General features: G+C 39.4%; 1 protein-coding gene across 11 annotated transcripts; it reads right to left on the reverse strand.

The window, feature by feature from the left end:
• Positions 1–13,715: 13,715 nt before the first annotated feature.
• Positions 13,716–90,606, reverse strand: GK (glycerol kinase). 11 transcript variants are annotated; one of them, XR_004524385.2, is made up of 22 exons: positions 90,377–90,605; positions 79,295–79,368; positions 77,035–77,141; positions 69,869–69,946; positions 54,638–54,721; positions 51,222–51,298; positions 49,001–49,138; positions 46,830–46,939; positions 45,011–45,077; positions 43,892–43,909; positions 42,159–42,194; positions 41,719–41,786; positions 37,429–37,471; positions 36,871–36,951; positions 23,680–23,758; positions 22,816–22,912; positions 22,057–22,141; positions 21,398–21,518; positions 21,144–21,287; positions 20,552–20,722; positions 19,667–19,747; positions 13,716–14,878 (listed from the first exon to the last, which is right to left on the reverse strand). XR_004524385.2 is itself a non-coding variant. In XM_019941914.3 (22 exons), the coding sequence occupies exons 1-22, from the start codon at positions 90,452–90,454 to the stop codon at positions 14,868–14,870; spliced, it is 1,764 nt and encodes a 587-aa protein (XP_019797473.1). In that variant the 5' UTR covers positions 90,455–90,604; the 3' UTR covers positions 13,716–14,867. The 11 variants fall into 11 exon arrangements, 9 of the variants coding, with proteins under 9 accessions (XP_019797473.1, XP_073655374.1, XP_019797481.1 ...); XM_019941914.3 differs by lacking the exon at positions 20,552–20,722 and adding an exon at positions 16,740–16,826 and having other exon boundaries at positions 90,377–90,604; XR_012329278.1 differs by lacking the exon at positions 13,716–14,878 and adding an exon at positions 16,811–16,826.
• Between the last annotated feature and the right edge of the window lie 53,573 nt (positions 90,607–144,179).

Consider the following 144,179-nt stretch of genomic DNA (forward strand, 5'->3'; position numbering starts at 1 on the left):
ACTCTGTGGGAAGCTGAACACTCCAGTGACCAATCACCATATACATGATGAAAAATTATTATCCAAGCCACCAGGAGTTCCATCATTCATAAAGTGGCATCCTAAAACGGCCATTCCCAAACCACCAGAACAATCTCTTTAGCAGCTAAAGGTAAATTCTTAGAATGCAATTCATTCATTCATTCATTCTACACATATATATTCAGCACCTACCACGTGCTACACACTCCTAGGTACTTAGGATTAAGAAATAGACAAATCAGAAAAAAACTCCCTGCCTTCATGGAGCATACATTCCAGAGGAGGGTAAGAGAAAAAGACAACAAAGCAAAGTCATTTAATAAAATACATAATGTGTCAGAAGGCGCTAAGTATTATGGAGGAAAAATATCAGAGTAAAGAGGGTTGGATAGGCTTCAGGTTTTACTCATGTTGCTTATTTCTCATTTAAGATATTTTCTTCTATGGTCTCAGCTGTTTTAAATATTTTGGCTTTTTATTGTGAGATGGAATTTACATACAGAAAAGTACATAAAATGTAAATATGCAATTAAATAAATGATGTATTATTATAAGGTGAACACCCATGTACCCACCACTCCACTCATGAGATACAATGGCTGTCATCCTACATGCTTCCCACGTTACTGTCTGCTATACACTGAATGTTGTGTCCCCCCCAAAATTCATATTGTTGAAGCCTAATCCCCAAGGTGATGGTGGTTGGGGTTGAGTCTTTGGAGATGATTAGGTCATGAGGGTGAAGCCCTCATGAATGCCATTACTGGCCTTGTAAGAGAGACCCCAAAGAGCTCCCTTGTCCCTTCTACTTTGTGAGGACAGAGTGAAAAGATGGCTATGTACTGGGAAGCAGGCCCTCTCCTGACACTGAATCTGCTGGTGCCTTGCTCTTGGACTTCCCAGTCTCCAGAACTGTGAAAAATAAATATCTGTTGTTTAAGCCACTAGTCTATACGGTATTTTTGTTATTGCAACCTGAATGGACTAAAACATGGCCTAACCACAATACCCTCCACAGACTTCCAGAGGTAACCACTATTCTGACTTGCACATTAATCACTCCCTTGCATTTTTAATAGTTTTACTACCTACATATGCCTCCCTAAAAAAGATAGTATAGCCTTTGGGATTTCCTCTTTAGTGAGATGCTCGCTCCATTCCTCTAGCCATTTTTCTAAATTGGGCTGTCTCCCATTTTCTTATTGATTTAGAGAAGTTCTTTTCGATTCTGGATACAAGTTCTTGGTCATGTATGATGCAAATATCTGTCCCCTCCCTGACTAGCGTTTTCACTTCTTACGATGTCTGTGACAGGCGTGGAAGGGGCTCTGCTCACCTGAGAGGAGTGCGGTTAGTAGCTGTTGGCTCCTTTGGGTTCCTTCTCAGTTTCTGAACTGGGCTCATGCTTTTTGGGGTGGCTGCTGGCCAACGACTGAGCAGGTGGTGGTCTCAGGTCTGGCCATTTCTGCCCAATGCGGGGCTCCTTTAACAGTCAATCTGCCCTCCAGAACTCCCTGTTGGGCTGGCAGAGGTTTTCCACTTTTTCTTTCTGTGCTCGATGCTGGATAATTTGTCCTGATCTGTCTTCCAGTTTACTCATTCTCTCTTCTGAGGTGTCCAATCCTCAATACATTCATGGCATTCTTAATTTTGGTTATGAATTTTTCTTTCCTAGAATTTCAGATGGATTCTTTTTCAAACCTGCTTTGCAGATGTTTTCAAGTTTGTCATTGATTTCTTTAAACCTGTTTGATAATATCTGAAATTATAAAAATCTCTTTCTGCTGTTATTTTAGCAGGTTCTTTTTCATGATGTCCTGTCTTCTAGTGGCACCGTGGACTCCATGCTGCTTGATGCCTGAGGAAAATTATTTCTGGTGGCCTCCAAAGGCCTAGGATGGAGAGGCTCTGTGGTTCGATTAGGTCAGACACCTTGCAGCACTTCCTGTTCAGACTGCATCAACTAAGTTCAGGCCTTGAGGGACCCAGCTCATTGAAGCTATGAGTTCTGGGGGTACAAATCTGCATGAGACAGGCATGTGCCAACTTCTCAGGGACTCTTTTCCTTCTCTTTCTTCTTCTCTAGTTGTGCTCAGAGCCAAGGCAGCCTTCTCTGTAGGCTCCTGCGATAGGGAATAAGGGTTAGTCCTTATCCTGGAGGTGCAATCTTCCCGGGTCCTTCCATAATGCTGCGGGATCACCTGTAAGACTCCCTTTATTTTGAAGTGTCCTGGTCCTGGACATCTGGATCCGAAGTGTAAAGCCAATTCATCTTTGGTGCTCTGATAGCTTATACCTCGGATTACAGGCTAACATCCCCAAATTAAACATTAACCTGAGAGTTCACTATTGTTTTCTTAGCTCTTCAATACTTTTAAGGTATTATTTCAACATTTTCAATGAGAAGGTTGATCCAAATAACCTAGTGTGATAGATAAATATGGCCACAAACTATCTGCAGCTCTTTCTATCAAGAGATGGAAACTATTTTCCCTTCCCTTGAATTCAGGCTGGCCTTATGATTTTCTTTGACCAACAGAAAGCAGTGGAAGTGACATTGTAGGACTTCCAAGCCAAGGCCTCAAGAGGCCCTACAACTTCCACTCCTGTCCTCGTGGAACCCAGCCACCAAGAGAAGAATTAAGAGCAACTTAGGTGCTCTGGCTGACAGTCTTAGCTAACTGTCAGATGTGTGACTAGGGTCAACTGGGGCCAGCCAGCTCCCAGCCAACTTGTCATCTGATTGCAGGCCCATGAATGATCCAAGCAAGATCAACAGAACTGCCCCGAATGAGCCCAGGCCAAACTGATGGTCCACAGAATTGTGATCAATAAAATTGTCGTCGTTTTAAACCACAAAGTTTTGAGGCAGTCTCCTATGCAGCAATAGATAACTGACACACCCAGCTCACAAGTTATTAAAAATTACAACTACTCTAAACTGAAATTTTGATGCTAACAACGTCACTAACTTAATTTTATTTATTATTTTGAGATGATATTTATGCAAAATTTGTTAATAATCTAAGTATATTCTACTTTAGTAACCAAATACTTGATGGCAGAATTGCATTTTAATCTTTCTCCTTTTGATTCCAGAAAATCTTTAAGCATACATGATTAGAATAGCCAAGTCCATTTGGATATACTAAAGCCAACTGATCAATAAAACATGAAAAGAAGAACTCTCCTTTCTCCAGTCCCTTCCCCAAGTGCACTAAAATTAGCTCCACTGAAAGCAATTTTAAAAACAAAACTCACTGGACCTAGAGATTATCATACTAAGCAAAGTCAGTCAGAAAGAGAGAGATAAATACCATATGATATCACTTATATGTGGAATCTAAAATACGACACAAACGAACCTATCTATGAAACAGAAACAGACTCACAGACATAGAGAACAGACTTGTGGTTGCCAAGGGAGAGGTGGGGGAGGGAAGGATTGGGAGTTTGGGATTAGCAGACGCAAACTAATATATATAGGATGGATAAACAACAAGGTCCTACTGTATAGCACAGGGAACTATATTCAGTATCCTGTAACAGACCATAATGGAAAAGAATATGAAAAAGAATATATATATATACACATATATATATAACTGAATCACTTTGCTGTACAGCAGAAATTAACACATTGTAAATCAACTATACTTCAATAAAGTAAAATAAAATAAAATAAAGAAACAAAACTCATTCTTTAACCTAGAAACCTAAGTGTAGAGAAGGGTATAATATAACTCTAAGGCCATTCACTTCAAGTTAACATCCTACTCACGTGTTTTGGATAAAAGCCTTTTTTAATGTCTTTCTACAGCAAAGCTCCGAAAAGAATTTCGGGAGCAAAAGAATCTTTCACTACATCTTCCTGCTTATGTATTTTTAGCATCTATACATATACAACTAAATTTCTTACTCATAGTACAATGCAAAGCAGAATAGCATTACTTCTCTTAGATAAAAATTAATTTGGATTACTCAATTCCAAAGTTGTTTATGATTCTTTTCAGAGTGGTGTATTCAACAAAGTCTCTTTGAAAATATATTTTATTTTATAGAAAAAGAATTCCATTTAAAATACAGTTTACCCAAAAGATACCTAAGGAATAAATTGTTCAAATTGTTGATTCAACAACTGTTTTATGATGAAAGGAACTTAATCCTATTTGCAGCTTACTAACATTGATATGAGTGATCGTTTTTTTCAAAGTATACCCTTTATCTCATACAATTGTATGTGGAAAATGTTTACAAATTATTATGTAAATTAGATTATTCACCATTTTCCAGATTAGTTATGTTTTGTTATATATATATATATTTTTAAAATTAATTTATTTTTGTCTGTGTTGGGTCTTTGTTGCTGCGCGTGGGCTTTCTCTAGCTGCGGTGAGCCGGGGCTACTCTTCATTGCGATGCCAGGCTTCTCATTGCGGTGGCTTCTCTTGTTGCAGAACACGGGCTGTAGAGCGCAGGTTCAGTAGTTGTAGCTCACGGGCTTAGTTGCTCTGCGGCATGTGGGATCTTCCCAGACCAGGGCTCGAACCCATGTCTCCTGCATTGGCAGGCGGATTCTTACCCACTGGGCCACCAGGGAAGTCCCGTGTTTTGTTATATTTGGATGCTCAAGTGCTTACAGTGGATATATGATCAACGTGCTGAAGGACTGTAGCAATAAAGAATATTTTCTTAATAACTGTAAAACTCAATATGTAAGAAGCTAATGACAATGATAATAGAGTTTTAAGAAACCTGCTTGGTATTGAGACAATAATGATGGTACAACATAAGGTACAATTAACACAATTTTGCCTTGATTTGGTCATACTTGTGGATTGTTATAAAGAGATTATTTCTTTATAATTTTCTAGAACTGCATAGGTGAAGCAGAAACAATAAAATAAGGAAGAATGAAAAATAATCTGGTCGGTATCAGGGAAAATAATGGATGCACAATATTGCCTTGGAATTGGCTGATTCTACTATGTCATCCCAAGAGTCAACTATGAAGAGAGGTATTCTAAAAAGGCTTTTTTAAGAAAATAGGCTAACTATGAAGATCTTTATGACTGAATAAATTTAGGACACTATATAATGTGTAATTAGCAGTGATATTTCAGTTTTTAAATTGTTAAATGTTAAACTATAGATGATAAAAAAATTATCTACAAATCTGAGTTTTTTCATGAGCTGAAAATTCTAAGAAAAATCAGAGCTGCAGGAAAGTATAAATGGATTGATGGCTTCACTTAAGCCTTTGGTTTTTATGATCCTAGCATGAAGGCATCCTGGACATCTCCTACGATCACTACGATGCTTTCATGTAATTATGATTACCCAAAACTTCTGCAGTATACGCTGTATACTTCTGCAGTATACGCTGATGGAAAGGAAGGCTACTTGAGAAGACAAAAAGCCTGCGTGTTGAAAACAGCGCCACCTAGGAGGTGAATTTGTTTATAACAAGCCAGCTTTTCAAAAGGTAATCAATCAGTCACTAGATTCTATTCCACATGACCTCTAGGAAGCCGATAAAAAAATTTAGACTACAAGTGATGGACTTTGGAAACATAGGGGAATCTTGTATGATACACATTGTGATTGGATATCTGAGGCTTTTCAGCAGAAATGTGTATGGTTTACTTCTCCAGACAGACACCAGGGTCCTTGAAGGCAGGTTAAGCCTTCTTCTCTTGGGCACCCTTGAGCTACTGGCATGGGGCTGGGCACCTGGTAGTGGCTTACTGGTTGATTGATGTCATGGGGCAGGAGGGATGGGCCTGAAGGGAGGGCGACTGATTCCAGCTGAGGAACGAGGGAGGCAGGCGCAGGCCGAGGGCAGTGAATGCCGGGAAGGTGGGGGCAGGAGGGTCAGTAGCTCCAAAGGAGTCTGCCCCCCCCACCCCCGCCCTAGTGGCTCTGACCTAGGAGCTTGGGCTAAAAAGAATAGTTTACAGAAGTAATCCCTTAGAGGGATAAACTCTTAGAGGAAAACATAGGAAGAACACTCTTTGACATAAATCACAGCAAGATCTTTTTTGGCCCACCTCCTAGAGTAATGGAAATAAAAACAAAAATAAAAAAATGGGACCTAACGAAACTTAAAAGCTTTAGCACAGCAAAGGAAACCATAAACAAGACGAAAAGACAATGCTCAGAATGGGAGAAAATATTTGCAAACGAAGCAACTGACAAAGGATTAACCTCCAAAATATATAAACAGCTCATGCAGCTCAATATTAAAAAAACAAACAACCCAATCCAAAAATGGGCAGAAGACCTAAATAGGCATTTCTCCAAAGAAGACATACAGATGGCCAAGAAGCACATGAAAAGCAGCTCAACATCACTAATTATTAGAGAAATGCAAATCAAAACTACAATGAGGTATCACCTCACACCAGTTAGAATGGGCATCATCAGAAAATATACAAACAACAAATGCTGGAGAAGGTGTGGAGAAAAGGGAACCCCCTTGCACTGTTGGTGGGAATGTAAACTGATACAGCCACTATGGAGAACAGTATGGAGGTTCCTTAAAAAACGAAATATAGAACTACCATATGACCCAGCGATCCCACTACTGGGCATATACCCAGAGAAAACCATAATTCAAAAAGACACATGCACCCCAATGTTCACTGCAGCACTATTTACAATAGCCAGGTCATGGAAGCAACCTAAATGCCCAACGACAGACGAATGGATAAAGAAGATGTGGTACATATATACAATGGAATATTACTCAGCCATAAAAAGGAACGAAATTGGGTCATTTGTTGAGACGTGGATGGATCTAGAGACTGTCATACAGAGTAAGTCAGAAAGAGAAAAACAAATATCGTATATTAACGCATATATGTGGAACCTAGAAAAATGGTACAGATGAACCGGTTTGCAGGGTAGAAATAGAGACACAGATGTAGAGAACAAATGTATGGACACCAAGGGGGGAAAGTGGCAGGGGGTGGTGGTGGTGGTGTGATGAATTGGGCGATTGGGATTGACATGTATACACTGATGTGTATAAAATGGATGACTAACAAGAACCTGCTGTATAAAAAAATAAAATAAAATTCAAAAATTCAAAAAAAAATAGTTTACAGAAGTAATTGCTCTGAGAGTGATTAAATAAATTACCATAACTCCTGAGACGAAATATGACATCCATTAAGATGAAAAATTAGAAGATAAAGAAGATTAGAAGATTAGAAGATAAAGATGAAAATTATGGGGATAGGGCTTCCCTGGTGGCGCAGTGGTCGAGAGTCCGCCTGCCGATGCAGGGGACACGGGTTCGTGCCCTGGTCCGGGAAGATCCCACATGCTGCGGAGCGGCTGGGCCCGTGAGCCATGGCCGCTGAGCCTGCGCGTCCGGAGCCTGTGCTCCGCAGCAGGAGAGGCCACAACAGTGAGAGGCCTGCATACCGCAAAAAACAAACAAACAAAAAACGAAAATTATGGGGATAATTGTTCAGTTTCAGAGCCCAATTTTCCCTTCCACAGAAGGTGCTAATCATTTTGATTGCCACCCTACCATTTTATTTTACCCATGTCTTTGTGGTCTTGTAAACACATGCTTGGAAGGAAACAAATTTCAACCAATTTTATTATTTAGTGCTTTGTTTCAACTGTAATGAACTAGAACCTGGAATAGAATAAAACAGGTCTTGTGCCTGATTTGAAATCCAATATAATGGCAATGATCTTTTCCCCTTGATATTAAACTTAAATCTAGAATTGAGACTTTTCGGCCCAGAAATTTTCTAGCCTTAATATGTAATTATAAATGCGGTGGGCTGTCAGCAGCGCAATTATCTATTAAAATTTGTGGAAGTTTCTATATTGGAAAGAAGACAAGTATTGAGTCACGGAATTCATAACAAATGAATGGCTAAGCAAGGATATAATTTCTAATACACCTTATTTATTCTGAATATTGATGCTTTACATGAGGTGCTTGAAATAATTGTGCCAGAAGATCAATAAGATTTCAGCCCTTTTAATTGGGAAGGGTGCCAGGATAAACAAAATTACACTAATGGACAGTGAGTGGTGGACTTAGATACATATAATTAGGAGGACGATACACCTTATATTTTTACTATGAAATATTTCAAGCATACAGAAAAGTAGAGAATATAGTAAATACATCCGTACCCCACCACTCAGTCACATCTTAAGATTTTGCTATATTTGCTTTAGCTTTTAACTTTTTAAGAAACACAACTTTTCAGGTTCCAGTGAAGTCTCTTGCCCTGATTCCATGCTCTGCCTTCCAGAAGTAATCACCATCCTAAACTTGGTATCTATCATCCCTATGCAAGTTTCATACTTCTAGTTCAACTGTATGTGTCCATACACATGATATGTTGTATTGTTGTGCAGGTTAAAATTTTTATGTAAAGTTTATGAACATTCAAGATCTATGAAAATACCACCTTAAAGTTTGGGGAAAAAATAAATGATTTTCTACTATTCTTTGTAACCTCTTATCTTCTAATTTTTCTAAGAGCAGTATTACTCTGATTTCCAAACAAACAATTTGATCAAAAGAATTAAATGGACAGGAATGCTCATTTTACAAAGCGCTCCCTCGGCTGTTGAGAAACCAGTGATGTAGAGTGTGAACTTGTAAACATTCACTGCCATTTGAATTAGATTTACAATTATTTGAAGAGGTAGATGACAAACAGACCTATTGTTTCCTCCTATAAACAGTAGTAAAGAAAAAGATGTGGTGGTAAATTAATGAAAGGTTGAAGGTTTAAAATGAGTTTGAGGAGAAAGAAGATGATAAACAGATGAGGCTAAACTTTCAAGAAAATTAGGAAACAGCATAGTTTCGTAACTAGAAGTCAAGTTACTGGTAATTAGAGTGATATGATTTGCTTAATACGTTCAGAAGACTGCCTCCTCATTTACCAAGTCTTTGGGGAAAACGAGTTAGCTGCGTCCTTTTTATCACTATATCCCATTGGACAGACCATGAAAACGCCTGGGAAACTGAATGGGAGCCCAGATCTTCTACTTCATCATAATCTTTTATGTATCAGTGACTAAAGCATTTTTCTTATTTCCAGTATTAGATACTTAAAAAATAGTTAATGAAAGTGAAATAAAAAGGAGATAAATTTATTAACCTCCATTTTTCAAGGAGCAAATAAAATTTATTTCCTTCAGAGGGCTCATTTCAGGGCCTACAAGTTCACATGCCATCGGGGACTGGTCATGTATATTTATTTTACGTAAATGCAAATTAAAGTTACATTTTTATTGAAATATAATTCATATACCATAAATGCACTCCTTTAAAGTGTATAATTCAGTTTTTAGTATAGTCACAAAGTTGTGCAATCATCACCCCAAAAGAAACCCTGTCCATTAGCAATCACGTCCCCTTTCCCCTCCCCCCAGACTCTGGCAGCCACTAATCCACTTTCTGTCTCTATGGATTTGTCTATTCTGGACATTTCATACAACTGGAATCATATAATATGTGGCTTTTTGTACATGACTTTTTTCACTTTGTGCAGTTTTCAAGGTTCATTTATGTTGTAGCATGTATCTGGTACTTTATTCATTTTTATACCTGAACAATATTCCATTGTGTGGATATACCAACTTTCATTTATCCATTCATCAGCTGATAGACATGTGGGTTATTTCCTTGTTGGCTGTTATGAATAATGCTGTCATGAACATTCATGTACAATGGCCTCTGAATTTAAGTTCAAAAATTTAAAATTAGTTTTGCAAACAGTTAATATATTAACATGGTTCAATATTACACATACTAGCAATTAACACGGTTCAAATATATAACTTTTATGTTTTCCCCTACTCCTGTGTCCCACATGCCTGATCACTGCATTCTGTTCCAGTACTATTTAACAGTTTCTTTCCCCCCCGCCATCTTTATTGGAGTATAAATGCTTTACAATGGTGTGTTAGTTGCTGCTGCATAGCAAAGTGAATCAGCTGTACGTATACATATATCCCCATATCCCCTCCCTCTTGCCTCTCCCTTCCACCCTCCCTATCCCACCCCTCTAGGTGGTCACAAAGCACCGAGCTGATCTACCTGTGCTATGCGGCAGCTTCCCAATTTCCTTATGTGTCCTTCTGGCACAGGCAAACATCCTAGATTTTTCTTTTTCTTTTTTTTTTAAATGGAAAGGTAGCACACTTACGCACTCCTCTGCACCTTGCTTTTTCACTTATCTTGGATGTTTCCATGTTTCTAGACACAGCATCCTCATGCTTTTCTAAAGCTACATGTTCTATATTGTGTGGCTGTAGCACAGTTAATTTAACCAGTCTCCTTTTGATGAATGTTTTGGAGATGATTTAAGTGATCTGATATTTATGAAATCCACTTGTAAACTAGTCATATCATAATAAGCAATCAATGAGATAAATAATATCAGGTTTAATAATGGGGAATAAAAGAAGCTACTTAATTTTAATACTACACAGGAAAACTGAAAAATATTGTTATCCTCAACTATTATGCTGTCAGGTAGAACTAGTTACCTGAAATAGGATGAAAACTGGTAAATAGAGATATTGGTCTAGTTGAGTAACTTGTTTTTAAACTATCTTCTGCTTCTCAGAATATTTATCTTTATAGTCCCCAAATTTAATTTAATAGGTCATTTTCACTAAATCTGATGACAGGGAAATGTTTGGAAACACTTGCGAGAGTTTTTTGTCTATGATACTTAACACAATTTATACTTTATCATAAGACCAGAACTAAGATATATACCTATAAAGTATAGACCAAGTAGCAACCAAGTTGGTTTTAAAAAAGCCACTCAGTTTTCCAATAATTGCCTGTTATGTGACCTTACAAATTGTTAGGTTGCTAGAACGGATCAAGTAAACTTCATTACTTAAATATTATTAGTTAAAACAAGTTATTACAAAGTTCTAGTTAAAAAATAATTTTTGGAACACTTGTAACATTGTTGGTGGGAATGTAAAATGGTACAGGCACTGTGGAAAACAGTATGAGGATTCCTCAAAAAAATTAAAAATAGAACTACCATATGATCCCGCAATCCCACTTTTGAGTATATATCCAAAAGCATTGAAATCAGGATCTTGAAGAGATATCTACACTCCCATGTTCACTGCAGCATTATTCACAACAGCCAAGATATAGAAATGACCCAAATGTCCATTGACAGATGAATGGTTAAAGAAAATGTGGTATATGCATGCAGTGGAATCTTGATCAGCCTTAAAACAAGAAGGAAATTCTACTATTTGTGACAACATCGATGGACCTGGAAGATATTATGCTAAGTGAAATAAACCAGACACAGAAAGAAATACTGCATGATCTTACTTCATGTGTGGAATCTTAAAAAGTCAAACTCATAGAAACAGAAAAGAGATTGGTGCCTAGCAGGGTCTGGGGTGAGGGGGAAATGGGGAGTTGTTCAGTGGATATGAAGTTAATTACACAAGATGAATAAGTTCTAGATATCTGTTGTACAACATAGTGCCTACAGTTAACAATATGGTATTGTGCACTTAAAAATTTAAGAGGGTAGGGCTTCCCTGGTGGCACAGTGGTTAAGAATCCGCCTGCCAATGCAGGAGACATGGCTTCGAGCCCTGGCCCAGGAAGATCCCACATGCTACGGAGCAACTAAGCCCGTGCGCCACAACTACTGAGTCTGAGCTCTAGAGCCCAAGAGACACAACTACTGAGCCTGTGTGCCGCAACTACTGAAGCCTGCGCGCCTAGAGCCCGTGCTCCACAACAAGAGAAGCCACCGCAATAAGAAGCCCGCGCACTGCAACGAAGAGTAGCCCCCACTCAACACAACTAGAGAAAGCCCACACGCAGCAACAAAGACCCAATGCAGCCAAAAATAAATAAATAAATAATTTAAAATGTAAGAGGGTAGATCTCGTGTTAAGCATTCTTAACACACAAACACAACAAGCAAAGGGACATAAGAAAAATTTTGGAGGTGACAGATATGTTTATAACCTTGATTGTGGTAATGGGATAATGGGTGTATGCATATGTCTGAACTCATCAAAGTATATACATTAAATATGTACCGTTTTCTGTATATCAATTATAACTCATTAAAGCTATAAAAATAATAAATTTTGAACTTCTATTTATGATTAGGTAGACACTGTGAGGTAAATACTACCGACTAGACTGCCCATACTGTTACAGTTTCTGTGCTATGACATATTTTGATTGGTGGTCCCTCCTAAATAGCTATCATTCTTCATTCCCACATGATACAAAATACCCATAAGCCAAAGAGCTGACCTTTAGGCATTTCAAAAGAAACACACTAAAAAATTCTAAGATATTATTAAAGAAGCAAAAATGCATTACTTATGTTACTGATTACCTGGAGAAAAAAAAGGTTGAGGTGTTGGCTATTGTGTTCAGAGAACAGTGGCGTACTTCACTCCACCAAATCACCCAGGTAGAGAGAAACTGAAGCAGAGAGTGGAACCAGTAGGTCATGGTTAGCCATGACCACAAGACCCTATTGATAAAGGCTGCTGACCTCAGCAGGGTATTTTCTGGATGCTGAGATGGGACACTGTAGTCTTTTCTAACAGAACGAGTAAGGTGCTCATCATTCCAGAAACTACTTCTTCGGCTGTCGGTTAATTCTTCAGAGTGTGCCTGATCAAGTGCTAACAGCTGAGCTTCACATGTCCTGCAATTTCTTTCTCAATTTAACTTTGATCTAAGTTCTAGTCTGTAAATGAGAAATGCAAGTAAGAATGAAGGTTGATTTATTTTAAGTAAATTTATCATTAAATATCAATGTGTATAATTTCAAACATTTATAAATATTGCAATTTATAGAAAATTAATGTAATCTTAAAATTACTTGAACAATGATTTTCACAACTATTTACATTAACTCAACCTACCTTTGTAGAAACATAATTATGTTTAAAAGTATCCTTGCCACAAAGTAATAATTTCATAGTACCTTTCTATAATATTTACGTCACTAAAGTGGCAGCTGCGTCAATAAAACCCAGCAGATTCAATAATTTAGAAACAGCATAATCAGAACTGCAAATGAAAGCTACATTAATTCCAAACAAAACAAAACCTTTTATATTAATATATAAATATTTTCCCATTTTCATCACTGATTGAAGAAAATAATTAGAAGGCAGTATCTTCTTATTTGTAGTAAACACAAATTAATTTTAAGATATTTTTAAATTGACATTAAGAAGCTAGATTAGGTTACGTTTTTACAACACATAACATTAAATTTTTTGAGAAATTCTTGGTTGTCGGTGGGGGGCAGAAAGAAATTCTTGGTTTTGCTAGAAGCCATTTCTATCAATAAAACCTTTTTTTTTTTTTCAGTTGTAATATGACAATAAGCAGAGATAGCTATCTGTTATCTCAAATAGAAATTTTAATTGCTTATCAGCAATTGATAACATACTTGGAGAGAAAGAGATTCTTGGCTTTTTTTTCTACTTAAGTATTTTAACATTTTTTGACATCCCCTCAAAATATACTAAATATGTGTAAAATTACGTCAAAGGAAAAATAACTTTATGTGAACTAGTGCTTGTATTTGAAAACAATGTTTGCTGTAGTATTCCACAGTTTTTTCTCTTTTCTTTTTTAGCATATAAAAGTATGGTATAAGAAATTATAGTCACAATAAAGTATATTTTCTTTTATTGACATAGAACATATACTTAAATTGTAAATGTTGGCTCTTTAAGAAAAAGTTTCTCCTGGTAAATAATATGCATAACCATTGCCCAAAAATGTATACAGCTGTTTTCTCCAAAATATTTATACACATAGAGGTCCACTTAAGACCAGCCCCGTTATAACCTACCGAACACAGTGTGCTCTTAATTTATAAATGGGCTACCCTCAGTATATAAAATATAAAGGCATGTATGTTACACATACAAAGTAAGAAATATAAAAAGGAGAGACAAAAAGAAAAAAAAGAAAGTGTTCTTCCCTATAAGATCCAGACAGAAATTCAGTGTAATTAGTGAGAACACGTACTCTTTTTATAAATGGGCTACCCTCGGTATATAAAATATATAGGCATGTATGTTAGACATACAAAGTAAAAAAATATATAAAAAGGAGAGATGAAAGAAAAAAAAAGGAAAGTGTCCTTCCCTATAAGATCCAGATAGCAATTCAGTGTAATTAGTGAGACCACGTTAAATACAATATATGAAGAATTTTCAGTTTTGGCAAATACTTTTCAGCGAAATACCTAAGCAATGAGGGTACTAAATTTCCATTTTAAGAATTTAGTAGAGGCTTCCATTGAAACATTCAGTGAAGATGCTGTGGTCTCCCTAATATGCAGAAAAGAGGACTTTGGGTAGGGGGGTCTGTTAAAAAGAAGCAAACAAAAGGTCACAAATTTTTAGCCCATTAGTAACAGCCCCTTAATCAAGCATGTGTAGTTCAGGAATCAAATCCTGGCCCATCAGAGTTTGAATATATGTGATAAAAGATTCCAATGGACAGGATCTGAATTATTCCTAGATCTTAGAGGGAATGAGGCAGGAAATGATGGCAAAGGAGCGGGTCAGCCCCAAAGGTAGCTGGTCCAATCTTAACTACCGATGTTAAAAAACACACCAAATGTTTCTATAGCATTCTTTCTGCTGCATTTACTTTATTTCAAGCCACAGGTCTACTTGGAGGGTCATGCAGCTAGTGGCTTATAAATAAAATCAGAGTCTATGAGTAGTGTCATCACATTAAGAGACAGAATCACTGGATTCTCTCGGTAGGTAAAGAGCTCGCATCTTTGGAATCCATGAGTTGGTAGTATTTATGGCATACCTAAAATGGGGGACAAAAATCATATATGTCAGTAATAAAATACATGCAATTCAGGAGTTAAAACAATGAAGACAATTCAATAATTTATTGAGCTAGAAATTCCATATGATTCTTAAATATTGCTTCACAGGTAAAAATGCAACAAATATAACTGATCCAATTCCAAAATTAGCAAATAAACACTATTGCTAACTGTTTACCAAGGCAAGCCATCCCAATTCTTCTCAAATCTCAGCATATGTTACCAAGAGAGATCCTAAAGATGGCAATCATATCTATTTTGGAAGCCTAGGAATTTGGACACTTACTGTATCCTTTAGCTTAGAGATATGCTACATATCCTAATTTTCATAGACCAAGCCTTTTCATTCTGGTACTGGTATCAAAGGGGAAACAGAAGGTGAAAAAAAAATCAATGAAAACATTCAGCTGCAATGTTATTTTCTTTCCTTTTCCAGACCATCACTATGCAGCCAAAAAAACTCACGGTAAAGAAAAAAAATAGAACTTTTCCTCAAACAGCATTTTTTTAAAAAATTAATTTAAACTACAGTTCTTCTGGGGAATATTTGGACTGTTCCACCAAACATTCCCAAGAAGCAGAAAGAAAATAAGCATCTGCTAATTCTGTATAGATTTATGTATACAGAAGCCCTTTGTAAGGTATAAAGCACTAATACCAACATAAGGTATGATTATTATGGAAGTAGAAGATTTGAACAAATTTATCGGGAACATGAAGAATACAGAAAAAGGCAATCTAATTTTAAATTCTCATGCAAGTAACCCAAGTTTTATCATTAATTAAAAGATAATTTAATGTTCTGCTAATGTAAATAATTTTCATCCCATTTCTGCTGATGTAAATAACTTTTCATTCCATATTTATATATAGCACTTTGGTGATGATGTCAAGCTGATTAACGCTTGTCAGATTTCTATAAACAGATATTCTCCCATATTAATAAAAAATTTTATATTTTACACCCAGGTAATCTTCTAATTAATTAAGAAAAATAATTTAACTCTTTCGTTAATTAGGAAGATTGTTAAAATGTTTCACTTTCTTGGCAACATATGAAATACGTCATTTCCATTTAGGCCATTAATTTGAAGAAAAACTGAGAGCTATCATCAGCAACATCTTCCAAAAATTATTATTATATTTAAATTAATACAGGTTATGCAATGTGTTTTATAAAATACTGAGCAATTTTACTCTTATAAGAATATTCAGAAGTTAATATGCAAAATAATAATTCAGTTTGAATTTTTTTTTTTCAGTTTGAATTTCGACCCCAATTTATTTCAATAATAACTTTTTAAAAAACTTTATTTCACCAAATGTATTCTTTTAATTAAAATAAAAGTGATGATAAATTTTCCCTAGCTGTAGAGTTTCACAGAAACTCTGCTAACATACTCTGGCTGAAATTCTTACCAGAATTGAAATATTAAGACTTGTGTAGCAGATTTTCATTAAGTATGAAAAACAACTTATGTACATTTGAAAGCCAATTTATTTGATTTCAAATACTATAAATTTCATCTATCACTCTGAATGTCCTTTCATTTAAACATTGACAGTAGTACTTTCACTTGTGCTTATTGTTGCAGCTGACAGCAGAATGTAGCCCCTCAAAGAAAATCATCATCTACTAAAAAGAGAATAAAAGCAGAGTCACAGTCCTTAATTCTGACTGCCCCCAAAGATCAATTGGTCTAACTAATTAGACCTTTAATAGATTTTCCAGGTTCCTAAGAATAGGAAGAAGGAAAAACACCAAAAACTTTCTGCTGAGTCATACACAAATACATCAATGCTAACTAATACAATTGTCTAATGTAAAGAGGAACTGACCTGAGAGGTACCTTGCTCCGATTAACATTACCATGCTACTCACTATAAAAAAGCCCAAGGGTAGACTACAGAAGATACTAGGGTCACCTGTGGTCATCCAAGTAGGAGGGAATTCCAGTCAAGCAAACCAAAAGAGAGACACATAATTACAATATTTGTGTTAAGAATCACATGATAGCAAAAAAAGTTATAAAAATAGCATATTCATAAAAGCTAGCAAAGAGTTCTTACTTCAAATCAAAACCAGAATCAATATTCAAGGCTTATGACAGTCAACAAACAATACAGATAGCATGCCACAAGTAGCCAAGAACATAGAACATACAGACCAACATAAACCTTCCACTGGCAAAGCCAAAGCTGATGGAGAACTTTTTGGGAGGCTGTTGATTTTAGCTTTCTTGATTCTTCCCCAAAAGATACTAAATGAGCAATCCAATTCCCCTCAAATTCAAATTATAGATCCTTTGGCTATCAGAGAAGAGTTATATTCGTCTACTAAAAATGAATTTCAAACCCTACTGGTTTCATTTTCTTTTTTAAATAGACTTGGTGTATAAGGAAATGTACCTGAATATTCATGTTAGTATAATTAAAAAACCAAACTGTATTAATCTACATTTTAAAATATTGCCTGAGAACACGATTGTTTTGATATTTTCCAACCTGAATTCTCTTGGAAACCCTTCCTTTTAAGAATAGATAGATAGATAGATACTTTTCTTGAATATAAAAATTATATATCTAGAATATTTAACACTCTTTGAAAAAATATTTTGGTGGGTTTGGAGTACAGAGCCAAGAAGTCATCATTTATGATAAGCTCTCTCCAAAAACTATCAAACCCCCAATCACTTCTACAACATTTTAAACATATTGAATGTATGTTAAAAATTCTTTACACTCCATTGAAATATAGTTACAAACAAGAAAATAAATATTAATGCTTCAAAACTGGCAAAACGCTTTGGAAATTAAGCTAACATAATATTCTTCCCATAAATTAAACCTATTTAAAGAGGATCAGAGACCAGGTAGCAATTCCAATATCCTTTCAAGATCATCAAAATAAGAGTCTGTCTGTACTGCTATTATCAGATAGCTTATTGATAAATCATACCGTTATATAGCTTATACTGCTTAAGGAATACAATCAGCATTTCACTAATTGAATATTATTAGCCTGTTTATTATACAGTTTAGAGACTCTCAAATATTATACATGAGTGCTTTTCATAAATCTACTCAAAAAGTTTTTCAAACTTTGCCTTAAATCCACTGCAGCCTAACTGAAACAAAAACAAAGTTTGAAAAATCAAAAGCTCTCAAAAAAATCAAATTACTTTATCATCAATGCTGATGGCAGAAACAATAGAATCATGTAATTTTCTTTTATCAACTTTTTCTTGGCATTTTAAATTCACTGACAGGTAAGGTAAGCAAACAGAGAAAACGATCAATTGGTTTTGTAAGAACTTTGCAATTAAAATTATGTCTTCAACTGCAAGTAAGGAGAAGAATGTGTGGCATTGACGTGGAGGCAGCTGGGGCAGTGGAGTGCGGGAACACAGGTAGGATTGTGCCATCTTATTTTATTTGGCCATGCCGCGTGGCATACGAGATCTTAGTTCCCCGACCAGGGATTGAAACCGGGCCCCTTGCATTGGAAGTACGTAGTCTTAACCACTGGACCATCAGGGAATTCCCTGTGCCGTTAAAAAAAAATCTAACTTGTCAAAGAAAACATATAACTCATTTTCATTAGCCATTAATTAAGGGCAACCAGAAAATAAATCGAGTGCATGTCTGTTATATCTTTCAAAGCAACTAGCACTGTGCTACAAAAATACCTATGATTGAGAAGTTTAGCTATAAAGGGTCTCAAAACTGCAAACAGTCTTAGCAAGAAAGGCTCTGCCACTATCTTAGAAAGAAAGGTGAGTCTCAGAACAAAAGATTTAAAGAAAATGGATATTAAGCTTAAAGCTTATTTAGGAGAATAAACAAAAGCTTCAAGTAGGAACATCCAGGACTGAAAATACAGATCACAGTAATCTGTGGTACTAGATGATCCCAGAAGCTTTTCCTAAAAGCCAGATACATTAAAAGTGGTTCTATACTCGCTTTGGGGTTGGAAGGCAGGTCATATTTCATTTATATTCTCTTCTCCATTAAACTATACGTTTCAATATATTATTGGCCATTGTTTCATTCACTATGTTTGAAATCTTGCATTTAGCAAAGAATTAAAATATTATGCCATATTAAAGGCATGTTTAAGGCTGTTTCTACATTAAAGGCAGCTCAGGGCTGTTTATAATTAAATAGTTTACTTAAGGCAATACCTTCCCACCTAAGAGGTTGAAAAAAAATAGTCCTCTATTTTCTGCCAAGAGCATTTGCCAATTATGACATTTCTAATTTACTATGTTTGGTACTTTTCTACCTCTGATTCAAATGAGTTCTCATAACATACACTCACTAAGGGCTTGGAAGCAGTCTAGGAAGTAGTGAAATATATTCTGAAATTAATACAGCTTTCGGTTGGTTCAGGTCATGAAGACAGCCCCCCAGAAAGGCAAAGTCAGACACTAAGAAGAAGAAGAAAAAAAAAAGTCTAGTTGATTTTTTTTTTCATTAAGAAGAAACTAGAAATAATTTTACTTTTAGAAAACTAAGTTATCAATTGAAGTACCAGGAATAAACTAATAAGGAAAGATATGGCAGGACAGAGTTAAGTATGTATATCAACATGATAATTTATATGTTATGTTTAGAACTTTAAAGTGTTTTCAAAACATTAGAAACTATAACTTACAATAACGCTCTTCTTCAGAGCAGCCTTGCTACGTATAAATGGCCAGATACTTAAAGAAGCGATTTAACATACTAGGGCAAAGTGGCAATAATAATAAAAACATTTTTACCACTTTCTGAAGACTGAGTTGTAACCCAACCCATTGACTTCATCACAGCTTTCTTCCACGTAGAATAACGAATTTCACTTTCTAGACATAGAAGGTAGGAAAACCACACATAAGAAAGGCAGTTTACTGAGATGTTCTAAGTACCACACTTATGTTCACTCAGCGTTCTTTTTTTTTTTTGCTGCGCTGTGCAGCATGTGGGATCCGACCAGGGATCGAACCTGTGCCCCCTGCATTTGAAGCATGGAGTCTGAACCACTGGACTGCCAGGGAAGTCCCTCACTCAGCATTCTTGACAAATTGTTACACATATTAAACTGATGTTTGTTACACTGTATTAAGCTGACATGGAGTTTTACCAGGACTCAGACTCCGGAGAGTACCATTGCTAGTGACTACCAGTGACTGGGAGAGAAGCTTGCTTGGAAGTTGGAGGGAAATTCAGCCTGGTCTGCACGATGAAGGGAGATGGGGAAACAGGCTACCTGCTAAGACCAGGCCATTCACAAGCAAGTGGTGATGAATTAGAAAGGGGAATCCTACTTGACCTATTTTCTCTTTTTGGGAGGGTGGAGGAGCTTGGGATATCATACAAAATCCACTTTGACGTTATTTTATACATAGGTTTTTAAAAAGGTTTAAAACCAAATTCAGTATTTAAAACCTTATTTTCATACACAGGTTTTTAAAAAGGTTTAAAACCAAATTCAGTATTTAAAACCTTATTTTCATACACAAATTTAATACAGGTATTGGTCAGAGCTTGTGGCTTAGCTTTGTTTATTACGACAGTAAGTCAAATACTTAATGCTCATTTATTTAAATTGTTGCTGCTTTTGTCAGGCTAGCCCTGCTGTGTTTAAAAGTTATCAGAATATCGCTTACCCCACATAATCCTGTCCTAAAACTGGCCACTGGCACCAAAGATGATCCGATGCAGACATGAGGAGTCGGTGGCCGATATATCTCCCTTGTCACTGTCAGGAAAGGCTACACTAACAAGCTAGAACTGATAGTGTGGCAGTGTTATCCTCCTACATGAAAGGACTGTAAACACTAGAAGTGAATGGTAAAAAAGTGATTATAGAAGTTTGTTTTTTTTTTTAATAGGGAACCATTCCTCTCATTCACATTCATTCAGTGTATCCAAATATGCTTAGTAGCCAAACCTGAAACAGTAGCATTTGCTATCTTATTTACTTTCTCAACTTATGAATAAACAGAAAAGCAAACTCTCTCTCACTTTTCACAGTATACCAATCTTCAATCTTTACAAGTACCCTCACCAAAAAGGAACTACTGTATAGCACAGGGAACTAGGCTCAATATTTTATAATAACCTGTAAGGGGAAAGAATCTGAAAAAAAAAAAGATATATATGTATGTATAACTGAATCACTTTGCTGTACATCTGAAACTAACACAACATTGTAAATCAACTATACTTCAATTTAAAAAAATTTTAAAAAACAAGTACCCTCAGCGTTGATCTGAGGTTCAAACCGCTCCATTGTGACAGCTGACAAGTCCTCAGGTTCCAGACTCCAAACGCCGACCCCTTCTGCAGCCCCTGCTGCCATGGCAGCTCCTAGAGCAGTGGTTTCGGGCATCGAGGGCTTCACTGAGGGGAGAGAGCTACATCAGTATCTTTGCAGTTACATATGCCTAAAAAAGCCAGTTCTTCCGAAGAAACATTAGTCTTGGAGTTTAAAGGAATGAAGGCTTACTAACCTACTGGGATATACAGAATGTCTGCTTGTAGCTGCATCAGAATTTTGTTGTTGGTCATTCCTCCGTCTACCTGCAAATGGCTGAGAGGAATTCCACAGTCGCGGTTCATGGCATCCAAAATCTTAAATAAACCAATGCAATGAACATAATTAAAGTACTCCATAGTAACATCTCTGAAAATAGCCATCTTCTACTCAAAAACACTCAAAAGCTCCCCAAAACCTGTAGAATAAAAATTTAGATTTCTTAGGCTGGTCTTCTAGGCCCTCCTTGATCTGGTTACAACCAACCTTTTCTCTCACCACACCTCTGCACTCACCCCTATATCCAGTCAAGCCAAACAATTCTATTTTGCACCCTGATTTCCTGCCATGGTGCCTATGTTTGTGCAACTATCCCCTTTGCCTAATATGCACCACTCAGCATCCCCTCAACTGTAAAGTGCCCAGCGCCTGGCAGCTAACAGGAACTTAGAAAGTAATGACAGCTGGGAAAAGAAGCAAAACTTGCAGTTATTACATTAACGTTTAGGCAGGCTTAATTTTTGATTAAATATTTAGTAAGCTTATAAATTGTAATAAATTTCTGGCATTAATATATAATTTGTTTAGGAATAATAAAGGTGGATTAAGTACAAGAAAAGGGCTCATATTTATTACCTCTCGAGTTTGGAAACAAACAGCTTCTAATGCAGCAAAAGCAATATGGCATTTATTGGTGAACTGAGTGAGCCCACAGATGATCCTAAAAATACAAAGATTTTTAAGATTAGAGTGGAATAAGTGAGTCATCAACTGGAAATGTCCTAAATATGGAAAGACTGAATTTGGTAGGTAGAAATGTACGGGGGGGGGAGGGAATGGACATTAAAAAAAACAAAACTGGACATAAACATTAAGTAGCTTGGAAAGTCCTTATAGTCTACAATGCTGCATCCACATGCGAAAAAGTTCAAGATCTATCCGGATAGATGACAATAATATAAAACCAAATCAATATTCATCTAGATGGTGTCCCTTTGAGACATAACTTGCAGGTGCCTTGAAGATAAAAGATAATAACACTAACATGAATACGAATATGGCAGGGGCTTATTTGTCAGATGATTTATAGCTTCTTGGAGGTTTTTTTTTTTTTTTTGTGGCCATGCCGCGTGGCATGCAGGATCTTAGCTCCGCAACCAGGGATCGAACCCGTGCTCCCTGCAGTGGAAGCTCGGAGCCATAACCACCAGACCACCAGGGAAATTCCCAACTTCTTGGAGTTTAAAGGTTCTGAAATTATACTTGCCAAGTGTAAAAGGTTTCCTCAATACTTTAAAATCGTTTGAAAATAGAAAACTGTTAACTAATAAGTTATTAGCTAATATAGTAAATAAATCAAGACCGACAAAAGCATACCTTATTTTCAATTCTTACCCTCTTGCACTGGGCTCCCAATAAGGTGCATACAGTCCTGAAAATGCTGGGACGAAATAGCAGCCATAAGAAGTACCTACTTCTTTAGCAAGTTTTTCTAACGTTAAAAACAAACAAACAAACAAAAATCACTCTACTATATGCTACTTATTTTAGTCAATAAACACACGTGTTTAAAAAATTAGGACAGAGCTTTTGGTTTCCTATTAGTTAGTACAGCAAAATGTTCCTAATTACAGCAGAATGTCAGGAGCAACAAAAGCAAATTTCTCCACATTGAATACCCCCCCAGTAAAATGTAACCCAGCCCAAGAAATAAAGGAACTGGATTAGTTTTGTTAAGGTATTTTAGCTTATTTCCACTACTTTTAAGGTTGCTGCCTAGCTGATGAAGAAGTGGCCTTCAGTGGGTCCCTAATCAGAAATGTGTTCCTGATTGTCTCACCTTCAGGCGAAATTAAAGTAGATGGTTCAAAATAATTATCCATTGTCTGAAAATAGCCATATTAATACTTAAATTACAGGTACTGGAGTTTTAATTCTCACTCTAATAAGACTTAAAGCTTTTTCTCATCAGATAAATTTAACTGCAGATTCTGGCCATCTTTGGTGTTCACTTTTACACTTGGGTGATTTTTATGCCCTACCGTGCCAGTTTATTAATAACCCCCACTAATTATGTTAATTTGTTGTTTTATAAATCTTCACAAAATAATCTTTTATGTGTAAAATCAAGCTCATAATAGGGATTCATATAGTTTAATGTCACATACGGGGCAAAGCACATGTATTAACAGATTGCAAGGGTAAAATATTTAAAATTCTTATTATTTAGACTCTAGCCCTTTGTTAGAACATACTCACCAATTTCCTCAGAGGTCTTTATAATTCCAAGATTGTCCCTTAGCCAGCGAATAACAGCACCGGCTATAGCTACGGAACCCTATGGGAATAAAGGAATCCGAGAGAGAATATATGTTATCACAATAAAAAGTTTTTATTGAGCATATTCTCTGTGTATGACACTACCAGATGGATAAAATTCAAAAATTTCAACATTGGGACTTCTACAAATATCATAAACTAGGTCTTTTACTACAAACATTATTTATCTAGGGCATTACAGAAGTTTTTAATGAGACAGAGAAGAGAGTCCACCAGTACACCCTTGGACCTGTGCCCGTAGGTGGACATCAATGTGTTGAGCAATTTGCTTCTTATACAATTGTTCTATCTGTTGCTAAACTACTGAGGTATATTATCACCCAGAGTACATTCCCATCTTATCCACAAAGTTATTGGGAAAGGCCACCCTGAGAGTTTTTTCAAGCCCATTTCCCATAGCTAACATTATATTAAATCTAGCAACCACAAAAAAAAGTTAGCAAAGAAGCTAACTACAAAGTAATGATTCTTTCCAACAAAATCACCAAGAGATGGGGCTTGGAGTCAGATGAACTGGTTTGAGTCTGAGCTCTAGTTCTTAACTGCTATGTGATCTTAGGCAAATTAGTTAGGCTTTCTGAGACTCCATTTATTCACCTATGTAATGGTGGTGACTATAACAACAGTTACCTAAAGAAATTACGATGAGGCTCAATACAGGAAGTATACAGGAGTACACAGGAAGGTTCTTACTGAATGCAAATAGTAGCTTCTTTAATTCTTTAAGTGTTAAAAAAGTATCAGCCAAATTCCATTGACTGATGTATGGGTAAATAAAATGTAGTATATCCCCACAGTGGAAAATTATTTGGCCATGAAAAGACATGAAATTCTGCTACAACATGGATGAATCTTTTCTTTTTTCTTTTTTTTCTTTTTTTTTTTTTGCTGTACGCAGGCCTCTCACTGTTGTGGCCTCTCCCGTTGCGGAGCACAGGCTCCGGACGTGCAGGCTCAGCGGCCATGGCTCACGGGCCCAGCCGCTCCGCGGCATGTGGGATCTTCCCAGACCGGGGCACGAACCCGTGTCCCCTGTATCGGCAGGAGGACTATCAACCACTGCGCCACCAGGGAAGCCCTGGATGAATCTTGAAAACATTATGCTAAGTGAAAGACCATATATTGTATGACTCCATTTATATGAAATGTCCAGAATAAGCAAATCCAGAGAGACAAAGAGTTGTTTAGTGCTTGCTTAGGGTTGAGGTGATGCAGTTATTCTTTGGGGTGATAAAAATGTTCTAAAGTTAGACTGTGGTGATGGCTGCACAACTTTGTGAATATACTAAAGAACACTGAATTACATACCTTAAAAGAGTGAATCATGTGTTATGGGAATTACATCTAAATAAAGATGTTTATAAAAAGATTCTGGGGGCAAAAGAAGTATCAGCACAAACCATTAGGAATTCCCAAAAAAAAAGTTTTTTGGTTCTGATGTTTCATTCATATAGATTATTTTTTTCTTTCTTTTTTTCTTCATATACATTATTAATGTAAATTACTTCCACAGAGTCACCCCAAACCAAAACATCAGGTATAAGTGTAGGAAGCAGAATGTTTTTTATATGTCGCCTGCCTCCCTGTCCCCAATTAAATTAATTGAATTACAAATGGTTACCCTTTCTTGCCATCAGTTTTCAGGATGCAAACAAACTAGATGCTGAATGTGTTGATACATCCTATCGTTCACAGCTGCTATGAGAACAGGTCACTATATGCTACTGCATAGCTGGCAAAACATCGCAGTTGCTCTTTTTATACAGTGAATTTTCAGCTATAAAAAATTATTTGAGGAACAGATTTGACATCCCTGTGCAAATATAACCAGACTTTAAAAATGGGACAAAGACAATTCAGCAAACACCTGACAAGGGACTCTAACCCAATGTTTCTCCCGCCCCAAAAAAGAAAGTTCTTAATACACTTCCTACTTTTGATATATTATATATTTAGGTACAGAGTGGGACCATCAAGGAGAACTAAGTAAATTGTTTGCTTTTGGAGACAATAGTTCAACTCTCACACATCCTTTGGAAGCGAACAATACAGAGATAGTAGCTGCCAGAGGCTAGAAAATATATAAGATTTTCTAGAACAGTGCTGTTTAATAGAAATATAATGTGAGCCACACATGTAATTTAAATTTTCTAGTTACCATATTTAAAAAGGTTAGATTAATCGTAATATATTTTGCTTAACCCAATATATTAAAAACATTATCATTGCAACATGTAATCAATATAAAACTCGAGATCTTTTATTTGTGTATATTTCACTAAGTCTTTGGTATCAGGTATATCGTTTATGCTTACGGCACATCTCAATTTGGACTAGCCACATTTCAAGTGCTCAGTAGTCACGTGTGGCTAGTGGCTACCATATCGGACAGCACAGTTCTAGATCTAAATGGAAAAACAGATGTTCTATACTCTCAAAAAGACACTGGTCCTACATGGCATCTAACCACAAAATGTGTATATTTCCAATAGTTTTAGGTGAGTAAGTAATGAATTTTAAAAAGCCACTGAGCTAGAAGTCTAGTGGAGTGGTCTTGCAGCTACCAGCAAGTGGAACTTTATATTTTGGGAAATCAAATGCTGATGTACCTCATTTCCACTGAAAAGTGCAGGATGTTTACATGCTCAATTTTTTTTGAGAGGAAGCAATGTGGTTGCAGTAAAAGGAAAAATCAAGGTTTTCATTAAAGGTAACTGGTTGAGGACCAGAGGGCATTATTTTAGATTAAAACAATAGAAAAAAAATACAAAGCCACTGTCAAGGCTCCAGAAGAAAATTATTCTAAATTTGGTCATCAGGAGTACACAGGAGTGTTTTGTTACTGAATGAAGAAGTAGGTTCAATATAAAAAACACTTATCTGAAAGAAGTATATAATTTTGGTACAGGATATAATACTTGGTATAGCTTTTTAAAAATTAATAAAAATAAGAGAAATCTCCAAATTCACAAAAGATGTAGTCTTCTGAATCCAGAGGCAGGAGATAAAGTGGAAGATGGTATAATGCTTTGAAGATGAGCAGAAAAGAGTACAGGAATGGAAACCTAAAATGATAGATAGAAGGTGACTGTCTACTTGCTATCAAATAAGTTTCTGTCCATTATATCATAAATATAAACATTCAATACTTCAGCTCATCAACTATAAATATGAATCAACCCTTATTCTAAGTCACGATGCACTGGGAAAGCTGCACACAAACCTAATAGTGGTTCTCTAAGAAAAACACAATAGAAATGAGAGGGTAAAAAGAAGAAGTTCTATGATAACCGGACAAGAGAAATAAACTACTCAAAAACTAGACACATAGCCTGGAAAGTGAAAGGCTAAGGAACAGGCTCTGCAAAGATTAGATTAAAAATAATCAAGTAGATCTGATATAATGTCATAGCAGGCAAACATACTTTCCCTCAAAAGCTCCTTGACATGAATGCCACTGCCATGAACAGTATCTGTATAAAGTAGATATTTCAGGATGCAGGATGTATCTTACAATGCAGTTATGGTTAAAATCAGTAAGTGTGGGGCTTCCCTGGTGGCGCAGTGGTTGAGAGTCTGCCTGCCGATGCAGGGGACACAGGTTCGTGCCCCGGTCCGGGAAGATCCCACGTGCCGCGGGGCGGCTGGGCCGGTGAGCCGTGGCCGCTGAGCCTGCACGTCCGGAGCCTGTGCTCCGCAACGGGAGAGGCCACAACAGTGAGACTCCCACGTACCGCAAAAAAAAAAAAAAAAAAAAAATCAGTAAGTGTGAAGAAAAATTATGTAAAATTAAGATTATCCTTAAATTCCTTAAAATCAACCACTAGGCACAGTAAACTTAGTTTTGTGTATGCTACAGTAATATGTAACACTACATATATAACTTATATTGTACTTAACTTCTGTATAATTACAAATGCAAAATCTAACTCTATAGCATTTTTATTTGCAAAGAAAAGAGAACAGGAGCACAGAGTTGAATTGGGGAAGCATTTATGAAATGTAATCTGTATCATTAATACTTTGATAACCAGTTAGGGAATTAAAATTAAAAGCACTTATTGCTCAGAAAGTACACTTTCCAAGAAACTACCTTAGAAAAGTCCATAAACAATGTTTATAGGCCCCCATGATCCTCGCCTCCTGCTGTTCATGGCCTTCCATGATCCTTTCCCTTTGAGTGAGGTGGGACTATGACTTGCTTCTAACCAACAGGACATGTCAAAGGTGATGGGACGTATGTGATGATGTGCATATGATTACGTTGCATAAGATTACCACACCTGTTTTCTGGACTCTCTCCCTCCCTTGCTGGTGTTAAGTCCTCACATGGGAAGGAACTTCAGGCGGCCTCTAGGAGCTAAGGGCAGCCTCTGGCTGACTGCTAGCAAGAAACTGAAACCCCCAGTCCTACAACCACAAGGAACCAAATCTGGCCAATAATCTGAGTGAACCTGGAAGCAGATGGAGCCTCAGATGACACTGTAGCCTCAGCCTACACCTTGACTGCAGCCTGGTGAGACCTTGAGCAGAGGATCCAGCTAAGCTTTGCCTGGACTCCTGACCCGTGGAAACTATAAGATAATAAATGGGTAAGGTTTTAAGCCGCTTATATCAGTGGTAATATTGTTATGCAGCAACAGTTAACTAATATATGAGACTTATACCTGAAATGGAATATCTGGCTGAAGAGGGATGAAAAACTCCAAAAACAAAAATTTAACACTATAATCACAAGTCATACAAACGATAGGAGAAAAAGGACATTCAAAGAAAACAATGGGGGGATATAAGGAATCCTCTTTGAAGCTCATGTTTAAATAGACAAAAATGGCATAACATAGGATTTGGTATATAAGCAATATTTATTAAGTGTCTGCTATGTGTCAGCCTCTGGGATAGAGTGGTGAACAAGACAGATAAATATTCTGACCTCAGGGAACTTATATCCTAGTGACAGAATGCAGAACGTGGAAGTCTCAAATCCAAAGTAAGCTCACGTTCATAATCAGATTAAAGGCCCCCAAAAGAATTTTGTTTCGTGAAATAACATTTAGAAAAAGAAGATGAACAAGGAAGGGAAAAGCACAGCTTGGGGAAGACAGTGCACAGATGGCAGAGGGAAAGCAGAACTACTCGTTCTATTTTGGTAATCCTTGGTCTATTTTGCTTCAGTATCTTCCACCACTAAGAAAATTTTCCAACTATTAAGAGTGGTACAGAGCTTCCCTGGTGGCACAGTGGTTAAGAATCCGCCTGCCAATGCAGGGGACACGGGTTTGAGCCCTGGTCTGGGAAGATTCCACATGCCACGGAGCAACTAAGCCTGTGTGCCACAACTACTGAGCCTGCACTCTAGAGCCCACGAGCCACAACTACTGAGCCCGCATGCCACAACTACTGAGCCCGTGTGCCACAACTACTGAAGCCCTCCCACAGGTCTAGTGCCCATGCTCCGCAACAAGAGAAGCCACTGCAATGAGAAGTCCGTGTACCGCAACGAAGAGTAGCCCCCGCTTGCCGCAACTAGAGAAAGCCCGCATGCAGCAACGAAGACCCAACGTAGCCATAAATAAATAAATGTTTATTTAAAAAAAAAAAGAGTGGGACAAATTTTAGCAGTTTAATATGAGTTTAAAGTCTCAAAACAACTGAAGCATCAGGTGTCCCAATTCCTTTTTACTAACAATGAAATAAGGACCCAGAGATGTTAATATTCTTGGTGATGAAAAAGAAGTAAACATCCCTATCAACAGAGATGGATGAGTTTGCACTTTAAAAATCACCTGTCCTGGGGCTTCCCTGGTGGCGCAGTGGTTAAAAATCCACCTGCCAATGCAGGGGACACGGGTTTGAGGCCTGGTCCGGGAAGATCCCACATGCCTGCTGTGGAGCAACTAAGCCCGTGAGCCACAACTACTGAGCCCACGAGCCACAACTACTGAAGCCTGCACGCAGCAACAAAGACCCAACGCAGCCATAAATAAATAAATACATAAATAAACTACATTGTTAAAAAAAAATCACCTCTGTCCCTAACAGAGGATAACAGGCAAAACATAAAAAGAGAAAACCAAAACAACACATGCTAACTCAGACAGAGAATAGCATCAATGTGGACAGAAACAGAAATGCATGGCTCAGCAGGATTTGAGGCCACAGGCATGATGGATTGTGAGTCATTTTTCTGTGTGTGTCAGGGAGCAGGAGTGGTGGCCGGAGCTGACTCCTGCAGAGGAAAGGGATTCGAAGTGCTTGGTGTAAGAGCAGGAAGACTGTCAGTGTCTGAAGCCAGGGGCTAGGTAGTGCTTTCCTGCTTGTGTAGGGGTACTGGAAAACAAGCAATTGTCTACGCGCTGACTAGGGCTATTGGCTTAATGGAAAATGAGTCTGGAAGGGAAAATTCCAAAATACATGAAGAAATCTATTATTAAAACATCAGCCATGGTGTTGGGAAAATAAAAAAGCTCCATGCAAGAGAATCAAACTGGACTACTTTCTCACACCATATATAAAAATAAACTCCAAATAGATTAAAAACTTAAATGCAAGACCTGGAACCATAAAACTCTTAGAGAAAACACAGGCAGTATGCTCTCTGACCTTGGGTGCTCAATATCACTAATCAACAGGGAAATGCAAATCATAACCACAATGAGCTAGATACCTGTCATAATGGCTATTATCAAAAATACTACAAACAACAAGTGTTGGCGAGGGTGTGGAGAAAAGGGAACTCTTGGACACTGTTGGTGGGAATGTTAAGTTGGTACAGCCACTGTGGAAAACAGTGTGGAGGTTCCTCAAAAAATCAAAAGTAGAGCTACCATACGATACAGCAAATCCACTTCTGGGTATTTTTCCAAAGAAAACAAAAACGCTAGTTAGAAAAGATATATGCACCCCGACGTTCATTGCATCACTATTTACAATAGCCAAGATATGAAAGCAACCTAAGCATCTATTAATAGATGGATAAAATGGATAACTTTATAATATATATAAAATGGAATATTATGACATCTTGCCATTTGCGAAAATATGGATGGACTTGAAGGGTATTGTGCTAAGTGAAATAAATCAGACAGAGAAAGAAAATATAGCATGATTTCACTTACATGTGGAATCTAAAAAATAAAACAAATGAATAAACATAATAAAACAGAAATAGACTCATAGAAACAGAGAACAAAATGCTGGTTGCCAGGGGGTAAGGGGGTAGCAGAATGAGTGAAATAGATGAGGGAGATTAAGAGGTACAAACTTCCAGTTATAAAATAAACAAGTCATGGGGATGTAATACACAGCATTGGGAATATAGTCAATAATATTGTAATAATTTTGTATGGTGACAGATGCTAACTAGACTTACTGTGGTGATCATTTTGTAATGTACAAAAATACTGAGTCACTATGTTACACACCTAAAACTAATGTAATATTGTAAGTCAATTATACTTCTATTAAAAATTGATTAAATTAAAAATATATATATACTTTGTATATATACTATATAAATTAGACATTACAGCATATCATATGCTAGCTTGCAAGCATCACTTCTAATGAAAATGTATGGAAGGGGAAAAAATGACATCAGTCAACAAAACATAACATCTGGAATAGAATTCATTCCAATCCAGTGGTTAGGACTCTGCGCTTCTACCGCAGGGAGCACGGGTTCAATCCCTGGTCGGGGAACTAAGACACTGTGTGTCCGCAGCACCGCCAAAAAGAGAAAAAAACAACAACAAAACAAAACAGTAACAACAAAAAAACACAAAGAGGTAGATTAAGGTATGATTTCCATGAAAAAAAACCCCATGAATTACAAATCAAAAGAAAAGAGAAATAAAATCAGGTGGACATGAAAAATAACCAGTTAAAGACTGTAGAAATGAAATTACTGAGTGAGATTAAAAAATGTAATAGATGAGATAAACTGTAGAATAGACAGAGAAAATAGGCAAAGTAGTGTTCCCATATACTGCTGGTGGTATTTACACATGGTAATGAAAAAGAATGGGACAATAGTTATATTTAACAACACAGATGAATTTCCCAAATAAAATGTTGAGTGAAAGAGGCCAGATCAAAGATTGCATACTGTATTACTCAGTCTCTCGCTTATATTTTTAATATATAAAGTATTAGCAACATGCAAAACTAACTTCCGTGTTTAGGGTTACACATTTAAGCGTTAGAATTGTAAAGAAAAGTAAGAAAGTGATCATAATAAAAGTCAGGGCAGGGTTAACTTAGGGGAAAGGGGAGAGGATGTGATTGGGAGGGGCACATAGAAGGTTCCTGGTAGTTTTCTGTTTCCTGACCTGGGTGAGGTTACATGGGTCTTCTTTTTATAATAATTTGTTAAGCTGTACATTGATGTTTTATGCATTTTTTTCTATACATGTGTTACATTTCACAATTAAAACATTTTTGTTTTGTTTGTCTTAAAGAGAGAATTTGGAAATGTAAGGTAGATACTGAGAAACTCACCAGGGATGCAGCACAGAGAAACAAAGAGATTAAAAATATATAAAAGGGCAGTTAAGAGACATGGAGGGTGGGTTGGAAGGTTCCAATATCCGTACAATAGCAATTCCAGAAGAGGATGGAGGTAATGGTAGAGAAGCAATATTTGAAGAGACAATTGTTGAGAATGTTCCAGAACTGAAGACAGACTTGTATCCCAGTACCTAACAGAATAAGTAAAAATAAATCCAAACTCAGGCACATCATAGTAAAACTATGGGACATCAATGATAAGGATATAACGTTTAAAACTTCCAGATTACCTATCTACAAAGGAACCACTTTTAAATCAGAACAGCGAAGGTCTCATCAGCATCAAAAAATGGCCAGAAGGGATGCAGATAAAGCAATATCCACCCCAGAGAGAGAGCAAAATAAAGACAAACCTAAAAAAGAATAGGCTCACCGCGCCAGACTCTATGAACTGTGAAAGGCTATCCCTCAGCAAGAAAAAACTGGGGGTGGGGGACGATGTAAAAGGTATGGGACCAAGGAAACGATACTGGACACAGAAATTGACAAAATATGTCAATTGATATGATTTATGATTGACTGAAAAGAAAACAGTATGAATTATTGAATGTTTAAGAAAAAGGGGAAATGAAAATTTTAAACTCAATAACATGATTATGGATGGAGGTGGCAAGGGTAAAGCATTCAAGGTCCTCATCATGGTTGGGCGGTTATTAAAAATACTAAACAATTATAAGCACTCTTAGAAAAATATATAGTTATTATTTTGAAGATACTAGCAAAAAACCCCAAAACAACAACAAAAAATGAGAAATGTGTTATGTTGCTTCCAAATCAGCAGAGGGAGAATGAAAGAAGACTAAAAACTAAGAGGGGTAGTTATAGTTTCAGTTTTCAAAAAGGGTAGAAAGTTACTTTTTGAATACCTCAGATTGCCAAGCCTAACAACAATCTGTCAAATGAAAGAAATGGGTATTAAATATCTGCTTTGTAAGCACTTTAACCCAAAAAGGAAGCAGTGTGACCAGGTGGAATTTGCATGAATTCACTGAGAAAAAGTTTTACCCACCTAACTTTATTCTCTGCACTCTTTTTTGATTTTCTTAATTTTACAAAATGTTTGTTAACTGAAGAGAATTCGGAAAAGAATTCTCTATTGTTGTTAATATACTAGTGTGTGTGTGCTGTGATCAAGTTGCTAGGTTAGTAGAAGGGTGTGACATATGGGAGATGCAGTGAAAAGAACACTGGACTTGGTAGACTGGAGCCCTGAATACTCAGATTTACAAGGAAGGAGACGGCACAGTGGAGCGGCCTAGGCATCTAGACTTTGATGCCCAATAACCGGGATTTGCATCGACGATTGGCTACTTACTAGCTGTCAAGCTACCTTGGCCAAATGACTCCAATTTCACTTGTCTTCTTCATGTATAAAACAAGGGGATAGCAGGGTGTAGCAAAGCCTGTTGTCATCTAATCTATTGCCCCTCTTTACTTTAAAATTCTATGAAACTAAAAAAAAAAAAAAAATTACATGAATCAAAACGAAATCATATGGGGCTTCCCTGGTGGCGCAGTGGTTGAGAGTCCGCCTGCCGATGCAGGGGACACGGGTTCGTGCCCCGGTCCGGGAAGATCCCACATGCCGCAGAGAGGCTGGGCCCGTGAGCCATGGCCGCTGAGCCTGCGCGTCCGGAGCCTGTGCTCCACAACGGGAGAGGCCACAAAAGGGAGAGGCCCGCATACCACACACACACACACAAAACCCAAAAAACCCAAAAAAACGATATCATAAAGCTTATGTGTTAAGTCTCCAGATGAGACAAAACTGGAAGAGGAACAGTGGGAAGAGTGAAAAAGCATTCAGACAGTGTCAGAACAGGCTGAAATTACTATCCTGAAATTTAACAGGAAGAAACAAAGACCTCAATTTAGATTAACAAAAGATCGTCTGTGCAAATACAAAATGGCATCGACTTGGCTTGATAATAATTCATTTGAAAAAGAGCGAGACATTTTAATATATGCTCCTGGAGCCAGTGATATGATGGGGTTATTAGACTAAATTAATGAACACTCAGGCTAGAGTAGCAGAAACAGTGTTTATGGTCACGGAGGCACAAATCCCACAGTGGGGATACCTCATTTTATTGTGCTTCACAGGTACTGTGTTTTTTGCAAATTGAAGGTTTGTGGTAACCCTGCACAGAGCAAGTCTATTGGTGCCATTTTTCTAACAGCACTTGCTCACTTTGTGTTCCTGTGGCACATTTTGGTAATTCTCCCATTTTTTCAAACTTTTATTATTATAGTTGTTTAAGGTGATCTGAGACCAGTGATTTTTGGTGTTGCTATTGTAATTGTTTTGGGTTGCCATAAACTGTGCCTATATAAGACGGCGAACTTAATGATATATGTGTGTGCTCTGGGCTTCGCTGGTGGCGCAGTGGTTGAGAGTCTGCCTGCCGATGCAGGGGACACGGGTTCGTGCCCCGGTCCGGGAAGATCCCACATGCCGCGGAGTGGCTGGGCCCGTGAGCCATGGCCACTGAGCCTGTGCGTCCGGAGCCCGTGCTCCGCAACGGGAGAGGCCATAGCAGTGAGAGGCCATAGCAGTGAGAGGCCCGCGTACCGCAAAAAAAAAAAAAAAAAAAAAAAAAAAAAAGTGTGTGTTCTGCTCCACCAAGTGGCCGTTCCCCATCTCTCTCCCTCTCCTCAGGTCTCCCTATTCCCTGAGACAGAACAATAACGAAATTAGGCCAATTAATAACCCTGCAATGGCCTCTAAGTGTTCAAGTGAAAGGAAAAGTCACATGTCTCTCACTTTAACTCAAAAGCTAGATAGAAATAATTAAACTTAGTGAGGAAGGAACATCTAAAGCTGAGATAGGCTGAGAGCTAGGCTTCTTGCCCCAAATGCTTAGCGAAGTTGTGAATGCAAAGGAAAAGTTCCTGAAGTAAATTAAAAGTACTCCAGTGGACACACAAATGATAAAGAAGTGAAATAGCCTTGTTGCTGATATGGAGAAAGTTTGAGTGGTCTGGATAGAAGATCAAACCAGCTACAACATTCCCTTAAGCCAAAGCCTAATCCAGAGCAAGGCCCTAACTCTCTTTAATTCTATGAAGGCTGAGAGACGTTAGGAAGCTTCAGAAAAAAATGTTTGGAACTAACAGAGGTTGGTTCATGAAGTTTAAGGAAAGCAACTGTCTCTGTAACATAAAAGTACAAGGTAAAGCAGCAAGTGCTGATGTAGAGGCCACAGGAAGTAATTCAGAAGATCTAAGACACCTTCATTAATGAAGGGGGCCACACTAAACAACAGATTTTCAGTGTAGATGAAACAGCCTTATAGTGGAAGAAGATATATCTGAAACTTTCATAGCTAGAGAAGATAAGTCAATGCCTGGCTTCAGAGCTTCAGAGGACAGGCTGACTCTCTTGTTAGGGGCTAACGCAACTGGTGACTTTAAGTTGAAGCCAATGCTCATTTACCATTCTGAAAATCCTAGGGTCCTTAAGAACTATGCTAAATCTACACTGCCTGTGCTCTATAAATGGAACAAGAAAGCCTGGATGACAGCAGATCTGTTCACAACATGATTTACTGAATATTTAAAACCCTCTGTGGAGACCTAATGCTTAGAAGAGGATTCCCTCCAAAATATGACCACTCATTGACAATGCACCTGGTCACACAAGAGCTCTGATGGAGACATACAATGAGACTCATGTTGTTTTCCTGCCTGCTAATGCAACATACATTCTGTAGCCCATAGATCAAGGAGTAATTTTGAATTTCAAGTCTTATTGTTTAAGAAATACATCTTGTATGGCTACAGCTGCCATAGATAGTGATTCCTTTGATGGGTCTATTCTGGGCAAAGTACACTGAAAACCTAGTAGAAAGGATTCACCACTCTAGATGCCATTAAGAACATTTGTGATTCATGGGAAGAGGTCAAAATTACAACATTAACAGGAGTTTAGAAGAAGTTCATTCCAACCCTCATGGATGACTTTGAGAGGTTCAACACTATTTCTAGGAAGTAACTAGAAATAGCAAGAGAACTAGAATTGGAAGTGGAGCCTAAAGATGTGAGTGGGGACTTCCCTGGTGGCACAGTGGCTGAGAATTCGCCTGCCAGCGAGGGGGACACGGGTTTGATCTCTGGTCCGGGAAGATCCCACATGCCACAGAGCAGCTAAGCCTATGCACCACAACTACTGAGCCCATGCACCACAACTACTAAGCCCGTGCGCCACAACTATTGAGCCCGTGTGCCACGACTACTGAAGCCCGCGCGCCTAGAGCCTGTGCTCCGCAAGAGAAGCCACCGCAATGAGAAGCCCGCGCACCACAACAAAGAGTAGCCCCCTACTCGCTGCAACCAGAGAAAGCCTGCGTGCAGCAACGAAGACCCGAGGCAGCCAAAAATAAATAAATAAGTAATAAAAATAAAGATGTGACTGAATTGTTGCAATGTCATTATAAAATTGTAACAGATGAGGAGTTGCTTCTCATTCTTACAGACAACACTGTGGTTTTCATTAGCTTTGAATGTTTGTCACATTATCTATACTGAATGAAATGTACTTACTTCTAATGCATAATACACTGGTTTGTCTCTGCCCAGTTTGTAAGCCACTGTGGTCAGAAGGCCATGTTCAGAAAATACACACTGTAGGAAAGAGAAAAAGATTTCATTAGTCAGGAAAACAAAAAGATAGCATTAGAATATTTTTAAAGCAAAAATGATCTAGTTACAACATAATTCAATAAATATAACAATTTAGAAAATAGATCTTAAAAGTCAAAATTACCAGTATTAAGAACAGTACACTTAAACAGTATAAAAAGTTTATCCCTCGTTCCAAATTAGATTTGCATTAAGAATCTGACAAAGTCCTAGTATAGATATCCCACTAACACAATTAAACACACACATGTAAAATTCAAAGAACCTAAAATGGTTCTTACAAGAACCATTCACATGTAGTGATTTTCATCATTTTTACTGAGTTCTAAATTAAACCCTGATAGAAATTAAATAAAAGCTCCTGACTCAAAAGTAACTTAATAGCAAATTATGCTCAAGTATTATTTATATGAAGTTAAAGAAGACTTTCACTAATCTTTTAATTTGAAAAAAACCAACCTTACGGCCTGTATTACATAGTAAGAAACAGCCTGTTCCATACCTATAGTTGGGGGAAGAATGAACAGTAGGACAATTTTATTAAAAGTAAATGATGAAACATTAATACTACAAAACTAACATTTAACTTAGAACAATAAAAGTAATTTATATTAAAGTTTTAGAAAAGTTCTAAAAGCTAACAAACATCACAAACTCTTTGGAATAATGTTTTAAAGAACAGTCTAGAAGAAAATGTACTTAGTGCAATCCTAATGGAAAAATGCAAGTACAGTATTTGGCACTTAGTCATAGCCCAGGGCCATGTTCATAAAATAGCACTGAGGTACAATAAATCCTAAATTCTGTCACACTTACATTGCTATTAATCCCCATGGAGTGAAGCATCATGACTAACAGGCATTCAGCAATGGGGCGGGCCAGCCTAGCTCCATCATTAGCACAGTCATAAACTTCTGGCATGGAGAGGGGGTAGGTCCAGGGTACAGGAGAGTGTAGGTGGACTTTGGGAAAATGAGGGGCCCAGAGGGAAAAGCTATTGCTGGTCTACTTTCCCTGTTCTCTGTGGACAGGGCATTCTACTAACACTGGTGGGAGAGTCATAGCCAGCACGTAACACAGCTGCCGTGGAAGAACTGAATTTATTTTGTGACAGCCTTATCAGCAAAACCTTCGGACTCTGCAACAAATCTGGTGCTTGGACATGAGTGAGTGGTTTTGACTTGTGCCAGGCAGATAAGCAGCCCAAACTGATATCAGTAAGGGTCACATGGCGACAGTTTTCAAATCAGTTGGCTGTGACTATCACCCTTGGCTCTCCACAGCTGTCCTGCCCTGTTTGGGATTCCCTCCCCACGGGACTTGTGGGGCAAATAGAAAGCCAGGGCAATTTTTTCTGATAACCATTTTTCCAGGCACCACTGTTGTGAATGAGAATTAGCCCAAGACCGTCTATCTCTTCTGCTTGATTGTCGGCCTGCATGGGATTCATGAATATCTAAGTTTTCAAAGACACCAGTCAAATGACACCAGGTACGGGTAATAATATATATACGAATTCAAACACATAAATCGCTACGCCTTTTTACTTCTGTGACGCTGAAAAAGCTATATATTTTAAGTCAATCTCCTTTAATAAATATTCGTAAAAATGGAAGTGAATTTTCTGTTCCACACTATTTAAAGGAGAAATCTGTACTGATTTAGTCCCCATATAAACACTCTGTATACTGAATGGTAGTGTACAAGTCTTAAAGTATGAAATTGACGCAGAGGCTCAAGGTACTTAATAAAAGTGAATTCTTAAGTTTGTATATACTTGATAAGTAATTACTGAGTATTGTCAATATATGAAGAGACCTCCTTGCTACATTTAGGTCACAGCTTTCAAAACAGTGTACAGGCAATTACTTTCCTCTTAAATTTTATTATTTTTTTCTTCCCAGTCATCAAACCTATACGGGGTTTTCAGCATTTATATGGTCTACCAATCCTTCCTCAAACATCCCAGAAAGACGTCTGACGTTTCTAAGCTCTGGAAAGTTAAAGGTTGTTTGCTATTCTCCACGGAGAAGTGGGCCAAACAAAGGTGGTACACAGCGGGAGCGTGAGTGGCCCTGGCCGAAGCTGTGAAACAGGCAGAAGGACTCCTCTATTACACTTAGGGCCTCTGGGGAGAGGAGGCACTTAAAACACAAACTTAACTTAAAAACACAAACAAAATTCCCCAAACTTGGCCATGATCCTGTTAACCTAACGAACTACGTACTTCACTTCCTGTTCCTGAATAGTTGCCTTTTTGCAAAGCACATTCTGTCTTGCTGTCTCTATTCTCTACCTACCTGCATCTCTTTTGACCACTTGCAACCTGGCTTCCATCTTGAGCATTGTACTAAAACTTCATTCTTTGAGGTCACCACTGAAGACCTGATTTCTATGTACAACGGTCTGTTCTCATTCTCAGCCTCCATGACCTATTTGTACTATTTTGCACTGCTGACCAAGCCCCTCTCTTCAACAGCTCTACACTGGATCTCCACTTTAATGACTAACTACATTCTATTTGTCTGACTTCTACATCCCTTCACCTCTTCCTTCTTCTAAATATCTCCTCTACCTGTATACTTTTTCTTGGTAATTTTATCTATTCTTATTGCTTCAAAAATCACCTCTAAATATGGGCAATTCAAAATCCCTTACTTTTATACTGAGTTCATTCCCCATTACCGTATGTGTGTAATGTACAGTCTACCAGTACTGCCAACGTGTCCCAAACAGAAATTCTTCTACTTGGACCCATTCCCTACTTTGGCTAAATCTAACCACTGGGCCCAGGGGACTAGTCTCCATACCTGCTTCCTGTCTCTTGTCCCTCTGTAGCGCCATGGACATCCACCCACGCCTCCCTCGGCCCTCATCCTTCTTAGTTCTTGTCTTTGATACCGAGATGCCATGGTGGCCTCTGCCATGTCCTCTTTGCTTCTAATCTCTCCCCACTTTAACCCAGGACTGCCATATCATTAATGAACAGCTCCAGTCATCTCTGAACAGCAGCCCACAAACCTTCAGAAGTGTCCCACTGCCTTCAAGAAAAAAATCCTCAGTCTGAAGTTTAGGGTTTCACACCACCACCCTAGCCTTATTTTCCCACAACCACTTTCCCACCCAAATGTTCTCCACATTCTCCAAATAAAGTCTTCCATTTCCCTGTCTGCATCTTGGTTCAGTGTTCCATGCGTTCACCAATATTGCTAAGTCTTCAAAACATCTCATTACTAACAATCTTTTGTGATTGGTCTCCCCTCCCTTTGAAACCCAACAGCAGTACTTCCAAGTTTTTTATGGCACATAAGTTCTGATTTATAATATGATGAACTGTATATTTGTGTTCTTTCCCCTCAGGAAGCGAAACATGAGCCCAAAGATCTTACAATTTGCTATTATTCCCCTCTGCCAACCTGCAATGGCTGCAGAGGTACTCAGCAAGCCCTCCCTAACTTAAATTCATCATTTCGGGACGTGGCTGATAATGCTTAAGGGGGAGGGGAGGATAAAGAGAGGGAAAATCTGGCAACTCTATTGGGCGCCTCCCATGTGCTCTGTAGTGTTAGGTACTTGACACAGAGAGAGAGCATCTGATTTACTAGCTAGCATTAGGGTGTCTGGCAGAGGACGAAAGAAGGGGGCGGAGGGGACAGCTTACTTTTCTACCATTTCTATCGTTTCTCTGACTCCTGACTCAGCTACCTGGGACCCAGAATTCAAAGAATATGTTTCCAGACGCACGCTGACTCAAACACTCCTTGATGGTAACCTCAGGATATCATGACCTGCAAAGAATTTTTCCACCTTCCTTCCAAAAAAACCTCTCACACAAATAATGTCACACTTTTGCATGAGGACTTCTGGCCCTACTAGAGTACAAGAACACTTAATCTAAAACGTAAAGACATTCCATTACTGACAAAAGAAGAACGTAACCACTGAAGTTAACATTAATGAGAGAATTAGAAATTCCTCAAGAAAAAAACACTTAAACGTAGATAGTCTCCTGCCAGGTCTATGGAACTCTTTTCCACACGGAGGACAGTAAAGTACAGAGGTAAAGTACCCCGGCTAAATTGAATCAGCTGCATCTGGGTGCAAAGACTGCTGCTCTCACTTACTAGCTTAACCTCTCTGAGAATCTTTCCCAGCCTAAAGTGGGAGTAATCTTATCATTATTAAATATGGGGCTTGTTACAGACTGCACGTATGAGCAGTAAGAAGATGAGATTAGGAGAAAAATGCACCAAATCTCTGCTTCCGTCATTCCTTCTGCTTCTTGTCGAAGGAGAAACTCCACATGACGGGGAGAAAGCACAGTGCCAGGGAAATAACACTGAAAATCCCACAAAAATATGACTTTATAATTAGTGAGAAAGTCTAGGGCAGGAACACCATGTTGAAAATTGGAAGTGGAAGCTCAGAGTCTTAACCGCTGGACCGCCAGGGAAGTCCCGAGGCAAGAATACTTTAAACCAACATTTAGTTTCTGGATGGAAAAGGTACTGAATTTTACAAATTAAGGTTTTCACAAGACTCATCAGTTTGTTTACATATGATATAGTGAATTCTATGTGAAGGAGATGAAGAAAAACAAATGGCGAAAAGTATATATATTTGTACTGGAACTCTTAAGCTATTAATTTTCAGCCTGGATGAACTTCAAAAGCATTTCCTCATTCAAAACACCAAAGAGAAAAACAAACAAAACACCATTGGTTTTCAGGTCTGTTTCTTAAAACTCACGTGTTTTTGGCTTGTCCATCCTGGAAGCACATTTGTCCCACCAATGCAGCAGACTGGTCCCCCAAACACTGAAAGTATACATGACAATAAAGAACACTGACTAAGACAATATTGTTCATTTCCTTTCTAGGACAGCCATAAGATTTATTTTCCCCTCTTTATTTATGAAGGAACGAATTGTCTTATGTTCTTTGCATCGCCTCCATTTGGCCATTTTCCCATGTGTTAACACTGCAAACAGGTACAGGAAGGGAGAGGTAGAATTAATTTATTCAGAAAAAATTCTCAATAGCCTACACTGTGTCACAGTGAAACAAGAATTAGCCAATTCTGCTGCTCTTACTTATTTTCCATAGTTAAGGAAGGAGGAAGATTGATTAAGGGAAGCCATAACATGGAAGGGGGCGGGTAGCAGGGAGATGTTTGGTGATGAAACTTACCCCAGATATTGGTACACCTTCCAAGGCCCCAGCTTTCTAATAAAATTTTAAAAAAGGATTATGAATAATCACAAATTTGGCTCTACTAACATAACTGCAACAGGAATGAACACAAATAGCAACATGCCAGAGCATGTGGGCAGACAAGACAAAGCAAGTGTTTCAACTACATGAGTGGTTCAGAGAGAGAGATACTAGAAATATTCCTAGAATGACAAGAGACATGGACGTGAAACACTGGACTGAGAGTCAGGAGACGCGGGTTCTACTCCTGGTTAGTTAGTTAGTTAGTCACTGAGCAGGCCGCTGAAACCTTTCTATGCCTCGATTTATTTATCTACAAAATGGGCCTGGGCTTATATGCATGCCAAAGGCCATTAGCTCTTTGCTATTATTGTTGTTACTAAGAAAAGACTAACACATCCTTTAAAATGAACATATAAATAGCTATTAAACCAGCATGGAACATGTTTGTTTTGGAAGGCTGTATTTTACCAACTGTTCTTCCTACCCAAACTGCTCTGAAGATAAGTAAGAAACAAGAGAGGGTTCAGGTATTGGGTATTATTTGTTCATAGCCAACATCATTCTTCAAGTTTTGATAAGCAAGAGTTAATTTATGCCATGAATAGTGCTTTTGACTTTGATCAAGTATTGCCAGCATTCTAGGGAAAAAAAAATGAGATTTAAGTGACTGTCTGTGGACTTTACCAAACTTAACTGTGAAAAAAAAACAAACAACTTACACTAATACAAAGCAATTTGTACTGATATTAAGGAATTAGGGTAAAGGAATATGATCCCTGATGTACCTGTGATGTATTAGAAGAGCACCAAACTAAAGCTTTTGCCTGACCCCTCAGTCTGCCATTTGTAAGCCCGTCTCCTGGCCTCTGGGAGCTTCGGGTTCCCTATCTGTGACAGTGAGGGTAAGAACAGAAGCCACCTCACATGGCTATGATAAGGAAATAATAGCATATGTGTGGAAACCCTTTACAAAATAAAAAATACCCTCTATCTAGTGGATGACATTTTATTTCTTTCATGCTTTTGGGTTAATCCAACACCTATCTTTTATTTACTGTATAAATTCTTAGAAAATCTGAACCTGGATAATAAGTGAAGGGCTGAAAGTGAATCAGGAAACCTATAGACTAGATATCTTAATGTATTTAAATACTGAAAGAAGTCTTTGCTTATACTACTGAAGTTATTATCAAACTACCAGCAGAATCTACTATGTGCAGTCAGGCACGGAAAGCGCTCTTTTTTCTTCACAGGGAGGGGGGGGTCTCTGGAGGATTCCTGGGAATATCCTCTGGTGAAGCATGCAGAAAAAGTGACAGTGCATTTCCAACTAACTGGTCTGAAAGGTTGGGCAAGATATCATTTAAGATAGATGTTTAGGACATCTAAAAACTACACCTGATTTCCCTATTGTGCTAAAGCCCAAAGCACATCACAACTGTACTTTGTAATAGGGACCATCAGAACTTCTCATTCCAGAAAACTACCTTAGTCTTCCTCAGCCTTATGGAAGACTTAAAAATAAATAAGGTTACATTTTAAAAACACCTAAAGCTTGACTAGAGCTTATAATAATTTGGAGGGTCATGGAAGGCTCCAGATTAATCTACTTAGTAAATGGACTTCTGCTTATCTAAAACTAAATGGAAATGCACTGTATCTTTTCCAAATGAATGGGTAGCATAATTGGTGGGCAACCTACTCACCAGACTATGAGAGATTTTCTATAGTCAGCAAGGGGAGAGAGGGGGACAGAAGCATAATATTTTAAATGCAAGAGAAAACTAGGCCAGTTAAATGTTTTTTTAACCATCCTCTGAAACTGTTTCTCAAGAATAGTTTTTTTTCTCTGACCCAAGTCAGTTTATAGGTAGCTATGAAATTATCAAAGCACTTTTAAATTGTAGATAAGCAATGACTATGCTTCCCTTACAAAATTCCATTTTGCCTTAAAGGGCTTTATTATAAATAAAACATTTAAGAATTCTTGCTTAAGCTTTATCCAGAACACTTAGTGTTCTACTCTATTATTATTAAAGTCTATAAGTAGAGTTTCTAATGTTTTTCATGAAATGTCAAAACATTATTTTTTGGCAATTAATCTAAGACTTTTCTTAATCTTTACCATAAATTCTAGTTTTTTGAGCTTAAACACCAGTTCAAATGGTCCTAAAGGTTTTCATCCCTGATGTGTAATCAGAGATACTCAGTAATGCTAAGTGTACTTTTTGCTTAGACTACTTTTTCTGTGGGTTTCAATGAAAGCAACAGTAAAAATGTCCATGATGAAAACCAGTTTCATCAGCAATCACAAATCAGAACAGACTCTTTGCTTTCAGTTTCTTTGCTAAAGTTTTGCTCAGGCTGACAAAGAATCTACTATGAGACATGGTTTGGCCATTAAAGGAGATTCAACAGGAAAAAGAACACCACTAAAATGTGAAGAGACCTTCCCACAAATTAAGAGCAGGCACCACAACTACCGAACAGTTATTTGGATTAAAAGCATAACCTGGCCCAAACATTCCCTTACCACCCTCTGTAGTTAGATTACCTCAATAATACTTTAAAATACTCAAAGAAAAGCCAATAAAGTTTATAACAGATAAAGTTTTTATATACAGTTTTATATAAAGTTTATATAAAATATAAACTGGTAAGTAGGACTCAAGAATTTTAAGTTATAAAACTATTTAAGCAATACTAAATTCTTAGTTTACATACTGTCAACATTCACAAAATGTATAAAACGTAACACAATTGACTTTTGAATTCTGAAGAGTAAAGCCTTTTCTAAGATAAAAATTATTATTATTATTTTTTACCATTAGGCCATAGATCTCAGAAGAACTCCGGACATTTGGAAGAATTTTCATTGGAATTTCAAAAAATCTAAAAAACAATAAGATTCGGTATATAAAACTATTTTAAATAAACATCTAGAAACATTTATATGAATTTAAAGTCATGTAAACAACAATTAAAAATGAACTTATTTTAGTGTACAATTAAATAGTAACAAATAAATAAGCCAGCAGTATGCTTGGGTATTTAACACTCTAACTTTATACAAACAAATCAATACAAAATAAAAAGCACACAAAAACCAAAGTACTTTTATAGAGGAACCTAATTTTCCTTGAAAAATAATCAAGACAATTACTTAATTTGGCCTATTCATTATATATGCAATAAAGTGGATTAAAGACCTAAATGTAAGTCCAGAAACCATCAAACTCTTAGAGGAAAACACAGGCAGAACACTCTATGACATAAATCACAGCAAAATCCTTTTTGACTCACCTCCTAGAGAAATGGAAATAAAAACAAAAATAAACAAATGGGACCTAATGAAACTTAAAAGCTTTTGTACAGCAAAGGCAACCATAAACAAGACCAAAAGACAACCCTCAGAATGGGAGAAAATATTTGCAAATGAAACAACTGACAAAGGATTAATCTCCAAAATTTACAAGCAGCTCATGCAGCTCAATAACAAAAAAAACAAACAACCCAATCCAAAAATGGGCAGAAGACCTAAACAGACATTTTTCCAAAGAAGATATACAGATTGCCAAAACACACATGAAAGAATGCTCAACATCATTAATCATTAGAAAAATGCAAATCAAAACTACAATGAGATATCATCTCATTGGTCAGAATGGCCATCATCAAAAAATCTACAAACAATAAATGCTGGAGAGGGTGTGGAGAAAAGGGAACACTCTTGCACTGCTGGTGGGAATGTGAATTGATACAGCCACTATGGAGAACAGTATGGAGGTTCCTTAAAAAAATACAAATAGAACTACCATACGACCCAGCAATCCCACTACTGGGCATATACCCTGAGAAAACCATAATTCAAAAAGAGTCATGTACCAAAATGTTCATTGCAGCTCTATTTACAATAGCCAGGAGATGGAAGCAACCTAAGTGTCCATCATCGGATGAATGGATAAAGAAGATGTGGCACATATATAGAATGGAATATTACTCAGCCATAAAAAGAAACGAAATTGAATTATTTGTAGTGAGGTGGATAGACCTAGAGCCTGTCATACAGAGTGCAGTAAGTCAGAAAGAGAAAGACAAATACCATATGCTAACACATATATATGGAATCTAAGAAAACAAACAAACTAAAAAAAACGGTCATGGGAACATATGTATATGTATAATTGATTCACTTTGTTATAATTAGCAGAAACTAACACATCATTGTAAAGCAATTATACTCCAATAAAGACGTTACAAAAAAAATAATAGTCTGGTGCTTCCCTGGTGGCACAGTGGTTGAGAGTCTGCCTGGCGATGCAGGGGACACGGGTTCGTGCCCCGGTCCGGGAAGATCCCACATGCCATGGAGCGGCTGGGCCCGTGAGCCATGGCCGCTGAGCCTGTGCTTCCGGAGCCTGTGTTCCGCAACGGGAGAGGCCACAACAGTGAGAGGCCCGCGTACCCCCTCCCCCACCAAAAAAAAGTCTGTTTTAAAAGAATATACAACACAGACTTGTATATTGTAGTTGAAATATCAACAGTTAAAGTTTGGTGCCCCACTAACATCTGAAAATAGTAAGATTTAGGTTATAAATAGGCAACACACTTGGAAAACTATTCTTAGGGCAAAATACAACTCACTCGCAGAGCTCTTTATCCCATTCCAAAGAATGGATGTTGAAAAGCATCGTCCTGCTTGCATTTGTTACATCTGTACAATGGACACCTCCACTGGCTCCTCCTGTCAAGCTCTGGACAGAGTGAAAAGGACATGTTAAATCTGTACTTATTTGCAATTTAATTTACACTTTGTCAAGACCCATAATCAGTTGCAGAGCACATAAGGCAGGAGAATGGAACATTTCAATTACTTAATTTTTTAGTTTTCAGCAGTGTCCAATAGAAATATAACGTAATTGAACCACACTGAGCCACATATGTACTTGAATATTTTCTAGTAGCTACATTTAAAAATATAAAGAAGCAGGTGAAATTAATAATACTACATATTTTATTTAATCCAATGTATCCAAAATATCCTTTCAATATAAAAAATTATTACGGAGACATTTTACCTTCTATTCTGTGTACTAACTCTTTGAAATACAGTGTATATTTTACACTCATGCACATCTCAATTCACACCCGCCACATTTCAAGTGCTCAATAGTCATACGTGGCAAAGTGGCTACCATACTGGACAGCAGTTCTAGCTAATTGATGGTTAAAGAAAAAATTCAGCTTTTGTTTTCCTCCTCTTATCTTTGGAAGATTCAGAGTCTCATTAAATTTGGCAAAGTAAAATACATTGAAATGCCTGCCTCTTAGGATCTTACTGAACTCTGTGTTGCTGTTGTTGCTCTTGTTGCATTTGTCTGTGTGTGTATGTGTGTGCGCGCGTTCATGTTTTGGAATAACAATTCTCATTGGGCTGTGCCTGCAGTGACCCAAGCACATATCCTGAAAGCAGTTTTAAACTCTCTAATGTTAATACCCTTGTACCTGAACTGCCAGGACTGCTGCTTCCTTTCATGTAGAATCAGTGAGAAGTAAGAAAGGAACAAAAGTGGAGAAATGGCAGCTCACAGTTCCACATCTTGTCTTAGTCTGGCTCCAGGCAATTGTGAGAATTACTGTCAGAATTATTTCAACTGTGACCGACACGTATGAAAACTGCTGTCCATGAACACAATGCACAGCACGCCCTGGCCAAGCACAGGGAGGGCTGGAGAAGGCGCTACTTCCTGATAGGGGGTTCGAAAGATCTGCTCTGTGCATCTGGCAAGTGAGAATAGGGGCAGTGTTCCCTTGAAGCTCCCCTGAATGTTGGAAAAGATAATCACATACTTAGAGAAGTGTTTAAAAATGAAATTATATGTCTGGCATTTGCTTTAAATTATCCATGGGGAGAAAGAGTGAGTACAGTTGAAACAAGTTTGGCCACAGCTGATTACTGTAGCTGACTCATTGTTCTAGAGGTTCATGACACTATTCTCTCCGCTTTTTGGGTGTATTTGAAAATGCCCTTAATAAAAATAACAGAGAAAGAGAGAGAGAGACAGGGAGAGAGAGAGAGAGGAGAGAGAACGAAGAGAATGAACATGTACTTTTAAGATATACAGATATCTGGGAAATGTTTGTTTCTACTCATCCATGTTCAGCTTAGGCAAAAAGATTATACATCAGAAATTTCCACTATGATTTTTCATATTGTGACTTAAGTAAAAGTCAGCTGTGTGATGTTGAAAGCAAATGTTCAAACGTAGCCTAGGTGTTTTATCATGTTAAATAGTAGAAAATAGAAGAAATAAATACATTTCTTCTAGGAAATGACTAGTGGAAAAGAAGTACAGTTGACCCTTGAGCAACACAGATTTGAATTGTGCAGGTGCACTTATATGTGGATTTTAAAAATAAATAATACAGTACTACATGATCCGCAGATACAGACAGCTAACTATCCACGGCGGGTCCTAGAACCAAGCGCCTGCACATAGCAAGGGATTGTATGATAGGCAGCAGACAAAGGCTACTTAAATTTACTAATTGCTAATTACCTAAATTAGTTAGTCTAAAGGTAATAGACATGAGATGTGGTTTTGGTAATCATCCTCCATTTTTGCTGAAATAAGACAAGAAAAAATCAAGAAGAAGCAGGCAAAAATGCCTCTCAAATGGAGGCTGAACTGTTCTGCTGTTTCTTGAATGGCTTTTCTTAATGATGCTGCCAACTAAAAAGTTTGAAACTCTTTGTAGAAGAAAGATAGGCAGTTTAAAAGTTTTCTCCACACACACATGATATTTAAACGTACCCAAATAAGCCATGAATCAACGGTCCCAAAAAGAGCTCTATCTTCTTCAACTGCCTTTTGAACTTTTCTCACATTGTCAAGGAGCCAACGAAGTTTCACTGCACTGAAATAAGTGCTAAGTGGAAGGCCTGTCTTGGACTAAAAACAGTTATGAAATTCAGCCAGGAAATTAAATTCATAACAGCTTAAAATAAAACACCAAATCAAAAAACTCAATAAATCACAAAATATTCAATGGCCCTAAAGGCAATCCTACAGTATTATGGATAAAAATACTTTTCCTATCTTATGGCACAGGAAAGCATGTTCATGAAAAAAGATCAGAGTGGTATGTTTGCAGTTCAAAGAGCATCCACATAGCAAGGTAAAGAGAAAATTAAATGACACATGCCCTGCAATCTAGATAGTTAAGACACAGATGTTAACTTTTGTGATGAGTTAGGATTACATACAGAAGCTAGCCCAAAACTCTGCTTTTTATTTTATATTCCATGAAAGTGATATTTAAGCTATTGAAAATCAGAGAGAATATCAATTCATAAACTAATGACCACAAGCAGAAGATTGTTTATAAGCCTTAACAATATATTTATGTGTGTAAAAAATCGAATACATATTCAATACACATATTCAAACAACATAAAATTGGTGGAGAATGAAGTAGAGCTCAAAGACACGCCAGATTAAAGCAACACAAGGTTGTTCTATTTAAGAAAGTAGTTGCCAGTCGAAATATAATGTTGTATACAAGAAACTTATATGATGTTACAAACCAATGTTACCTCAATAAACTAAAAAAAATAGTATATATATATAAAAGAAAGTAGTTGCCTAAATTCAGCAAATAGATTGAACAAAGGGAAGGTGACCTGAATAAAGCTTAAAGGGTAAAAATGAAACATGGGCTTATCAATCTTCCTTGAGAATGGATCAGGTCCAATTCATTTTTGTTAGTATATTAAACACTATATTTATAAGGGCTGGTGAAAGTGGTTAAGAAAATACATACATCAAAATAATGCAACTATCTTCCCCTTCTTGATCCCTATTCTCATTTATCACCCAACTACAGAAAGTGATCCCTTTTCCTTCTCATCTCCCATGGATATGTTTAGTAAAAAAAGCTCAAACCAAAGGATATAACACTTGAATGCAAGCTTGTAAGTTAAGAATCTTAACTCATAGTTTTCTAGCTTTCCTAGAAAAAAAAGATCAATGCTCAAAAATAATAAAAGGAAATAACATATGGGAATATGCTTCTTTGATTTGAAGGACCAAGGGTCATCCCACAAACCAAATAGTGAGGTAGCATATAAATATCTCATTTTCATGATTTAAGTAGAAGGTGTAAAAGTTGCCGAAAATGGCTTTGGAGAGAAAAACATGCACCCCTTGAAGCAAAGTGCAGCTGGAGGTTAGGCGTGAAGGCTGGGCAGGTTGACCAAGAGAACAGGATAGGAAATGGGTGAGGGCATACTCAGGACAAGACTGAGGTTATTTGGGTGGGTAATGGTAGGGGATGGTTTGTTAGACTGCTGCAATTAATGGGATTTGAGCACTAGCTTCAGAACCAAGAACCACAAGAAACTGCCATTCAAGAGTCCCACTGACAAATATAAAGGGAATAAACCAAAAACAAAAAAGAAAGAAAAAAAATGGAATTTCTTTTTGGACAGTAGGAGAAATTGGCCTTGACCTTGCCTTGGCCTTGACCTCGCCTGTTTCAAAAATTTTCTCTCCCTTCATTTATCTGAAGAGAGACCTATATAAGGACTGAAAATTAGGCATTTTTTATTGGCTTCTTCATACGAAGAAAGTGGAAGAGGAGTTCAAGTAAAGGCTGGAGCGTCTTCTAGTTTCTCTCCCTGAATCCAGATGCCTAAAAACTCAAAAGCACGCAGAACTTTCTTTGATGGACAGTAAAAAAAAAAAAAAGAGAAGGATTTGGAAAGCACGGTTGAATTATAGGAAGCACTCCGTGAGGAGTATGGTTTAAGCCACTGGGACACCTTATTTTCCCCTCCAGCCTATTTACCTTGGAATATTATTCCTCCAATCTACCACAGGGCAAGAAAGATAGAAAGGTAATTATCTGTGGAGAAATATTCTATCAATTGTATCAAATAACTACTGTGCAATAAGATGTAAGGCCTGGTGAAATCTCCAAACTTTTTTTGTTAAACAGGCATTTTTATAGTATACTTTTGAAGAGATCTCTTACCTTGACAAAGTTATTATTTCCTGGAATTCGTTTACTAAGACTCTCAACGGTAGACTGGGTTCTTAGGTCAAGCCACACTATAGACCAAAATACAATAATATATATGAAAAACTTCATTTAAAAAAATCAGATCTTTATGAAATCACTGTCAAGGATAGGAGACAGATTAGTTTCCATAAGCAATTAAAATGCTACGGCTTTCGAAAGACAGAAATTAGAAAATTAGAAATGAATGGGCATATTGTTAGAAGAGAGAATAAATTTATGAGGGAGAATTTGAAGCTTTTATGCAAAATTATAGGCCAAGTTAGGAGAACAATACATACCTGAGGGTGCTGATTTTGTATCCTTTTTTATAGAAAAAAATGAAAAAATTTTTTGGATATGGATTTTCTATGCATACACGAGTGCAGAGAAAATCTAAACGCTAGGCAGGCTAGTTTCCAGGGCAAAATGCACAGCCCAGGATCACTGTACCATGTCTAAAGCATGTACCTTAGAAAACCTTGGTAGCAGTTTGTGACAAAGTAGAGAACCTGATACTATTATAGAGGGGGAAAAAAATAAGATTCAGTCGCTTATGTACAAAATGCTTATTTACATTGAACTCTTTCAAAGTAGGCTAGAATCCAGAATCGCTACAAGAATTATTTAAAGCTCACCATTCTTTCTCCATGCTAGATTGTAAAAAAACTCCCATTTTAACAGATCAATGTTGTTTTCACTAAATAACTATCATCCACTTTCTGATCCCCCTAGTAGAAAGTTCTGTTCTGCTTTACGGCAGAAGGCTTGCGAAAGAGAATGCATTAAATAGTATACAGAGCGATTGCAAAAGGTAAACAATAGGATCAGCTGAGCTTTATTTGTCAGATTTCAGGTTTGTACTTAACTTTTAATCTGTGAGTGGTCACTCGATATTTTTAGGCACTGACTGTGCTCAGATGCCTCCTAAAAACACAGTTTATTTAAAGGGCACCAGGAAGATTATGCATACTTGCCCACTACACGTGTGAGTGCCGGCAGTTACTGTCTGGTCTGGCTCATCCTTAACTGTACTATTCCTTTCTCTTCATTCAAAAATCAGTTGTTTCCTGTCCTGAATTTTAACCAATTCTTTTAAATTACTTAAAGCATCATTTCCCTTGAGGGCTTGCCTGTGCTTGATTTTGACAGTGGCTACTTTGCAAAAGAATTAAATCAGGGGCTTCAGGACACTATGCTGCTTCCCAAAGGTGGGGAAAACTTTAAGAAAACAGGCTCATCATAACCAAGGAAACAGGACACAAAGAGGAAGACCATGGAAATACATAGCCTAGCAATGACACCTGCATTTGCTGCCCGGCATCCATTCCTCTTGCTGCTGGGAGCTGTATCTTTAATTCTCTTTAGGAAGTTAACTCTCCCTCATCCTCAGCCTGAGATTCAACCCTACCCCCAGGTCCAGTATCGTGTCCCCAGTGAGCGGTTCAGGAGAGGAGCAAATCAGCCTCTGATGTGCTCTGATGTGGTCAAATCAGCCCAACTGAGATTTGTGCTCAGTCTGAAAGAGTCCCTGTTCTCAGCTCAGCTTGGGAGTGTGTAGCTGGGCCTGCTGCCCTCTTGAATAGAGAGCTGAATCGGCCACATCTGGAGCCAACCCAGAAGAGACAGACTTGCGGGGGATCCAGGCGATACTGTCTGACTTGAGAATCAAACAGCACCTGAACTAAGCTACTTGTAGAATTCCTTTTTTTCCCCTTATAACTTCACTTACTTGGGGTTCAGTTTTCTATTACTTGCCCTGTGATTGATACAGCCATTAGCAGCAGCGCTGTGGAGTTGGCAAGGTCTCCCATGTCCAGGGAACAAGGGAAATCTGCTTTGTACACAGTGGCAGTGTTGTGCGACTGTGACAAAGGTGGGCCTTCCTCATAGGCAAGCAACCCTAGCAGGTGTTAAAGGCTTAAGCAGAGGAGTTGGGAAAAGTAGAGGAGGTCGAGAGAAAAGTTTTAAACCTATGACAGGTAGAATTAACAGCACATCTCAATCCTCAAGTGTTTGAAACTATAGTGGGCTAGGGGTTTAAAAATCAGTGTATTAATAGTTTCCATTACCTACTTTACAAAAATGAAATAAGATGCATTAGGATGGAAAATGCCAGCATTCACTGGACTCTGTAGGATAAATATTGACCTGTGAAACGCTGTTTTAGTTATGCTGGCTTGTTGAATCATGAGGTAAAATCTATTTCTTACCAAGGGACATGAAAACCACTGCTCTAGGCTTTTTGTTTACTGACTCAAAACTTTCCAGATCAGCATTTTTCGATATTTAAATGGACATAAAAATCACTAGGGAGATTAAAGATAAACCCCACTCCCAGAAATTCTTGGCTAGTAGGTCTGGGGAGGGGGGCCCAGAAATATACCTTTTAAACAGATACCCCTCCCCTTTAAGAAACACTGCAGTGGTTTAAGACTCAACATCAGTGGTTCTGATCCAGAAAGCACACCAGAACCAACTGGAAAACTTTGAAATCACACATCCCGGTCCCTACATTGTAGGATTCTGGTTGCAAGTCCAGGCAAGGAAGGCCTGAGTCTTTCTACCTATGTTATTCAGTGTTATACTACAGCTTGACAACCTCTTTTTTAGGGAATGTTCTTTAGGATATTGAATTTGTTCCAATCATTAATTTAAAAACAAAACTAAAGACAAACTGATGATCAAGTGGCTCTCTGAGTTCCAGGGGCTCTGTGATTCTACTGCTCCTTGACAAGGACTACTTAAGAAATTGGGCACTACACTCCTCACTTGAAAGCTTCCAAGTAGCCACAGTGGTATGTGCAGAATGAACCCCTCACCAAAAGGAGTCAAAACAGTGGAGGTGAAATCTACATCTTCTGGCTTTGCCACCAACAAGCTATGTGACCCGAGCAAGTCACGTTACCCTTCGTGGCCTGGGTTTCCAGAATATAAAATAAGGCAGTTTGGACTAGATGGTCTCAAAAGTCCCTCTCCTTCCATTATTCCATGATCACAGAAGGCTGGCATAATTTTTACTTTGTTTTTATAACCCAAGGGTTTAAAGCAATTAGAATACATGGAATGAATTAGTAAAACTGCCAAAGAGAAAAATGTCAGTGGTCGGTATACTACTAAGCAATTCACAAATGCTCAAAATTAACTGAATTAAGAACAAAAAAAATTAGACAACTCATTAAAGAAGCTAAGATGGCAGAATTACGTTTGCAGAATAAGAGACCAAAAGCCAAAGAGAAGACCCCAAGCTGGAGGACTAAGCCCCTCGTGGAGATAATTTCTGAGAACAATCAAAAGAAGGGCCAGATCCAGATCCAGCAGCAGCAGTCAATTTCCCCCAATGTGTCCGAGTTGGAAGGCCGGGAAGTGAGCAAGGGCCAGAGCACCAATACCTGAGGCAGCGCCAGCAGCTGGAACTGAAGAGCCAGAGGGAACAACGGCAACTGGATCTGAAGGGCCAGGAGAAACTGGAGCAGCTGGAGCATTAGGAGAAATAATGGCAATTCATGCTAGAGATGGCCAGGTTCAAGGTTTGCATTTTCTTGCTGACCATTTAGGAAATGGTAGATCACATGGGCAAGTTCATCAGGATGAACATTTTCCTACACATTTAAGCGTAGAAAAAGAGAAGGAAGAGACATGGAGTGGAAGGGGAACAGAGGCAGTCCAGTCAAAGTCTCTGGTTCAATAGCATTTCCGTTTGGACAAGGACCAGGTAAATATCTGCTTCTTGTTCAGGATGACTCTTCCCTACCTTGTCACAAATCTACGTCCTAGTTAGGAAAGTGGCTCAGTTGACTTTCACCCAACCACTGAATTGAAAGGCTATGTGATGCAGTGAGAGAGTGCATCCCTAAGGGACTTCTGAAAGGAATGCTAAGGAGCATTAGCATTGTAGCATTGCTACAATCTCTGCTGGGGTCACCTGCAGAAAGACATAAATGGGTGGCTTTGGGAAGGCACAGCTCCAGGAAAGCACTTCCCTGGTAGGGTGGCAGGAGATGAAGTTCATCTCCACAAAAAGCAACAGCATATCTAAAGGGAACAGGGAATTGCTAAGTTCCAAAGTGATTCGGAAAAACATCAGAAAAAGGAAAATAGAGTCCAGAATACCATACAGCCTGTTTCTAGCACACATGTCCCTTACTTAGACCAAATAAACTGGATTTAAATGGTTCAGACCACCAAGTGAATACGTTAAAAAAAACCCAACTTGGGTGATCTGAAATTTTTATTTGTACTAAATAAAGTCACATCCAATATATGTCTGGTGGATTTAGTTTGTTCTGAAAACAAAGTTTTAAGAATGAAGAAAAATGCAGTTGCCTCAAAGCCCACGGACCAAGGTTAGTTTAGTGACGTAGTGACAGCATAGAGGAAGAAATCATTTTTAGAATATTTAGAAGTTTGCATCAGTTTTGGTCAGTCATAACAATAGAAGGGAAATATACCTAAGGAAAAAAGAATAAGCAAACACACTAAAGATAAACTAAATTATTTTCAGTTGACTAGAAGCAAAGGCAAATAATACATCTCCTCTGGATGGTTTGCTATGAGGCGCTACTGGCCTGACAGAAAGGGAGATGAAGGTAAGGCTCCAGGTTTTGGAACACACCCTAAGCAAGGACTGCTGACAGTTATACAAAGTGTTATCGGGTTGTTTTGCCCACAGTAGACATTACACCTAGTAAACCAGATTTAATTGCTATGTGTTACCACTAGCCAAAAGTTAAGCTATTAATTAAGCTGGGTAAGAGGTCATTTGCAAAGGGAAAGAGGCTGTCCCTCACCTGATGACATTTCCAGAAATCAGGTGGGGCCGAAAGAAACATGGAGAGTTGGGGAGGGGGGTGAATTAAAACATGCACGTCAAACGTTGGGGGCTGAAACCTATTTCAGCTCTTAGGTGTATAAATGCCAAAATGCCAATGGCTGACATGAGTGTGTGTGGCCCCAGGTAAGCTCTGCATTTTCCCTAAGAACACCTGTTGTATATAAATCAGCCATTTCATCTGGCATTCCTGGACTGAAAAGGCTATCATCTAATTCAGAACAGTGGCCATGTTCTGAACACTTACTGAAGGCTTATAGTCTGCTAGGCACTGTTTTAAGTGTCCTACATGTATTAACTCATTAATCTTCACCTCAAGCTTTTGAGATCCATACTTTTACTTTCTCCAGCTTAACTGTTGAGGCAACAGGCACAGAATGGTAGTAAATGGAAAAGGCAGAGTCTGAATCCAGAATGAAATCTCTACGATATAGGTACAGTCAGGATGAAGTCATAGTCTTAAATAGAACATGAAAAAATACCTCACACTTGAACTCTAATTTAGTTTCTTTTTATTTAAACTAGCCAGAGTTGAGGAATTCAATCACTGCAAAATATAGCAGTATTTCTTTATCCAGGATTGAAGGAGATGTAAGGCATTCAAAGAACCATGTAATAAGAGACTTGACAAAATGAAAAGTAAGTGGATCGTGATAGGGCTGAATACTCTAGATTTTACAGAAGTAAAAAATCTGCTCCCTTCCATAGCAAAACAATAAAAAACAAAACCACACCTTTGTTGTTTAAGGCCAAGCATGCTTAGGAGTTTTAGGTGGTTTGCCATCTATGGTTTTCTTTCATGCTGATACTCTGAAACAGAACCCAGTTCCAGGAGAGATAGAAGAATTGAGCTCAATGTTCCTTCAGATCTCAACAGATGACTAACCAGGTTGAATCACTGGCCCAGGGTTAACTAGCATGTAAAAATAACAAAAGGCAAAGAGGATAACCAATGTTTAAAACTGCCATACTCTGCATAAAGAGTTATGTGTCATAGGGAACTTTAAATCCAATATCTTAAAAAAAATGTTTGCAATCCCATCTAAATAAGGAATAATGACTCAGAGACACATGATTTTGTTGGTGGTTTTCTTTAGTATACTAAAGTTCTCATTAGTATAGTAAAGTATACTGTACTAAAGTATACTAAGTATACCATAGTCACTCAAAATTAGTGACCCTTGCCTTCCTGGATATTAGTCCCTACTACGAATAATATTTTTATATTAAATCATGAATTGTGCTCTACAGAAAGCTACCGATATGAGGGTCATATTGCACTAGGCTTGCCGTGTACACCAATCAACTTCAATAGTGAGTGACGAAACCTGGACAAGAAGAGGGGAAAGAGCTGGGCCATCCTAGTTAGGCCAGAATGTTTCACCGGTAACATTAGTGAAATGTGAATATGAACACACTAAATATCAATTGATTCAAGCCTTTCCCCACTCAACATCTGAACCACCTGTGTAGTTTTGTGCTTCTTTATCAATTTAGTCTATGGTGCATTTGTAAACCCAAACCTTCTTTTCAATACTACTTAGAAGACAGCAAGGCCTGTAGACCACTAAAAAAGAGTTGGTTTTGGAAGGAAAAGGCTTAGAAAAAGGTGGAGAGTGGGGTGGAGGGAATCCTTTGGAAAATAGTGATGAAGATAATGCTAAGAGGGAGAGAAAAAAGTGCCAGAGGGATGAGGAAAACTAAAGGTAGGGGAGAGAAGTCAAAGGCCTGCTTCATTCAGATCCAGGGCCACAAAGCTGCTGCAATCCACCTGTGAGGCCATCATGGTAAATGGCTGCATCATGGCACAGTGACTGGGAAGCAGGGATGCATTTTACCTATATCTCAGATACCGCACCAGTGTTCACCTCGCCTATCACAGAACTAACACATGAATTCTTAAAACAATACGAAACTTCTAAAACAGGCCACCTCTACTCTCATAAGCATACCATTCTAAAATATGTCAGTAAACAAATACACCTTTATTGCGAGGAAGAACAAATAGCCTTTCTCAGTCTTCAACTTCTTCACCTAGCCTATTTCATGTCCACTAATAGGCCCCTGAAATTCTCCTCTCTGTTACTGTACTGGGGGTGCGTGGATTGCTTATCGAGGACTCCGAGCCATAAAAATGGCGACACAAAAGGCAATTAAAAAAATGTAGACTGCCCCTCTCATTTGCTTGCCTATAACAAATACTGCTCAGCAGTTATATAATTTACTAAGCAAAGAGAGAAGAATGAAGAGGAGCAGGATAGGCCTTCAGTGACAGATTTACAAGAGAGAGGGACAAGGAAGGAAGAAAACATGGGGGGGGGGTAAAAGGAGAAAACCCACAGACTCTGATATAAAAAAAGACAAAGAAGCTCAAAGACAAAGATATGGAAAAATCTGATTCTGTTTCCATCAATCCCACCTTGTGTTGTTTTAAGATAAAGCTGCTAAAGATTTAATATTGTGTTGATATTCTCAACTGAAAACTTGCACGGAGATATGACACCTTAGTGTTTTCCTAGATGGAATAAAACTGGAGGTAGAATCTACCCTTGTCATTACTTAGTGGCTTCTCTTCCCAGCTAATTACTCTTCTGTCCTCCTTTTCTATGCCCCTTCCTCGTCTAGCCTCCAAATTCCTACCCCTAGCCTCTGTGTCACAAAGGCAAGCAAGGTGATTGCCTGGTTTGTCACTATATGCCTAGGGGTCATCACAGAACCTGTCTACAGAAAGGTACCTAAACTTCTGTTGAATCAATTAATTTTACCTTCATTCCTATGGTGAATTCTTCTGTAATAAACTGAGACTGACTAAGTTAGCAACTTTTAAGTCTACATTTTGAACAACCTCTTTACAACACAGCTACAAATTCTAACTGTCCAGAAATGAGCTTTGATTGCAAGTCCAATATTAACCTTGTCCAAGAAAGAAAGCCATTTTTCTCCCACGTTGGTACTCTTTCAGTATTACTTAATTTCCTTCTGTTCTCTCAGGCTAAAAATCTTGCAGCCCTGTTTTATTTTACCCTCAACTTTATGCCCTATTCAATTTCCAAACATACCAGCCGCATCCTTCCTCTGAAAGGTCTGGCAAAGTTGTCTCTCCATTCTTACACTCTAATCCCATTAGCTCATTAGCAGTCTCAATTAACTCCTTTGCTAGATTTTACTGAAGAGAGTAATCTTGTCCTTTTAAATATAATTATTTACATATCTGGATATAAATGCTTTCTATTTGTCCTTCCTTCCTGTTTCTACTCCTTTTTCTTTCCTTCTTTTTCACAGTCATTCCATTTTTCCCCTTTATAAGCCTGTGACTTATACACTATTCACTCTCTTACTGCTTACCCTAGAGATTACAACATGCATCCTTGACAATACTGGGACCACAAGACACTTTAACCTCATTTACTCCGTATTCCTTTCATGTACTACTGTTGCCATGTAATACTTAAAATTTTAATATATTTTGAATATCACAATACATTATTTCCTTATACAGTCAAAATTCATTTAGATTGACCTACATATTTACTACATTTATTATCTAGATTTAAATCTATTTAAATAGATTTAAATCTATTACCTAGATTTATTATCTAGGCCTCTGCATTCCTTCCTGCATTGCCAAATTTCCACCTGAGAACATTTTTTTCCTTCTCCCAGAAAAACATTATTTATTTATTTAATTTATTTATGTTTTACATCTTTATTGGAGTATAATTGCTTTACAATGGTGTGTTAGTTTCTGCTTTACAAGAGTGAATCAGTTATGCATATACATATGTTCCCAAATCTCCTCCCTCCTGCATCTCCCTCCCTCCCACCGTCCCTATCCCACCCCTCCAGGTGGTCACAAAGCACCGAGCTGATCTCCCTGTGCTATGTGGCTGCCTCCCACTAGCTAGCTATCTTACGCCTGGTAGTGTATATATGTCCATGCCACTCTCTTGCCTTGTCACAGCTTACCCTTCCCCCTCTCCCTCCCCATATCCTCAAGTCCATTCTCTAGTAGGTCTGTGTCTTTATTCCCGTCTTACCCCTAGGTTCTTCATGACATTTTTTTTTCTTAAATTTGATATATATGTGTTAGCATACAGTACCTGACTCTCTCTTTCTGACTTACTTCACTCTGTATGACAGACTCCAGGTCCATCCATCTCATTACAAATAGCTCAATTTCGTTTCTTTTTATGGCTGAGTAATATTCCATTCTATATATGTGCCACATCTTCTTTATCCATTCATCTGATGATGGACACTTAGGTTGTTTCCATCTCTGGGCTATTGTAAATAGAGCTGCAATGAACATTTTGGTACATGACTCTTTTTGAATTATGGTTTTCTCAGAGTATATGCCCAGTAGTGGGATTGCTGGGTCATATGGTAGTTCTATTTGTAGTTTTTTAAGGAACCTCCATACTGTTCTCCATAGTGGCTGTACCAATTCACATTCCCACCAGCAGTGCAAGAGGGTTCCCTTTTCTCCACACCCTCTCCAGAATTTATTGTTTCTAGATTTTTTGATGATGGCCATTCTGACTGGTGTGAAATGATATCTCATTGTAGTTTTGATTTGCATTTCTCTAATGATTAATGATGTTGAGCATTCTTTCATGTGTTTGTTGGCAGTCTGTATATCTTCCTTGGAGAAATGTCTGTTTAGGTCTTCTGCCCATTTTTGGATTGGGTTGTTTGTTTTTTTGTTATTGAGCTGCATGAGCTGCGTGTAAATTTTGGAAATTAATCCTTTGTCAGTTGCTTCATTTGCAAATATTTTCTCCCATTCTGAGGGTTGTCTTTTGGTCTTGTTTATGGTTGCCTTTGATGTGCAAAAGCTTTGAAGTTTCATTAGGTCCCATTTGTTTATTTTTGTTTTTATTTCCATTTCTCTAGGAGGTGGGTCAAAAGGATCTTGCTGTGATTTATGTCATAGAGTGTTCTGCCTATGTTTTCCTCTAAGAGTTTGACAGTTTCTGGCCTTACATTTAGGTCTTTAATCCATTTTGAGCTTATTTTTGTGTATGGTGTTAGGGAGTGATCTACTCTCATACTTTTACATGTACCTGTCCAGTTTTCCCAGCACCACTTAGTGAAGAGGCTGTCCTTTCTCTACTGTACATTCCTGCCTCCTTTATCAAAGATAAGGTGACCATATGTGTGTGGGTTTATCTCTGGGCTTTCTATGCTGTTCCATTGATCTATATTTCTGTTTTTGTGCCAGTAACATACTGTCTTGATTACTGTAGCTTTGTAGTATAGTCTGAAGTCAGGGAGCCTGATTCCTCCAGCTCTGTTTTTCGTTCTCAAGATTGCTTTGGCTATTCGGGGTCTTTTATTTCCATACAAATTGTGAAATTTTTTGTTCTACTTCTGTGAAAAATGCCATTGGTAGTTTGATAGGGATTGCATTGAATCTGTAGACTGCTTTGGGTGGTAGAGTCATTTTCACAATGTTGATTCTTCCAATCCAAGAACATGGAATATCTCTCCATCTATTTGTATCATCTTTAATTTCTTTCATCAGTGTCTTATAATTTTCTGCATACAGGTCTTTTATCTCCTTAGGTAGGTTTATTCCTAGATATTTTATTCTTTTTGTTGCAATGGTAAATGGGAGTGTTTTCTTGATTTCACTTTCAGATTTTTCATCATTAGTGTATAGGTATGCCAGAGATTTCTGTGCATTTATTTTGTATCCTGCTACTTTACCAAATTCATTGATAAGATCTAGTAGTTGTCTGGTAGCAACTTTAGGATTCTCTATGTATAGTATCATGTCAACTGCAAACAGTGACAGCTTTACTTCTTCTTTTCCGATTTGGATTCCTTTTATCTCCCTTTCTTCTCTGATTGCTGTGGCTAAAACTTCCAAAACTATGTTGAATAAGAGTGGTGGGCTTCCCTGGTGGCGCAGTGGTTGTGAGTCCACCCGCCAATGCACGGGAGGCAGGTTCGTGCCCTGGTCCGGGAGGATCCCACATGCCGCGGAGCAGCTGGGCCCGTGGGCCGTGGCCGTTGGGCCTGCGTGTCCGGAGCCTGTGCTCCACAACGGGAGAAGCCACAGCAGTGAGAGGCCCGCGTACCGCAAGTAAAAACGAAAACAAACAAACAAGCAAAAACATAAAAAAGAGTGGTGAGAGTGGGCAACCTTGTCGTGTTCCTGATCTTAGTGGAAATGCTTTCAGTTTTTCACCACTGAGGACGATGTTGGCTGTGGGTTTCTCATATATGGCCTTTATCATGTTGAGGAAAGTTCCCTCTATGCCTACTTTCTGCAGGGTTTTTATCATAAATGGGTGTTGAATTTTGTCAAAAGCTTTCTCTGCATCTATTGAGATGATCATATGAGTTTTCTCCTTCAATTTGTTAATATGGTGTATCACGTTGATTGATTTGCATATATTGAAGAATCCTTGCATTCCTGGAATAAACCCCACTTGATCATGGTATATGATCCTTTTAATGTGCTATTGGATTCTGTTTGCTAGTATTTTGTTGAGGATTTTTGCATCTATGTTCATCAGTGATATTGGCCTGTAGTTTTCTTTTTTTGTGACATCCTTGTCTGGTTTTGGTATCAGGGTGATGGTGGTCTTGTAGAATGAGTTTGGGAGTGTTCCTCCCTCTGATATATTTTGCAAGAGCTTGAGAAGGTTAGGTGTTAGCTCTTCTCTAAATGTTTGATAGAATTTGCCTGTGAAGCCCTCTGGTCCTGGGCTTTTGTTTGTTGGAAGATTTTTAATCACAGTTTCAATTTCAGTGCTTGTGATTGGTCTGTTCATATTTTCTATTTCTTCCTGATTCAGTCTTGGCAGGTTGTGCATTTCTAAGAATTTGTCCATTTCCTCCAAATTGTCCATTTTATTGACATAGACTTGCTTGTAGTAATCTCTCATGATCTTTTGTATTTCTGCAGTGTCAGTTGTTACTTCTTCTTTGTCATTTCTAATTCTATTGATTTGAGTCTTCTCCCCTTTTTTCTTGATGAGTCTGGCTAATGGTTTATCAATTTTGTTTATCTTCTCAAAGAATCAGATTTTAGTTTTATTGATCTTTGCTATTGTTTCCTTCATTTCTTTTTCATTTATTTCTGATCTGATTTTTATGATTTCTTTCCTTCTGCTAACTTTTGGTTTTTTTAGTTCTTCTTTCTCTAATTGCTTTAGGTGCAAGGTTAGGTTGTTTATTCAAGATGTTTCCTGTTTCTTAAGGTAGGATTGTATTGCTATAAACTTCCCTCTTAGAACTGCTTTTGCTGCATCCCATAGGTTTTAGGTCGTCGTGTCTCCATTGTCATTTGTTTCTAGGTATTAAGTAGTGTATTGTTTAGCCTCCAAGTGTTTGTATTTTTTACAGATCTTTTCCTGTAATTGATATCTAGTCTCATAGCATTGTGGTTGGAAAAGATACTTGATACAATTTCAATTTTCTTAAATTTACCAAGGCTTGATTTGTGACCCAAGATATGATCTATCCTGGAGAATGTTCCATGAGCACTTGAGAAAAATGTGTATTCTGTTGTTTTTGGATGGAATGTCCTATAAATATCAATTAAGTCCATCTTGTTTAATGTATCATTTAAAGCTTGTGTTTCCTTATTTATTTTCATTTTCGATGATCTGTCCATTGGTGAAAGTGGGGTGTTAAAGTCCCCTACTATGAATGTGTTACTGTCGATTTCCCCTTTTATGGCTGTTAGTATTTGCCTTATGTACTGAGGTGCTCCTATGTTGGGTTCATAAATATTTACAATTGTTATATCTTCTTCTTGGATCGATCCCTTGATCATATGTAGTGTCCTGCTTTGTCTCTTCTAATAGTCTTTATTTGAAAGTCTATTTTGTCTGATATGAGAATTGCTACTCCAGCTTTCTTTTGGTTTCCATTTGCATGGAATATCTTTTTCCATTCCCTTACTTTCAGTCTGTATGTGTCTCTAGGTCTGAAGTGGGTCTCTTGTAGGCAGCATATATATGGGTCTTGTTTTTGTATCCATTCAGCCAATCTGTGTCTTTTGCTGGGAGCATTTAGTCCATTTACATTTAAGGTAATTATCAATATATATGTTCCTATTCCCATTTTCTTAATTGTTTTGGGTTCGTTATTGTAGGTCTTTTCCTTCTCTTGTGTTTCTTGCCTAGAGAAGTTCCTTTACCATTTGTTGTAAAGCTGGTTTGGTGGTGCTGAACTCTCTCAGCTTTTGCTTGTTTGTAAACGTTTTAATTTCTCAATCAAATCTGAATGAGATCCTTGCTGGGTAGAGTAATCTTGATTGTAGGTTTTTCTCCTTCATCACTTTAAATATGTCCTGCCACTCCCTTCTGGCTTGCAGAGTTTCTGCTGAAAGATCAGCTGTTGGCTTCCCTGGTGGCGCAGTGGTTGAGAGTCCGCCTGCCAATGCAGAGGACGCGGGTTCGTGCCCTGGTCCGGGGGGGTCCCACATGCCGCGGAGCGGCGAGAGGCCCGCGTACCGCAAAAAAAAAAAAAAAAAGATCAGCTGTTAACCTTCTGGGGATTCCCTTGTGTGTTATTTGTTGTTTTTCCCTTGCTGTTTGTTTTTGTCTTTTTTTTTTTTTTTGCAATACGCGGGCCTCTCACTGTTGCGGCCTCTCCCGTTGCGGAGCACAGGCTGTGGATGCGCAGGCTCAGCGGCCATGGCTCATGGGCCTAGCTGCTCTGTGGCATGTGGGATCCTCCCGGACCAGGGCACAAACCCGTGTCCCCTGCATCGGCAGGTGGACTCTCAACCACTGCGCCAGCAGGGAAGCCCTCCCTTGCTGCTTTTAATATGTTTTCTTTGTATTTAATTTTTGACAGTTTGATTAATATATGTCTTGGTGTATTTCTCCTTGGATTTACCCTGTATGGGATTCTCTGTGCTTCCTGGACTTGATTAACTATTTCTTTTCCCATATTAGGGAAGTTTTCAACTATAATCTCTTCAAATATTTTCTCAGTCCCTTTCTTTTTCTCTTCTTCTTCTGGAACCCCTATAATTCGAATGTTGGTGCGTTTAATGTTGTTCCAGAGGTCTCTGAGACTGTCCTCAGTTCGTTTCATTCTTTTTTCTTTCTTCTGCTCTGCAGTAGTTATTTCCACTATTTTATCTTCCAGGTCACTTATCCGTTCTTCTGCCTCAGTTACTCTGCTATTGATCCCATCAGAGTATTTTTCATTTCATTTATTGTGTTGTTCATCATTGCTTGTTTCACCTTTAGTTCTTCTAGGTCCTTGTTAAATGTTTCTTGCACTTTGTCTATTCTATTTCCAAGATTTTGGATCATCTTTACTATCCTCATTCTGAATTCTTTTTCAGGTAGACTGCCTATTTCCTATTCATTTGTTAGGTCTGGTGGGTTTTTATCTTGCTCCTTCATCTGCTGTGTGTTTTTCTGTCTTCTCATTTTGCTTATCTTGCTGTGTTTGGGGTCTCCTTTTTGCAGACTGCAGGTTCGTAGTTCCCGTAGTTTTTGGTGTCTGTCCCCAGTGGCTAAGGTTGGTTCAGTGGGTTGTGTAGGCTTCCTGGTGGATGGGACTAGTGCCTGTGTTCTGGTGGATCAGGCTGGGTCTTGTCTTTCTGGTGGGCAGGTCCACGTCTGGTGGTGTGTTTTGGGGTGTCTGAGGACTTATTATGATTTTAGGCAGCCTCTCTGCTAATGGGTGGGGTTGTGTTTCTGTCTTGCTAGTTGTTTGGCATAGGGTGTCCAGCACTGTAGCTTGCTGGTCAGTGAGTGAAGCTGGGTGCTGGTGTTGAGATGGAGATCTCTGGGAGATTTTCACCATTTGATATTATGTGGAGCTCAGAGGGCTCTTGTGGACCAGTGTCCTGAAGTTGGCTCTCCCACCTCAGAGGCACAGCACTGACTCCTGGCCACAGCACTGAGGGCCTTTCATCCACACGGCTCAGAATAAAAGGGAGAGGAAGGAAGGAAGGAAGGAAGGGAGGGAGGGAGGGAGGGAGGGAGGGAGGGAGGGAGGAAGGAAGGAAGGAAGGAAGGAAGGAAGGAAGGAAGGAAGGAAGAGAAGGAAGGAGGGAAGGAAGGAAGGAAGGAAGAAAAGAAAGAAAGAAAGAAGAACGAAAGAAAGAAAGGAGGGTGGGAGGGAGGGAGGGAGGGAGGAAGGAGGGAAGGAAGGAAAGAAAGAAATAAAGAAGAAAAAAGAAAGTAAGATAAAATAAAATAAAGTTATGAAAACAAAAAATAATTATTAAGAAAAAAAATTTTTAAAGAAAAAAAACAGACAGATAAAACCCTAGGGCACATGGTGGAAGCACAGCTATACAGACAAAATCTCACACAGAAGCATACACATACACACTCACAAAAAGAGGAAAAGAGGAAAAAATCATAAATCTTGCTCTCAAAGTCCACCTCCTCAATTTGGGATGATTCATTGTGTATTCATGTATTCCACAGATGCAGGGTACATCAAGTTGACTGTGGAGCTTTAATCCGCTGCTTCTGAGACTGCTAAGAGAGATTTCCCTTTCTCTTCTTCTCACAGCTCCCGGAGCTCAGCTTTGGATTTGGCCCCGCCTCTGCGTGTAGGTCGTGGGAGGGTCGCTCAGACGGGACGGGGTTAAAGGAGCAGCTGCTTCGGGAACTCTGGTTCACTCAGGCCGGGGGGAGGGAGGGGTACTGAGTGCGGGGCGAGCCTGCGGCGGCAGAGGCCGGCATGACGTTGCACCAGCCTGAGGCACGCCGTGCGTTCTCCCGGGGAAGTTGTCCCTGGATCCCGGGACACTGGCAGTGGCGGGCTGCACAGGCTCCCTGGAAGGGGGTGTGGATAGTGACCTGTGCTCGCACACAGGCTTCTTGGTGGCAGCAGCAGCAGCCTTAGCGTCTCATGTTCGTCTCTGGGGTCTGCGCTGTTAGTCGCGGCTTGCACCCATCTCTGGAGCTCCTTTAAGCGGCGCTCTTAATCCCCTCTCCTCGCGCACCAGGAAACAAAGAGGGAAGAAAAAGTCTCTTGCCTCTTCGGCAGGTCCAGACTTTTCCCCGGACTCCCTGCCGGCTAGCCGTGGTGCACTAACCCCCTGCAGGCTGTGTTCATGCCGCCAACCCCAGTCCTCTCCCTGCCCTCCGACCGAAGCCCGAGCCTCAGCTCCCAGCCCCGCCCGCCCCGGCGGGTGAGCAGACAACCGTCTCGGGCTGGTGAGTGCCGGTCGGCACCGATCCTCTGTGCGGGGATCTCTCCCCGCTTTGCCCTCCGCACCCCTGTTGCTGTCCTCTCCTCCGCGGCTCTGAAGCTTCCCCCTCCGCCACCTGCAGTCTCCACCCGTGAAGGGGCTTCCCAGTGGGTGGAAACCTTTCCTCCTTCACAGCTCCCTCCCACTGGTGCAGGTCCCGTCCCTATCCTTTTGTCTCTGTTTATTCTTTTTTCTTTTGCCCTACCCAGGTAGGGGTGGGGACTTTCTTGCCTTTTGGGAGGTCTGAGGTCTTCTGCCAGCGTTCAGTAGGTGTTCTGTAGGAGTTGTTCCACGTGTAGATGTAGTTCTGGTGTATCTGTGGGGAGGAAGTTGATCTCCGTGTCTTATTCTTCCACCATCTTCTTTTCGTAACTCCAGAAAAACATTATTTAGTTTTTCTTTTAGTCGGGGTTTGCTTGTAATGATTCCTATAAGTCCCTGTTTGTCTTTGCCTTTATATTTCACCTTCATTTCTTAAGGATATTTTCACTAAATATAGAATTCTAGGTTCACGTTATTGTCTTTTAGCACTTTAAAGATTTCGTTCCATTGTACTCTGTTTCTTTGAGAAATCAGCTGAAAGTTTTAGTGTTGGTCTCTTGAAGGTCATATCCTCTGGCTACTTTAAAATCCTTCTTTTTATCTTCAGGTCTCAGCATATGTTTGTATACGGCTTTATGTGTATTTATCTTGCCTGGGGAATCATAGCGTTTCTTGAATTTGTGGCGTGATATCTTTCAACAGTTTTGAAAAACTTTTATCATCTATCTCTCTTTCCTTTTCGTTTGGGTCTCCAATTACAAATATGTTGGACCTTCTTACCTTACCCCATATTTCTCTTAGATTCTTTTCTGTATTTTCTAAACCTTTGTCTCTCTGTGCTTTAGTCTAGATATTTACTTCTGATCTCTCTTCCAGTTCAGTAACTCAGCTGTGTCTAATACGATGTAAAACTCATCAACTGAGTTTAATACAGTCCTAGAATTTCGATCTTTAAATTTCCATTTCTTTGCTAAGATTATCACTCATCTCAATGAATTCCTTGAACATGTAGATGATGGTTATTTTAAAGTCTGATAACTCTAATATCAGGATTTCTTATTGGTCTGCTTCTAATGTCAGTTGTTTCTTTTGGTTTTCAGTCATTCTGTTTTGAATACCTGATATATTTTTAAATAGAAAACTAAAAAGTGTAGAAGAAAAAGGAATGAGTAAATAAGCACATCTCAAAAAGTTTTTCTAGTAAAATATTTACTGACATCTTTCACTTATGCATAACTTCAGCTAACCTAGTTGCATTATTTTAAAATGATAACTCAAAGTCCAAAGCTGCATTTTTACAATTCCAAGTTTAGAGTTTAACAGAAACTTTCTGGTTCCTGTGAGTAGGCCCTTCCTTTCATGAGGGGGAAAACAAAAAGTAAAACCTTAACAAGTATAAGAAGTTGGCTAACATTGGTCTGTGAAAGAATACTCTCCTAGATACTAGCCATTAAAATTGTAATACCCTGCTTATATTCAAAATGCGCTGCTCATGAGAATGAGAACAAAATAAAGCTTTAAAAGAGGTACTTTTGTGTAAGAGAACCTTTGGTTGCAATTCTTTGACCTTTTTTGCATCTTGAATTTTTTATCACAGATACAGAAGACATACTAAATGCTTTCTTATAACACAATAACATTAAAGACCTTCATTTTTTATAAAGATTATTTCCAAAGGAATTCACACTACTCTTACAAGGCACCTTGTTAGTACATTTTCTGCTTGAATATCACTTTTTTCCAATCAATACTAAAGTAACTAAATATATTACTAAAGTAACTGTAAAGTAAAAAGAGCTCACTCTAAAAATCATCCCATCTCTGACAACTTCTGCCTCCACTGTCCAACCCACAACCTGTTACTTTATTGACTAAAAAATTGTGCTTTGCTATTTGCGACAGAATAACGCCTTTTAGCGACTGTATATTTAGAACAAAACTTTCCTTTTAGCAAGTGACAGTGTCATTCAGTGCTCAACTGTCATGTGCTACTAAGAGTGAGGCTAAAATATACCCATGGTTATTTACATTTAATAAGATGTGATACCTAACGGTGGTATATTTGAGATTGAGCTTTTGAACCCCTGCTGAAATCGCCAAGTTTGTAGCAGAAGGAGCTAAAATTTTGACATTTTATTTTCATAAGCTCAAAAGAGTCGATTCAAATTTCTAGATGGGAAGAACAAGTATACAAGTACTTTATGGAAAGGTAGAGAAGGGAATGGGGACATCTGTAATCTTGATTTTTGAGGGGAAGAGGAGGTGAGATCCCTTTCAGGTGTCAGAAACAGCAGGGATTATAAAAAGTTCTGGTAACAATGACTCATTTGTATAATGCAAATTATCAGGAAGGGGCAAGCATAGGAAAGAGTTAATTCAAATTGGGAATAACTATCTGAAAATGGTAAATATATAACAACTCATTTCTTAGAGGACTCTTCAGCTCAACCCATGAGATTATAGGGAACATGACTACATGCTTTGTTAGCCAGATGTTTTAGTATGACAACTCCTGCAAGTGGAGAAAGGCCTTGAGTTTGACATCCATGCACAAGAGCTTACCCACAGCATTGTAGAGAGGCTCTCCAGTTAACTTGTCCCAGACTACAGTGGTTTCCCTCTGGTTACTGACACCAATAGCTTTAAAGAGAAAGTTAAACAGAAAGGATTAAAAAAAAAAGCAGAAATCTGAGCAAAGTTCTCACTTTTTTTTTTTTTTTACAGGCACAACTAAACATAAAAATTTGAAGAAAAACATTTGGAACGTCTGTGGTGGTACTGAGTTGATTTTCTTTGACTGGCCCAGGAAAAGCGAACCACCAATGTCAACTACTTCTTTTTCTTTCTACAGACTTCTCCCTGCTTCACTACCAGCACACCATAACATGGACCCAGATCAATAGCCAAATAAAAGACTCGCAGGTTGCCTTATAAATAGGGAATGCAATAACTTCCCAACTTTACGATACCCAATTTATCATGCTGCGGAGACCAACAATAACCTCATTCGTTTATTTACTAACTGCCACAAGAAATTTCCCTCCGTGTGTGTGTGTGCACACATGCCTGTATTTTGAGAAAATAGTCACAGATAAAATCCTTCATGCTGGGCAAACTCATATTATGCTTAGTTAGAAATTCAGTTTTCTTCATGTATTTTAATAATATGTTACAAGACATAGAGTTTGAGGGACTCCCCTGGTGGCAGAGTGGCTAAGACTCCACGCTTCCAATGCTGGGGATCTGGGTTCGATCCCTGGTCAGGGAACTAGATCCCACATGCATGCCACAACTAAGAGTTCGCATGCCACAACTATGGAGCCCATGTGCCACAACTAAGGAGCTGGCAAGCCACAACTAAGGAGCCCGTGAGCCACAACTAAGACCCAGCGCAACCAAAAAAACAAACAAACAAAAGACATAGAGTTTGAATCAGGCATAAGTACAGTATGTGATGGCAATTACATTATACTAACCTATATACAACTCAAGGGCTATAGTTACAGTAAGTTACTATAAGTAAAATACTATTCCATACCGTCTTACTCAGTTCGGCTTGATTCAGCTAAATTGGAGGTTCTCAGACTTGGTTGTACATTAGAATCAACTGCAGAGCTTTTAAAAAATACCGGTGCCCAGGGCCTGACCCAAATCTTCTGATTTAACTACCTGGGGTAGCATCTGAGCATTGGTATTTTTTCTTAATACTCCCCAGGTGATTCTCCTGTGCAGAGTTGCACACACTGGGCTAAAGGATGGAGCTTTTCCACAATTTAAGATTAGGACAGACCTTAAAGGCTATATAATCAACCCACCTTATGCTCAAATCTCTGGAATTGCCTGTTACATGACCATTCAGGCGGCACTTCTAGTGACAAGATACTCACTACCTCTCTCCAGGCAAACAAATCTCTACTGTACAGCTTTGCTATTTAAAAACAATTCGTTTCCTCATTGCTTCCACCTATAGATCTTTGTTACATTCTTTGGAGATACAAAGAATAAGGTGAATCCTTCTTCCACATGTCAGTCTTTCACACTTGAAGCAGCTATTCTGTCCCTCCAGGCTTCTCTTCCCCTGTCTAGGCTAAACAGCCCAATTTCCTTCCACTGCCCCACCTCCATAGGGCATGGTTTAAAGTCCCTTCACCACCTCTCCTAGGAACATGCAACTAACTGTCCAAATTACTCAAGCTGTACACCCAGAATAAGACATACTAGGAATGTTCTGACCAACAGAGAGCTGAAGGGGACCAGCAGCTAGCTCCCTTGTTCTAAATAATCTTTATCCAATGCAAATATACTTACTTTATTTAACACCTTTTCTAGAGGTATAAAGATGAATGAGATTCTACTACCAGGAAACCTAGAGGCATAGGGTAAAAGGAAGAGATTTGAGGGTGTTTTTTATAAAATAGAAGGCCAAAAGGTCTGTAGGAATAAAGGAAGAGAAAGGAGAATGTGGGGGGAAAGGGGTCTGGAAATGAATGGGACACGGTCCTGATTGTTGTAGTGACAGGAGGGGATGGGATTAATACACAGGTGGAGGGAGGAGCCTCAGTAGGGCGGAAGGCTATTGCTTCCCTTGTAATGGAGGGAAGGGGGCAAGAGATCCAGACATGAAGTACTGGGACAGGAAGTTGAGGAATTTAGACCCCAGAGCCTCAATTTTCTCTGTGAAGTAGAGCGCAAGGTTATCTGTGAAAGCAGGGACTGTGAAGCTTGGGTGCTATTCAATAGAGCTCAGGCTCTGAAGCCAGACTGCTGGGGTTCAAATTCCAACTCTTCTGCTTCCTAGCAGCATGATCCTGGGTCTCAGTTTTATCTTCTGTAAAATGGAGATGATAAAAGTTCCCATCTTACAGGGTTACAAAAAGGAAAACCTAAGTTAATGCATATTAAAACAGTGCCTGGGACATAGTAACCACTCCATAAATGTCACTTATTGCTGCCATTCATTGTCATCATTGTTACACAGAGGCTGGAGTACCAGTTGCAAAGAATGGGACTGAGCTAAGTGGGACACATAAAGGAATTCCGCAGCAGCACTGTGGGCACAGCAGAGGCCAGAGACCTCGGCGGGACCTTGGCAATGGTTGTTAAGGTGGAGTATTGTGAACGTGATATGTGACAACTTTACAATGAGGGCTCACAATGAATTCATGGTCTACTAAACTCTCCTATTCTTCCCCACTGCATTAATTTCCCATTAACTAGCTGGCTGCTTCCTTAGTTGCCATCCTGGAGTTTCTTTTTTTTATATATAAATTTATTTATTTTATTTATTTACTTTTGGCTGCGTTGGGTCTTCGCTGCTGCCCGCAGGCTTTCTCTAGTTGCGGCGAGCGGGGGTTACTCTTCGTTGCGGTGTGCGGGCTTCTCATTGCGGTGGCTGCTCTTGTTGTGGAGCACGGGCTCTAGGCGCACGGGCTTCAGTAGTTGTGGCATGTGGGCTCAGTAGTTGTGGCTCGCGGGCTTAGTTGCTCCGCGGCATGTGGGATCTTCCCAGACCAGGGCTCGAACCCATGTCCCCTGCATTGGCAGGCGGATTCTTAACCCCTAAGCCACCAGGGAAGTCCCAAGCCTGGAGTTTCTATTCTATGCCCTTCACGCTACCTTTCTTTATTGGCTCATTCTAACTGGTATTCAGAACATTATCTAGAGCTATTTCGATCTGATTCATTAGTCACGCGTTTCATTCTAACCGCTTCTTCTTTCCCCTCTATCTTAATTTGGTTCCTTCATGCCAAGCAAAATTGCTTTTCTTGCAAACAATCGAAGTCCAGTGAACCAGCTTCTCAGGATTCTCTTCCAGCCACAAACAAGTCTAGTACCAGTTTCTCCCGACACAGGCCTTACGCATTGCCTCTGAACTTCTAATTGTGCTAATTTCTTGGCATTTTTACCCTAAAATCCTCTATATTTTTCTGTTTCTTAAAGAAAACTTTTCTGACTGCTAATCCCAGCACATGTGCTTCTCTTAATAGTTCCTAATTTTAATTCCTTCTTTTTCAGAATAACATGTTTAGGTTTTATAATCCTCCACCCTAGTTCACCTACCATAAGAGCAAATGAATGTGACGTGCAAGTCTTTTAGCTAGAGATACTAAAATCACTGGACAATATAAAACCTAACGCATTACTCTCGTATCTAGCAGGTCCATGCTTCATCCATATATTCTTTTTCAGGGGATTTTTTTTCCCTCAAAACTGAGTGTCACTAGTACAATTAACTAGTTAAATGCTATATTCAAAATCTGGTTAAATTTTGCTTAATATTGCCTGTGAAAAGTTATAATCGCAGTTAAGAAAATTTACTTCGAAAAAAGCCTTTGGAAATACCCCAGAATGTTATCATTGTTGTCTTGGTGGAATTATAGATGACATGCACCCTTATTTAAAAATAAAATTATAATTTCTAATTGGAACACATTTCTGGAGAAAACAACAACAACCACCCAATAAACGCACATAGCAAAACAATGACAGCCCCAGAGGAAGGCTCTGGGGCTACTAAAAGCGCCATTGGGAAGAGGTAGAAAGCTTCCATGTCTGGCAGACGTGTGCCTGTGGCAAGTTATACCACTTGCAAGGGAGATATGGCCATTGCTGGGAAGCCCTTTAGGACAAAGAGTGCCTTTCTGAGAGGCCAAGTCTCAGAGGCGAAGGAAAGGTGGGTGGATGTGTTGGCTAGGGCGAGGCACTGGGTGTGCGGGCTTCCCTGTCCTCTAAGGGTGTGAGAACTACTATCTAACCTAATCACTGAGGACTTGATGTTCTCAACTTTGTAACAGTGTATGTTGTATTTTGCTTGGATCTCATGAGGGAGGACGAATGAGACTATGTGGTATTGTAACTCTTTATAGTTTGTATTTCCTTCAGTCCAGGGACAGGCAAACAGAGCGGCCCAGCTCTCTAAGCCAAGATGGAAAGAAGCAGCCTATTTACTTGTCTTGGGCTCAAGTGAGCTGTTAAACTGGAAAGTGAACTTTAATTATGGAGACATTGTTTATAGGGACCTGAAATCAACAAACTTTGGCAGATGAGGACAACTAAAACCAATGAAACTGGAGTTTGCCAAAGAAATACAACCAGCTATGATGAACTCAATGATTACCAGGTAAGATGATAAATGAATCACCCTTTAGCTGGAAAAAACTCATTTCTTTGCCACTTTGGAACCAAAAACTCAAGTGGTTTTTGAGGTTATTATCAGTGTGGCTCAGGAAAGAAAGCACTGGACCAGGAGACAGGGCAGTTGTGCTTTCATGTTATACCACCACTAAATAGCTACACGACCTGCAAAGGGTCCCTGTTCTCTCATTTGCAGCTAGGTCTAAGTGATGGAAGATCCTTTACAGCATTAGGGTTCTGTGACCTAGAGCTCTATATAGGCAAGCAAAAGCTTGGCCCTTGACAGTGCCAATTCAATAAATTACCTGGGAAAAAAATTTTTTAACACAACTGGCCCGGTATGGAGGGGCTTGTGGAACGTTCTCTTCCTTGGCCATAGGCTGGTAGTTGTTGAGAAGGAAGTGCTGGGTCACTTTGGTTCAGGTATGGGTTTCACACTGGCTAGACACAGAGGAGCGTAGAGCAGAGAGCTGTGTGCTCAGTATTCTTACAGACAGTGCAAGTGGAAGACAAGTGACCTGGACTGGGGTTATGAGTCATCTTCACGAACACCACAAAAACAAGAGAAAAAAGAATGCCACCTGAGTGGGTCTAGAAGGCCAACATGCCGCAGCCTACCTCACCTGAAAGGGAGGTAGAATGAGGTCAAAATCATGGCCAATGGCTCTGGAATCTACATCGTGAACATGGCATTCCGCCACCTAGATTATTTACATCACTGGTAATGGATATTTCGACAACAGAGTGTGCTACTGAATGCCTCTTACACGTTTACACTGTTTAGACCATGAAAGCTGTGAGGACAGTTCAAGGAAATTGACCAACAATCACTTTGACAGAGGACTCATCTAAAACTTGGTGAATGCAACTGTAAAAGAAGTTTGAAGTACTTCACTTAGATGTAGGGATAAAATGAAGGTAGGATATTAAAAAACTGTTAACAAAATATCAAATCGTACATGGGTATTTCTTGTAAAAATCTGCAGTAACAGAAATATCACTGTTACATTTTTCCATTAATCTGTGATTGGATTAACATGTTTCCCCCATTGGACAGCGGCACGACCCTATTTGTGCTCCACTGTTTCCCTAGCACACTTAGCACATCGTAGGCACTCTGAGTTTGCTGAATGACTGGTTTTGATTATACTTAGCCTTTTTTAAAGTGAGTTTTATTTATACAAATAAGGGAAAGTCTGAAAAAAAATCAGTGTTTCAACTCAGGAGTGCTGGTAAATTTCAGAGCCAAGATGACATGAATTAAGGAACCACCAGCACCAACTGATGGTTCCCCGTATCTAGAGTCAAACTACCTAAGAAAGAAAAAAAAAGTAGCCCTTGAATGGTGAGCTTGAAAAATTTAAACTCTAAGGAGATGGCAATTACCGTATTATGCTTCCACCCTTTACACTAGTAGCATATCAATTTTAGATGACTGGGTTATTTTTTTTCTCCCTTATGAATGATGCAAAGCCAAACTCAGGTAGATATTCTATTAAAACTACTAGGAATTAAAGGGAGATACTTGTAATAACCTAACACTCTCAGACAATTATTTAAGGGAGATTTCAAAAGTGAAGTGCTTTGATTTCAAACAACCTCCCCCCTCCCCAAGCTGTTCCCTATTCTAGTCTTTCTCTCCCCAGTAAAGGGTATCCCTGTCCATCCAGGAGCTCCAGCAAAAACCCCAAGCCTCATCTGTGACCCATCTCTTTCCCCCACCCCACTACTCTCTCTGCTACCCTGACATCCAATCCATCAGCAAGCTCTGGCCCTTTCTCCCCACCTCCACTGCTACCACTGTCAATCAAGTCATCGTCCTCTCTCTCAGGACTTCCACGGCGGCCTCCACACTGGTCTCCTTGTGTCCACACTTACGCCTTTACTGTTCACTCTCCACAGTGTTCCGTACAGCAGTCAGGAAGTTGTTTTTAAACTGCAAGTCAGATCCTGTCATCCCCTATGGCCTTGCTTAAAGTCTTCTCATGGCTCCGTGTGATACTAAGAATAACATCCAAACTCCTAACTGTGGCCGACAAGGCCCCGTCCACTTCTCAGATTTCAGTTCCTTCTGAAACCCCTTACCCACCCAACCTCACCTGTCACCCTTCTTCCACTGTATTTTTGACATGCTGGCCTTCTTTCTGATCCAGGAATGGGCCAAAATTATTCCCACCTCAGGCCCTTTGCATGTGTTGCTTTCTTTTCCTCTAACATTTTCCCCCCAGATATTTGCATGGCTGGCCCCTTTTGGCCTTTGACACCGCAGCAAAAGTGTCACCTCCTCAGAGAGGACTTCTCTGGCCTTCCAATCTAAAGGAAGCCTCTCTGTGCACACTCTAGCATATCACTGGGTTTTACTTTCTGTATGGAACTTATCTGCATCTGAAATTAGCTGGTACTTATCTACTCTTACTGTTGGTCTCACTCCCACCAAAATAAAAGCTTCATGAGAACAGGGACCTAATCTTCCTGTTTATTGTTGTATCCTCAGTTCTCAAAGAAATGCTTGCCACTGCATGGGCACTCAAGTATGTGCTGGATGAATGAATTTAATTGAGATAATCATATATAGAGTAAAATATGAAAAATACCTTTTATGTTGGAAATATCAATATTGAGCTGTCCAAGTTTCTCACACGTTTTCTCTATACACTCATAGACAGAATGCAGAATTTCCTTAGGGTCCTGCTCCACCCATCTTCAAACAAAAGAATGTATTTGGTTAGTCCACAAGAGAGCAAGACACATATAATTTATTTCTCTAGAGATGTTCACTTATGAGGGAGTGGCTGCACAAATCGAAGAAAATCAGATAAGCAAAGCATATCCAATATTCTAAAGAAATGATTTAAAGAAGAGCCTATTTACTTTACATTTTTATTATTCTTCATATAGTAATTAATTATTTGAAAGGAGGTAAGTAATACCAGGCCACAAATAGCAAATATTCTACCTATTTTTAAATTATTTTTCAAATCCAGTAAGAAACTGGTTCCCCAATTCTTTATATTCTGTGGGTGTGATGAATTCTGATATACTATCTTTATGTTTCACTAGTCATTAGTCAGTTTTAAACAGACTAGATATAGATATTATTCTTTTGATACACTGACTTACTTACTTATATATCTGTGTATTTATTTATTTATGAAGCAAAACAAATTCTAGGAAGTCAAATAAGTATACTAATCTCTTTTGTCATTTTATTTCCTAAAATGTTTTGTTAGAATTTAGGGGAAAAATGTACATTCCTTCCAATAACTATTTCATGTAGACAAGTGACTGGTCCCAGTTTTCAGACCCAATCCCAGTGCAATTATGGTTAAGGTACAAGGACCTCAGAAGGATGAATGGCTCATAATAAATGAAAAGGAAGAATACCTGGGAGAAACAAATGGCATACTTTTTCTATGCAAAAGTAGAAATGACACAAGTTAAAAGAATCCTACGCTAGAATCTGGAAGTAGCAAGGAAATTCCAAATGCCTTTCTTCTCTGCCTTCCTCAGGTCTGCCTGGCTTTCCTGAGCTTTGAGTTCTGTCTCTAAATTCTCTTTTTCCAAAACCCAATCTCCTTCCACATATTTCTAATTTTTGTCCCTCCAAGTCTAGCTATTCTCTCTCTAAATTGCACTGGGATCAGGCCTGTGGATGGTCATTCTAATGCTGCTAACATATCAATAGCTTTTATTATTAAACAAAGGAATTCTCTAAAACATAGGAGAAAATTTTTAACGGAAAATTTGGTAACACACTGTTTTCCCTCTCTTTCTTAAACTGAAGTAAATTTTATGATGAAATGAACAGATTGAAAGTGCACAGTTTGTTGAGTTTTAACAAATGTATATACTAATCTAACCAACACCCCAGTCAAGATATAGAATATTTCCATTGCTCCAGAAAAGTTCTTTCATGCCTCTTTCAAGTCAATCACACACTCCACAGGCAACTACTTTTTGGATTTCCATCATCCTAATTAGTTTAGCCTCTTCTTGAATTTCAGATAGAGCCATGCAGGATGTATTCTTTTGTGGCCAGTTTTTTTCACTCTCCAGGATATCAAAGAGATTCAGCCATGTCATTGCATGTATCAGGTCACTTTTGAAAAACTGTCAAACAGTATTTCATTGCTATTGTTCTACTGATGGCAGACATTTGAGGGGTTTCCAGTTTGGGCTAGTATGAACAAAGCTACTATAAACATTCATGTAGATAAGTCTTCCTATAGGCATATGCTTTCATTTCTCTTGGATAAATTCCTAAGAGTGGAATGTTGCAGATGTATGATTAATTTTATAAGAAACTGCCACACAGTTTTTCAAACTGGCTGTATTATGAATATCAAATTTTAAATAAAATACTGTATAATATATGTATATGTACTATATAATACATATATATAAGTAGTAATATCACAATTACTATATATGAACATTATTCCCCAAAAGGATGATTTTAGTATTGGATGATAAGATATATGAATGTTTTTTAAAAACATATCTTTATTTAAGGAAAAAACCCTTACATGCAAATCAGCAAAGCAGCAGTTTGGCAATGATGGACACACAGGACTAAATGATTTCAAAGTCAACGTGGAATTTCTGATATCTAATACTCCTTTGCTTTATTACTTTATTATCGCTTCCGTTTGTCACTGAATTCCTAAGCCGTCAATCATCCACATGTTTTTGCTGAGCTACCAAGTTACTGCTTCTTTTTTTGACTAATACCTATCCCTCACGTCTTCTCAGGAGGGTGTTTGGTTAAGTTTACTTTACAAAAGCACAGGGCAGGTGGGGTGAGATGGACTAATAAACATGATGTACATTTACATATTAAATTAGGAAACATACCCTTCTCTTGGAAACTCTTGTTTTATTTCCACTTGATGATGACTAAGTAGTTCGGCTGTTTTTGAATTGAAAACCTGAAAAATATATTGCAATATTAGGGTAAAAATGCAGGTAGAGAGCAAAGATGTTTAAAAGTTATTCAGTGGGCTTCCCTGGTGGCACAGTGGTTGAGAGTCCGCCTGCTGATGCAGGGGACACGGGTTCGTGCCCCGGTCCGGGAGGATCCCACATGACGCAGAGCGGCTGGACCCGTGAGCCATGGCTGCTGAGCCTGCGCGTCTGGAGCCTGAGCTCCACAACGGGAGAGGCCACAACAGTGAGAGGCCCGCGTACCACCAAAAAAAAAAAAGTTATTCAGCAACTGAAGTTCTTATTCACTGATAGAAAAATCATTTCAGATGAAATGCCTTACAAGATGTTCTACTTTCTCTTCAGATAGAATCATGTAAGTTATAAGGTAGCTTAAGAAATAATAACTTCTCTTTAGATAAATGAAAATCTATTAAAGATAAAGCTAAAGAGGCAATTCCTCATTCTTTAAAACAAATGGTTCCAGGTGTAGGAAACTTAATACATCAACCAATTAATAGTATGGATTTCTTTTAGAGAATAGGAAAACCAAAAATAAAAGAGAGCTGGCCAAATGCTGATAGTGATAGTATATGGTTCCATTCTGCATCTACCTTGGATGTGGAGACAGGAGTCAATAGATGCCCAGGCAGGAAAGTATACTGTGTAAATTCCTTTGAAGGGAAGTGTAACAATGCATCTAGCTCTTAGGAGAGGTAAGTAGAGCCATATCAGCAGGGGGAGAAGAGTGCCGTGGCATCAAGCTGAGTGCTCTCTGTGACATGCTTGTCAGGAATTGCTGACCCTTGATGATAAAACATTAAAACCAATGAATGAAAGCTACCAGAGAAGTGCAGTACAAGCCTCCACAAATTTAAAACCACTAAAACAACACTTCTTAAAAACTTAGCAACCTTTTTTTCAGATATATTTATTTCTCACCTGGGTGTACCTATATTTAAGTATCAAATTACTTAGTCTTTCAGAGTAAGGATTCATATTTTAATTAAAACTAACTTCCAAAATCACTATAATTGCAGCAGTAAAGTCACATCCAATTAAGAAAGTGTTTCCAGGCCTAGGTTTCCTGTGGGAGAAAATTACTTGCTGAATGCAGACTAAGGAAGAAAGTAATAAGGGAAAACACACAGTGGGTCGGGTTGCTGCTCCCCTCCCTCCCCACCACACACATCATTTTTGGGAGAGGAAGTAATAAACATAATGAAAGCAAGAAGGCAAATTCTCAAGTCCTTTGAGGAGATAAAATATCTTACACGGCAAAGGTTAACTTGATACATCATAAATAAAAGGCACTTGGCTGAAGCCCATGTAATAGCCCAGTAATTTACAACTTAGCATTGGGTAGGTCTCTAGGATGTCCACTCCAACTGTCCCATTTTATCTGCTGAAGCATCTCTAGGGCCTAGAATAGTGCCTGGCATAGGGTTTGATAATCACTAAATATTTGCTGAATATCTAAAGAACTGTGGTCTATCAGGTACTTATTAGGAAAAAAATATTAAATAAAATGGGAAATGGGGACTTCCCTGGTGGTGCAGTGGTTAAGAATCCGCCTGCCAATGCAGGAGACATGGGTTTGAGCCCTGGTCCTGGAAGATCCCACATGCCACGGAGCAACTAAGCCCGTGCGCCACAACTACTGAGCCTGTGCTCTAGAGCCTGCAAGCCACCACTGAGTCCGCAAGCCACCACTGAGTCCGCGTGCCGCAACTACTGAAGCCTGTGCACCTAGAGCCCATGAGCCACAACTACTGAAGCTCACGCGCCTAGAGTCCGTGCTCCACAAGAGAAGCCACCGTAATGAGAAGCCCACGCACTGCAACAGAGTAGCCCCCGCTTGCTGCAACTAGAGAAAGCCCACGCGCAGCAACGAAGACCCAATGAAGCCAAAAAAAAAACACACAAAAAAAGGTGAAAGTAATTTTAATAACAGTTTATTTAAACCAATATATCTAAAATTATTTCAACAGGTGATCAATATAAAATTAATTAGATCTTTCACTCTTTTAGTATAAGTCTTTGAGATCTGGTATAGATGTTATACTTATGGTCCACCTCAATTCAGACTAACCACATTTAAAGTGATCAATAGCCGCCTGCAGCTAGTGGCTGTCATACTGGACAGTGAAGTTGTGGAGTACTGCTTTTCTCATAAATCTAGGTTCATGTGAGGAACTGTAGTGAAGCCTCCTGATTATCCATTTGTCTGCAGACGGACAAGTACACAAAGCAGGCTAATGATGTTTCCATAAGACTCTATGGCTGAAGAGTATGAGACACTCCATATGAGAACACATTGCCGAGTAGCGAGAGTGCTAGTCGGTTCTTTTCAAGTAGATTTCAAAAGCCCTTGTCTATAAAAGATGGCAGGGGCTATAGAGTTTGCTTTATAAAAGGTCTAGCACAGTCATTTGTCTAAAAATCATTAGATGGCAAGGAAGAAACACCCCAGAATTACAGATGCTCATGTTTTTCTCCCTTTTCAAGTTTGAAATTCACCTAATTTAAAAATTAGTTAAAACTTCAGACTCACAATGGCACAGAACAGAAAACTCTCTTTAAGAAAATTAATTTAAAGAAATACTTTAAGACACAAGAGTCTATGGGATCTAGAAGAGATCCTAGAGTTCCTCTGGGCTAGTGTTTTCAAAGTGTGCTGCCCGCATCTCTAGGACCCTTCAGAAGCTGAGAGGGAAGGACAGGGAGCTCTGGACCACGCCCTCCCTTAGATTTCACATTTTATTGACTTCAGCTTCCAGAAGAGAGCTTAACAATGGAGTTCCAAGGCAAAAAACAAAATGACAACACACACTGAAATGGCCCTAATGGAATGCTCTCTTGTTTGCAAAGGGAGCTCCAAGAGATCGCATAATACTGACAAAACAGGGCTAAACTCTAGGTTTTCTAAATACCAATGCAGAGCTTTTCCAGTACAAAATCAGACTGATACTAATTAGGACTTTTTCATTCATTAAGTGGCAGTGAATACAAAGGAGTTTTCTAACACAGGGCTGCCTATGCTACAACGAGGAGGTAGGACATCCAACCCAGACTGGTGGGCTCAGAGAAGGGCTCTCAGAAGAGGTAACTTCCAGGCTAAGACTTAAGGTTGAATATAAGGGAGTCCGAGTGGGACTGGGAACGGTGGGGAAGCTAGGCTGAGGCAGGGAGAGCAGCTGCAGATGTGTCTGCAGTGACCCAGGTAAGACACCTAGAGGGCTCCACTTGGAGGCCAGCAGCAGTGGGGACTGAATGAAGTGCATTGCTGAGAGAGATTCAGTTTAGGAGGTATAAGCAAATAGATGCGTCAAGGGCTTGGATGGGGAGGAGTGACAAAAAAGGAGGAATACTCAAGGATGACAGGTTACAAGTTAGAGTAGGCAGTGTTTACAAGACAAAGGTAGGGCAAGGAGAAGTAGTTAGGGTACAGAAGGGGGTAAGGAGATTGCAAATTTCATTTTAGATAACGTGTGTTTGAGGTGTAACTCGGCACAGAAGTGGAGATACCCAGTAGTCAATTGCTTATGTTTTAGGTCGTAAGCTTAAAGAAAGAGATCCATTAAGGGTACAAACTTGGAACTAGCAGATAAATAAGTCCTGGAGAGCTAATGCACAGCAGAGTGATTATAGTCAATGGTAATGTATCATAAACTTCCAAGTTGCTAAGGGAGTAGATCTTAATTATTTCCACCACAAAAATAAATGATAATTATGTGACATGGTAGAGCTACGTGGATAATGCTATGGTGGTAACCGTACTGCAATATACAAACGTATCACACAACATGGTGGACACCTTAAACTTATACCACGTTATATGTCAACTATATGTCAATTAAAAAACAAGAGATCCAGTCTTAGAATTTCATGTGGGCCGGAAAAGGCAGTTGAGAACGTTATGCTTGTGTAACATGGAGGCAAAGAGCATGGGCCTGGGAGAGCTGGGGCTGGGGGTCAAGCCCAGCCCTGCCCATGTCAGCTGTTTGACTTTAACTTCTCTAAGCCTGGACTCTTCCATCTGTGAAAGGATTAAATAAAATAATGTATGCTAATATTGTCAGGAACCAAGATTTTTCGGTGCAAGAGGAAATAAATATAAAATGAAAGAACTTAAGTGAACTGTAAAGTTAATTAGAACTGGAAATATCAATATGAACTGAGGCTTTTAAAATCTGTCCCCTGAAAGAGCCTAGAAACAGTGACATCTCTGCGACAGTGACCAACACTAGAACTCAGAATTTCATCTCTAAATATGGTTAATCACTAAAGGAAAACTTGGAGAAATATTTGGAAAAATAGCTGACTCCAGGTTTAAATTCACCAAAAAAGTACATTAAGAAAATATGACAAGTATGAATAATTGTTAAATCTGGGTGATGGATTCACAGCCATTCATTACGTTTGTCTTTTTACTTTTCAGTGTGTTTTAAATTTTTTCGTTTAAAACATCGAAAATATATAGAATATAATAAAAAAAATAATGTATGAAAAGTATTTCGTAGAGGGCAGGCACACAGCATGTATCCAAAAGATGTTACCATTACTGTTGTGGCTACAACTGGTACTATTTTTATTACTGTTCCTATTATTACTACTACCACCAGCATAGCAGATAGGTGATAAGAGTTAGGATTCAAAAAGTCACCAGTGGGCTTCCCTGGTGGCGCAGTGGTTAAGAATCCACCTGCCAATGCAGGGGACACGGGTTCGAGCCCTGGTCCGGGAAGATCCCACATGCCGCGGAGCAACTAAGCCCGTATGTCACAACTACTGAGCCTGCGCTCTAGAGCCCACGAGCCACAACTACTGAGGCCGCGTGCCACAATTACTGAAGCCTACACACCTAGAGCCTGTGCTCCGCAACAAGAGAAGCCACCGCAATGAGAAGCCCGTGCGCCACAACGAAGAGTAGCCCCTGCTGGCTGCAACTAGAGAAAGCCCGTGCAGCAATGAAGACCCAACACAGCCAAAAATAAAATAAATTAAATAAATTAATTTTAAAAAATCACCAGTTCTGTATTCATCTCTAAGCCCAAATCCTGTCTCAGCTCCAGATTTTGTTTTTGGTGGGGGAGGGCAATTAAAAACTGAAGAAACAACTTCACATAGGGAAGGAATTCAGCACAGTGCAGGCGCATAGCATAAACCCAAAACCCAAAGATAGCATAGCATAAGCCCAAAAGATGTTACCACTACTGCTGCTACTACTACTACTGCTACTACTGCTACTTATTATGATTATTACTACTACTGCTACTCTTACTACTTCTATTATAAGAGGAGAATTAGAATTAGAAGTCATTAGCTCTATATTTACCATTGTGCCTAAATCATGGTCAATTCCAGATTTGGAGGAGGGGGACAGTTAAAAAGCTGAAGAAACAAGGAAAATTACTTCTATAAAAATTGTTTTAAAAGGACTTTCTGAAACAACGCATGCCTTCTGTCTCAGCAGAAGGGGAGTAGTGGAGAGATGAAGACGAAATGCAGTCCTTACTAAGTAACTGTCTTTCACGCTTGCCTCACTCACCCTATGACTAACTCAGCCATCCCATCATAAACATGCATTCACTTCCCTCCCCACGTGGTTTCCCCACTAGCCTACTCATGCCACACTCAGCTTTACTGTGTGATAAGTAAGACATTTTTCAGGAATATAAACTCCATCTCTAAAACACTATGTAAATTTGCGGGACCTAAAATAAAAATATTAGCTACAATCATGTTACATCGCAAACTTGACCACAGAAGGCATAATGGCATCTTCCAACAAGCCACAGAAGTAAACACAGCAAATGGCATTGTATTTTTCTTAAAAAAGGAAATTATATTAAATAGCATATTCATACATCTAACATAGCTATAGTTGCCAAATTCAACTTTTTCCAAGACCCCGCAAGTTCTCCCTTTCTAGTCTTTCGGTCCAAGAGTTCTAGTCAACACATCAAGCCCTGGAGGCCTCTCTCTGCTGTTGTCTATTCACGTAATGAGCACCGACCAGACGCCAGATGCTGTATTAGGCTTTGGAGAGGGGGAAAAAAGACACCATTCTGCCCCTCAAGGAACTCAAAACTGAAGGCTCTAAACATTTATGCTTATGAGACAAGAGGACAAGAGAGGGTGGCAGCTCTCTGATGAGAACATGTTCTTGCCATGTCTGTAATGTTATGGGCAAGAAAACTAACCAACTTAGTGCGGGGGGGACACAAAAGAATCACATTTACATTTATTATAAGAGGGGCCTCATTCGAGCTATGAGCCAAATTAGTTTTACCAAATTTACTGTTCATTAGTTCCTGGCCCTTAATGGGTGCCTAATACTTATGTGTTGGATACATAAATGAAAAAAGAAAGCGGAAATCTATCCCTTAACCTTGAGATCTCTAAGTATGATGAGACAACCGGGGTCAAGGCAATGTTTCCTGCCAAAATAAGCACGGAGCTACAATTCAGATCATTCTTCATAGATGCTGGCTATTGGAACAAAATGGTTACGCAACCATTATCCATGGTGACTACACCTAAGCCCTGCCCAGGCCCCGCTTAATCTGAGTCACAAGATGATCCAAACCAGCAGGACTTTTTCAAAGGCAACATTTTTTTACATATTGTGAAACCTGTGTGTGAGTACGTTTTGCTTGGTGAAGATTCGTCTGTGAACATAATCAGAACTGGTAAATGGCCTTCCCCAGCCTCCCATCTTCCCTTCACAGTGCAGTCAGCCCTCCATATCCACGGTTCCGTTTCTGTAGATTCGACCAGCCACAGATCAAAAATATTTTTTAAAAAATTCCAGAAAGTTCCAAAAAGCCAAACTTGAATTTGCCCTGGGCCTAGCAACTATTTACATAGCATCTACATTGTATTCACAACTACTTACATAGCATTTACATTGTGTTAGGTTTAAGTAATCTAGAGATGATTTGAAGTATATAGAAGGATGTGCATAGGTTTTATGCAAATAATGCACCATTTTATTATATAAGGGACATGAGCATCCTAGGATTTTAGTATCCACGGGGGTCCTGGAACCAGTCTCCTAGATACCCAGGTTTGACTGTACTCAGGTAGCTTGGGAGCCTAAGGCAGGAGGTGTTAGGAGGATAGGTTTCTGACTGTGACAGACCTGGACTTGAATCCCAGTTCCACGTTACTCTGTAACCTTGGGCACACTCTTCAGCACAGTCTAATCATCTGGGTAAAGGAGCTTAATAATACTACCTACATCATATTTGTTATGAGGATTAAATGAGATAATGCTGGAAAAGTCCTCAATGCAGTGCCTGACACATTGCAAGTCACAACACATTCTAATCCTTTGTTTTTCGGGGTTTTTTTAGCAGTCAACTTAATGGGGAAAAAATAAAGTTACCAAATTAAAGAAGGAAGTTGACTGTTTAAGCTGAAGCTTTTGTCTTACGAAGAAATGGCTCCTCCTTGAAACCTGTTACACTAATTCTCTTTCCAAGAAGTTCCTACTCTGCAATCTGGGTAAACACATGCCAAGCCCAGTTCACTTTCCTATCAGACAAGTTGGAAATTTTCCTTTGGTACAAAACATATGCATAGGATCCCAAGATTTAAGTCTTTGACAACTAGAGGAAGAAACGAACATGTTCTAAAATTGCAGGTCTACTACTAAAAGAGAAGAAATTAAGTAATCAAACATACCTAAGTCAGAGTTTTAACATTTTTTTGACAAGATAAAAAAGAAAACCAGATTTAAAATTCAGTTGACCTATAAAAATCTATTCAACAAATATGTATAAAGTGCTCCTGTAGATAAAACAGATGTTCATTTGTCATGTTGACCAAGATATTTTAAGGAATGCAAAGATGAACAAGTCTTAAAAAGGAGGTTCCTGCTTTCAAGTACAGCAGATATACAATGACACGAAGTAGGTGCTAAGAGCTATTAACAAATAAAAAAGAATGCTATAGAAAGGGGGAGAAATTCTGACTAAGGGTTTGAGGAAGACTTCTACCAAGAGATGGCAGTTGAGTACAATTTGGAGGTAAAATTTGGAGTAAAATTTGGAGGTAGAGCACAATTTCAAGAAGCAGATATGGGAAATTTTCACAGGGAGGAAGCATTTCCCTTGGACGAAAGAACATGAATAAAGAAATCTTGTGTCCCTTATGGGAGAAAGCCAATATAGCTGGCATAGAAAAAGGGAAAAGAAAACTTAGCAAGGTTATTGGTCTTGTGAATGTTGAATGAGATATGACAATTCAATGAATAATGGTCAGGAAATTATTTTAGTACCTTTCACTCTATAAGCTTCCTTATGACAGTCCTTACCTGCTGTATTCTTTCCTGAGAAGCAAATATTTTTGAGTCATAATTACAATGTGGAACAATATGACTAGAACAACTCCTGGGAATCACCTTGTGACTGAAGCACTTATTCAGCAACTCTATTATCTGTATTTTGTAGGGAGTGCTTTAGCAAACCTCTTTCCTTATAACCAAGGGAAAAAAAAACCCTTTCGAAACCATTCCCAAGTTTTTCTCTACTTCACACAGGATCCCTTCACACAGGTAGTCTTTTATTTACCTCTGAAGCTTTCTTGCATAGTTGTTTCTCAAGCAGCAGGAAACTTTATTGATCAACTTCTAAACATCATTCTATAAGCAGGACAGGAACCTTCTGAATGTGCACCTTAGCTTACTCACTGAGATCAAGCCACAGTAAACAGCACCCAACTTTTTAAAGGCTCATGACACTGAACAACTGATTGTGATGATACTAAGTTTTCATTCCTTCCCCACCAATGCAGAAAGATGCCTCTTGGGCAACAAAATCTGAGGGACCAGGAACAACCTGCAGTAGATAAAGAAGATTGCTGGGCTATATGGAGAGCAACAGTGAAAAGTCAAAAGGAAGAAAGGCACAGTCAGGCTGGTAACTAAAAAGGCAGCCTACAGAGTTATGAAATATTTTACCCACTTTCATAGAGGGCAAAGGCTGCATAAACTTGAGAACAACTGCCATGTTTGGTTTGGCCCCTACAATCCATTAGGAACTAGTTGCCAACATTTAAGAACAGGAAGATTTCACTGAAAACTCTAGACTACCAGCTTTTCTTAAAGAATTTGAAGATTTGGCAGCACGGGGCTAGTGTTCCTGCCTGGCAGCTACAGGTTTCCCCTTAGCCTGAGTCTGCTCTCCAGTCTGCCCTCCTCCCTCTACCTGCCTGGCCCCTGGAGGCATTTGTGTGGGCAATTCTTGAATACGGCTTCAAAACTCAACGAACAGCGCACTGTCTTGATGGTCTTTCTTAATTTGGGAAGATGGTAGTGATGATTGTGTATTTTATTAATCAAATCCAGGTAGGCTAAGTTTCTTACTTATGATTCTGGATTACTTTATAGACACTTACATGAAAATAAGACATAGTGAAACCTGCCCTGGGTGATCAGAAGGTAAACAGTGTAAGAGACGGTAGAATTATGTCTTGGCAGCTCAAACCAAGGTAAGTCATTAAATAAGAACCAAGCTAAAACTGGACTGAAGGCTTTTGACTTTAGACAAGAGAGATGAGTATCAAAATGAAGGTACAGGGGCTTCCCTGGTGGCACAGTGGTTGAGAGTCTGCCTGCCAATGCAGGGGACACGGGTTCGAGCCCTGGTCTGGGAGGATCCCACATGCCACGGAGCAGCTGGGCCCGTGAGCCACAACTACTGAGCCTGCGTGTCTGGAGCCTGTGCTCCTCAACAAGAGAGGTCGCGATAGTGAGAGGCCCGCGCACTGCGATGAAGAGTGGCCCCCACTCACTGCAACTAGAGAAAGCCCTCGCACAGAAACGGAGACCCAACACAGCCAAAAATAAATTAATCAATTAATTTTTTAAAAACACAAAAATACTCACTAAAAAAAAAAATGAAGGTGCAAATGCAGGTTTTGGTCAACTAAACAGAGCTCTGAAAAAAATATATATACTGTATGTACAATGTATACATACAGTATATATACATACTAAATAATGCATGAAAACATGATTTGAGACAAAGAAGTGATGAGGGAGCTAAGTAGTCATTAAATATTTACATCAACTTGCCAGATTAGTCAAATGTCCACTGAAAGCATGGGCTCTTAAACAACAATAGTTTTTTAAAATTACTTTTAAATTATCTTACTGAAGTCAGTGCTAGGTCACTTTAAGAGCAAGTTTCCTAATTGCCCAAAACAAATTAATCAGCAGAAAGTCACTTAAATAGCACTCCATTATGGCAAAACTCTGCTGTCAGACATGGTAAATAAAACGAGAAATAGAATTTCCCTGCCGCTTTACGCTGTGAAGCGCAGAGAGGACAGTCATCTTTGTAATGGGCAAAGTATCAGAAATGAAATTTACGAATCTTCGAAATTAAATAAAGACTCTGGTAAAAGCAGTGTAGTGTGACTTTTTCCTAATGTGCTCTGCCACTCGCCGGCCCCCGCCCCCCGCCTTAGCGTTCTACCTTCTGCAATGTCTGTGGGAGAGAATGACAAGGCATCATTACGCTAATACTATATTCGTTCCACTGCTCCAAAGGACGCTGTTAGGCTACCACAGCCGTGACACAGCTCCCCCCATCCAAGGACGTCCTGCCCCCGGCAGGCCAAATGCTTCTGGGGAAGACTGCAGCAGCGGTCAATGTGGCCACCTGTCCCTGGCTGCAGGCGGGCTGCTCTGCACGGACGCTCGACGAGTCCTAGCTCCCTTCGGGGGAGGAGTCCCCCCATTAGAAGGCGGCCCGGTTCCTCCTTCAAGGCCACGGCTGCTCAGCTCAGCCGCGGGGGTCGCGAGAGGCCGCGTTCCCCCAGGCCCGGGCGGGGCAGCTCCAGCGTGGCAAGTCCCGCTCCGGGGCTCTTGGCCTCCTTCTCTTGCCTGGCGGCCGGGGCCCCGGGCCGTGGGAAGAACGGGATGGGGACGCGACACCCAGCCCCGGCGTTCCAAGGCTCCCGCCCCGGTTCATCACCTACTCAGGGGCACCCCGGGCTCACCAAAAAGCGCGTCGAGCTGGTGCCCTGGTCCACTGCTCCCACCAACGGCCCCAAAACTGCTTTCTTCGCGGCTGCCATGAAACCAGCTTGGGGTCGGCGGGCGGTCGCAGCCCGTTTCCCTGAGTGACGGCGGCGGGCGGCGAAGGGGCGGGCGGCGAGTCGGGAGGGCCGGGGGACCGGCAGCAGTAGATGGCTCGGACCGCGCTCGGGCGGCCCCTTTACCGGCGCGGAGCCTTCTCACCCCGCCCCTCCAGCCCAGGCCCCGCCCCCACCAGCGTTCCCCACGACTCCGGGGGCGGGGCGGAGGGGGGGGGCGCTGTCTGCCTGGCCGACCAATTACCGAAAGCGGAAAGAGAAGGAACATTCAGACAATCTGAGGTAGCTAGACGTCACGGGGGCGGGGCCTGGGCGCGGCGGAGGCGGTGGCCGGCGCGACAGGTCACGTGGGCCCGGCGACCAGGCGGCCAAGTCGGCCTGCCGCAGGGCCGGGGCTGGGACAGGTGGTGCCCACGGTCAGGGAGCGTCTCTGGCCCGCGGAAAGGCCACAACCCTACCAGCGCCCTGGGGCTTCCGCTCGCGGATAGGTCCCAAAGGGCAGAACTGCTTGTTCCTCTGGTGGGCTGTGCAAAGCAAGACGTGAGTCACTCTTTGGACCGACCCTACCGGGCCTTCCCGCGCTTCCCACGCCCCGCCCACTTCCCGGTTCCTCGTCCAAGAAAAGAATAATCCCCTCTACTGGGACTGACCCTATGTAGTGTCACCTTCAGGAGCAGCGCGAATCCTTCGCCTTTGGAGGCTTTTCAGGGATAATGAACGAGTTAGTTCTTTCGGTTTAGCGTTTAAGTGAAGCGCTCAAAATCAACCTCCTGGGGTCATCCGTAGACTATCCGGAAAGAAGTCGCCGGGGTCCTCCCTGTCCTGATGCGCCCTTGCCCCTCGTTTGGCCTCAGTCTGATGTCCCCTCCCTCACAGGCCCTTTTCTTCTCCCTCCGGTAAATGATGTGGACAGCAAAAGGAGAAAAGAGTCCTGCTTATTTGACCTTGAATTTACCTTGCTGGATTCTTTTAGATCCTGTGTTCCAGGAGTTTTCAAAGTCTGGACCGAGACCCAATGTGAGACATAGCTTACAAAACAACCCCAAGCCTGTGTGCCGACGTGTGTGTGTGTGTGTGTGTGTGTGTGTGTGTGTGAGTGTGCGAGCGCAGGCGCGCATTTATTTATAATTTATATAGTTACATATATATAAATACATTTTATATATTTTTACATATATTTTAAATGTTTCCAAAACCATATTTATCCTTCAATGCTATGCATTCTGTATCTTTTTTATTCTATTGCATATCATTTTTTTAAAAATGCTGGTTGAAAAATCACTAAATTGATTTTGTAAACCAGCATGCTCAATCCATTTCAAAAGCATTGTACTATTCCCACTCTCGCATATTTTTCCACTCCACTTCCCCAATCTCTCACGGTTCTGGAACATCATTTCTATTTTTCCCCCCTCTCGCCTTCCTCTACACCACCTCACTTATTCATCTCTGTGTTTATAGTTTTACAACTCTTGCTCTGGAAGCAAATTTTCCTATACTCTGTCTAGAAATCGAATTCTAGTGTTCCAGATGAGGCCTACTTGTAGAGATGCTGGACTTGGTAACTACTGATAAACTGGCTTGCTTAAGGATAGGAGTGCAGATGAATCAGTATTTCTGAATTTCCTGGAAGAGGAAGAGACACAGACAGGCATACAGGCACATGTAAAGGAACTAGGCTAACTTGCCCCTAAACACCCTGAAAAACTTAATTGACTGAAATAGATAAGGATTTCCTTGACGCTAACAGGCAGTAAAAAGAAAGCCACCAGGCTTCCCTGGTGGCGCAGTGGTTAAGAATCCTCCTGCCAATGTAGGGGACACAGGTTCAAGCCCTGGTCCGCGAAGATCCCACATGCTGTGGAACAACTAAGCCCGTGTACCACAACTACTGAGCCTGTGCTCTACAGCCCGCGAGCCACCACTACTGAGCCCGCGTACCGCAACTGCTAAAGCCCGTGCTCCTAGAGCCTGTGCTCCGCAACAAGAGAAGCCACCGCAATAAGAAGCCCATGTGCCACAACTAGAGAAAGCCCCTGCGCAGCAACAAAGACCCAATGCAGCCAAAAATTTAAAAAATAAATAAATTTATTTCTTAAAAAGTTAAAAAAAAAAGCCACCAAACCTACCACTTTGATCCATTAAAAGAAAAAAAAAATCCCTGACCATGTTTGAACTTTCACACACTTCTGACTCTCAGATTCTAACAGGACAGCAAACTATTTGTTCAGCAGCATCATGTGATCAGAATTCAGACATTTCAGTAAAAGTGGGGCTAGACGTACATGAGAGATTCTAAAACTTATTGATCCTGTGGTTCCCACAATAGTCTGTGTTCCACATCCTTATTCTTTTCACCAAAACAGAACTTAGGCCACTGAGGAAATGTGACTTATGCACATCTCATCCCACATGGAATCTGAACTATGATCCCTTCTTGTCTTAACACAGGCATTCGAAACATCTGCCCAATGTTCCAGAAACTCAAGATACTTATCGGACCCCTACCCTAAAATAACTCATGATTCCTTAAAGACAAATATTTCCTTTCTTGTGTTGGGTCAACTGTAATTCTTGAACAACGTTATGGCTTTTGACTATATAAGCCCCTGACTCTTTATCTTCCCCAGAACAGAACCTGAATCTGTCTCCAGAATTGCAATTCCTAAGACTCCCACAAAGCTCTTTGTTTTGCAGCCTTGATACTGATTATTGATACCAAGGGAAGGGTCTTAAATGGCAGAATCCAGCTCAGCCGTATCTCAACTCCACACCCTAAATATTTACTCTGACTGTCACAAACCTATTTGCTTTTATCCTTTTGGAATCTCCCCCGTTTGCCTGCCCTCTCACATCCCTTTAAACCCCAGCTACAGTCTGTAAACTTAAATCTATATAAATGCAAAAGTCAACCAATATATCTTCTGATTCCATTTTTCATACTATGATTGAGAAAAAGTTGGAAATAACTGTTGATGACAAATTAATCAAGGGACTTCCCTGGCAGTCCAGTGGTTAAGACTCCGGGCTTCCACTGCAGGGGGCACTGGTCCAATCCCTCATCGGGGAACTAAGATCCCATGTGCTGCATGGCACCGCCAAAAACAAAACAAAAAAATAATCAATTGTCAATCTAAGAAAGAAATGGAAAATTTTATTCGATCCAACCTGAGGATTATAACCCAGGAGACAGTCTTTTAGAAAGCTCTGAGGACTGTTAGAAGACACAGCACGGTTATGTTTTTGAGACAAAGGGTGATAATGTCAAATGACATATTGACAGTTTGCACAATGCAGATCTGCATGTAGAAAGCCAGTAGTGGGTCACCCTGTCTCTTTACAAAATTAAGAAGGAATGTTAACTCCTAAGGAGCTCTGGTTAATGCAGATGCACAATACACACTAAAGGGGAGGGAGGAAGCCCCAACAGGCAGAGAATAATTTTATGTTTAAATTTTTCTTGTCTTGCCATAAAATATGAATTTAATTTCATCATAACAATGGTCCACGTGAGGCCCAGAGTGCATAAGTGGCTCATCTGAGTCCTTCTGTGGTAGAACCAAGACTAGAATTTCCATCTCCTTGACACAGGCCTAGTGCCCTTTGATAGCAACCTGAGGAAAACTAGGAAGAGAAATGGATAAAAAGGAAAAAGGTAGGATGGTCCGCCTTGATCTCCCCAAGACCCGTTGAGATTTGAAGGCAAAGCGGTAGAAGAAACACTGGATTGGAAAACTAAGGACCTTGGTCTAGTGTTGGCCCTGGCATTCAACACTTAATCTTCCTAAACTTGAGTAACTCATTGCCTCCCATGTCTTTCTTTTGCTTGTTTGTAAAACTGGGAAAATCACCGACGTGGGTGGGTTAATGTGAGACTGAAGTGACACAGTGTCTGTGAAAGCACTCTACAAGCAGCACAGTTCATCATGAAAAGCAAGATGTAGTCTCACTGGCAAGTGTGTTTCTATCAAAGAAATCCAGAGGTAAAGACCAAGGTCCTTCATGCAAATGATTTAAGTAGGTTGAGTCATCAAAAGCTCACTGTGAAATATTTCTGACTGGTAGAGCAAGAAACCAGTGTTAACTCCCCACCCACCCCTTGGAGAGTCTCTGGCTGTTTCACTTATTCCTCCTCTAGTTTTTCTTGTTCTTTAATTAACACAGAATTTACATAAGCAGAAAGGCTACATTTCCTCAGGGATTTTTTTTTTTTTGTCCAGTAGTGCTTCTTGGTCTTTCCATATTTGCCTGTCTTACTTTTTCTAGTCTAGTCTATTTGGAAAGCTAGCCTTTCCTTAATCTCTCCCTGCTATTCTAATAATTACTTGGATATGGATTGATATAGATACGAAAAAAAACCCATAACATGGAAAGTTAGTGCTGGAAAGGATGACAATAAATAGCGGCAGCACCCCTTTATTTTATGGGATGATGTAGGCAGATGTACGAAGTGCTTTGCCCAAGGTAGCAGAGGAAGTTAAAGACAGATCCAAAATTTAAATATACTTGATAAAAACAGCCAAATTGGGCGCCTTCCCCTCTCCCCATGCGAACTGGACAATCCACTCGCATGCATGTTAATAATGTAAGTATAACTACCTAATATTATGTATCACTTCATGCAATGTTACAGTTGTAACAGAGTTAGGACATGGCAATTATTCTCAAACTTTACCTACATTAGAACCACCTAGAGGACTTGTTAAAACCTGGGCCCACAACCCCAGAATTTCTGGTTTAGTAGATGAGTTCTGAAAATTTGCATTTCTAACAAGCTCCCAGGTGGTGCTGATACTGCTGGTACAAGGACCACACACTTTGAGAACCACTGTGCTATGGGTATGCTGGAATTTCTATTTTTCTAGGATTTGGCAGAACTGTGAGGTATGAGAAATTTGTGTTATGACTTGTGTAGACCTTTTTGTCCCAAATCTTAGCTTCCTGCTAACAATCAAATAATCCACTTAGAATATTGGTAGTAAAGGTTCAGGGCAGAGATTCTCAAACATTAGTCTGTGTCAGAATCACCTAGGGCACTTGTTAAGGATTCAGATTCCTGCCACCTTCTCCCTACCCCGACCCCTCAAATGCAATATGCAAGGCTCCTTGGAGCCAGGGATTTTGTCCTGATCATTATTATATCCCTAGGGTCTGGGTGTTCTACAAGTGACGGTTGAATGAATGAATGAATCAATCAATCAATGTGATAGACTGTTACATAGGTGGTTCCTAATGAGTCATGCCTTTTGATGATAATGTCCTTGTGTTGTAACTTCCCACATTTGTGGGTGGGGATCATTTTAAAGTTTTATTATAGGCTTTGCTGCTGGATACAAAAGACAGACAACTGTCACAGGTATCATGGGCAGTACATACCAAGTCTAAGCTGTAGAAAACCATTTCAAAATATAAACTTGTTTTTGGAATACATTGTGTCAAAGGCTGTCCATATTAATGGCTTTGGTATAAAGCGGTAACATTTCCCTTGATAAGCAGACAACACCCATCCATTACCTTATACACATTTCCACGTCCTGTAACTACTCTACTCTCACTCACCCAAACAAGTCACAACTCACTTCTGTCCCTTCACAGGTGCAGAGGAGATTTGGCTTGGGCCACGTGACTTTCATGGTCAATGGGATGTTAGCAAACATGATGCAGATGGAGACTTGATAAGTACTTGTACAAGAAACATACGCCCTCTTAAAACTGAGCCATGCTGTTAAGAAAGCCAAACTAACCTACTAGCCAATGAGAAGCCACGTGGAGGAGAACTATGGCATTCTAGCTGACCAACACCAACTTCCAGATATGTGAATGAAACCATCTTGGATATTTCAGCCCCAGCAGAGCTCCCAGCTGACTGCAGCTGCTAAATGAGTGGCCTAGTTGAATGAGTGACCTTAGCCAATATCACCTAAAGCAGGAAAACCAGATACGCCCAGCTGGTTCACAGAGTTATGAGAGATAATAAATGTTGCTGTTTTTAGCCACTTGGCTTTGGAGCAACAGGGAAATGACACAATGAGTACATTTTGGTGTGATCTCTATTCCTCACAGAATTTAATTCTTAGTCATATTTGGTTACAACCAAGACACTGGCTCTTTTGGAAAAATCAAAGTATGAGCACCCAGAAGCTTTCTTGTTTTCCAAAAACTTTCAACTGATGCAAGTTGAGAAGCTTTCAATTTGAAAACCTGTTCCTGATAAGGTTCTGGGGCAGGGATGATACCTGGAATGCCTTTGAAGTCTTCGTTGGGTCTGTTAAGGGCAGTGGTGCTTAAGGTGGGACCACTGGCACTTTGGTTGTTTTTATTTCCTTCCCCCAGCATCTGTTTGGCCCTCTAGTCTCACATTCCTCTTATATCCCTCACGCTTTCTCTTTTGTGTGCTTGTTTGACTTTCCCTTTTTATATGCTCACCTCCAAGCCTCCAGTGGCTAATAGAAGACAAAGATGTAAGTTCCTTTTTACTTTCTGCCTTTTGCCACTATAAAGATGTAAAAAGTATGAATAATGACCCAAATGAAGTCAAAGTAACCACAATTATGTTCAACGTTGTGTTCAATTATGTTCGTGATTAGAAATTATGCATTACATTCATAATCATGGGGCAATGACTTTTCCAGTGCTCCATTCACACATTCGTATCAAACAGAGAAAAGAAAACTGATTTAGTGCCTTTCTGACAAGTCCCATAGGAGGCACAAAATACATGTTGAATGGATGAGGGAATTCACTAATCTCAGTGAGATTACAATAATTGATTTGCTGATTCTTTGAAAAAAAATGTGTGCTCTTGAAAAGAAAAGGTAACTTTACAGTTTATTTGTTTAATCTCCCTATTTAAACTTGACTAGGAAAAAAATTGGAGGAAAATCTATCATTTATCACTCAGTAATGGCGTGTAAGGAAAGAGGAACAGTGATCTTAGTTGAAGTATATTCACTGTTCTTTTAATGGGAGACTCTATTCATTTTTGAAACATTCCACTGAAATCATCTGTGTCTTTGGGGAAACTTTTTATGTGTGAAGAAACATATGGATTTATTTTTTTAATTAAAGGATTGGAAATATTTTTTCAGATTACCTAGCTCAGCTGAACTTATTAGAGTGGGAGAAAATAAAGGCAAAAATCTAAGTCGCTTGTCCAAGGTCACTCAAATGCATGAAGTTGGTCACAAAGTGCTGAGATGCACATGTGCGTCTAATGAATTTGTTACTATTCATGGAAAAAGAATTCAGAGTATATGCCAGCCTACAATGAATCAACAGTACTATTTTCCAAAGATACTGTAAACATATAAACATTATATATATTAATTATTGAGCCATCAGTGAAAAAAAACCTGTAGCTTCTTTATTTATTTATTTATTTTTGGCCACACTGTGGCTTGTGGGATCTTAGTTCCCTGACCCGGGATTGAACCCAGGCCCTTGACAGTGAAAGCACAGAGTCCTAACAACTGGACCACCAGGGAATTCCCTGTGGCCCCTTTTCAGAGTTTTTCTACCATACTTTTTGTACTCCATTCTCCCAAGGCCCCATATCTCACCACTGTACACAAAACCTAGGTCTTCATCTCTATCACCAATCTATGTTACAGAATGAGGAATTAAAAACCATAGAGAAACACCAGATGCTGGCAAGGATGTGGGGCAGCGGGAACTCTGATTCATTGCTGGTGGGAACACAAAATGGTACAGCCACTTTGGAAGACACCATGGCAGTTTCTTACAAAACTAAACGAACTCTTACCATAGGATCCAGCAATTGTTCTCTTCGGTGTTTATCCAGAGGAGCTGAAGACTTATATCTACACAAGAACCCGCAGCAGATGTTTATAGCAGCTTTATTCATAACTGCCAAAACTTGGGAGCCACCAAGATGTCCTTCAGTAGGTGAATAGATAAACTGTGGTACATGCAAACAATAGAATATTATTCAGCGCTAAAAAGAAATGAGCTATCAAGCCATGAAAGCACATGAAGGGATCTTAAATGGACATTGCTAAGTGAAAGAAGGCAATATGAAAAGGCTACACACTATATACTTCCAACTATGTGCCAATCTGGAAAAGGCAAAACTATGGAGACGGTAAAAAGATCAGTGCTTGCCTGGGGCTTGTGGGGTGGGGATGTGTGGGAATGAATAGGTAGAGCACAGAAGATTTTCAGGTCTGTATCGTTACTATAATGACGCATACATGTCATTACACATTTGTCTAAAACCATAGAATATAAATACTAAGAGCAAACCCTAATGTGAACTATGGACGGTCGGGGATAATGATGTGTCAGCGTAGGTTCATTAGTTGTAACAAATGTACCACTCTGGTAGGGGATGCTGATAACGGGGGAGGCTGTGGGTATGGGGGCAGTGGCCATATGGGAATTCTCTATCCTTCCCACTCAATTTTGTTGTGAACCAAAAACTGCTCTAAAAAAAATCTATTAAAAAAAAACTGTAGAAACAGTTTTGATAGATATGAATGGTTCTGTCCCCTACTTATTCTCCCCAGCTGGCTGTATGTTACTGGGCATTCATTACTTTGGTTGAGAAATCACCACTCTTTCCCTCCCATTGCCATTTCGATTCTCTGGTCTTGACCTCCTTTACTTACTTACTTATTTATATATGTATTTATTTATGGCCAGCGCCTCGAGGCATGCATGATTTTAGTTCCCCGACCAGGGGTCAAACTCAAACCCATGCCTCTGCAGTGGAAACGCGGAGTCCTAACCACTGGACCACCAGGGAATTCCCTCAACCTCCTTTACTTTTTTTTTTTTTTTTTTTTTTTTGCGGTACGCGGGCCTCTCACTGTTGTGGCCTCTCCCGTTGCGGAGCACAGGCTCCGGACGCGCAAGCTCAGCGTCCATGGCTCATGGGCTCAGCCGCTCCGCGGCATGTGGGATCTTCCCGGACCGGGGCACGAACCCGTGTCCCCTGCATCGGCAGGCAGACTCTCAACCTCTGCGACACCAGGGAAGCCCCTCCTTTACTTTTGACCACATTGCTTGCATTGGTATATTTCCTTGCTTATGCTAAAATAAAATTTTATCAGAATTCTTTTTAGTTGTATTTTAATAAGCTTATGAATTTAATAATCTTTTAAAGCTAAGGCTATTTTAAATATTTTGTGAAAATTGGCACATCATGGAATCACTAACTTCTGGAGAACAGAGGGTTTTTTCCTGCTTTTAAGAATAGTTGGTCCCCAAATTCCTGCTATTCAGGAGAATTTCAAGAACACTTTGTACTTACATTTTCAAATGTACCTTAACCTCTCCACTCCCCTTCATGCCCTTTCCCCTAATTGCTGGTTCATGACACTACAGTCCACAAATGGAAATTTTCTCTTTGTAGTTCATGTCTGGAAATGATGGTGATGTCACAATCATTGGTTAGGCAACACAGCAAGAGGAACCTGGTTAAAGGGAAAATAATGAAGAAACCATGAGTTTGTATGACTCTCCTCTCATGATCTCCTTTTCTTTTGGATGGGGTGAGAGGACATCTCTGCCCATTAAAGAGAACTTGCTTTGATGTAGTGCCAATGTCTAGATACTTTGAGATGCCTGCATATTCCACAGGTGACAGAGTCCATATTGCTTCATCCTTTAGAGATCTCCAGTCTGCTAGTCTCACAGATATGGACACCCACACTGGCATATGTGTTCAGAAATAGAGGACAGAGCGATGATTCACAGCTATGTGGTTATGAAGCTTAAAGGAACAAGCCCCATTTCAAGTAAGGGTTTGATGCCTTCTGTGGTACCCTCAGTGAAGTGTTTTGCAGCAGAATAGCTTTTCCCTCTATAATTACATTTATTATTTGGGAGCCTTCTCTGCTAAGAAGTACAAGAGAGCTTGTTATGTGGATTGCATTCAGGAAAGACTATTTTCAATCTTTTGATATTTTCCCCCTGTTAATTCTACTGATATTCTTTTTTTCTAAAGGAGGGAAGGCAGATTATATATTCCAACGCGAGTGCAAATACTACAGAGACTTGTATATTTGATAACATTTTTCCTTTCTTTTTTTAAAAAATTGAGGTATGATTGACATACAACATTATACTACTTTCAGGTGTACAATGTAACCATTCGACCCTGCAGACACTGTAAAATGATCACTACAATAAGTCTAGTCACCATCCATCACCATAAAAAGTCCCCCTCAAATTTTTTTTCTTGTGATAAGAACTTTCAAGATCCATTCTCCCGGCAACCTTCAAACATGCACGACAATGCCACTGACTATCATCACCATGCTGCTCACCATACCCATGACCTATACTTTTCACAACCGGAAGTCTGTACCTCCAGAACCCCTTCACCCATTTCACCCACCCCCCAACCTTTCTCGCTCCTGCAACCACCACACTGTTCTCCATATCCATGAGTTGTGTTTTGTTTGTTTTGTGTTCTAGATTCCACATGTGAGATCATACGGTATTTGTCTCTCTGTCTGACGTATTTCACTTAGGATAATGCCCTCAAGTTCCATCCATGCTGTCGCAAATGGCAAGATTTCATTCTGTTTTATAACTATTTAGACCCGTGTTTCTATGGCTTTAGAGGCGCACGAGTCTCTGAGTTAAAATCTTGATCTCTTCTAAAGGTATGTAGGACAAGTTGTAACAAACTGGAGGTTTTCTTAGACTCACTCCTTTAAAAATACCACTTCCCTGGCCTTTGGCCTTTGCTCACAGGTCCTTCTTTAGCAATATTTCCTCCTCCCTCCCTGCCCGTTATAGTTTGTCCTATGTTGTTGCAATAATGGCTTCCAATGTGTTCACTCCTTCCTGTATCCAAGCCCTTGCTTAGTCTCCAACACCCTGGTTTACACTTGACCAGATGACTTGCTTTGGCTAAGGGAGCAATAGTAACTATGACATGAGCAGAGACTTAAAACAAGCTTCTTCATTTGGGCCAGGGCTCCTTTGCTGCTCCTTTGGTAGTCCTCAAAGTATCACATGGAGAAGACTGGGCTAGCCTGTTGGAGGATGAGAGACCTCATGGAGCAGAGACAAGTCATTGCTACTGAGGCCCTACTAGAAAAACCAGCTTAGCAATCACCAGGCATGTCAGTGAGGCTATCCCAGAATGTCTAGCCTCAGCCCAGCTGGCCTCGTCCAGAAGAGCCATCACAACTGTGCCAGTCATCACAGATAAGCCACAGAATTGTGAACTAAATAAAATATATTTTGTTATTCTAAGCCCCTAAATTTCAAGATGGTTTGTTATGCAGCAAAAGCTACGTGATACACAGTCTCAATCAGTTTGGTTTTCTATCATGTGAGGGAATACCGATCACACAACTGGTTGCTCATCTTTCCTCTTCTTCCATTAAGGGCAATATCTTAGTCCAGTTCTTCAGTCACAAGGAACAAAACCCATTTAAGTTAGCTAAAAATAAAACTCTGTGTGTATATATGTGCATATGTGTGTGCAGGTGCACATGTGTATATGCTAAGTGAGGTAAGGGATGGTCTTTCTTTTTTCTTTGGCTGCGTTGGGTCTTTGTTGCTGCGCGCGGGCTTTCTCTGGTTGCGGCGAGCAGGGGCTACTCTTCGTTGTGGTGCACGGGCTTCTCATTGCAGTGGCTTCTCTTGTTGTGGAGCACAGGCTCTAGGTGCGCGGGCTTCAGTAGTTGTGGCTCGTGGGCTCTAGAGCGCAGGCTCAGTAGTTGTGGCGCACGGGCTTAGCTGCTCCACGGCATGTGGGATCTTCCCGGGCCAGAGCTCGAACCCGTGTCCCCTGCATTGGCAGGCGGATTCTTAACCACTGCGCCACCAGGGAAGCCCCTAAGGGATGATTCTGATGACAAAACAGACAACGTCTTACACACAAGACCTGCGGCTCAACCAGGCTTTATGTTTGCTGGTGCTGGGAAGCCTCTGAGAAATAACTCTAATCTTTTTTTTTTCTTTTTTTTTGGTCTCTCTGGGACTCTTCTCTGAAACTCTTTGAGCATCTGTTCTGTTTTCCTACTTAATTTTGAAGACTAGCTTTCTCTGTTTATTCATCAAGTTGCACAGGGCTTCAAATGACACCTCACTCTCCATGTCTAGAAGACTCCATCCCTTACTGATTACAATCTTTTCCAAATACAAACCCTCAAGAATTTAATTGACTCATTTGCCTACTGCTTATGAGTAAGCTTCCCTTTAATCAAGTGATCACCCTGATGTAGTCATCAGTGGTGACATGGGACACAGATAGGTTGGACAAGACTCTGTGCATCTGCGGGTTGCCTTGAGTTCTGCTGATCTAGGCTGGACTTGGCTGGGTGCCACTGCTTCAAGCTGTGGCAGCTAAGGTGGCCCTTTTTCTCACTGCTAGTTGTGTATTGGATAGAGAGACTCTACTCCATGTGTATTCTTTCCTTCCTTGCTTCAGTGAGATAGCTTGTTCTTAGGCACGTTTATCTCATGGTGATGGCAAAAGTGAAAGAGAACAAATGGAAATGTGCAAGGCCTATTAAGGCCTAGGCTCGAAACTGTCACACTGGCACTTCTATCCAGATATCATTCATCACAGCAAGTTACATGGCCAAACCCAAGGTCAAGGGGCAGGGAAATCCACTCCACCCATGATGAGACCATGACAAGTGTCTGCCTGCAGGTAGGGCTGAAGAACTGGGGCCAACAACGCAATCTAATACACCTTCCCCTTTTCACATCTTTGATAGGCTCATCTTTGGACCAGCAGAGATGGTCATGGTGGTGATTAACGGTGAAGAGCAGGAAGATCCAGGGGCTAGAAGAACTAGTCTGTAGGAATGGCTTCTAAGATTGTCAGCAGCAGAAACAACACAGTTTAAAGGGACATGGTAGATATGGGCTTGCTCTGGTTCAGCATTGTTATTCTAGGAGATCCAATGTGGTACCACAGTTGCAATCTCTAGGTCATGACAAGACCCTACTGGAGAGGGCCAGCCAGGTTGTTTGGGGTGGAGCCATACTAGTACCCTGGAATGAGAAAACTGCTGTGTATATCAGAAAAGCAACATGGACATACAGTCATATATCTGGCTGACACAGAAGAGGTCAGAGTCAAGGTGGCAACATGACTGCAAGCACTGGGCCAAGGTTAATAGCACAAGACTACTTCAGGCCCCAGAAGGTTTGCTTTGGTCAAGCTTGGCTAGGGCCAGACATTAAAAGTTATTAAAGGTCCTCAGGGCCTGGCAAAAAAAAAAACAAAACAAACGAAAAAAAAACCATGGACTAACTCTGTTAGCTCACAATGTTTTTTCTGTCTCATAAACCCACTTCCTCTAGCCCTTAACCTGCTATACTGCTTGTCTAAATGATTCAGTTGGGGGCTTCCCTGGTGGCGCAGTGGTTGAGAGTCCGCCTGCTAATGCAGGGGACATGGGTTCGTGCCCGGGTCCTGGAAGATCCCACATGCCGCGTTGCGGCTGGGCCCGTGAGCCATGGCCGCTGAGCCTGCACGTCCGGAGCCTGTGCTCCGCAACGGGAGAGGCCACAACAGTGAGAGGCCCGCGTACCGCAAAAAAAAAAAAAAAAAAAAAAAAGTAATTCATTAGTAGGGCTTTACTCTGATAGTCCCAGAAGAGGCTCCCAATACAAGCTAGTTACTAATGATGGAAAAGAGGCTGTGCCCTGACTGTAAGCGTTAGGAGCAATGGGGGAGGAGCCTGTTCCGAGCACTTAGGGGAAGAAATGGACGTTGGCCAAGCAGCAGTGGGAACTCTTTAAACTTCCTCATCTCTGAATTCAGAGTAAGCTCCTGTTTATTTTTACAGCCTCATCCTCCACAACTTCCCCATCTGTACTCTACCCACTGCCAACGAGCGTGCTTTCTGTTTCCCAAAGACATCCTGCTCTTTTCCTGTTCTGTGCCTTTGACTGTTCTGTTCTCACCATCTAGGATGCTGTCTTTCCAATTTTTGCTTATCAAATTATTCTCATCCTGCAAGGCCTATCTCCAATTCCACTTCTTCCATCAAGTGGATCCCTCAAGCAAATATGACCTGTTCTTACTTTAACTCCCATAGAACATCTCACAGTCTGCCCTGTATTATTATTTTACTTGTTTTATCCATCCTTTCTCTCGTCTTCCCTCTGTATGACTTATCTGTTGGACATCCTATACTTTATCTGGACTTCTAAAGATGCTTGTTCTCAAAGTCTCTGCCCTCAAAAGACTCTCCTTGGTCTAGAGGGAGATGTACACACGTGAACGGGAATTGAAACATGTGGTAAAGACTGAACAGAAGTAAGCATAAGCACTATGGAGCCTCTAAGAAGGGAACACTAGCCAGCCTTCTAGAGCAAGAATCCGGAGGGTAAAGGGCAGAAGTCATTCAAGCGTCAGCAGCCTGTGCAAAGACCCTGGGATTATTCACAAATTGCTGTAAGGAGCAATACATTAAATATTTATGTTTAGATCTTGGTAAATTAACCAGAATGTATCAATTATATACAAACTTTCTTATTTGTCATATCTTCTGGCAACCTTCAATAAGCTATCATTCAGTGCAATTTATAAATAAGGAAACCAGGTTCAGGGTTTAAATGATTAACCTGGAGTCAATCAATTCAAAGTAGCAGAGTAAGGGTGACAACATAGGTCTTCTGATGCCACAGCCATTCTCTTTCCTCTATATTCTGCCTCTCAGATCTGGCTCTTCTTGAAAGGAGAGAACTGGGCAAAAGGTCAAGGAGAGGCTGTAGAAGAAAAGTTAGGAGCTGGAGGATAAATGACAACCTTCACAGTTTTGGCCCAAGACTAACTCTACTTAATAAAGTATACAAATTCCAGTGTTGGTAGTTGATAGACCAGAGTGCCTTAATCCCTTCCCATGGACTCCTCTGCTTTCAATTGTTGGCAGCCTTTCATATAGGTAGTAAAAAAGGTGGAGGTAAAGGGTGACTTCTAACCTACTTAAAGAACTGATGTGGACGCAGTGATGACAGCCAGCAAGAATATTATAACATTCAAGTGTAAAGAATTATTTTGGAGTTGCACAAATCACCTGACTGAAATTCTAACCTCAGTACAAGTGACATCCCAAAGGTGAAATTTAAAAAAAAATAATAGGACATTACTATATTCTAACTCAAAACAAAAAGTTTCACTTCATCTGCACTTAACAAATACACATGTGCATATACATATACAACATTTAAGAGGGGTAATAAGGGTAAAGATCTAGAGATTGCTGTAATTCCAAAAATTCTGGTCGCTACAGAGATCAGCACTGCCACCCTCAGTAAAAGGTGGAAATTGCAATTATCTAGTAAGGACACTGTATCCTTAAATTAAATGTAAATCGCTTCCCTAATTAACAGCCTTGAATGATGGAATATTTATGTTGGGTAAAACTTTGGAGATCACGCCTCGTTTTCCACATTAAAAATTAGATTCAGAGAGGGCTTCCCTGGTGGCGCAGTGGTTGAGAGTCCGCCTGCCGATGCAGGGGATGCGGGTTCGTGCCCCGGTCCGGGAAGATCCCACATGCCGCGGAGCGGCTGGGCCTGTGAGCCATGGCCGCTGAGCCTGCGCGTCTGGAGCCTGTGCTCCGCAATGGGAGAGGCCACAGCAGTGAGAGGCCCGCATACCGCAAAAAAAAAAAAAAAAAAAAAAAAAAAAAAAAAATTAGATTCAGAGAAATTTGATGATTCTGCCGGGTAACATTTCTTTAGGATTTTCATATGTGTGATGCCATTTCATCACTGAAATCTCGCAAAGTAGACAAGTAGTATTCCAATTTTACAAGTAGGAAAACAAAGCTCAAAGAGTTTAAGCCTTGCTTATTAGCACAAGAGTAATAAATGACTGTGCCAGGATTTTTGTGCTTTTCCCTGTACCATGTGACCCTTCATGAATTTTTATTGATCTAAAGGAAATAACAGTTAAGGAATAATAATAACAAAGAAAAAATCGGCATTTCACTGTTTTCTGATGCAATACAACAAGGAGGTGGAAAGAGTTCTAGATTGGAGTTTGAGACTTATTTCCAGCAGTTATAGCTGAGTGACCTTTGGGCTAACTTCTTACATGTGTTCATCTCTGAAGACACAAATCTGGAACTTGACCTGCCTCCCAAGGTTGGTATGAAGCTCAAATGAGATAATTGATGGGAAAATGCTGTGTAAACTAGAAAACGTTAACTGATTATATGGTGATTCCAGCAGACTACTTAACAGAATTTAATTATCTATAAACTTTTTATGGAAAAACATTCAAGCAAGCAATGTTTTTACAAAAAAAGATTGAAGTGTAGGATTTGCTCTGCTAAACTTTTAAATGACTGTCACAATTTTCTGGTACTATCTTAAGTACAGAAAATAGAATGATGAAGTAGAATAGGTATAAAAAACAGACTAAAAACATTTTAAGATGGCAATATATGGCAAGTCAAGTTACACAAAGTAATAAAAATGAATCACTAATAAATGTGCTGAAGAAAGTGGATAGGAATATGAAGAAAAATTAATTTATAGTAATATCTTATATCCTAAATATATTTCAAATTAGAGTTAAATTTTAAAAAGCCATCTATGACCAAAGCCAGAAGAAAATAGAATCATAAACCTTAAATTGGTTGTGAAAGGGAGATAATTTCTGGATAATTAAACTAATAAAAATATCTACAGTAAAATGGATAAAATAAGAAATGAAATGTTTTCCCACACAATCAATAATAAAATGGAAACAATTGAGTGAGAAAGATATTTGTACTTGATATGTAGGAATAAAAATTTTGGATCCAAAGTATGTAAGTAAGAGAGATACTGGTTTATAAAGGCAATAACTGCTTTCTAATGGTAGCAGGGTCAAAGAATATGAATGTACAGTTGCATAAGAAAAAGTATATGTAGTAATCAAATGTTTATTTATTTTTAAATTTATTTACTTTGTTTATTTTTGGCTGTGTTGGGTCTTTGTTGCTGCGCGCGGGCTTTCTCTAGTTGCAGCGAGCAGCGGCGACTGTTTGTTGAGGTGCGTGGGCTTCTCACTGCGGTGGCTTCTCTTGTTGTGGAGCATGGGCTCTAGGCGCATGGGCTTCAGTACTTGCAGCACATGTGTTCAGTAGTTGTGGCTTGCGAGCTCTAGAGCGTAGGCTCAGTAGTTGTGGTGCACGGGCTTAGTTGCTCTGCGGCATGTGGGATCTTCCCGGACCAGGACTTGAACCCGTTTCCCCTGCATTGGCAGGCAGATTCTTAACCACTGTGCCACCAGGGAAGCCCCAAATGTTATTTAAAAGTTAAGCTCCCAGAAGAATTTAAAATTTTGTGAATTAGAGCACTATAAGGTATCATTGTAACTATAATTAGTAAAAAATAAATCAATTTAAATAGGCCATTGCTTGACAGGGTTGTGGGGAAAAAAGATATTCTTATACAGTGCTGACAGAATGTGTACAATCTTTCCCAAAGAAATACTTCAAAAGAAAAGAAAAAGACCATCTTGTAGAAAGACGTTTACATTTGCATATCATATTCCAGGCAAAACTGGGAAGTATCTGAAATACTGTGGAGAAATTACTAGGCAAACTGTGATCTGTTTGGGCAATGGATTAATATTCCCATTAGAAATGACAAATGTTTGGACCATATAAATATATGTAAATAAATATATAACATACTGCTAAGTAAAACAAACAATGTACAGATGTTGACGCCAGCCTTATAAAATTTATAGTATAAGCAGTAGGGTTGGAAGGGACCCTGTTGCTAAATAACAAATTTTATTTATTTAATGTATGTATGTATGTATGTCTGCGTTGGGTCTTCATTGCTGTGCGCGGTGAGTGGGGGCTACTCTTTGTTGTGGTGCGTGGGCTTCTCATTGCGGCGGCTTCTCTTGTTGCAGAACACGGGCTCTAGGTGCGTGGGCTTCAGTAGTTGTGGTTCGCCGGCTTAGTTAAGCTCTGCGGCCTGTGGGATCTTCCCGGACCAGGGATTGATCCCCTGTCCCCTTCATTGGCAGGTGGATTCCTAACCACTATGCACCAGGGAAGTCCCATAACAAATAATTTTTAAATGAAGATTTCCCCTCTCATTTAATTATTTTGGTTTGACTTTATTTTATACCACGTATAGACATAAAAATATGAAAATACGTTTAAAGAGATAAAATTTTTCTTTGGGGCTGTGGATTATTATTATCTTAAAAATTTTTTTTACATCTACAAATCGTGGTTTATTTACTGCTATAGACTGAATTTTTGTGTCCTCCAAAATTGGTCTGTTGAAACCTAATCCCCAATGTGATAGTGTTTGGAAGTAGGGTCTCTGGGAGATGATAAGGTCATGAGGGCTCAGCCCTTATAAAAGTTCCCAGAGACCTCCCTTGTCCCTTCTGCTGTGTAAGGTTATAGTGAGAAGACGGCTATATAAACTAGGAGGAGGCTCTCACCAGACACCACATCTGCTGGTGCTTTGATCTTGGACTTCCCAGCCTCCAGAACTGTGAGAAATAATAAATGTTCGTTGTTTATAAGTCACTCAGTCTATGATTTTGTTATAGCAGCCCAAATGGACTAAGACATTTATTATTTATAATTGTGATACCCATTGATCCCTTTTTCTTTTATCAACTCTTTTTTTTTTGTGGTACGCGGGTCTCTCACTGTTGTGGCCTCTCCCATTGGGGAGCACAGGCTCCGGACGCGCAGGCTCAGTGGCCATGGCTCACGGGCCCAGCCGCTCCGCGGCATGTGGGATCTTCCCGGACCGAGGCATGAACCCACGTCCCCTGCATCGGCAGGAGGACTCTCAACCACTGCGCCACCAGGGAAGCCCTTATCAACTCTGTTTGTAGACTTGGAACTAGGTATACTCTTAGAGATTATCTAGTTAAACCTTGTCATTTTGAGAATGAGGACACTGAGGCCCAGGGAGATTAAGGGATGCCTCAAAGTGACAGAGCTTGTCAGTTGCAAATTAATATTTAGACTATATACAAGTATTACTTATTTTCTTATAAACACGTTTGTCATACCTCCAAATAAGCACATTATCTATCAGAGTAACTCAATGTCAAAAGTATTAGTACCCCAACCTTGTTCATAAAGAAATGAAAATTGAAATAATAAAATGCTATGTATCTAAGATTAGTAATAAATTAAAATATATTATGATATCTAGTGATGGTGAGAGTTTAGAGAAACAGACATTCTCATATTGTGTTGGAGGGAGTGTCAATCCATAGCAGTGACTTCTAGAGGGCAATTTGGCAAGAACTACCAATCATTTAAACGCTCTTTTCATCCAGAAATCCCACTGCTAGGAATTTAACCTAGAAATACACTTGGAAAAGTTCTTCAAAGTGTTTTCAAAAGGATGTTCATTACAACATTATTGTATAGGAAAAAAAGAAATCACTAAAGCATTGATTAATTGGAAACTGGTGAAATAGACTGGGAACATCCTTCAGATGGAGTATGATATACCCACTAAAAATGAGATTTTGTGTGTCAATCTGGGAAAACTCCATAAGATAAATTATTAAGAGAAAAAAAGGTACACAATCATGAATGGTCCCTGATGTGTATGGAACATACATATACACACACACACACACACACACACACACACATACACACATACACACATACACACATATGTATGAATTCTAGAAGAGAACACAAGAAACTTTGAATAGTAGTTGCCTTTGGAGAAAGGGATATAGAAGAACAGAAAAAGGAAATCTTTTACTTAACATCTTGTCCCATCTGTACAGTATGGATTTTCTACTCCTTTACATCTATTACTGATATTTTGAAATTGTCAGCAGAGTTTATGTAAGTTGTGGAGTCATGGGTCAATATTTTTTTCTTTATGTTTCTTGTTTTAACTTTATACTTTTCTGTATATTTTTCTTTATATTTCCCTGATAAAAAGAATAAATATTTTAACTTTTATATTTGAGTTACATCCATGTGAAAGTACCTGGAAAAATGTCCATGGAATTTTATATGAAAAAAGCAAGTTGCAAAAGTGAAATTTCTCACTGAAAAAAACCTGGGGAAGGATAACTATTACATTATAACCTTGGATGGGCAGGATTAGTGAGGAAGAACAGGAAACTTTTTAAAAAATAAAAATCCGATAAAGTAAAAAATATTAAAATATTTTTTATATTTTATATTTATATTTTAAAAAATATTAAAAATATCACCAAGAAGCCATATGGGACCTGTATTAGTTTCCTATTGCTTCTGTAACAAATTACCATAAACTTAGTGGCTTAAAGCAACATACATTTATTATTTTACAGTTCTGAGGTCAAGAGTCCCAAATGGCTCTCACTGAGCATAAGTCAAGGTGCTGTTAAGGCTGCTCTCTTCCTGGAAGATCCAGGGGAGAACCCCTTTTCTTGCCTCTTCCAGCTTCTCGAGGCTGCTTGCATTACTTGGCTCAGGCTATCTTCAAAGTAGGCAATGGCCAGTCTAGTCTTTCTCATATTGCGTCACTCTGACAGTCCCCTTCTTCCATATTCAAGAACCCTTATGATTACATTGGGCCCACTGAATAATCTAGGAAATTTTCCCTATCATAAGGTTAGCTGATTAGCAACCTTAATTCAGTTTGCAACCATAAATCCCCTTTGCCACGAGATTAGAACATGGGATGGCTCAAGGGATTACAACATGGACATTTTGGGGGGACCAGTATTCGGCCTACCACAAGACATGAGGACACTGGCCACTTCTGGGACTACAGAGGGATGCTCCCAACGTGAGCCAGAGGGGTTGGAATGCTAGTAAGTTATCGAGGCTGAATGTGCTTTTATAATCTCACACTGACAGTGCCTCTGTCTAGTGTAGCCTAAAGGAAAACTTGTTTTGCTAGTTTGGTACTTGAGTTGAACCTGGGAAGCAAATAGGACTCCCAATTGTTTAATTCCTTTACCTTTTCTTCCTTCCTTTTATTTTGAGATGTATTTGTTGGCCCTATGTCTGCATCAGTGCTTTTGCCCTTTTGTGGAGTCCTTCACCCACCAACAAAACCACGTTCTTAGTGTGAAAATACGCTGCCACAGTACTCTGCTCTTGTCACACTTCCTGAGAAAGTTCCACCACTCACAAAAGCCCTTGCTAAAACACACTTATCATCATCACTCTTCACTGACAAAAGATATAAGTTAGCAATACTTATTTGAGGTGCACATGCGTGACACACCCACCGACACACATACACAAAATTTACTCTAGAGGTTTAGGTGGGAAAAGAAAAGGAAAATACAATTTGACTTGAAATAGAAACCCTATGCAAAGTTCAGGAGTAAAAGTTAATTTGTGGATAATAAGAGAAATTGCTTCTGTAATTAAAATCATACTGTTTAGGAACATCAATTCTTTTCTAAGGTCCCAGGTGCACATTTTCGTGAACAATTATATATAATCCTGCCCCCAACCCCCAAGTTTAATCTTCCCTTCTGATTTTGTGGCATTAGTAGTGTCCAATTGAGAATTTGAAAATGAGGTTTAAAAAAAATCACCATCTGAAATGGAGGTAATATGTATCAAAATGGGGAAGATTAATCATGAACAAGAGTGATCTACCTAGAGAGGTGATATGGGTTAGGAAGGTTATGAGGGAACTAAGCCAGAACTTAAGTGCAGTTCTTTGAACTTCCAGTTCCAAAAGTTTTACTCTTTAAAGTGGAGATAAAATGCTGACTAGTTGCATTGCAGAAGGACGGGCAAAACTTCAAGGCTGAGATGGCTGTCCAAATAGAATCCCTCATGGGTGGCAAAAGGCAGGATTAGAATCTCCTGTTTGGGAAGGCACTTCCTGAATTTGCTCTACCCGGTATTAGGTAAAGGTGTGGGGCTATAGCTGGCTCTCAGCAAATATTCACTTGTACTATTCTTTTTATCCCGGTTTAAAGGTGAGAAATATTAGAAACCAGGTGACAGCCTCCACGGTGGTTGGTTCCCAAGGAAACCATGTCAGGAGAATGGGGGCTGAGGAGGGGTTGGAGCGGGATAAGGTGTGTAAGTTACGCATGGCATTGGGCATGTGAATCCAGGGAAAGGCATCTGAGAGACACACAATTATTGTGTCATTTTCAAGGCAATACATAAAGAGCTTCTTTCATCTGCAAAGGGCTCTTTATGTAATGTGGCTGTGTGCGTTGGGTAGGGGGATGAATAGGAAGCACATGCTTGCCTTTCTTCAAGCAGGCCTACAGTAACATTCCTGCCACCCCTGCCTCTCTCTCCCATCTCCTTCCACTCTACCCACCAAGAGGAAAGACGGGAAGCAACAAAGCCCACTTCAAACTACACTTATTAAAAAGCCAAGTACCCGGTGTATTTAGCATATGTTACTTAAATACGTTGCTGCTGTTGATGACATAATCTGAAAATGTTATGTAATCTGTTTGTGAAATGCACAGCAAAGAAAGGTAATATCTTCAATGGCAATGGTCTGTAAGTTGCACATCTATCTTTTTTTCCCCTTAACTCAAAGAGTGACTGTATATCAATTTGCTCACTGAGTTTGGAATCCAGAACAAAGGGCACATCAAGTAAAAGACAAAAGGGTTTTCATTTTGCTAAAATCTGAAGAAGGTCAACCACATGACTTTTATAAAGCTTTATTTCCTGAGTTAATGGAAAACATCTTTAGCACCATAAATTTAATGGTGCCATGCTTTTTTCTTCTTTTCCGAAAAAGGTTTATGTAATGGCTTATCTTTCCTGTCTGCATGTCCTTATGTTATAAATCTTAAGTTTGCACTGTGCTTATCCTGACTATAGGTCCTTTCAGCAAGGAAATACATACTGAGAAATCACAAATCATTGCTTTGTTTACATTTCTATTATAAGAGTTGAATATTTGTTTTAAATAAAATATTACTTTCAGTCACCTCTTTTAATGAAAGTCATTTAGTGAAGCCACTTCAAAGCTACGAGAACATGAAAACTGTGTCTATTTCTAATTCCATTTTATAGCAGGAATCAAAGTTTAGTCAGTGCTCTAACTTGCAAAAAAATCTAACTTAATAATGAACTAAATTTTTTGTGTATTTAGTCTTTGTTGGGCAATATTTAAGTAAGTTAATTGTTCTTTGGAAATTAAGAGGTAGTTATAGAAGACCAAGTGGGGGTGGGGAAGTCCAAAAACTTCGTTTTAAGGCCATAACTTATTAACTGAATGACCTTGAGCAGTGGATTGATCTGAATCACCTCTTTGATCTGAATTATATGAATTGCACATGAATTGAGGGAGTGGTAGCTGTAAAACCCTAGTGTGGAATAATTAGTATACTAATTAGTTCCCAAGAACGGACTCTAAAATCCTTTTGGCCTGGGTTCAAATCCCAGCTCAGCTGTCTACTGAACTGTGACTTGGAGTAAATTACTTAACCTCTCTGTGCATCACTTTACCATCTATAAAATGTGGATGAAAATAGCACCTACCTCATAGAATTGTTATGATGATTAAATGACCTAGTATATGAAGGACACATATAAAGTACTATGTAAGAGTTAGTTATTGTGCTAAGACTAGTTTTAATGTATAAATTGGTTAATGATCAATAACAGAATAATTTGCCGCATATCATGCTCGCTCACCAAGAAGAAAAAGAGAAAAAGAAAAAACTCCTTATGGATGACAACCAAAACCATCTACCCGCACAGCTTACTGTCCACAATTATTAATGTGACTTTATTCCTCCATACTCCACTGTCTTCATCACCATAATTTACTATCTCAGCAGACTCTTGCCCAAGAAGATAATATTTACAAATAAGTATCGCTCATTCTGGGAACTTTCTGAAAGACACATTACATGCCCAGACTTTCAATTCCTTGCCCTGAAAATCCTCACCTTGCTATGTCCACCAATCCTAAAACTGTGTTATCATATACCACAATTCTTACCTAATCCTAACCAAGACTCCTCATCAAAAGGCCTTCCTTAATCCAGACTTCCAAATCTCATAAATATACTGATTTTCCCCTCCCCACCTAAGATTCTGCCAAGGTTGCTCTTTTTTACTGCAGTAAGAATACACTCAAAGCAGCCGCATGGCACAGGGAGATGAGCTCGGTGCTTTGTGACCACCTAGAGGGGTGGGATAGGGAGGGTGGGAGGGAGGGAGACGCAAGAGGGAAGAGATGTGGGGATATATGTATATGTATAACTGATTCACTTTGTTATAAAGCAGAAACTAACACACCATTGTAAAGCAATTATACTCCAATAAAGATGTTAAAAAAAAAAAGAATGCACTCAGCTATGTCTTGTCAGCAAGTCATCTCAGTGATATTTATGGGGAGCCAGTGTTCTACATGGATTAGTGAACTCTGGAACTGGAGTCAGAAGGTATGAGTTGAAGTCATAGGTCTGCCACATGGGCAAGTCATTAATTTTCAGATGCCTCTTCTGTAAAATGTATGTACATAAATGCACACATATACATATAATGTAATAAAAGTGCCCACTACAGTATGTGATAAAGAACACTTCATAAATGTTTCTTACGTTACCCTTCCTTTTCTTTTTGGTTGCCTGCTGGGGAAGGTTAAGCTGGGGAAATGACTATACTGTTAGTCTGTTCAAGCCACCATCTCTGGGTAAATGCTCCTGGGCTCCTAGTAAACCACCTTGTAAATATAGCCAGTGAGAGTTGAAGAGCCTGGAGGATGAGGATACTTCTTCCGGCCTGAGATACCATAGTTTTCTGAAGGGAAGGCACACAGGGCCCAGAGCAAATGCTCAACTGTTCTTACCTGTAGAGAGCTAGTAGCTGACTCAAAACCTTATGGGTGGAGGGCTGAGGAGGACCAGTGCACTCGGTTCCCTGTTCCTCAGAACATGGTGTGTACGTGGGAGGTGTGCTGTGCGGACATTTCCTTAGGCCTTCATCACCTTGCTCACTGACTCCTCTGCTCCTCCTTTCTCACTTTCTGTGCCAGTTATTGATACACTGACTCTAAGGTTTAAATACACCCTTTTCCCCTGCTATGGGAAAATGGGTCTGGACTTTTTAAGATCTTCCTTTGCCAGTTACACAATGTGAAGCGTTATCAGTAGAAGGTGCTGGAGAGACACTGCGGGAGGAAAGGATTTTGGTTCATGGCCTGATGTGCTTGCTCAGCAAGCTCCTTCAGGATGCTGGGTGGCCCCAGTGCGGGTAACTTCTCCAGCGCCCAGCTCCCACAGTGCACAGAATCCAGCAGCACCTACTGTCCAGAAGCTTCCCATCTGCAGTGGTTTTATAGCAGAGTGACTCTTGTGAGACACCTCCCTGTGACCAGCTCCCCAGGAATCCAAGAAGATTCCTAGAGTGGGTTTCCAGCAAGTTCTGCTGACATGACAACACAGTGACTTCTCTGTCATCCAGTGAGTCATGGCCATGACTTCTTAGCAAGCTCTGGATTGGGTCTAGGAGTGGTGGCCGCTTCTACATCTTCTATTCCTACTAGAAGGAATAGAAGAACTCTGTAGAGTTCTCTTTACCTTTTACTAAGCAATCCCTTATTACCCCAACTTCCTGTGATACTTTAAAAAATTTAATTAGGCATTTTTATTTCTTTCTCTGTGAAATGCCTCTTTGTATTCTTTGCTCATTAAAAAAAACCCCACTTGATATCGGCTCGGTGCTTTCTGACCACCTGGAGGGGTGGGATAGGGAGGGTGGGAGGGAGGGAGATGCAAGAGGGAAGAGATATGGGAACATATGTATATGTATAACTGATTCACTTTGTTATAAAGCAGAAACTAACACACCATTGCAAAGCAATTATACCCCAATAAAGATGTTTTAAAAAAAAAACCCCACTTTACTGAAGTATGACTGACATATAAAAAGCTGTAAATATTTAATGTATACGACTTGATGAGTTTAGAGATAATTATAAACCCATGAAACCATCACCACAATCTATGCCAATCACTTCCAACAGTTTCCTCCTGCCCTCTTTATTTATTGACATATTATAAGAACACTAAACATAAAACCTATCTTCTTAGTATACAATGGAGTATTGTTAATAATAGGCACTACGCCGTACAATAGATGTCTAGGACTTATTATTTTGCATAACTGACAATTTGTACCCTTTGACTAATACCTCTCTATTCTCTCTCTCCCCCAGCCTTTGGCAACCACCAGTATACTCTCTGCTTCTATGAGTTTACTATTTTAGATTTCTCATATAAGTGATATCATGTAGTGTTTGGCCTTCTGTGTCTGCCTTATTTCACTTACCATAATGTCCTGCAGGTTCATCCATGTTGTCACAAATGACAGATTTCCTTCTTTTTAAGGCTGGATAATATTCCATTGTCAATGCATACCATACCTTTTTTATCCGTTCATACATAAATGGACATTTAGGTTATTTCCATTTCTTGGCTCTTGTGAATAATGCTACAATGAACATGGGAGTGCAGATATATCTTTGAGATCTGATTTCCATTCTTTTGGACATATACCCAGAAGTGGGTCTGCTAGATCATATGGTAGTTCTACTTTTAAGGAACATCCATACTGTTTTCCATAGAGGCTGTACGAATCTACATTCCCACGAATAATGCACAAATGTTCCCTTTTCCCCACACCTTTGCCACTTGTTATCTTTTGTTTTTTTGATAATAGCCATCCTAACAAGTGTGAGGTAATATTTCACTGAGATTTTGATTTGAATTTCCCTGATGATTAGTGATTAAACACATTTTCATATACTTGTTGGCCATTTGTATGTGTTTTTTGAAGAAATGTCTATACAGTCCCTTTGCCTATTTAAAAAATTGTGTTTTGTTTTTGCTATTGGGTTATAGGAATTCCCCATATATTTTGTATATTAACCCTTTATCAAATATATGGTTTACAAATATTTTTTGCCACTCTGTAGGTTGTTCTTCCTTTTGTTGATGGTTTCCTTTGCTGTGCAGAATCTTCTTAATTTGATGTAGCCCCATTTGTCTATTTCTGTTTTTGTTGCCTGAACTTTTGGTGTCGTATCAAATAAATCGTCACCAAGACCAATGTAAAGCAGCTTTTCCTCTCTGTTTTCTTCTAGGAGTCTATGGTTTCAGGTCTCACTTTTAAGTCTTTAATCTATTTTGAGTTAATTTTTGTGTATGGTGTAAGATAAGGGTCCAACTTCATTATTTTGTACGTGGATATCCAACATCATTTATTGAAGGGGCTATCTTTTCCTCATTGTGTATTCTTGGCACCCTTGTCAAAGATTATTTGATTATATATGTGTAGGTTTATTTCCAAGCAATTTGGTTCCACTGGTCTATATGTCTATCTTTATGTTATGACCATACTGTTTCGATTAACGTAGCTTCATAACATATTTTTAAATCAGTAAGTGTTATGCCTTCAGCTTTGTTCTTTTTGTTCAAAAGGGCTTTGGCTAGTCGTGATCTTTTGTGGTTCCACATAAATTTTAGAATTGTTTTCTCTATTTCTATAAAAAGTGCCATGCAGATTTTGATAGGGATTGCACTGAATCTGTAGATCACTTTGGGTAGTATGGATATTTTAACAAAAATTCTTCCAATCAATGAACATAGCATTTCTTTTCATTTATTTGTGTCTAATATTTTTCATGAATGTCTTACAGTTTTCAGTGTACAAGTGTTCCATCTCCTTGGTTGAGTTCATCCCCAAGTACTTTATTCTTCTTGATGCTACTGTAAATGAGATTGTTTTCTTAATTTCCTTTTTGGATAGTTTGTTGCTGGTGTTTAAAATGTTGACTTTATATCCTGTAACTTGAATGAATTTATTAGTTCTAACAGATTTTTTTGGGCATGTGGGGAGTCTTTAGGGTTTTCTACATATAAGATCATGCCATCTGCAAACAGAGGCAATTTTACTTCTTTCTCTCCTGTTTGGATCCCGTTTATTTATTGTTCTTGCCTAATTGCCCTGCCTAGGACTTCCAGTACTATCTTGAATAGAAGTGTTGAGAGTGCGCACCCTTGCCTTGTTCCAGATCTTAGAGGAAAATCTTTCATTTTTTCACCATTGAGTATGATGTTAGCTGTGAACTTTTCAAATATGGCCTTTATTGTTTTGAAGTAAATTCCTTCTTTATCTTATTTATTGAGATTATTTTTAATCATGAAAAGGGTGTGGAATTTTGTCAAATGCTTTTTCTACTTCTATTGAGATTATCATGTGATTTTTATCCTTCATTCTGTCAATGTGACATATCACATTGATTGATTTATATATGTTGAGTCACCCTTGCATCCCACTTGGTCATGGTGTATGATCCTTTTATTGTGCTGTTGAATTCAGTTTGCTAATATTTTGATGAGGATTATTGCATCTATGTTCATCAGGAAAATTGGCCTGTAGACTTCTTTTCTTGTGGTGTCTTTGTCTGGTATTGGGATGATGCTGCTCTCATAAAATGAGTTTGGAAGTATTTCCTCTTCTTTTCTTTTTTGGAAGAGTTTAAGAAATATTGGTGTTAATTCTCCTTTACATATTTTATAGAATTCACCTGTGAAACCATCTGGTCCCCGGATTTTCTTGGGAGGTATTTTATTATTGATTCAATCTCCTTATTAGTGATTGGTCTGTTCTGATTTTTATTCCTTCATGATTCAGTCTTGGTAGGTTGTATGTTTCTAGGAATTTATCCAATTCTTAAACGTTACCTATTTTGTTGGCATGTAACTGTTCATAGTAGTTTTTTATGATCCTTAGTATTTTTTTGTGTGTGTGTGGTACGCGGGCCTCTCACTGTTGTGGCCTCTCCTGTTGCAGAGCACAGGCTCCGGACGTGCAGGCTCAGCGGCCACGGCTCATGGGCCCAGCCGCTCCACGGCATGTGGGAATCTTCCTGGACTGGGGCACGAACCCGTGCCCCCTGCATCGGCAGGCAGACTGACTCTCAACCACTGCGCCACCAGGGAAGCCCGATCCTTAGTATTTCTGTGTTATCAGTTTTAGTGTCTCCTCTTTCATTTCTGATTGTGTCTTCTCTCTCTCTTTTTTTAGTTAGTCTAGCTAAAGGTTTGTCACTTTTGTTTATTTTTTAAAAAGAAACTAGCTCGGGCTTCCCTGGTGGCGCAGTGGTTGAGAGTCCGCCTGCCGATGCAGGGGACACGGGTTCGTGCCCCGGTCCGGGAAGATTCCACATGCCGTGGAGCGGCTGGGCCCGTGAGCCGTGGCCGCTGAGCCTGCACGTCCGGAGCCCGTGCTCCGCAACGGGAGGGGCCACAACAGTGAGAGGCCCGCGTACCGCAAAAAAAAAAAAAAAGAAAAAGAAACTAGTTCTTATTTTCGCTGATCTTTTCTCTTGTCTTTCTAGCCTTTTTAAAATTTCTTTCTGCTCTGATCTTTGTTATTTCCTACCTTCTACTAACTTTGGGCTTAGTCTGTTATTCTTTTTCTAGTTCCTTGAGGTGTAGATTGTTTGAGATATTCTTTTTTAATGCAGACATCTGTGCTACAAACTTCCCTCTTAGTATTGCTTTTGTTGCATCCCATAAGTTTTGGTAGTTCTGTTTTCATTTTTGTTGAGATATTTTCTAATTTTCTTTTTGATTTATTCTTTGATTCAATAGTTGTCAAGAGTGTGTTGTTTAATTTCCATGTATTTGTGAGTTTTCCCATTTTCCTTTTGCGATTGATTTCTAATTTTATTCCATTGTGGTCATAAAAAAATACTTAGAAATATTTCAATCTTCTTAAATTTGTTAAGACTTATTTTGTGACCCAGCATGTGATCTCTTCTGGAGAATGTATCATATGTACTTGAGGAGAATGTGTATTCTGTTGCTGTTGGGTTGGATGTTCTATATATGTCTATTAGGTTCATTTGGTCTACAGTACCATTCAAATCTGCTGTTCCCTTAATGATTTTGTGTGGAAAATCTAACCATTTTTGAATTTGGATTAGTGAAGTTTCCTAGTATTATTATTACTGTCTATTTCCCCCTTCAGATCTGTCAATGTTTCCTTTACCTATTTAGGTGTTCTGATGTTGGGTACATATATATTTACAGTTCTTCTATCTTCCTGTTGAATTGACAGTTTTATCATTATGTAACTTTTTTTGTCTTGTGACAACTTGACTTAAAGTCTGTTTTGTCTAATATAAGTATAGTCATCTCTGCTTTCCTTTGTTTACCATCTGGGTGGAATATCTTTTTCCATCCCTTCACTTTCGGCCTATACGCATCCTAAATCTAAAGTGAGTCTCCTGTAGACAGCATAGGTTTTTTCTTTATACATTCAATCACTCTGTATCTTTTGATTAATGACTTTAATCTATTTATATTTAAAGTAATTACTGACAGGTATGACTTACTATTGCCGTTTTTTCCATTATTTTCTTTCTGCTTTGTAATGCTTTTGTTCCTCTCTTCCTCTTTTGCTGTCTTCCTTTGTGATTTGATTTTCTTTGTAGTAATACATTTTGATTATTTTTAATCATCTTTTTTACTTCTACTGTAGTTTTTTTGTGTGGTTATTGTGAGGCTTGAATAGAACTTCTTATAGTTATACTACTCTTATTTTAAATTAATAACAACTTAACTTCAATTGCATATGACATTTCTACATATTAATTCCACCTCCTTTATGTTATTAATACCAGTATTTACTTCTTTTTATATCATGTATCTACTAACAAATTTTTGTGCTTATGTTTATTCTTAATGCCTTTGTCTTTTAACACCAGGGTTAAATTTGTTCTATGTACCACTATTACAGTATTACATTATTCTATATTTGCCTATATATTTACTTTTACCAGTGAGATTTATACATTTATATGCTTTTGTGTTGCTGTTCAGTGTCCTTTCATTTCAATTTGAAGGACTCCCTTTAGCACTTCTTGTAAAGCATGTCTAGTGGTGAAGAATTCTCTGTTTTTGTTTGTCTGGAAGGTTTTATCTTTCCTTGACTTTTAAAAAAATATTTACTTATTTACTTATTTAGGCTGTGCTGGGTCTCAGTTGTGGCATGCAGGCTCATAGCTGTGGCATGCATGTGGGATCTAGTTCCTCGACCAGGAATCAAACCTGGACCCCCTGCATTGGGAGCGCAGAGTCTTACCCACTGAACCACCAGGGAAGTTCCTCTTTCCTTGACTTTTAAAGGACAGTTCTGTCAGGCACAGTTAGTATTACTGGTTTGTAGTTATTCTCTTTGAGCACTTTGAATATATAATCCCACTCTTTCCTGGACTGCAAGGTTTCTGCTGAGAAATCTACTGCTAGTTTTATGGGAGTCCCCTTGCATGTAATGAGTCACTTTTCTCTTGCTGCTTCCAAGATCCTCTTTATCTCTAACTTTTGACAGTTTATTGGCATACCTTGGAGATACTGTGGGTTTGATTCCAGAGCACCACAATAAAGTGAATATCACAATAAAGCAAGTCACACACTTTTTACTTTCCCAGTACATACAAAAGTTACAGTTACACACAAAACCAACCAGAACTGATAAACAAATACAGCAAGGTAGCAGGATACAAGATTAACATACAGAAATCTGTTGCATTTCTTTACACTAACAATGAGATATCAGAAAGGTAATGTAAAAAAAAAACCAATCCCTTTTAAAATCACTTCAAAAAATAATAAAATACTTAGGAATAAACCTGAACAAGGAGGTGAAAGACTTATATGCTGAGAACTATAAAATATTGATAAAGGAAACTGAAGATGATTCAAGGAAGTGGAAAGATAGCCCATGCTCTTGGATTGGAAGAATTAATATTGTTAAAATGGTCATGCTACCCAAAGCAATCTACAGATTTAATGTGATTCCTATCAAATTACCCCTGACTTTTTTCACAGAACTAGAACAAATAAGCCTAAAATTTCTCTGGAACCATAAAAGACCCAGAATTGCCAAAGCAATACTGAGGAAAAAGAACAAAGTAGGAGGCATAACCCTCCCAGACTTCAGACAATACTAGAAAGCTGCAGTAATCAAAACAGTGTGGTATTAGCACAAAAACAGACATATGGATCAATGGAACAGAATAGAGAGTACAGAAATAAATCCACACACCTATGGTCAATTAATTTTTGACAAAGGAGGCAAGAATATACAATGGAGAAAAGATAGTCTCTTAAGCAAGGGGTGCTGGGAAAACTGGACAGCTACATATAAATCAATGAAATTAGAACATACCCTCACACCATACACAAAAATAAACTCAAAATGGCTTAAAGACTTAAATATAAGACATGATACCATAAAACTCTTAGAAGAGAACATAGACAAAACATTCTCCGAAAGAAATCATATCAATGTTTCCTTAGGTCAGTCTCCCAAGGCAATAGAAATAAGAGCAAAAGTAAACAAATGGGACCTAATCCAACTTCAAAGCTTTAGCACAGCGAAGGAAACCATCAACAAAATGAAAAGACAACCTATGGATGGGGAGAAAATATTTGCAAATGATGCGACTGACAAGGGCTTTTCCAAAATATACAAACAGCTCATATGACTCAATATCAAAAAAAACAACCCAATCCAAAAATGGGCAGGAGACCTAAATAGACATTTCTCTAAAGAAGACATACAGATGGCCAAGAGGCACATGAAAAAATGCTCAACATCGCTAATTATTAGAGAAATGCAAACCAAAATTACAATGAGGTATCACCTCACACCGGTCAGAATGGCCATCATTAAAAAGTCTACAAATAACAAATGCTGGAGGGGGGGTGGAGAAAAGGGAACCCTCCTATACTGTTGGTGGGATTGTAAATAGGTATAGCCACTATGGAAAACAGTTAAGAACTTTCCTTAAAAAGCTAAAAATAGAGTTGCCAGTAATACCACTCCTGGGCAAATATCTGGAGAAAACCCTCATTCGAAAAGATATATGCACACCCCAGTGTTAGTAGCAGCACTATTTACAACAGCCAAGACATGAAGCAACCTAAATGCCCATCAACAGATGAATAAAGAAAATGTGGTGTATGTGTGCACGTGCGCGTGCACGCACACACACAATGGAATACTAGTCAACCGTAAAAAAGAATGAAATAATATAATTTGCAGCAATATGGATGGACCTAGAGGTTATTATACTAAATGAAGTCAGAAAGAGAAATACAAATACCATATGATATTACTTATATGTAAAATCTAAAACATGATACAAATGAACTTATTTACAAAACAGAAACAGACTCACAGACATAGAAAACAAACTTACGGTTACCAAAGGGGAAAGGGGGGGAGGGATAAATTAGGAGTTTAGGATTAGCAGATACAAGCTACTGTACATAAAATAGATAAACAACAAGGTACTACTGTATAGCACAGGGAACTCTATTCAATATCCTGTGATAAACCATAATGGAAAAGAATACACACACACACACACACACACACACACACAGACATATATATCTGAATCACTTTGCTATACACCATAAATTAACACAACATTGTAAATCAACTATATGTCAATTTAAAGAAAAGTTACGGGAATTCCCTGGCGGTTCAGTGGTTACAACTCCACACATCCACTGCAGGGGGCATGGGTTCAATCCCTGGTCAGGGAACTAAGATCCCACAAGCCACATGGTGTGGCCAAAAAAAAAAAAAAGTTATGTTTACACTATACTGTATCTGTTAAGTGTACAATAGCATTATGTCTAAAAAAAAGTACACACCTTAATTAAAAACACCTTATTGCTAAAACCATCATCTGAGCCTTCAGCAAGTTGTAATCTTTTTGCAATAGTAATATCAAAGAACACTGATCACAGATCACCATAACAAATAAAATAATAAAGTTTGAAATATTGTGACAATGACCAAGATGTGATACAGAGACACAAAGTGAGGAAATGCTGTTGAAAAATGGCACTGGTAGACTTGCTCTATGCAGGGTTGCCACAAAACTTCAATTTGTTAAAAAAAAAAAGCAATGTCTGTGAAGCACAATAAAGCGAAGCACGATAAAATAAGGTATGCCTGTAATTATAATGTGTAGCAGTATAGACCTCTTTAGGTTCAACCTGTTCGAATCCTTTGGGTTTCATGAATCTCGATGTCCATTTTCCTCCCCAGATTTGGGAAGTTTTCAGTCATTATTTCCTTTAATAAGCTTTCTGCCCCTTTCTCTTCTTCTTCCCTTTCTGGGATTTCCATGATGCATGTATCGATATGAGGGCTGGGATCTCCTATTCTCCTATCTTACTGATGTCACTTCTCATTAATAATTCTTTATATCAAACTTCCTCTGTGTGCTTCTTCTTTCCTGATTTGACTCAGACTGTTATGTTTCCCAAACCATTTCTCTCTCTTTATTCTTCTCCTTTGGTGTAAAGCGTAGGGCAGGAGATAGGCCTTGCCCTAAGTATTTGCCAAATTCCCCAGTAGAAATAATTAAGTCACAGCACCCATTAGTCTCTTCTGGAGCTTTGCAAATCTTGTAGCTTGAGGTACCCCTAATTTCAATATGCCCTTCTTTTCCTTCTAGTTACCACTGCTCTAAGGCAGATAAGCTCAGACTCTGGTGGTCTCTATTGTTGGAAAAGGGTCATAGAGAAGGGGGACATGAAGAATGACGAGCTCTAGCTGATCTGCTAAAGAATTTAAAATCAAACACATCCTGCCTTCACAAAAATTAATTTTCTCCCAAAAATCTGTCTATAAGAGACAAAAGACAAAGGCCTATAAGAGAAATCCAGTTTTCTCTCTAATACATACTGGACTTTTATTTATTGGGAAGTAACACTTCTGCTTTATTACCTTAAAAGAACATTTGCCTTCTCTCAGCTTTAATTTATGTTACAAAGCATGCCACATTATTTGATAATAACTGGTCACAATGACTGCAATCTCTTTCCTCCTTGAAATGTTGTGTGTGTGTTTATGTATCTTTTAAATTTTAAATTAAAAAAATTTCAACTTAAGGAATAAAACAGGTTACTAACAAAATATATTTAGAAATAATTTATAAAATGAGGAATGATTACCATTTATTTCTAAAACTGCTTCCCCTTTTCGTACTAACTTTTCAGTTGGTTGAAGTTATTTTTACATTCTTTTAACCCACAAGGCAGCTGGTCTTTGACCATGTCTCTCATTCTGTTCATCACTTCTGAGTCTTTTGCATTGATGCCAAAGCACCAAATGCAACTGAACATCTTTTAGAATACAAGCTAATTTACTGCAGAAGAAAAATTTTGTTATTTTTAATAGCTTTATTGAGCTATAACTGACATATAATGAAGTTCACATACTTAAAGTGTACAATTTGATGTGTTCTGACATAGGTACACACTCATAAATTCATCACCACAATCAAGATAATGAACATTTTACTCCCAAAAGCTTCTTCATGCCCCTTTGTAATTCTTCTCTCCTGGACCCTCCATCTTATCTCTCCAGGCAATCACTGATGTATTTTTTGTTGCTATTGATTAGTTTGTATATTTTAGAGTTTTATGTAAATGGAATCATACGGTGTGTACTCATTTCTGTTTGGCTTTTTTTAAACACAGAAAAATTACTTTGAGATTCATCCAGGTTGTTGTATGTATCACTAGTGCATTCCTTTTTATTGTTTAGTAATATTCCATTGCATGATACATGACAATCTTTTAATTCATTCACTTGTCAATGGACATCTAGGATAGTTCTAGTTTTTGGTTATTACCAGTATAACTGTAAAGTATGACGTCTATATACAAGTCTTTGTGTGGATATATGCTTTTATTCCTCTTTCATTGGGCAAACAACTAGAAATGGAATAGCTGAATTATATGGTTGGTGTATGTTTAACTATTTGATAAACTGTAAAAATGTCTTCTGAAGTGACTGTACCATTTTACATTTCCACCAGAAATGTGTGAAAGCTCTAGTTGCTCCACATCCTCACCAAAACTTGGTATGGTCAGTCATTTTAATTTTGGACATTCTAATAGGTGTGTAGTAGTAGCTCATTATAATTTTAACTTGCATTTCATTGAGCTAATGATGTTGATCATCTGTTTATGTGCTTGTTTGACTTCCATTTATCTTCTTTGGTGCGGTATCCAAGTTTTTTGCCGATTTTTAAATTGGGTTGTTTTCATATTATTGAGATTTGAGAGTTCTTTATATATTCTGAGTACTGTTTATCATATATGTAATTTGCATATATTTTCTCCCAATATGTGGCTTGTCTTTTTATTCTCTTAACACTATTTTTTTTGAAGAGCAGAAGTTCTTAATTTTGTTGAGGTCTAATTTATCATTTCTTTTATATACCATGGTTTTAGCATCATATATAAGAAATCATTGCCTAACCCAATGTCACAGAGATTTTCTTTCATGATTTTCTAGACAATTTATGGTTATCGGTTTTACATTTATGTATCTTATCCATTTTTAGTTCATTTTTGTATATGATGTGAGGTATGGATTGACGTTTACTTTTTTACACATGGATATCCAACTGTTCCAGCACAATGTGTTGAATAAACTCATCTTTCTGTGTTGAATTGTCATTGCACCTTTGTCAAAAATCAATAGACCGTGTGGGTGTGGGTCTGTTTAGGATTCCCTATTCTGATCAATTGATCTATTTATGACTCTTTACACTAATACCAACTGCAATTTTATAGTAACTCTTGAGGTCAAGTGATTATAAGTCCTCCAACTTTTCTCCTGTTTTTGAAAGTTGTTTTGGGTATTCTAGGTTATTTGCGTTTCCATGTAAATTTTAGAATTATCTTGTTAAGATTTACAAATAATCATGCTGGAATTTTAATTGGGTTGCTTTGAATTGACATCTTCAGAATACTGAGTCTTCCAAGCCATGAACATGGCATATCTCTCCTTTTATTTAGGTCATCTTTAATTTCTCTCAGCAATGTTTTTGCGTTTTTGTAGTTTTCCATGGACTGGTATCAGACATTTTTTGGTCAGATTCATTCCTAGGTATTTTGTATAGTTGCCCCTATAGATATTATTTTTATAATTTCAATTTTTCTTTTTTTAAACATTTAAAAAAACTTTTAATTTTTAATTAATTTTAGTTATTTATTTATTTTTGGCTACATTGGGTCTTTGTTGCTGTGCACGGGCTTTCTCTAGTTGTGACGAGTGGGGGCTACTCTTCGTTGCAGTGCACGGGCTTCTCATTGCGATGGCTTCTCTTGTTGTGGAGCACGGGCTCTAGGTACGTGGGCTTCAGTAGTTCTGGCACGTGGGCTTCAGTAGTTGTGGCGTGCAGGCTCTGGAGTGCAGGCTCAGTAGTTGTGGTGCATGGGCTTAGTTGCTCCACGGCATGTGGGATCTTCCCAGACCAGGGCTCAAACCCGTGTCCCCTGAAATGGCAGGTGGATTCCTAACCATTGTGCTATCAGGGAAGTCCAATATTTAATTTTTCATTGCTAGTATATAGAAGTACAAGTGATTTTTGTGTATTGAGCTTGTATTATGCAACTTGCTAAACTCACTTATTAGTGTACCTTGTGATTCTATATGCTTCCTTTTTTTTTTTTTTTTACAGAGAAAAGTACTTTATTTTTGAATAGACAGTTTTATTCTTCCCATCCAATGTGGATGCCTTTCATTTCTTTTTCTTTCCCTCTTGCACTGGCTACAACCTCCAATACAATTTTGAATAGAACTGGTGAGAGTGGATATCCTTGCCTTATTCCTGATCTTAGAAGAAAAGCTTTTAGTTTTTTACTGTTCACCATTAACTATGAGGTTAGCTGTAGGTTTCTCTTAGATGCATTTTATTAGGTTGTGGATATTCCCTTCTATTCCTAATTTGTTGAGAGTTTTTACTGATTAATTTTTGAATGTTAAACCAACCTTGCATTCTTGGGTGAACCCCACTTGATCATGATGTGTTATCCTTTTTATATATTGTTAGATTCAATTTTCTGCGGCAATCATAGAGGTTACCTAGTATGTTTCCTGTCTCAGGGATTATTGTTCTTCATTACCTAATGTCCAGTGTTTTGAAAATTGTTGTTTCCTAACTCTGTCCTTGTAAATCTAGACCTTGTTACTCCATCTTGGCTAGAAGCAGAAGTCCAAATGCTGCATTATTAACATAAACTTTGAAGGAATTGTGATTAAAAAAATACCTCTTTTTGATTACAAGCCAAAATAAGGTGTATTTTTCCATACTAGGAAATGACAGAAAACACTCAGGAAGAGAGTAAATGGAAATGGAAATTCAATGCTCAGGAGGAGACATCTTCAGGTTTGAGGAAGTCAAACTTTGACAGTTTTGCTAACTCTTTTATTGGAACAACAAATTAAACATATTTTATAGGGAAAGCAGAAATAACACTTCATTGATATTATTTATTTATATTTCTATTCTAAGAGAGGGTGTTGTTGGTTTGTATACACACACACACACACACACACACACACACACACACACACAGGAATGGGGAAACACAGTGAAAGTAAAATAAGAAAAAAAACCTTTATAACAATTGGTGTATCTCATGCTGAAATCCTTTAAATTGAACCTAGGCCCTCCAAAAATCAATGCTGGTGTCTTCTTACGGGTTAAAAAGACATTCAATATTCATAGAATTGCTCATCCACAACTTTTAAGATAGGTATACTTGTTACTGATTGTCCCACAAGTTCAGGAATACTTCAGCTTTGAGAATACATTCCAACTATTACAATTCTTACCTCTCCTTAAATTGCAAGGCAGAATTAAACCTCACTAGCAAAAGAAGTGGTTCCAGACATACTCGGTGTTTATAAACAGAAGCTTGTGGGTGAAGACCATGTCTCCTTAACTTGTCAGCAATTCGATACTGCATTTATAGACAAATTAGAGCAGCCTAAAAGCTAGAATTTAAAGAATTATATTGGCCTAATTTAGCTGTGGGGCCACTGTCCTAGAGTATTCCTTTTAGTTTCCTAGGGATTTTGTTTAACTTTTCAGTGATCTATTGATTAATTCACATAACGGTGCTTTTAAAAAGGCCTTGATATACCATATCAGGATCTGCTTGAAGACCCAGGCCCAGTAGGAACAAGCCACTACTATGATGCTTTCCTCTAGACACATCTCTTTCAATGTCTGTAGCAACTCACTTTTTACGATGTAAACGAGCTCCTTCTGAGAGGTATGTGAACTCTTTGTGCTTCAGTCATACTTGATCATTTTATTGGGTACAGATCCAGGTGTAGGCAACAATCATTGTTTTTTATTTTAAATTTCATCTCCTTTGAATGGAATGAAATCTCAGCTACCAGAGCACATTAATTAATACAGCAGTTTATATGCATGGCAGTTGCCTATGTCAGTCTGAGATCTTATGACTCATATTTTCCTTCAATGGACTTCCCATTTCTTCAACACTTAATATTTGTGGAGCAGCTAAATTTCTCTGCTCAAAAGACCATTAGTAGAAAGACAACATAGTTTAAAGCGGTATTAACAGGAGAGCATACTTTGAGCTCTAGTTTCAGATTGACCTAAATTTAAATCTTGGCTTTTTTTAAAAAATAAATTAATTTATTTTATTTATTTATTTTTGGCCGCATTGGGTCTTCATTGCTGCACGCGGGTTTTTCTCTAGTTGCGGCGAGCGGGGGCTCCTCTTCATTGCAGTGCGCGGGCTTCTCATTGCGGTGGCTTCTTTTGTTGCAGAGCACGGGCTCTAGGCACGTGGGCTCAGTAGTTGTGGCACGCGGGCTCTAGAGTGCAGGCTCAGTAGTTGTGGCCCACGGGCTTAGTTGCTCCATGGCGTGTGGGATCATCCCGGACCAGGGCTCGAACCCGTGTCCCCTGCATTGGCAGGCGGATTCTTAACCACTGCGCCACCAGGGAAGTCCTAAATCTTGGCTTTATTACTTACCAGCTGTGTAATTTTGCCTCAGTTTCCTCATTTTTTATAAATGGAATATGACTAGTATCTAATTCATGGGGCCATGAAAATGAATAAAAGACATAAAAACATGTAAAGGGCTTAGTAGTGTGCCTAACACACGGCGAGGGCTTCAGAAATTATATTTTTGCCTCAGATTAAAACCAGAACACTGGGAATGTTTTCAAGGGAGTGTTTTGTGGTCATCTTTGTATTTTCAAATAGATGAAAATTTCTGATTTTCCTGAGAAAATAACAAATGGAAGTAGGTTACTGGGATTTGGTGACCTTGGTCCTCTGAGGATGATTTTGTCTTAAACCACAGTCTCCTTTGTTTCCTCTTGAGGCCCCATCCAACATGGGCTTTGTTCATTCCTCGAACACACCGTATTTCCTCTCAACTCTGAGCCTATAAACATGTAGTTATTCCTGCTCAGTTTCTTCACTCCCAAGTCTCAGCCTGGCAAATTGCATCTTATTCTAGTCTCAGTTGAAAAGTCATTTCCTGGGGAGGCCCTGCCTGATCAGGATTAGGTCAGGTTCCCTCTCATTATCCACTCCAAATCACCTGTATTTCTTCTTTTCTTACATTTGTCGTAATTGTTATTACCTGTTTAGGATCTTACTTCCACATGACACCAGGAGATCCCTGACCCTAGGGACCTCCAGCTCTTTTCCCATGCCTAGCACAGGGCCTAAAGAAGAATAGATGCTGAAAAGTATTTGCTGAAATTATTGAGATGAGGCCCCATGATCAATGGTGCAACTCAGCCAGTAAATCCAGTGTGTAAGTTTTCCTGTGTAACAAACCACCCTTAAAGTGGAGTATGTTCATTTAAAACCATGACCATTTTATTTCCTCACTATTTGGTGTGTCAGCAACTTGGGCTTGTGTCAGCAATCTGGATCAGCTGGATAATTCTTTTGCTGTTCTTGCTTTTGGTCGTGCATGCGGCTAGTCATCTGGGGGTTGCCTATGGCTGGATGGTCTCACACAGTCTCATTCACATTTCTAGTAGTTGACAGTGGCTGTCAACTGGGCCTTGCTTTCCCTTGGACCTCATCATCAAAGAAGTTAGCCTGGGATTCCCCACATGTCTGCTTCAGCATCCCAAGAGGTGAGAACAGAAGCTTCAAGTCTCCTGAGGGCTAGCTTGGAACTGGCGTGGCATAATTTCTGCTGTATTCTATTGCCTAAAGCAAGTCATAAGTCCATCCCAGATTCAAGGGGTGAGAAAATAAACTCCACCTCTTGATGGAAGGAACAGCTACATTGCAAAAAGTATGTCAAGAGTTACATTGCAAAAGGTATGCATTCAGGGGTAGGAGTAAATTTTGCGGTCATCTTTGCAAACAATCTACCACATCCATTCACCAGTAGTGCAAAAACAGCCTAATTACCTGGCAAGTGAAGGGGGTTCAGACAAGGCACACAGGACAGAGAGAAGTGGGTTTGTATGTGACAGGAGCAAGCTAGGTAATAAGTACGTACTTGGTCCCTGAAGTGAAGGGGAGAAAACTTTGCAGACAGAGAGGGGTCTTCTCATAGAGACCAAGGGTGGAAAGGCACATTTGAGAGAGTATCCGATCATTTTACAGAGTAGAATCCTGAAACAGAAAGGATGGAAAGGACTGCAAAGACTACATGACAAATGGAGTGCCAATCTGAACTAACTTCAGGTTGGAGAGGTGGAAAAAGGAGACTACAGAAAGCTGACAGGAGAGAGCCTCCAAACCATTATTTGAGGTTTGGTTAGTAACCCCCAAGGACATCCTTTTACAGCACAGAGTAATGACACATGATTACTATGATGATACCAATTCCTCAAAAACAATTTACATTTAAGGCTGTCTGTTAAAGGAATTAGTAATTTATTTAGAATAATTTCCATCAAACATAGCAACACCTGTGATTTTAATTCATAAGGGATTAAATTATTTGGAAATTTTTGAAATGTTTTCATATGGAAAACATTTATTCTACAAATCTGGTAAAAAATTGGAGTGTTACCATTTTTCTATATACTTATTGATCTGGTATTTCTTCTTAAGCCCAGAAATACAGGATAGAGATGACAATGTGATTTATGCCACTGGAGTTGTGTACTCAGGTTCATGCTAGTGTTGCTCAATGCACACAACCATATATGGTGTAAACCTACTTTCACGAGGCCATCACTTACCTCCACATGAGCATATGGGGAGTCCAGAAAATTCCATGATATAGACTGATGGTAATGGCTTTCCTTGAGCTGTGTAGTCTACCCAAGCACGCATGAGATAAGTCTACATTCACAGGACTATCATTTATTTCTACATTGAGCATATGAGGAATCCAGAAAATTTATGATTTAGAATGTGATGGGAATGGCACTCATTGAGTTATGCAGTGCACCTGACTGAGCATGGAATAAATCCACCTCCATGTGCCCATTAATTACCACTACACTGAGGATATAAGTAACCCAGAAAGATATATGGTCTAGACTGTGAAGTAAACTGCCTCCATCGAGTTGTGCAGTGCACCCAACAGGACACAGAATACGTCTACTTTCACGTGTCCTTCACTAACCTCCACACTGAGCATGGAGAAATCCAGAATGAACCATAGCATAGACTGGGACGTGATTGGCACTCCTAGAGTTGTGCAGTTCACTCGTCTGTATATGGATTTTTTTTCTACCTTCATGTAGTCACCACTTACTACCACACTGAATTTACTACCACACTGAATACACAAAGTATCATGAAAGATTCATGGCTAACATTAGCATGTTAGTTGCACTCCTTTAGTTGTACAGTGCCCCAAATGTACATGGAATAAATATACTTTAATATGGCAATCACCTACCTCTACACTGAGCATGTGTGGAGTCAAGAATGACGAGTAGGGCTTCCCTGGTGGCGCAGTGGTTGAGAATCCACCTGCCAATGCAAGGGACAGGGGTTTGATCCCTGGTCCAGGAAGATCCCACATGCCACGGAGCAACTAAGCCCGTGCACCACAACTACTGAGCCTGCACTCTAGAGCCCACGAGCCACAACTACTGAGCCCATGTGCCACAACTACTGAAGTCCGCGCGCCTAGAGCCTGTGCTCCACAACAAGAGAAGCCACTGCCATGAGAAGCACATGCACCACAATGAAGAGTAGCCCCCATTCGCCGCAACTAGACAAAGGCCACGCGCAGCAATGAAGACCCAACACAGCCAAAAACAAATAAATAAAATTTTTTTAAAAGTGGAACTTTGCACCGTTTGACTCCCTTCACCCATTTTGCGCACCCCCATGCCTATCCCCATCTCAGACAACCAGTGATCTGTTCTCTATACTCATGAGATTAATTTTTTAAATTCTACATACAAGTGAGATCATATGATGTTTATCTTTTTCTGTCTTATTTATTTTCACTTAGCCCTTGAGGTCCATCCATGCCATTTCAAGACTTCATTCTTTTTCATGGCTTAATAATATGCCACTGTATACATATATCACATTTCCTTTATCCATTTGTTCAGTGATGGGCATTCAGATAGTTTCCACATCTTGGCTATTGTTAAAAAAAATGCTGCAGTGAACACACGGGTGCATGTATTTTTTCGAATTATTACCTAGAAGTACTTTAGATAAATACCCAGAAGTGGAATTGCTGGATCATATGGTAGTTATATTTTTAATTTTCTAAGGAAATTCGTGGCTGCATCAATTTATATTCCTACCAAGTGCACAAGGGTTCCCTTTTCTCCACATCTTTGCCAATACTTATTTTTCTTGTCTTTTTGATAACAGCCATTCTAACAGATGTAAGGTGATATGTCATTGTGGTTTTGATTTGCATTTTGCATAATCCTTCTTTACTGTGGAAATCACTTACTTCTTCACTGAGCATATGAGGAGTCCAGAAAGATCTATGTCACAAATTAGGATGTGGCTGACATCTTTACGTTTTGTAGTGCACCAAAATTTACACACAATAAATCTATTTGGATGTGGCATTTACCCCCCCATTAAGCCTATGGGTTCAGAGCTCATCATGTGATTGGCACTGCTTAACTTGTGCAGTGCACTCAACAGTATATGCAAAAAGCCTAATTTCATAAGGCCATCATTAACCTCAACATTAACTACATGAACAATCCACAAAGATCTGTGACATATACTAGAATGTGGCTGTCAGTCCTTGAGTCGTACAGTATATCCAACTGTAAGTGAAATAAGTCTAAACTCACATGATCATCACTTACCTCCACATTAGCATATGAGCAGTCCAGAAATAACTATGGAATTTACCAGACAGCGAATGGCAATTCTTCAGTCATACACTGTGTCCAAATGTACAAGGAAATATTTGTTTTCATGTGGCCATGATTTACCTCCATACTGAGAGCATATGAGGAGACTAGAAAGATCCGTGGCACAGACTAGGATATGAGTGGCACCACTTGTATTTTGCAGTGCACCCAATATACATGGCACAATCTAACTCCATATGGCCAACACTTCCACATTGAACATATGAGAAATCCAGAAAGACTCATGGCATAGACCGTAATGTGAATAGAACCCCTTAAGTTGTGGAGTGCACCCACATTTGATGAGATCATTACTAACGCCACATTGACCATATGAGGAGTCCAGAAACTTACATGATATATACTGGAATGTAAATGATACCAATTGAGTTGCGCAGTGCATCTATGAGTACTTACCTCCACTTTGAGCATACCAGGAGTCCTGAAAGAAACCTGGCGTGGACTGTGATGTGAATGGCATCCTCTGGGTGTGCAGTGCTCACACTGAATATAGGATAAGTCTCCTTTTATGTGGCCATCTCTTACCTCCACACTGAGCATATAGAGTCCAGAAAGATCTGTGGAATAGAGTAGAATATAAATGGCCCTCCTTCAGTTGTGCATCGCACCCCACCATACATGCAGTGCCTACTTTCACGTGGTCATCACTTACCTTCACACTGAGTAGAGTAGAAATTAAGAAAGACCCATGGCATACTGTGATATGACTGGTGCCCCTTGATTCGTATAGTCCTTTCAACCAAACATAGACTAAGTCTACTTTTATGTGCTACTCACTATTTCACATTCACATATGGGTAGCCCGAATAATTTATGGTGTAGACCATGATTGAAACAGCATCCCTTCAGTTGTTCAGTGTAGTAATCTGTACTTGGTAGGCCTCTTCCCAATATCTATCCATTCTTTTTCTTCCATGAAGTTCAAAGCTCTGATTCCCTGAATTTTAGCCAGATAAATAAATACCCAAATAAAAATATTTCTCAGCCTCCACTGTAACTGTGGTTATGTAACTCAATTCTAGACCATGTGTGTAATACATGTGAAACTTCCCCAAAAGTGTCTTTAAAGTGAGGTGGATGCTCTTCCCCTCCATTTCCCCCTCTTCCACATACTTGAACGAAATTATGATAGTTGAGGCTAAAGCTTAATCTTTGGACATGAGGCAGAAGCTATGTATTGAGGATAGTGGAGCAACAAACTCTAATGGGCTTGGACCCTTAATGATTGTAGAGTCACTATATGAGCTCTGGACTGCTGCATTTGACTGCTCACTTGAAAGCTATCTTGCTTAAGTCATTGTTAATTTCAGATATGAGTCACACACAGCCATTCCAAATCCTGTGACGGTTGATTTTATGTGTCACTTTGACTAGGCTATGGTGCCCAGCTGCTTGGCCAAATACCACTTTAGATGGTGCTGTAAAGGTATTTTTCAGATGAAATAAACATTTAAATAAGTAGACTTTGAGTGAAGCAGATTACTCTCCATAATGTGGGTGGGCCTCATCCAATCAGTTGAGGGCCTTAAGAGAAAAGAGTGAGGTCCACCTGAGAGGAAGGAATTCTGCCTCCAGACGGCTTTTGGACTCAAGACATTAACTTTTTGCTGGATTCTCCAGCCTGTGAGTTTTCCCTGCAGATTTGGGACTTTCTAGCCCCTGCAATCATATGAAGAAATTCCTTAAAATATGCAGAAATTCTCTCTCTCTGTCTCTATTTATTCTGTTTATCTGGAGAACCCTGACTAGCATACCAACTAATTCAGTTTCCAATATATTTCAGTTGAGTACATATGTTTTTACAGGATGATGACAAATTTAAAAATTACCAAATATAGAAACCAGCTATAAGCCGACAGTGTGACTTTTGGGTAAGCCACTTTATACCTTCAAAATTAGGTACAAATAGGTAATAATTAGCTAATAACATTCACTCTACATTTACAACAGAGAACAAACATTTGAGAACAAAACAGTTGTGTTTGTCTGGCAACCAAAGCATTTATGAAAGCACTTTTAAATATTGGAAATAAACATGTAAAAATTATAAATAAATATGAGATCATTGTTTCTGACATCTAAAACAAGTTATTTATCAACTGTCAAATAAAACTTATTAAACACCTAAAAAGAACAGACTTTGCAGCTTGTAAAGAGAGATTACTTGATTTTCAAGGGATTCAAACAAAGTTTCAAATGTATATGCTTGTAAAATGCCATTCATGACTAGGATATTTTGTCTGGTTATTGGGTTGAGTAGAAAGGGAAATTGGTATCTGGGTGCTCATGCACCCAGTTGCCCACCATCAGGATTTTAAAGGGGTTTTGGAGGGCCTGTCCAGGTTGTATACCAAGAGGCATGCCTTTTCTACCTCTACCTGCGTAGCTGGATCTTAGCATCAGGAATTCACTAGCCCATGGAGTATTTCTTGTCCTTTACCTAAAGGGGAGCCTGTTTCAGGCCTGTTCCTGTCACTTCTCTTGGTTACAAAGAAACTACTGAAAAAACAAAACAGAAAGTCCTTCTATTTTTTGATGTATCCCATATACATAATTATCAATATTTGGAGTTTTGCCTGATTATATTTGTGGCATCCTCAAACTCCTTTTGTTATGAGGATTTGAAGGATTTGATTACCTCTCTCTCATTCTCCCTAATACACACCAACTATTCTTAACCCCATTGGTTTCTGCACAGAAATATCTTCCTCGTTCCTAACAATCTTCCTCCCTATGCCACTATGCCATCCCTAAAACTGATCATGCACTCATCACACTAAAGCTCTTATTCTCTGGGGTATCTCACTCTTTGGCATCCCTCCTGGGTCTATGCATTTTTCTTACCTATACATGTTCCTAATAGCTCCTAAGCAGAATCTCTGTTGCAGGGGAAATCTGGGATTTAGCTTGCTTAATCTTAGGTATAATTGTCATTACTGTTCTTCAGGCCATTCTTGCCATCAGAAAAAGGTTAAGGGCCATCCCTTGACAAGCAATATTTGGAACAAGCCTGCAAGAATTTTTAAAATTAAGTTTTGGGGGAAGGGGAATAAGTAATATAGAGATATTGTACAAAAGCGTAAAAAGTGCCCTAGGCACCTAATTCTTTTCTCTGGAGGTAACCAAAATTCCCAGTTTCATGTGAATTCTTCCAGAGATGTTCTAGCATTCTAGCATATAAAACACAAACACACAAACACACACACACACACACACACACACACACACACAGGGAAGCATACTACACACACATTATGCAAGCTCTTTTTTTCACTTAATATATCTTGAAGACTGTTTTGTATTAGAACACATACAGCAGCTTCATCCTTTTAAATAGATGCATTATGCTCTGCTATATAGATGAACCATATTTATATATCCAATTCCTTATTGGGGAACACTTAAGCAATTTCCAGTCTCTTGCTATAATAAAAAAATGCTGCAGTGGATATCCTTATACATACATCATTTCACATACATGTGAAGATATCTGTATGATAAATATGTAAGAGTAAAACTGTCCAGTCAGAGGGTTTGTGTAATTACATTTTTTATAGATATCTGTGACCCTTTGTGTAAGGGAAAAAATGGAATCACTTTTTAGTTCCATTTTACATTTCTCTGATTACAGTGAAGTTGAACATCTCCCAGCAAATCTTATAAGGACTTCATGTCGATTGTTTCATCTGATATCCAGCTGCAGTCTGAACAAATCCTCCATTGTTCTAGAATACCCTCCTCTCTTCAATGTCTACTTAGGGAAGTTCGAAGAGGCTGGGAGCTATTTAGCTGAAGAGTCCCTTAGTAGTGAGACCCTAGACAGTACAGCATCACCACTGCTTCTGTCCTCTGTTTCTGATTTCCTCTCTTCTGATGCACTGATGAGTATCTCAGTTTTTTCTACCCGAGGGTAGAAGGCCTCCTTGTGGAAGGAGGCCACCAGAAGTTCCTTCTACTTATCTTGGCTGGCCAGAGTTTTTAGGCTCTCTGTGTTGGTCAGTCAGAGAAGCAGAACTACTAGATTTTTTACATACACACACATACACATATGATTTATATACTATAATTTGAACATTATAATTTGCATATTATACACCATCTGTACATTATACATTATATATAGTATACATTTATTGTAAAGATTTGGCCTTATCCAATTGTGGGAGCTAATTTTAGAAATCTACATGAGGCTGTTGATGCTGCAGCCTGAAGGCTTCAGGTAGGCATTTGGGAAGGAAACAAACACGAAGTAGGAGAAACAAGAATAAGCTGGAAGCTGTGAGGCTGAGTTAGAACCCAGGAAGGTAGACTGGAACCACTGTCAGTCCCTCACAGCCTTTAAGCTACCAATCTTGATGATGGAGTGTCCCGAAGGAGAAGCTGGTACCTCTTGCACAGTTACATACACACTTGGCCTGGGAGTCAGAGAAGCTGGAGGTGGATGTGACAGAAGCTGGAAGAGCTCTGGGCCCTCCTGCTGCCACACGCCAAGCACGTGATCCAGCAGATAGGTGACGCATGCAGGAGCTGCAACAGTACCTCACGTCCCACTCTGACCTTCTGAATTAAGGAGAAAATGACTGCTATTCTACTTCCACCTTCTGAAAGATGTGCAGGATGTCTCATGATCCCAGCTAAGGTGGAACTATGCAGTGAAGGAAGTTCTGGGAAACACAGTTTCAGCTTCGCTGAGTTGACACAATACAAATCCTCCACCATCCTTCCAAAGGAGCCTTGTCATTCAGGTTTATGCTTCCCACATTTGGAGACTTGGACCAAGCTGTCGACCATACTTAAGCAGCCTTCCCACCAATTCTCATCTTGGGACCCTATCAGTCAGTTTTTACTGTGTACCAAACCACATCAACACTTAGTAGTTTAAAGCAACAAACATTTATTATTTCTGATCTGTTGTGATTCTGTGCACCAGGTGGGCAGTTGCTCTTCTCTGGTCAGGATCTGCTGGAGGCTGAGTGGTCTAGGACATCTTCACTTATTCAGAGTGGTCAGACTGTTGCTCAGGCGGCCTCAGCTGAGATGACTTGTCTCTGCTCCACTATCCATTATCTCAGTACCTCAAATTGCACTGGCCCCATCCTTTGCAGCATAGCCAAGGCCTCTAGCATCCTTCCACAGTCTTAAACATACACCCAGGTTCTGAGTCTTGGTTGGGGGTCTCACATAAGCTCATTACTTGTCATCTCAAGCTCTTCCTCTTCAGTATTCTTGTGGATATGTTTCCCACAAAGCCACTTCAAGTTGGTGTTGACACCCTACCACAGATGGCGACGGCCACACTCCATGAGAATTATGCTGCTTCTGAGGGTCTTAATGCTACAAACCCTCAAGGTATCAATATACCACCTTGTTCCCTAGAGTCCTTAATATACCAAAGCCAGGTGCTTTTTACATGCAGAAGTGGGGAGAATATCTACCCTCTCCCACTTGTATTTCATCTCCTGGGCATTGACCCAGGCCTGCTTGTGCCTCTGGGTCAACATTTCCTTTTAAAACCAGTTTCTCAGCTTCTGCCTGCATGCCATATTCCCAATGGTAAGTCACGAGTCCAGGAGCATGGAACTTGTATCTGGGACAGATATCAAGCTGTCCTTTTCATTACCCAAAGGTGTATTTGTACAAAGAGAGTCCTCCTGACCTTTCTTACTCATCAGTGTATCAGCTTAGCCTGAATGCCAGCTCAAGTGAAGGTCAGGGTCATGGCTCACAAGGCATGCTAGGTCCTTCCCAGTGGGGGTCTCTCCCCTGCTTTCCTGGCTCTTCTTCTGTTCCCTTCACATTCACCCCCAACCTCATCCTTCCCCTCTAACCTCTAGGTCTCTGTGCTCTAAGTACAGTGAATTATTCACTATTTCCTCAATGTGCATCAGCTGTTAGATCTCCTTAACTTTACTCATACTGGTCTCTCTCCTTGAAATATACTTTTACCAATTTCTATTGTACTTGGAGGTTGCTTCTTCATGACTCAGCTCCAGTGTTTATTCACCTGTTAAATCATCCTCAACGTTTCTGGCCACAACTAGTTACTCTAGTAGCATCATTTAAAATAATTTTCCTACTAAAGTATGTATGATATTCTGAGCTGAAACTATGACTCAACCTTGGCAGTCTCTAACTGGGAAAGTTGCTTGATGGTAGGAGCTATCTCCTACCCTCCAGCACTGGGGATAAGGTAAAAAACAATACTTAGAATGTGAATGATCAAATGACTGAACAGATAAAGAAAGAATGATGTAGAAGAAAAGATAGCATGTAGGAGGTAGATGACAATGCCACAGTTGAAGGCATGCAGAAATGACAAGTGTTGCCTTAGTTGTGGGAGTGACAAGTTATTTCAGAAGACTAAGAAGGGGCTCTGCTGGAATCCTTGATTTCTTGGTCAAGGTGCTTTGATCAAGGTGCATTTGAGGGGAGGAGGCACAGTTCCTAAAACTGGAACTTGTCCCACTCTGGGCAGTGGGCTGAAGATATCTGTATACTAGCGACTTGGGAAGGGATGTCCTAGGTGATGCTGAGCTGAGACTATCCTGAGGAGGGGGCTCTTACGTCTTGGATCTCTTAGAGGTTTGAGGATGTCTGGATACACACAAGCTGTGCCTTGTGGGTACGTATTTATAATAACAAATGAGGCACTCGGTATACAGTATTGAATGAATAAATAATAGAAAATAGGGCTTCCCTGGTGGCGCAGTGGTTGAGAGTCCACCTGCCGATGCAGGGGACACGGATTCGTGCCCCGGTCCGGGAAGATCCCACATGCCGCAGAGCGGCTGGGCCCGTAAGCCATGGCTGCTGAGCCTGCACGTCCGGAGCCTGTGCTCCGCAACGGGAGAGGCCACAGCAGTGAGAGGCCCGCGCACCGCAAAAAAAAAAAAAAGAAAGAAAATAGCTCTAGCTTCAAACTGGGCAGCTATTAGGAAAATATACACGGAAATGTTAATGTACATTTCTGCAAATAGTTTTTCCCTGGCTTTTCCCCTGTTCCTTGAATTTCTATAATTTTGTCTTTTATATATGGCAATATTCCAGTCTTTTTAAAAAAATTTTATTTACTTTTGGCTGCATTGGGTTATTGTTGCTGCCCGCAGGCTTTCTCTAGTTGCGGCGAGCAGGGCCTACTCTTCATTGCGGTGCGCGGGCTTCTCACTGCGGTGGCTTCTCTTGTTGCGGAGCACGGGCTCTAGGCATGCGGGCTTCAGTAATTGTGGCACGCGGCCTCAGTAGTTGTGGCTCGCGGGCTCTAGAGTGCAGGCTCAGTAGTTGTTGTATACGGGATTAGTGGCTCCGCGGCATGTGGGATCTTTCCAGACCACGGCTCGAACCCGTGTCCCCTGCATTGGCAGGCGGATTCTTAACCACTGCGCCACCAGGGAAGTCCTCCAGTCGTTTTTAAAAGACTGTTTTTTAGAGAGGATGTAGGTTCACAACAAAGTTAAGTGGAAAGTACCGAGATTTCCCATTCACTCCCTGCCCTCACAGGGCTCATTTTATTTTCTACTCTATTATTTTTCAAATACAGCAAAACATATCCGTTGTAAGACAGAAACCTCAAATAAGCAAAAAGGGAGAGGGAGGAAAAATCTTCCCATATAATATCTTCTAAAGATAGCCACTCTTAATTTTCGGTGGCTATGCTGATGTAGATAAATATTTTTCTTAATAATCTTGCTTATAACATAATTGAGTAGAAAATAACTTTTCTTATACACTACACTTTTATTTTTTAAAGATTTACTCTCTTTTGTACAAAAGGTAATTCATGTACATAATATCAATTGCAAAAGTCACCAAAGGGTATATAGCTTCTTCCATACCTTCCCAGATATAACGTATGTATTTAGAACTGTATATATATATACATATATATTTTTCCCCCAGACAAATGGTAGCTCACCCCAAACATCATTCAGCACCTTGTTTACTTACAACAGATCTTAGAGATCTATTACATTTCAGTTCACTGCAAATTTCAATACTTTTGCTAGGTGGCAAGAACTATTAAAGTCAAAGATAACTTTTTTTGAGTAGGACCAATTAAGACAAGTAAGCAATAAAGAGAAGCTGATGCCCTTTGAATGATACTCCAAACTGCTAATACAAGGAGGCACAGAGAATGGGGGTTAGGCAGACAACAGGAACTATGGAGTGGGCAGTAGGGAACCGGCCAGAGGTCGGGGAATGGTGGGCAAGAAGTTGTCCAGTTCTAGCTTGGAAGAGAGGCTGCTGGGAGAATGGGAGTGGCTGAGGTGAGTGACTAGAGATAGGAGGGAAAGAGAAATTTATGGAGAAAAAAGAGCAAGGACTATTGAAATCTTAAAGAATCTCTGGTTTTGTTCTACTTTGCATGTGTAAAGGAGAAATTTCTGCCTAGCTGCAATCCCCAATTTATGCTTCATAGCACATCCTCGTGGCCTATCTATCCCAGTTGCTGTCCTAGCTGGTTTTGCCTCTTGCAATCCTCCTTTGCACGGCAGGGCTGCCCTGATATGATCCCTGATATAATCCCCTCGAGGGGATTCTCAAGGCCACTCTGTACCTGTTTTGTGTGGCTCTGCTTGAGGTGACTTCTTTATCAAAGCTGGGACAGATGCCAAGAAGAAAGCAACCTCCCCTCTCCTGAGACTCTTTTAATGCTCTCTCAGGGGCCCAGAACCTTCATTCAGTACCTTTCCTAGTATAGTGCTGGAGCTTCCACTTCTCACAGATCCTCTGTTCTTTGCCTAGAAGTGGGAAGTCTTGGGAACTGCTCCCTGCTTTCTGAGGGAACAGGCTTCTGCCAACCTTCTGAGGGGCCCAGGCTAGACTTGTGTTATAATTCTTGGGCTGGGGATTTCTGCTTACCCCCATTGGCAGCACTCAAGTTGGATCAAAATATTTGTCTCATGTAAAAGTAGGGATTTTATTTTGTACAATGCTAAAATAGTTCTTAGGACAGGCTCTGTGTTAAAAAAATATATTGAGTAGCTAGAAATAATGAGTAGAAATAATGAGAAGATAGAAAGGTGGGTAGGTTCCCAGGCTACCACAGAAAAGCTTATTTAAGCGGAATGAAGGTGGAGTCTACGTTAAAAGAACTACAGATCAGAACCACTAGGTGTAGCAATACTTCTAGGGGAAATGTCCTCAGAGGTTCCTGACAGCTCTAAATAGGACAGCGGATCCTGCCAGTTCCAAGCTCTCAGTGGAGTCCTTCTGGGCAGAAAGTGGAATTCTAGGGTTGCAAAATAGAGCCTATAATGGGGAGTGGGAAGCCCTAGGAAGGAGAAACCCATACTGGGTTTGGAACTGAGTGGCTGCGGTGGGCATGGGGGAGTTAATGAGCCTGGGAAAAGGAAGGTTCCTGTGGAGAGGACAGGTTGGTTGCCTCTTCCTTTTTCATCTGTCTCACCAGGGAGCTTCTGCGTGTGATAAGCAGAGACTGAAACCCTTAGGGGGAAGAGGGCAAGTGGGAGGAGAAAAAGAAGGAGGAGAGGCAGCTAAAACGTTTGGGGTCCTTAGTTACAGAACACAACCTTCTTTTCCCTACTTTCTTGCTGGTAGATGCTACTGCCCCCTGAGGGAGGGTTTC

Source organism: Tursiops truncatus, chromosome X (assembly GCF_011762595.2).
Source record: "Tursiops truncatus isolate mTurTru1 chromosome X, mTurTru1.mat.Y, whole genome shotgun sequence".
Taxonomy (NCBI): Eukaryota; Metazoa; Chordata; class Mammalia; order Artiodactyla; family Delphinidae; genus Tursiops; species Tursiops truncatus.

Coding starts and splice junctions, on each gene's coding strand:
- GK (XM_019941914.3), bottom strand. CDS start 90,454: ATGGCAGCCGCGAAGAAAGCAGTTTTGGGGCCGTTGGTGGGAGCAGTG. Junction 49,139..51,221: donor GAAATAATAACTTTGTCAAG/GTAAGAGATCTC, acceptor AACTGTTTTTAG/TCCAAGACAGGCCTTCCACT. Junction 23,759..36,870: donor CAGTGTATTATGCATTAGAA/GTAAGTACATTT, acceptor TTATTCCCATAG/GGTTCCGTAGCTATAGCCGG.